Raw genomic sequence first — 114213 nt, 5'->3', positions numbered from 1 at the left:
CTCCTAATACTAGAATGCTGGTTGCCTACGGAGATGTTACCACCACACTTGTCCCCCTCAACTTCCAGAAATGTCTAACAATGTGTGGAAACATTTTTGTGTACTTTCCCTGGGGACCACAGGGTAAAATGCTTCAGATTTCATCCCATAAAACATGGATGTTACCTGCAAAAGCCAGGGATGCTTGTCAAGATCTTATAAAGCAAGCAGGGTGTGGGATACGTGTGAGATTGAGACTGTGTGTGTGTGTGTGTGTGTGTGTGTGTGTGTGTGTGTGTAGAAACCAAAGGTCATCCTAGGGTTTTGTCTTTCAGGAAACATCCACTTTATTTTTTGAGTCAGGGTCTCTCATTGGCCTGAAGCTCACTGACTAGCCTAGGGTGGTTGGTCATAGGTCCCAGAGATCCTCTTGTTTCTGTCTCCTCAACACTGAGATGACCACACCCACCACCATGCCCCGGTTTTTCTTAAATATTTTTATTGGCATAAATTAGTTATCCATGACAGTGAGCTTCATTGTGACCTCTTCATACATCCACATAATGAATTTTGATCATATTCGCTCCTGCCCCTACCATCATCCTCTCTGTGGCCCTCCACCCCTTCCTCCTTCCCAACTAGCCCCCCTTGTACTTTCATGTCTTTGGTGGAGGTGTCTCCTTAGGGCTGCCCACAGGAACAGTGGGGAGGGTCTCTTTATAGGAGCAACGTGTCCATGACTGTACCAATGAAAGGAATGTCTCTCCACTCCTCGTGAACCGCTACCTGCAGATAAATGGTCAGGGATGGGTAGGGCTCCACGACACTCTCCACCTCCCATGACAACATGTTGATGACACCTAGGGACCAAACTCGAGTCCTCACACTTACACTTCTCCACTCCCAGAATGACGAGTTTGAGGCCAGTCCCAGTTATACATAGAGACCTTATCTCAAAAAGCAATACCTATGTACATACATTAAAATCCCATAATGCCCAGGACACTTTTATACCCCACTGCTCCAATAAAGAAGTATCTAATCCAAATGTTACTAGGGCTGAGGATGACTTGGCTATTACACAAAGAAACCCTGTCTCAAAACAAACAAACAAACAAACAAACAAACAAAAAACCACAACAACGACAAAATAAAGATCATCACCTCGGCCAGCCTGTCTTCTGAGCAGGTTCATATGTCATTCTATAAAAATGCTGTGTTTAGGTATTTATTTATTTTGCGTTTTTGAGACAGGGTTTCTCTGTGTAGCCCTGGCTGCCCTGGATCTCACTCTGTAGACCAGGCTGGCCTCAAATTCAGAGATCCTCCTGCCTCTGGCCTCCCAAATGCTGGGATAAAAGGCATGTGCCACCACAGCCCAGTTGGGTTTGGGTCTTTTTAAAGACTTGCTTCTCCACTGGAAGCTGGAGATTTTTTTTAAGTAAAATAAAATAATATTCATATACAAAACTATTAAGAAAAACAATTGGGCCAGACGGTAGTGGCACACGCCATTAATCCCAGCACTCGGGAGGCAGAGGCAGGCGGATCTCTGAGTTCAAGGCCAGTCTGGTCTACAGAGTGAGTTCCAGGACAGGTACCAAAACTACACAGATAAACCCTGTCTTGAAAGAAAGAAAGAAAAAAAGAAAGAAAGAAAAACAATTGGACAAGTAATGTCCAAAGGCAAAAATGTACAAATATCTGTGTCCTCATATTAAGGGGACTCTATCATACTAGAAGTTAAGTTCAAGGTTTCAGCAGGACATTGGTTAGGCTGAATAGACATCACATGTAACTGGGCCATGACACAGAAATCAGAGGTCTGGCAGTGTGCCAGGGCAAGGTGTCTGGTTAGGCTTTGTTCTGGTCTAAGTAGGACAGTGACCAACCTTCAGGAGAGGGTAGTGATGGCAATAAAAGTTCATTATCCATGGATCCCAAGAGGAGGGAGCAAACCACCATAAAGGGCCACATGGGAAAGCAGTGAGGTGGCTGAGGGGGCAACGGGACCAGACAACAGTAGCAGGAACTTTCATGGTGGTTTCTGAGGGATGGGAGAATAAGGCAAGGCTAACAGACTTAGGGTTGGTTAGTTAGAAGCCTTGTGTGGGCTCTGGGGTACAAGGGCTGTCTCTGGGTGTCTGCTGACTATTCCCAGGATGTTCAGGGCAGGCAAATAGGTGCTGGGGTTTGAAAGTCAACACAGAGTGTGAAGTGGCAGAGATTGTGGGCTCTGGGTTGGTTGGTCTGTGCAGAAACTGCACACAAGAAGTGTGTTGAGCACTTCCAGGAAGTGGCTGACTGGTCAATGGCCATTCAGGCCCTAGATACCAAAGAGCAAGGAGTGGATGGCAAAATAGAAAGGACAAGATTAGTGCACAAGAATGTCATGATTAGTACACAAGGATGTCATGAATAACAAACCATGGGCACAGCAAGTCATTCTTGCTGTGTTGGGGGTTTCAATGGTATGGAAAGGAGAAACACAAATAGACAAGAAAGGCGAATGGGATCTGATGAAGTTCTTTCTTTGATTTCCTACAGAGGGTTTACTCAAATGGCTGCATCCGGTGCTGGATGAATGAAGCCAATTGTGTACCCAGCTGTCTATCAACCGACAAAGGGATGACACAAATGTACTCCATCTACATGGTGGAATATTACTGAGCAATAAAGAAGAATGGAATACTACAGAGAGGGAGAACAAGGAAAGAGAGACCATGATAAATGAAGACCCCATGGGAATAGGAAGAAGCAAAGTGCTAGAGAGGTCCCCAGAAGTCCACAAAGATACCTCCACAATAGACTACTGGCGATGGTCGAGAGAAAGCCAAACTGACCTACTCTGGTGATCGGATGGCCAAACACCCTAACTGTAGAACTCTCATCCAATGACTGATGGAAGCGGATGCAGAGATCTACGGCCAGGCCCCAAGTGGAGCTCCAGGAGTCCAATCAGCAAGAAAGAGGAGGGATTGTATGAGCAAGAGTTGTTGAGACCATGATTGGAAAAAGCACAGGGACAAGTAGCCAAACTAGTGGAAACACATGAACTATGAACCAATAGCTGAGGAGCCCCCATGGATCTGGATCAGGCCCTCTGGATAAGTGAGACAGTTGATTAGCTTGAACTGTTTAGGAGGCCCCCAGGCAGTGGGACTAGGACCTGTCCTTAGTGCATGAGCTGGCTTTTTGGAGCCTGGGGCCTATGCTGGGACACTTTGCTCAGCCTGGGTGAAGGGAAGAGGGGACTGGACCTGCCTCAACTGAATCTACCAGATTGAGCTGAATCCCCAGGGGAGTCCTTGTCCTGGAGGAGATGGAAATGGAGGGTGGATTGGGGGGAGGGGAGGAGGGTGGGAGGAGGGAGGATAGGGGAATCCGTGGATGATATGTAAAATTAAATTACATTATAAAATTAAAAATAAAAAAAGAATGGAATACTGATATACACCATAGCAAAGACAAACTTTGAAAACATCATCATGCTGCTGGAAGAATCGGAACACAATGGGCCACATAGAAAGATAGTAGACCAGAGATAGACAGTAGACCAGAGATAGACCAGAGATAGACAGGAGACCAGAGATAGACCAGAGATAGACAGGAGACCAGAGATAGACCAGAGATAGACAGGAGACCAGAGATAGACCAGAGATAGACAGTAGACCAGAGATAGACCAGAGATAGACAGGAGACCAGAGATAGACAATAGACCAGAGATAGACAATAGACCAGAGATAGACCAGAGATAGACAGTAGACCAGAGATAGACAGTAGACCAGTAGCTTCCAGGGGCCAAAGGGAATGGAGAACAGAAAGTGATGGCTGATGGGAGGAAGGTTTCTTTGGGGGATGATGACATGTTCTAAAACTGGTGGTGGTAGTGATTGAAAACTCTATGGACATGATTTTTTTTAACCCACTAAATTCTAGCACTTGGGGAGGGAAAGCAAGAGGGCTATGAGTTTGATGCCAGCCTAGGCTACCTAGTGAGAGCCTGTCTCAGAACTATAAAGGGTTAAACACAGACACACACCAAACTGTATATTGTTAAAGGGTGCATGCACACTATGGCATATAAACTGTAACTTCCTCAAAAGCTGTTAGTCTTTTTTAAGTCTGAGAATCAAGTACAGTAACACACATCTATAATCCCAGCACTAAGAAGGCTGAGATAAAGAGGATTGCCCAGAGTCTGAGGCCAGCCTGGGCTACATAGTGTGGTAGTTTGAAAGTAAATGACCCCAAAGAGAGTGGCACTATTAGGAGGTATGGCTTTGTTGGGATAGGTATGGTCTTGTTCAAGAAAGTATGTCACTGTGGAAGTGGACTTGAGGTCTCATCTATGCTCAAGACACTGCCCAGTGTCTTAGATCAATCACTTCCTGTTGCCTTCTGATCAAGATGTAGCCAGTCTGCCCACACACCACCATGCTCCTCACCATGACTGTAATGGGCTGAACCTCTGAAACTGTAAGCCACAACCTCAATTAAACGTTTTCTTTTATAAGAGTTGCCATGGTCATGGTGTCTTCTCACAGCAATAGAAACTAAGACAGAAGTTGGTACCAGAAGTGTGGTATTGCTGTAGCGCATGCCTTTAATCCCAGCACTCGAGAGGCAGAGCCAGGCAGATCTCTGTGAGTTTGAGGCCAGCCTGGGCTACAGAGCAAGATCCAGGACAGGCACACCAAAACTACATAGAGAAAACCTGTCTTGAAAAAAAAAAAAGAAAAGAAAAGAAAAAAGAAAGAAAGAAACAAGAAATGAGATACAGGGAATGGTAACCTTAGGGCAAGATCCCATCCAGCTAAACTTCCAACTGGTGAAAAGGAATTAAAGCAAAGCTTAGAACCAGGTGTGACGGTGCACGCCTTTAATCCCAGCACTCAGAAGGCAGAGGCTGGCGGATCTCTGAGTTTGAGGCCAGCCTGGTCTACAGAGCAAGTTTCAGGACAGCGAAGCTTAGGCAGTGAAAGACAGAAAGCTGGTTAAGATTTAATTAAACAAGCAGCAGAACTTGACAGCTTCAGCTACGTGGTTCTGGCTTTAGAGTTAAGAATAGCAAAAAAGGGTTATGGAATTTGCTTCCAGACCTAAAGAAAGCCACTGAGACCAGCCATGTGTCAGGGGTGTTCCTGAATGAGGCCTAGAGAGGCCATTGCATAAAGCTGTGAAGTTGAAACCTGGATTGTATTGGAGATACCAAGATATTGGAGATGCCGGAGTTGTGGAATACCTGCTGAGATTTTCTAACAGGGAGTGGAACCAGCCCAAGAGAAAGAAGTGTGTTAGAGTCAACAGAGATGAAAGGAGTTGGAGATCTGAAGAGTGTTTTGACATGGAAATGCAGAGTTTGGAGTTTGTCCAGCTGGTTTTTGGTCTTGCTTTGGTCCAATATTTCCTCAGCACACTCCCCTTCCCTACATTTTTGGAATGGTAATGCATATGCTGTGCCATTATATGTTAGAAGTATGTGCTCTGTTTTTTTTATTTTTATTTTATAGGGGATTACATTTAAGAGAAGGCATGAATCTCAAAACAGACTTTGAACTTTGGACTTTTAAACATTGTTGAGCCTGTGATAGACTATGGGGACTTTTGAAGTTGGACTGAATGCATTTTTGCGTTATGATATGGCTACAAGCCTTTGGGAGGCAGGGAGTGGAATGTGGTGGTTTAAAAGAAAATGGCCCCCAAAAGAGTGGCATTATTAGGAGGTATGGCTTTGTTGGAGTAGGTATGGACTTGTTAGACGACATATGTCACTGTGGAGGTGTGTTTTGAGGGCTCATATGTGCTCAAAATACCTCCCGGTGTCTTAGATCACTTCCTGTTGCCTTCTGATCGAGATGTAGCCAGCACTATGTCTGCCTGCACACCACCATGCTCCCTGCCATGATGACAATGGACTGAACCTCTAAACTGTAAGTTACCACCTCAATTAAATGTTTTCCTTATAAGAGTTACCATGGTCATGGTGTCTTTTCACAGCTATAGAAACCCTAACTAAGACACATAGTAAGTGCTGAGCCAGCCACGTCTGGAAACTGAGACCCTTTCTCAGGAAAGGAAGTATCTGGGGACAGCACCCTGTGGAGAAGTCAGATCACCACTTTGCGTCTGTGGTTCACACTGAGCACGTGCCAATCTCACGGGTCAGTCTCACAGGTGGCTAGGCCCACCCACAACACCTCAGGCACAGAGTCCTGGTGGATCCAGACTTGGTGTCTACCTTCCTGGCAAGTCCCCAGGTGGCCATGGCGGCAGAGACCACCAGTTCCACATAGCCAGATTTTAAGGACCCTGACTTTAGCTAAACCATTCACCTGTTTTTCAAGGTCATCTGGGCACATGAGGTGTGGGTACACAACAGGAAGGGCTCAGAGGTAAGCAGGCCGACTGGAAAGACGTGTGCAGAGATATCCTTGGAGAAACACACAAAGGATATCAGCTCATATTCACGCGGCACATTGTGATTTATTTCATTTAAGCCATACAACAGTCCAAACATCAGGGGGTCATCCGGGTGGCGGTGGTGCACGCCTTTAATCCCAGCACTTGGGAGGCAGAGCCAGGCTGATCTCTGTGAGTTCCAGGCCAGCCTGGTCTACAAAGTGAGATCCAGGACAGGCACCAAAGCTACACAGAGAAACCCTGTCTTGAAAAAAACAAAAAAACGAAACCAAAACAACAAACTTCAGGTGTCTTCGAGGGTGGGAGAGAGCAGGTCCAACTCAGACTGCACCAAGAGGGGGCTGCAGTCGAGGACCAGGGCAGAGGGCAGAGGGTGGAAATCACTAAAGAAACATCAGGGGGTAGGAGGATTCTGGGAAGCAGGCAGAACATGTTTCTTGCTGAAGACAGGCTGGATGATGACAGAGAGTGACCCAATCAATACCTGATCAATATTTAGTGTGACAAGATGTGGAGCATATGAAGGTTTTGCTAAATTGACTTAGCAGGTGTGATGTTGGAAACAGGGAAAGGCAGACAGGGGACCGAGTGACTCAGTGACTAGCCAGGGTGGAGGCAGGTGGTCGGTGCTGTCTTACACCACAAGTCCCTTCTGCAGGGCTTTCTCCTCAAAACAACAAAACAAGAGCCCGTATGGCTATTGAGTCCAGTTGAGTCCAGTTGAGTCCAGTCTCTCACCCATCCCAGAAGACTCTGAAGCTGGTTCCTAAACCTGCTCTCCCTTAAAAAAGTCTGATGCTCTGTTAGAAGCCAGCCTCATTCCCTGGTTTTGTTTGTCTGGTTTGGGGACAGTAGTGTGGATCCCTGCCTGGCCTAGAACTTCCTATGTAGCCCAGGATAGCCTCAAACCTGCGATTATCCTCCTACCTCTGCCTCCTTGCCTCCCGTGGGATTACAGGTATGGGCCACACACCGGCTCAGTTTTGTTTTCTTTAACATTTCCCTGTAGACATACTTGTCCGATGTCCAAATTGTCCCTTCTTAGGAGGACACCAGTCACATTGGATGAAGAGGCCAGCTCTACTTCCATACCACCTCATCTCAACTAATGACACCCATGACCTTGTTTCTAAAAAGATCTCATTCTGAGTACTGAGAATTTAGTGGGATGGGGGTCTGATCTAACCCCTGACAGGGAATAGGTTAGTAGGTTAGTCTTCCTAAAACTGAAGACATGAAAAATAGCCTCCTTGGGCAAGACCAGCCCACCACATGATATATACTAAATAAGAAGCTCCACCTCCATCGTGGCTTTGGAATCAGCTGTGGGAGAGCAGGAACAGCATCAGTAGGGCACCGTCTCTTTCTCAGACTCTCCACTCCCACTTTGTGCTCCCCCTTCTCATTTATCTACCGTTCACCTGTAAGGCAAGAATGCGGAGCATCAGGAGGAAACAGTCATGGGGCCTGCCATTCGCCGGTGTATGAACCTCTTCCCACTGAACAGCGTTTGAATAAAAGGTTGGAGTAGGATGCAGTGAAGCGTCTCTGGAAAACTAAAGGTGCTGGTTTCTGAATCAAACTGCCCAGAAGAGGCATTGCTAGAAGTCCTCCATCTCTTTCTATCTCTCTTTGTGGAACAGGCTACCTGTAAAAAGTTGAAAAATCAGAATCATGTAAGGTGGGAAGAACAACTGTCTTTGGATACAGAAAGCAGCATCTTTACGTCAACTGCAGGGAACAGCTGGGAACATCTGGAGAATGCCCTTCCACAGGCAGTGCAACATCCACTGTGGTAGGGTCCCTATCATGCTTACTTAGAGGAGGGATGATGAAGAGTCTTAGCTGTGGACACCCCATTTCCTCCTTCCTCCAATCACCATGTGTTGAACTCATGGGATGTGCCAGGCATTGTGGAAACAAGGAGTTAGGAAGTCGGGGTTAGCATGTTCCCCCTTCATGTAGTTCTGAGCCCTTCCACAAGTACGCTTCTGTACGAGTTGGTTTCTCGGTAATATGAAAACAGAAAACTGAGTTTTCCTGAAGAGCTCAGTTCAGTTCCACCCGATACTATGTTTGGGGATAGAAGCCTAGAGCAAAAGAAAGGGGTGGAATCTGATGGTGATTTAGATGGGACTTTATCGTAGAGAAAGGGAACAGGCCGGACGGAGAAGGCAGGTATGTAAAGACAGGTCAGTGTTCAACAGAAGCACAAGCACCAGCCGAGTGGTGATGCCTTTGTACTGTGGATTGTCTGGGGAAAGCCCCAAGGCTGTGGTGCACACTGTCGATCCCCAGCCTTGAAGGAAGAAAGACTTCTTATGTAAAGAACTGAGGAAGAGTAGTCCAGTGCCCAGTAGAAGGTCTGGTGGGCATCTGTGAGGATTCCCAGGTTCTTGTGTCCAGAACAAGAAATGGGACAGAACGGAGAGCCCTTCCAAGGAAGAAGGTGAGCCAGAATTGACACAGAAGGAAGTTCAAAGTTCCTGGTGCTCTGAAGACTGAGAGCTTCGTGGATTGATTGTTCAGCATACCTTTTCTGACCAGGCTCTGTCACCTTGCCAGCCTAGCTGGGAGGGATTCCCAAGCTGTTTTCTTTTATAGTCTGAGTTTGACTTCACTGTCTGTCGGCTCCCCAGCCATAGGACAGTCCTAGCCAAAGGTGCAGCAGGAGAGAAGGATCAGGACATGAGCGACAGGTTGGTAGGAAAGACCATGGTAGTGCTCCTCAGTGCCATGTCCACTGTCTCTTTGCCTGGTGACCCTTCCTTAGGAACTGATGGCTGCAGTTCAGCAGGGAGTCTGAGAACACCTAAGCTCCAAGAGCCCCCGGAACAACTCAGAAAAGTCAGTAATCGAAAACTAAACTAATGGCATGGGTCAACGCATTACCAAATGTCCTGGACATCTGCCACAAGACCAATATTCAGGACGCAAGAATTGAAAGGAAGGAATCAGGCTTATTAAGGCAATCTTGAAACGACAGAGGGGCTACTGCCTCAAAGCTGCACTGTAGGGAACTTAGGGGTGCAGAGGGTTTTATAGGAAGAGAAAAGCAATGGGCGGGAACAATGAGGGAGAGGCTCTGCACATATTTGGGGCAGAGACATACTCACAGAACTAAAGCACAGTGTTACCCAAGTCATTACATGTTCTGGGTTCCATAAATCCAAAGAAAAGACTTAGCAACATCTTAATCAGCAAGGTAGGGCTTTTTTTTTTTTCTTCAGCAAAAGGATTAAGGCAGGATAAGAACTGAAGGGGGGCTGAAGAGTTGGCTCAGCAGCTAAGAGCACTTGCTGCTCCTATAGAGGACCTGGGGTTGATTTCCAGCACCCACATGGTGGCTCATAACCATGTGTAACTCCAGTCCCGGAGACCCAACGCCTCTTCTGACCTCCATGAACACCAGTCACACATGCAGTACACATCCATCCATGCAGGCAAAATATTCATACACATAAAAACAATAAGATAAGAAAATCTAAAAAAAAGTTTTTTTAAAGAGAACCTTATGGAACCCCGCCAAGGACAGCTCCCCTCCAAAGCTGTTCTGTCACAGGGGTGGGGACAAAGAACATGTCATCTAAGAAGACAGCAATGTTCCGCTCGGCACAAATGTTACTTCATGGGAAACTCAGTAGCCAAGTTCTGAAAATTTTCATAGAAATTAGTAACATAAGTATACGCACAGGTATATAAATATTTGGACATGCCAAAACACAAACGTGTATACATATACATTTGATTTCAGGTATGTAGAAGATAGATGATAGATAGATAGATAGATAGATAGATAGATAGATAGATAGATGATAGATAGACAGATAGATGATAGACAGATAGATAGATGATAGATAGATAGATAGATAGATAGATAGATAGATAGATAGATAGATAGATAGATTAGATAGACAGACCAGACAGATAGACAGAGAGATGATGGACAGATAGAGAGATAGACAGATAGACAGACAGACAGATAAATAGATGATAGATTAGACAAATAAACAGAGAGATAGACAGATGATAGACAGACAGACCGACAGATAGATTATATTAGATTAGATTAGATAGATAGATAGATAGATAGATAGATAGATAGATAGATAGATAGATAGACAGACAGGATGATTAGCTTACAGACTTACATAAGAGTGTGATAAGTCCCTGGTTCAAATCTTGGGTTGTCGACTCCAAAGCTGAGTTTCTGAAAGACCAGGTGTGGATAAGGGGAATCACACAGGCTGTGGAGAGCTACAGAGAGAAGAGCAAAGAGAGCCAAGAAATAACTAACTGAGAGAAGGGCTCAGCACTCCAGGGATAAGGCACGCTAGAAGAAGAGCATTTTTAAGTGGGAAGGTTTTAAGTTTGGAAAAGTCAATGCATACAGTTGCCATAACATCTGAGGACTGGCAGAAGCAGGAGGCAAGATCTGAATTGCTTTGGCACCAAACGAAACCAGAAAATAAAAAGTGATGAAAATACTCAGAGCCACCACAACTGCTAACATTAGATCCTAGTTAATAGCACTCAATGGTGGTGGCTTCACGTAAGCAAAGTGAGCAACTTGTTACCAACTAAAGAAAAACACTAACATACCCCCAAATAAACCCAAAATGAGAAGAGGAATCCAACTGGGTATACCAGCTCATCCGTGTGATCTCAGCTCTCAAGAGGCTGACACAAGAGAATCACCCGTGAGTTCAAGGCTACTTACTCTAGGCCATGTTGTGAATTCTTAGTGATGTAAATATATACACAGGCTGATGTAAATATACACACAGTGAGACTCTGTCTTAAAAACCCAAAGAGAGAGAGCGCGAGGGAGCAAGAGCGAGATGGAACTCATCCCCAGTTCTTCCTGCCAGCCATTTCTTTCCTATCAATAATTGAAACATCCTCCAGGCATATTAGAGAGCCTAGAAGTCGAGCTTTGCCCTGAGGGCTGCCACAGGTGAGCATTTGCATATGTCAAAGGAAGTGGTGTTCCCATCGTTTCTACCTGCCTCCCCTCTTCCCTAGAGACAACCTCGGCTTTGAAAAACATCGCCTTACATTCCCCGCTCACACATCTTGTGTGCCGTTCTGCAGGTGGGATGGCAAAAACAGGCCTGCATGCAGTCTGTGTGTGCATGCTTGTGTATGTGTGTGTGTGTGTGTACATGTGTGCATAGAAGTCTGTGACCGGTTGGGTTCACACTACTGAGGGAAAGGTAGGGCATGGTTAGGAAGGAGAAAATAAAGGAATGTTGAGAGAAAAGTAAACAGAAAGATGATTCTGGATGTAACCATTCAAGTACGTTTCTTTCAAAGCCATCAGCTTTTTTGCGGGGGAAGCGGGGCTGGTGATGGGAGCTGAGATATGGTTCCTTGTGTTGTTGCCTTGGCTATCCTGGAACTCTCTCTGTAGACCAGGCTGGTAGATCCGCCTGCCTCTGCCTCCCGAGTCCTGGGATTAAAGGTGTGTGCCACCACCGCTGGGACCCATGCAGCTATTTTTAAAGTTCCACTTTAAGAGAATTGTTAAACTGCAAATATGTTTTCTTTTCAACAATCAATAGAAAGGCTACTGATTCAGATGTGTGATACAAAGCCATTAAAGCTACAGACGCAGCAGGCCACCCTTTATTGTGTGCGACTGTGCCTTATCAGACCTTCACAGTAATTAGACATACCCTTACCATTTCAGTGGAAATGAAGGCCAGAGGGGTGAGTGAGAATGAGAATAGCTCACAGGAGCTACAGGATAAGTCTACCTCTGTAGCTCAGACATGTAAACATCAGGTAGCAAGGGTTCACTGAGCTTGATTCACGGGAAATAGAGGGGAGATGATTCGAACCCATCTTTGCGCTGTGAAAGGGGAATCTGAGGAGTCTGCCCACGGTTTCCACTTCTGTAAATCATCAGCTGCAGGGAGACAGTCAAAGCAATCTTTCATTCACAGCAGGTCTTGGGAGGGGAGAGGGTGAGAAGGAACAGCGTGCTAGACACCTATGAAAACACAATGTTCTTTAGTCTGGTTTCTGAGCCTCCCCGCCATGGACAGGATCACAAACGTCGAGTTCTCCCTTAAGATTTCTAAGTGTTTTGTCACTCTCCTGGGTGAAAAAGTTATGTCTGTGAACCATTTTTAAAGGCTTTGCCTTCCTTTTTCTTACGCATCACATGCTTGGGTCAAAAGGTTCATTTGGCCCTCTTGCCAAACACCTGTGTGGAAAACTATTTGTATACCTGACAGGCGCTGAGCACTGGACAATGGACCTGCCCGAGCTTACTCTGCAGTATTAAGGAGTGAACAATAGAGATGACCGCGGTGCAGGCTGAGAGTTCAACAACAGATTTCTGACAAACTAACCAGAAGTCCAAGGCTACGAACTTCTCAGCACTTCCAGCATCCATGGGGGTGTAAATGTCTGATCAGTGCCAAATCCCTGTAGACAGCCTGGTCTGTGGTCTACAGATGAGTTCCAGGACAGCTAGGGCTACACAGAGAAACCCTGCCTTGAAAAGCCAAGAGAGGGGGCGGGGGGCGGGGGGGGGGGGGGAGGCCTGAGAAAGCATCATTACTTTTCAACTTGGTTTTTAGAAAAGTTCTACTCAAATACTTAAAATGGATGAATTTTACGGCAGACAAAATATAGGTCAATAAAGCCGATAAAGCTTCTGCTGGAGTCATTCACTCATTACTATCTTCACAACATCCCTAATTTATAGGTGGGATAGCCTGTTGTGGTTTCATGAGTAACTTAGCCAGAGGAGAGAGAGAAAAAACAAAACACAAAAACAAGCTCCAAATGAAAAGTCCAGATCTTTATCTGGTCTAATCTTCTTGTCCATGGGGCTTTGGTATTAAAGGTCTAAATCTCTTCCCATCGCCTGTAATTCTCCAAGAGGTGATTAAGCCACGAACAATAATTTTCGAGACCAGGGGTCAGAAGTAAAGTGCACAGTCTCAGCGGCTCCTGTGCCCACATCCAGTTAAGCATTAACTGCAGCGCACAGACAGGGGCGCTGCCTGTTCCCCACACTTCTCTGTCTCCCACAACACACCCTCTCCTCTCCCACGGCCACCTCCTGACCCAAGGTGCAAAATGTTATTAAACACCAACCTCCCCCCGGAAGTTCAAGCCAAGGAGAGAGCAAACCCTTGCAACAACAACATTTTGCAAACGCTGTACAGGTTGTGTAGCTGGCCACAGTGCAGTGGCCATGTTAGAATGTAGTACTGTCGCAGACTGAGTCCTCCACTAAGGTATTTCTCAAAGGTGCTTCTGCATTGCTCCCCTTAGCAGCGGGTTAAAATGCAGATTTGGGAGCTGGGCAGTGTTATGTCCAGTTCAAGGGGACCCCCAAAAGACCACCATGGAGACCGAATCCCATATATAAAAGCAAGGAGCCTTTATTCTCTTCAAGCTCCGCGCTTGGTCTCTCTGTCTGTCCGATGCAGCAGTGAGAGCAGAGAGCCCTGAGCTGAGGCAGGGTAGAGTTTTTAATCATAGCAGAAGTTGGGGTGAGGGGATTTCCAGGGTTCAGGACCCTGATTGGCTGACATTTGTCTAGGGTTATCTATAAAACAGAAATAGGTGTATGCTAGACTCACGGACATCTGGCCACCTTATCTAATGGTTGGAATGTTTGGGGTGTCAGGTACTTCCCCTTAGATGCAGGCCCTCCCTGGGTAGGGTCAGCTTAAGGCTTTTCCTGGGTCTGGGTGCTGCCTGCCAGCACCTGTGACAGAAGCTGTGTCTGGGCCTCTAAGCCTGTCATGGCAGCTGTGTGGTCAAGCTGTTTTAAGGCCCCTCTACAGGTAGATGGCTCAGGCAGTAAAGCGTTTGTTCTGAAAGCATGGAGACCCGAGATTGAATCCCTAACACCCATGTAAAAAATAATCCAGGCACAGCAATACATTCCTGGAATTCCGGTGCTGGGGAGATATGACAGCAGCAGGTCTTCGAGGCTCTCTGGTCCGTCTAGCCAAAGCAGGAAGCTCCAGGTTCAGCTTGATATCCTGACCCATAAAAATATGACAGTGAGTTCTGGTGGTTTGAATGAAAATGGCCCCCATAGGTTCATAGGGAGTGAGTGGCACTATTAGGAGGCGTGGGCTTGTTGGAGTGGGTGTGGCCTTATTGGAGGAAGTGTGTCTCTGGGGGGTGACTCTTGAGGTTTCAGAAGCTCAAACCAGGCCCAGTGTCACTCTCTCTTCCTGCTGCCTGTGGATCCAGATGTAGAACTCTCAGCTACCTCTCCAACACCATACTTCCTGCCATGATGATAATGGACTAAATCTCTGAACTGTAAGCCAGCCCAATTACGTTTTCCTTTATAAGAGTTGCCGTGGTTATGGTGTCTTTTCACAGCAATAAAACATTAATTAAGACAAAAAGGATAGAGAAAGATACTCAGTGAGGACCTCTGACCTCCGCACATACATATGTACACACACACACACACACACACACACACACACACACACACACACACTTCACAGTCCCCATTTGCATTGTGTATGCATGGGTGTTGAGAGAAGGCCTTGCACAGGCTGACCTTGAACTACAACCTTCCTTCCTTGACCCTCATTTCTCACAAGCCCTCGGGTGGTTACTGAAGCTGCTGATACAGAGACCACACATTAAGTAACAGTTTTGAGCAGCACTGCTCCTTAGGACAGGGCAAGGCAAAAATGTCAGCCATGCTCCTCATTTCAAATTTGTCATAGCTACATTTAAAAAAGGGAAAACAAAGCCCAGAGAGATGGCTCAGCAATTAAGAGAACCAACTGATCTCCAGAGCACCCAGGTTCAATTCCCAGCACCCACATGGCAGCTCACAACCATCTGTAACTTTAGTTCCAGGAGATCTGACAAATTTTTTGGGCTCCTGAGGGCACCAGGCATGTGTGTGGTATACAGATAAACATGAAGACAAAACATTTATACACATAAAATAAGCACCAACAAAAACATTTGAGTAAAGTGTTGATCCCACTAATTGAGAATAAAACCACTACTATAGTTTAAAGCCAAATTTGAAGCAAGCTTTAATTAAATACTGACCAGGTGGATGGGCTCTGGCCAGGTCCGTACCCAAGTTCCCAGGAAACGGCCTAGATTCACGGTTTGCAGCAGCTTAAGAAGGAAAACCCATAATTCATTGCATTTCCCATCAAACCAATCAGGGGCAAGCATACATCCTGATGTACCTCCAGCCTACATCCAATCAGGGGCAAGCATACATCCTGACTTATTTCCTGCCCATGTATCTCCCGCCCACGTGTGATCAAGCACATCTGGTGCAGATGGGTCAAACAAACTTGTTTAGGGGAGTGAAAACATGTGACTTGTTATCTCCCATAAACAACAGCCTCCAGCATTTCAGAACTATCTGTCCCTGGGCAAGGGGTTTGCAGATCAGAGACGTTTTGTTTCATAGATCTCATAGGCATTGTAATTAAAACTTAAAATGTAACGTTTGCTCTCAAATTTTCCCCCTTGAGTTGTATCCTGAGTCAAATCCTTGACTCTGTGATGGGTACCTGTTTGTTTTGGGATCTAATAACCTTTATAAGAGTTGCCATGGTACCCAGACAGGAATTATCATTTAGTTAAAGCATCAGTGATACAATAGCCAACAGCAATTAGCAGAAGCAGAAGACCCTGTGATGGCTGACAGAGTTTACTATCTAGAAGGAACCTGGAAATGAGAATGGTGACCAGTTATTTACTTCATCTCAGGTCCCCCTTATTTGCAATTTTTTTCTGAGTACAGCCCAATTATTTATAATGAATCTTCAGTGGTTTATATAGAAACAACAATTTTCCCCTAAAGCTGTACAATATCCTCTGTTTTACATAGAGCAGGTTGAGTGCCCTATCATACTATAGCACTATTTCAGCTAATGAATCTTCCATAGATCTGGGTCTACTTGGTTTTAACAAGTACCTTTCCTGGTATGCCAACAGGCACTACAGGTAACTATTTTGCCCCCTGTGCCAGGGAGTTTCCTTTTGATCTAACATTCCAGCCTGTTGGGGGACAAGGAGTGACATACTCTCTTCTGTAATTACTTCTTGCTGAGACTAGGATATTGTTGTCAGGGCCAGGAGGGTTAGAATGCTAGTCAAAGGCAAGGAGGGAATTCAGGCAATGGGGCATTCATCAAAAGCATCTGGTTTGGCCAGGCGGTGGTGGCGCATGCCTTTAATCCCAGCACTTGGGAGGCACAGGCAGGTGGATCTCTGTGAGTTCGAGGCCAGCCTGAGTTCCAGGAAAGGCGCAAAGCTACACAGAGAAACCCCGTCTCAAAAAAAAAAAAAAAAAAAAAAAAGCTTCTGGTTTTTTGACCCAGCTGCAGAGACAGGGAGTACTCATATCAGCTGGACTGGTCCACATAAGCTTTCAGCAAGTCCAAGGCTTGCAGTCATTTGAAATAGGTTGTAGTCAGCAGCTGATTCTCGGACATGTCTGTCAGTCAAATGGAAGTCTGTTGAAACAGATATAGACTAAGGACAGAAGTTAAAATGTAGGAACTTAAAGGAAAATCTTACATTTGGAACTTTCAGGCCCATCGTCCTAGTAATTGGAGAAGAGGAGGAGTCTCAAGATCAGGAGAGAGAGAAATACCATTCTCAGGAATAGACAGATGGGAAAACTTAAGCTGTACTTACCTGGAGTCCTTTTGACGTGTGAGAAGTAGATTCAAGTTTTATGACTCACTGAATTCTCTGAAGCTTATGTGAATTTTTTGGTTTACAAAAAAGACATAAAAGTTTTAGATATATTAACATTACCAATCTGTACTGAAATCCACATTGTAGAAAAAGCAGCCAGGTGGTGGCGGTGCACACCTTTGATCCCAGCACTCAGGAGGCAGAGGCAGGCTCTGTGAGTTTGAGGCCAGCCTGGTCTACAGAGTGAGTTCCAGGACAGGCTCCAAAGATACACAGAGAAACCCTGTCTCAAAAACAAAAACAAACAAACAAAACAAAAAAAAAAAGAAAGAAAATAAGTAAATAAAAAGCAAGTAACAGGTGTCTATAAAACAGCTGGAATAGACTCATACCTTTGAGTCCTAACAAAATCTATAAATTTGGTTTAAAAAGCATGAACATTTTTTCTCTGTCCAGAGAACTAGATATAGATTGGACAGAGATGTCTTTGGCCCAATGAGAAGTGTCTTTAAGTCTATATTAAGGCAACCAAAGGAAATTTGAATTTAAAAGCTTGTGACTTAAATAGTAAGTAGTCATTGCTCTAAGAGCTTATCAGAACTCTTTTAATGTTAAACGAAGTTTATTTATTTTTTGGGCTGTTCTGCTTTGCTTTCTTTTCCCCCATCACTCTGTCAGGCTGCTCAGACTGACACATAGAGGGAACAAAACTTTCCAACCAGAACCAGAAGGGCAGGTGATGTCTTGCTATATGCCCTGGATGGTAGAATATTAGGATTCCATCAAACCCCTCCATATCCCAGATAAGAAATGTGCTTGGGTAAGTGCAGGGAGAGCCATAAACAAACTCTAGAGCCAGCTCTCCCATAAAGAGCAGCATAAAACAACTTTAATGTTATCCACACCCAAAAGACATCTGAACTCCTACAAACCCAAATCCAGTGACCAGAGATCTCAGAGATAAATTTTGAGCCCCAGCCATAAATGCAGCCATGTGGTCACTGTGACTGGCATACAGAAACAGCAAAAAGATCTGACCCATTTCTGTCTCAGCTTCATGCTTGCAACAAAGCTTATGAACACACCAGAGAACACAGACAAAACTTTCCAACAAGACAAACAAAACTTTCCAGGGAAACAAAACTTTCCAACCAGAACCAGAAGGGCAGGTGATGTCTTGCTATATGCCCTGGATGGTAGAATATTAGGATTCCATCAAACCCCTCCATATCCCAGATAAGAATCACATAGAACAGGACCAGACTATGACTCACCAATGCCTTCTGCATTTCTCAGCATGGAAGTTCACTCCAGTAGTCCACAAACTGAAGGCAGCCTTGGAGCCTTGGAAGATTTCAAACTGTGTGCCACCTGAAGTGGCTCCTCAGCCCTGGAGTTCCAGAGTGAAGGGCCAGCTTTAGAATTTTGGTGGGTGGTCTGAATCGCACTGGGGCCTCCAGAAAATGTTAACCCCACTGATCAAGAATAAGACCACTACCATAGTTTAGAGCCAGATTGGAAGCAAACTTTAATTAAATACTGACCAATATGGTGGTATTTTATTTGTACTGAAATGTGATTTTAATTGTATGTTAATAAATAAAGTTGCCCGGGGGTCAGAGCTATTAGAGCCATAGCAAGAGCGTGGCAGTGGTAGCGCATGCCTTTAATCTCAGCACTTAGTAGACAGAGCTAGGTAGATCTCTGTGTGTAAAAGGATACAGCCAGCATTGGAGACACGCGCCTTTAATCTCAATCCCAACCATAGAAGACCTGGAAGTCTCTACAGAAAGGCAGTGATGAGGCAGTCATGTGTTTGGGTTTACAACCAATGAGAAGGCAGAACAGAAAGACTATATAAAGACAAACACACAGGAAGTAGGTCTTTTTCGGAGAGCTCTCTTGGCTGAAGAGGATCCCTGTAGCAGGAAGGGTAAGGCTCTTAGCTCTGACCTCTTAGCTTTCTTCTCTGAATCAGCTCTGTGTTTCTTATTTAATAAGATGGTTGGTTACATCTACAGACCAGGTGGATGAGCTCTGGCCAGGTCCATACCCAAGTTCCCAGGAAATGGCCTAAAATCATATCATAGTTTATAATGGCTTCAGAAGGAAAACCCATAATTCATTGCATCTCCCATCAGGTCCAATCAGAGGCAAGTATACATCCTGACATATTTCCTGCCTGTTCACCACCCACCCACATGTGATCAAGTATATCCAGTGCAGATGGGTCAAACAAACTTGTTTAGGGGAATGAAAACATGTGGCTTGTTATCTCCCATAAACAATAGCCTCCAGCATTTCAGAACTGTCTGTCCTTGGGCAAGGGGCTTGCAGATCAGAGATATTTTTGTTTCATGGATCTCTTAGGCACAGTAATTAAAACTTAAAATGTAACTTTGGCCCTCACAAAAGAGAAACATATTTTTTTAATCCCTTGTAGTGCTAGAAGGTGAGACTGGAGCCTTTAAGCACTGCTTAATGGGCCATACTAGCAGAAACATGGAAGACAGTGGTGCTGAGTGTGATTTGATGAACTGTGGGGGGCTAGCTCAAGAGGTCTTAGAGAAGAAGAATTTTAATGTGTTGCTTAGAGATCATTCTTGTGATATTTTGGTGAAGAACGTGACTGCTTTTTTGTCTTTGTCCTAAGATACTGCCTGACACTTAAGTGAAGAGTTTTGGATTAATTTCATTGACAGAGAAAAGCTCAAAACAGTCTAGTATAGACTCTGTTGTATAGTTAGTAGTGGTAACTCTAATGAAGATTTATAACGAAAAGGAGCAAGCTGAGCAAATAAAAATACAAAATGTACCGATTAAGAAAGGGGGTGCCAGAAAGTTGAATAGAGCTAAATTCTGTGTTCAAGGAGATAAACAGATTGAGAAATGGAATAAAGGGAGTGTTGACCTCAGGGCAAGATCCTATTCAGCTAAGTTCACAGCTTGTGAAAAGGAACTAAAGAAAAGCTTAGGGTCAGGTATGATGGTGTACATTTTTAATCCTAGTATTTGGAAGGCAGAGGCTGGCAGATCTCTGAGTTTGAGGCCAACCTGGTCTACAGAGAAAGTTTCAGCACAGCCAAGCTTAGGCAGTGAAAGACAGAAAGCTGGTGAAGATGTAACTAAACAAGGAGGGCCATGTTCCAGCCCCAGCAAGCAGCAGAACTTGGCAGCTTCAGCCACATGGTTCTGGCTTTAGAGTTAAGGATAGAAGAAAGGGGTTATGGAATTTGCCTCCAAGATTCAGGAATGCTGCTGAGGCCAGGCATGTGTCAAGGGTGTCCCTGAATGGAGGCCTAAAGAGGCCATTGCATGAAAGCTGTGAAGGTAAAGCATGGATTGCCTTGGAGACCCTAAGATGTTGGAGATGCCAGAGCCATGGGATATCTGCTAAGAAGAGTTGCTAGCAGGGAGTGGAACCAGCTCATGAGAAAGAAGTGTGTTGTAGTCAACAAAGCTGAACAGAATTGGAGATCTGAAAAGTGTTTTGACATCAGACATGGAGATGCAGAGTTTAGAGTTTGCCCACTTGGTTTTTGGTCTTGCTTTGGTCCAGTATTTCTTCAGTGTGCTCTTTTTCCTACGTTTTGGAATGGTAAATTCTATAATTTCAGAATTTATATCCTGAAATTATATGTTGGAAGTACGTGATCTGTTTTTTTATTTTTATTTACAGGGGGATTACAGTTAAGAGACTGAATGAATCTCAGAAGAGACTTTGAACTTTAGACTTTTAAATTAATTTGGGACTGTCATAGACTATGGGGACTTTTGAAGTTAAACTAAGTGCATTTTGTATTATGCTCCTGTTACAAGTTTATGGGGGCCAGAGAGTAGAATGTGGTAGTTTGAATATAATTGGCCTTCATAATCCCAAAGGGAGTGGCCCTATTGGGAGGTGTGGTCTTGTTGAAGTAGGTGTGGCCTTGTTGGAGGAAGTGTGTCACTGTCGGGCTGGCTTTGAGGTCTCTTTTGTTCAATCTTCACTCAGTGTGACAGACAGACCACATCCTGTTGCTTGCAAGATGTAAGACCCTCAGCTACTTCTCCAACACCATTTCTACCAGCATGCTGCCATGTGTCACCATGATGACACTGGACTGAACCTCTGAAATGCAAGCTGCCACCTCAATTAAATGTTTCCTTTAGAAGAGTTGCTGTGGTCATGGTGTCTCTTCACAGCAATAGAAACCCTAACTAAGGCCTCATGCCACTGATCTGTGTCTTTCATTTAACTCAATAGTTCAAAATGTTATTCATGGAATGTCTTTCAATTATTCTTTATATTAAGCATTTGAAATCTGGCACATGTTTTTACCCTTAAAGTGCAACTCAATTCCAACAAACCATGCTCTATTACTTAATTGTCCCCCAAAGCCAGTGCTTCCCCACAGAACAGCTCAGCTCTAGGCTTCCTTGAGTGGCTCCAGCATCTCTATCCAGTCACACCCCAAAGCAGCCAACACAAAAAGAATTATGATTGTTTTCCTGGTTCATTCTTGTTGATTCTACCAAAAAGACATGAAGGCCCAGGAAGTGATTGAGGTGTGGTAATATTTTATCTCTGTCCCTCAATAAAGTTTATCTGAGGATCACAGGAAAAAGCCAGCCACTATATTAGACATAGAAGTCAGGCAATGGTAGCACATGCCTTTAATCCTATCACTTGGGAGGCAGAGATCTGCCTGGATCTCTGTGAGTTCAAGGCCACGCTGGGAACAGAGCCAAGCATGGTAGCACACGCCTTAAATTCCAACACTAGTTAACCATAAAGGTCTGGAGGTCTGTACAGACAGACAGGAAGTGACAGATCTGGGCAGGAAAAGGAAGTGATGTAGCTGGGTAGAGAGAGGAAATGAGTTAGCAGAGCAGAAAGGAATAAAGGCATGGGTAGACAGGAAGTAGGTCTCTTTGGAGACCGAACTTTGGTGAGGTAAGGTTGGCTTGTGGCTTGTCCTATTCCTCTGATCTCTCAGCTTTAACCCCAATTTCTGGCTCTGTGTTTTTTTATTAATAAGACTGTTTAGCAATTCGTCTACATTGAGGCTTTCTACTTACCAGAGACATGATTAAGAAGGAGAAGTTTCTATTTGGAAATGATGGGTAGCCAGCCAATCTTGTTGGGAAGGAGAGACTCCTCCAGAACCACTTAAAGACTTCCCCATGCCTGACTCCTCACAGCAGTCCCTAGCCAAATTCACCAATCATGTAGCCTGAATTTAGTGCCAACAATTAAGTCAGAGAGGGAAGTATAAACATAATTTATATGTGTGTGTGTGTGTGTGTGTGTGTGTGTGTGTGTGTGTGTGTGAACACACATGTATATAGATACATATGTGAATCCCACTTTCTGAAAAGATACAGAAGTATAGAGATATATGCAGAAAAATCTAGAAACTTATAGACTAAAGTACACAGAAGTTATCTACAGACAAAGACATCATAGACATTTTGTCTTTTTTGCTTAGCAGCATTTTGTAGTTCTGTAAGAAGACATAGTACTTGTAAAATATAGATAATGTTTTACATAAATATACAAATTTATCCAGTATTCATAACAGATGGGGATTAATGGCAAATCATCTTTCATCATTCATTCAATGAATGAGCACTAGGATATGCTGGGTGCCTCTCTAAAGGTGGAAACATAGCAAAGAGTACCTCAGACAAAATCCAAATTCTCAGGAGAGGTGAAGCTCAGAGATAGAGCGCTTGCCTGTAGTGCAGGAAATTCCCAATTCAATCCTTAGCACTGGGGGAAAAGAGTCCTGTTCTTTTAGGATTTAAGAGTTTAGTAAAAACATAGACATTTAAAAAGAAGTAGGTAGGGGTTGGGGAGATGGCACAATGTGAAAAGACCCAGACCTGGGGTGTACAGGGAGCTAAATCCTGGGAACATGAGGACAACCAATCTAGCTGAATATAGGTAAGCTCCAAGGTAGTGAAGGATCCTGTCTCAAAAAATATAAGGTGGAGAAGGATCAAGACACGAAGTGTCAACTTCCGATACACATGTAGATGAGTACACACACACACACAGAGAAAGTCGTGTTCTGGCCAGCTTATATCAACTTGACACAAGCTACAGTCACAGGAGAAAAGGGAGGGAGCCTCAGTTGAGAAAATACCTTCATAAGACTAGACTGTAGGCAAGCCTGTAGGACAGTTTCTTAGTGATTGATGTGGGAGGGCCCAGCCCAGCCCATTTTGGGTAGGGCTGTCTCTGGGCAGGTGGTCCTGGGTTATATAAGAAAGCAGGCTGAGCAAGCCATGAGAAGTAAGCCAGTAAGCAGCTACCCTCCATGACCTCTGTATCAGCACCTGCCTCCAGGTTCTTGCCCTATTCAAGTTCCTGTCCTTACCTCTTTCAATGACGGACTATGATGTGGAAGTTTGAGGCAAATATGAACTCTTTCTTCCCCTAATTGCTTTGGTCATGTGTTTATCACAGTAATAGAAACCCTAAATAAGACAGTAGGAGTGTTGGATATGTAGCTCAGTTGATGGAGTGTTTACCTAGCAGGTACAAAGCCCTGAGTTGAAGCCTTGGCTCTACATGTCACTTTCCTATAATGTCACTTTCCTATTTGAAGGGAGGAATCAGTCATGACACATGCCTGCAATCCCAGAAGTTAGGAGGCTGAGGCAGGAAGAAGAGGATTACAAGTTCAAGGCCAGCCTGGGCTTCATAGCAAAAGCCGGGCTAGAGAGATGACGAACTCAGGACATGTATTTCTTTGCAAGCATGAGGACCTGGGTTCAACCTCTCTAGCTCCCTTATTAAAAGGCTGGGTGTTAAGGGAGGTGGGGGAAGGCTGCTGCAAGCACAATACTATGAAGTAGAATTTCAGCTGATTATGACAAAGCTATACCCGGAAGAGAAGAAGAAAGAGAATGGAAGAACTAGATGGGTAAGAACTGGAGGGGAACGAACTGAGATGGGGAAGAACTAAATTGGAGAAGAACTAGATCAGAAGACTAGAAGAGAGAACTAGAAGGATGAGATGGAAGATGAGGAAGAGCCAGATGGGGAAGAAGATGAGGAAGAATAAGATGAGAAAGAATGAGATGGGAGAGGAACTAAGGTGGGAAAGTATTAGATGGATAAGAACCCAGATGGGGCAGAACTAAGATGAGAAAATTAAGATAGAACTTAGAGGGGACAGCAGATAAATGTAGAGAGAAATCAAGCAAGAAAGGAGCTAGGCATGAGAGCAGAACTGAAGCTGTGTAGATAGAATTTTATCCCAAAGAAATAAAGTAAATGGATGAAGAGCTCGATGTACTTAGATTCTTTTCCCAAAAATAATTTGTGCTGTTTGTAGCTTCTCTTCTGGGCCCCTGGGAAGAAGATTATTAAGGCTGGACCATAATAATTTTCAAGACCTGATGCCCAAGTGGGGCCTGCAATACTGTGAAGTAGGATTTCAGTTGATTATGACAAAGCTAGCCTGGAAGAGAAGACAATGGAACAGAAGTGGAAGTGGGGGTCATGGGAACAAAAAGGAACAGTGGAGAAAGGAGAAGGGGGAAATGAGAGGGGAGAGATAATCATCAACCAAAATGAAAACCCCATATGGAAGCATGTTACTTCATAAGCTGATTTTACACACACACACACACACACACACACACACACACACACAGCAAACTGGGAATGATAACACACTTTTTTATTTATTTAAAATCCTCTGAGAATTTCATTCATAGATGAGTGCTATATTTGTCTTGTTTCTACCCCTTACTCTCCCCACTCCAACCCCTCCCATGTCCTTCTTCTCTCAAGTTCATGACCTGTTCCGTGTGTGTGTATGTGTGTGTGTGTGTGTGTGTGTGTGTGTGTGTTCTATACAATTTACCGAGTTCATTTAGTATTGTTCATATGCACATGTATTTAAGGCTGATCATTTGGGATTAAATAATCTACTGGGGGATTGTCTCTGGAAAGAAACTGATTCTCATTCTCTCTCTCTCTCTCTCTCTCTCTCTCTCTCTCTCTCTCTCTCTCTCGAGCAATTTATTGCCTGTAGTTCTTCATCCAGAGGTGAGAAATGTCCTGAAAAATGTCCTGCAACCACATTGGTAGATCAACTGTTGCTATCATTATTTAGGCAACCATATTGTTAAGATTTCCCAGGTGCAGCTTCCCCATCATATCTAGAGGATAATACCATGCAGCTTCCCCATCATATCTAGAGGATAATACTGGGCAGCAGACATCCTAATCTTCTGGCTGTTCACAGGTTTTACAGCTGGGTAGCACTAATTTTCCGTCCTTAGTAGCTTTGCATAGCACCTTTGGCTACTGTGAGAGCTAGTCCTCAGGAAGAAGGTTTCTGGGGCAGTTCTAGCTTGGTTCTTCCAAGTCCTATGTTTAAAGTATGTGACCTAAGACACTTTTAAAAAATCTTTTTTTTATTTCAGCCAGGTGGTGGTGGTGGTGCATGCCTTTAATCCCAGCACTCAGGAGGCAGAACCAGGTAGATCTCTGTGAGTTCGTGACCAGCCTGGTCTACAGAGTGAGTTCCAGGAAAGGTGCCAAAATGACACAGAGAAACCCTGTCTTGAAAAAAAAAATTTTTTTATTTGACTAGTTTTATGTGTATGGGTGTTTTGCCTACATGTACATCCATGCACCACTGTGTGGTCAGTACCCAGGGAGGCCAGAAGGGGGCACTGGATCCCCTAGAACTGGAGTTAGAGATGATTATGACCTGCTTAGTAGGTGTTGCAACAGAAGCAAGGTTCTCTTCCAACCTCTGAGCCATCTCTTCAGTCCATGACACACTTTTGTATTTCCAAGCCCTGGGTAGAAGGAAACAGAGTCTCCCGGATTCACTAGCCAGCCAGTCTAGCCAAAGTGATGAGCTCCAAGCCAGTGAGAGGCCATGACTCAAAACACAGTGTTCCTGAGGATGATGGAAGAGGGTGTCCTCTGGCCTCTACACATATGTGCATATGCACCCCTCACACACATACAGATGCAAAAATAAGTAAGATGTGGGGGTATGCTTGCTCAGGATATGCAAGGCCCTGGCTCCAACCCCCAGCACAGAAAAAGGAGAACTGAAGGTGAAGGGAAAAAGAACAAAGAAAAGGAAGCAAGTACGCTGTAGCATATTCATAGAGAAAATGGTAAGAAAGGGGACGAGAAACAGCAGGAATACTGAGGAAGATTAAACAAAGTTAAGTGAAGTCCCCAGAGTAGGCACAAGGCCAGGACACACCTGGTTATCACCAGAAAGAACAGTTCAACCGGGGCATAAAGTACAAAGACCCTAAGGCAGAAACATGACCCACATTCCAGAAATATCAGAGGCCTCGAAGGCCTGGTGTGCAGTGTGTGCGCTTCAGTGAGTAGATGCCTGAGGGAGACAAGGTCAGGGGAGAAACGAGAACCAAACACACACCACTCAAGGTGGGACACCCAAGCCCATGGGGATTCCTTAACGAAGGACCCACATGATCTGATATGTGTTTTAGTAGAATTGCCCTGGCCGTTGTGTTAAGAACAGGCTGAACAGTGCCACGGTCAAGAGCAAGGTGACCAGGCGGCCACTACAACAATTTAAGTGAGAAGCAACAGTGACTTGGACTAACATGGCGGCCAGTGGAAGAAGTTAAGTAGAGTCAACCAGTCACTGGTGGTTAGAGTACATGTGAATAGGTACCAGCATGGGGGTCTGTGAGGGTGTTGATTGTTTGTCTGGTTTTTCTGACATAGGACTGGCCTGGAACTCATTATATAGCCCAGACTGACCTCAGACACATGGCAATCCTCTTGCCTCAGCCTCTCGATTACAGGTATTGCAGCTGGAGTATATTTTGAGAATAGAGTCGATGAACCAGACATGGGGGATGAACCAGAAAGAGAGTCTTAGTTGCTTTTTTATTATTGTGATAAAATACTATGACCAATGCAACTTATAGAAGGAAGGGTATATTTGGGCTAACAGTTCCAGAGGGTTAGAGTCCAAGTTGGTGGATTGAAGGCATGGAAGCAGGTAGCAGAGGGCTCACCTCTTCAAACCACAAGGAAACAGAAAGTAAACTGAAATTGGCTCCAATCTTTAAACTCTCAATCCTGTCTTCAGTGACATACTTCCTCCAACAAAGCCATGCCTCCTAAACCTCCCAAACAGGGTCATCAATTAGAGACCAAATATTGAAATGTTCAAGACTATAGGGGACATTTCTCATTCAAACCATCACAGGAAGAAAGGGTTAAAGAATAAAAAGGTCCAAGACTAGAGCAACTAAAATGATGTGTGGTAGCTTGAAAGAAAATGGTCCTCCATAGAGAGTGTCACTGTTAGGAGGTGTGGCTTTGTTGGAGTGGGTGTGGCCTTGTTGGAGGAAGTGTTTCGCTGTGGGGGGTGGACTTTGAGGTCTCCTATGTTCAAGCTACACTCAGTGATACAGTTTTCCTATTGCCTGTGGATGAAGATGTAGGACTCTCAGCTCCTTCTCCAGCACCATGTCTGCTTACATGCTGCCATTTCCCGCCATGATGATAATGGACTACATCTCTGAAACTGTAAGTGAGCCACCCCAACTAAATGTGTTCCTTTATAAGAGTTGCCATGGTCGTGGTGTCTCTTCACAGCAATAGAAACCCTAATTAAAACAGATGTATCAGTACTGGCTAAGATGAAGAAGACAGAGTGGGAGCCTGTTGTAGAATATCATTTTAACATGGGTTACTTTTGTTTCTGTTGCATTTGTTTAACTCTGTGAAGCTGTGTTACTGTGCCTGTCTAAAACACCTGATATTCTAATAAAGAGCTGAACAGCCAATAGGAAGGCAGGAGAAAGGATAGGCAGGGCTGGCAGGCAGAGAGAATGAATAGAAGGAGAAATCTGGGAGAAGAGAGAAGTAGCCAAAGAGGGAGGATGCTGTGGGATGTTCTGAATGGCAAATGTGTTGCTCTGATTGGTCAATAAATAAAACACTGATTGGCCAGTGGCTAGGCAGTAAGTATAGGCGGGACTAACAGAGAGGAGAAAAGAAAGAACAGGAAGGCAGAAAGAGACACTGCCAGCCACCATGATGACAGACAGTATGTGAAGACTCCGGTAAGCCACGAGCCGCGTGGCAGGGTATAGATTTGTGGAAATGGATTAATTTAAGCTATAAGTACAGTTAGCAAGAAGCCTGCCACGGCCATACAGTTTGTAACCAATATAAGTCTCTGTGTTTACTTGGTTGGGTCTGACGGCTGTGGGACTGGCGGGTGACAAAGATTTGTCCTGACTGTGGGCCAGGCAGGAAAACTCTAGCTACAGGAGGAGGATACCAGGGGCCAGCCATCCACCTACATATCCAGCCATGGAGTAAGAGTGAAAGTAAGATTACAGAAGTAAGAAAAGGAAAAAGCCCAGAGTCAAAAGGTAGATGGGATAATTAAAGATAAGAAAAGCTGACTAAGGCTGGGCATTGATAAGTAAGAATAGCCTCTGTGTGTGATTTATTTGGGAGCTGGGTGGCAGGACCCCCAGAAGAGCAAAAACAACCAACAACATTTTGGCATTCCAATGTGGGGCCGTATTCCCAACTACAGGGGCCAGGAGCTCAACTTTGAGCTTATAATTTGAAAAATCTCTTAGATAGCCAAGTAGAAATGACAGAAGGACAGATATATGTGTCTGTAGACAAGATGAAAATGCTGGACAGAGATAAATCCGGAGTTGTCAAGGGATGGAACTCCATCCACAGGATCCCATCAGGCTGTGAGTGTAGACAGTAGAAGGATCAAGGGTAAGACCTTGGGTACTCAGCATCATACAGGCAAAGAAGATGCTCCTGGGGTGGGGGTGGGGCAGCCAGTGAGGCAGGAGAAAGGACTAGGGCATTCTGGCATCTGAACAGATACAAGTGAAGCATGCGTCATGGTCAAACAGCAGGATCCAGCACTGGGCTGGGATGAGGGAAGGACTGAGGGCCAACCTCCAGAGCCAGTGCCACAGAGGTGGGGGTGACCGAGCAAGAACAGCTCTGGTGGAGCCCTGGGGAGGGACAGCCCCACGGGACTGGGTTCAAGGGTGAATGGGAAAGCGGTGTAGTGGATTACACCTGTATCCCAGCAGGTGGGAGGCTGAAGCAAGGTTGCTAAATTCAATGCTGTCCTGGGGTACAGAGTGAGACCCCGTCCAGGAAGAGAATATGAGGGCGGGGAGAAGTCGGCAGATAATTTTAAGGACAATGGAGTCAATGAGAACACCGGCATTGGCCAATGAGTAGAAATATGGTGGGGGATGGCAAAAGTTACCCTTGCTTTGGTTTTTAAGTGAAACAGGAAGGAAGGATATCCGTCAAAGGTGAAGGTCTGGAAAAGAGAAGGAAGCATGAGAGGAATAATCATTAGAACACACACACACACACACACACACACACACACACACACACACCTTTTGTGGGGAGAGATGCTTCTGTTTGAGACAGGGCCTCACTCTGTAGCCTTGGCTGACCTGGAACTCACTATGAAGACCAGTCTGGCCCCAAACTCACAGAGATCCTCCTGCTTCTGCCCTCCTCCTCAACCCTCCACCCGCCAGTGCTGGAACTAAAAGTGTGCACTATCACTATCACAGAATAATCTTTTCGTACACTGTGAAGATGTGTCTCTGACCAGGCACCTTCTGATTGGTTTAATAAAAGAGCTGACTGCCCAATAGCTGTGCAGAAGGTATAGATGGGACAGCCAGACACAGAGGATGCTGGGAAGAGGAGAAACAGAGTCTCAGGAGTCATGAAAGATGCAGAGGGAGACAAGATAAATGTGCTGTGTTGAAAGAAGTTACTGCCACATGGCAGAGGGTAGATAAGAAATATGGGTTAATTTAAAATGAAAGAGTTAGCTAGTAACAAGCTTGAGCTATCAACTGAGCATTTATGATTAATATTAAGTCTCTGTGTGTTTATTGGGAAGCCAGCAGTCCTGACAAAAAAAAATTCTGACTACATACCAGCACATTCCCTTAACAGCTGAACTATCTCTTCAGCCCCTAAAATAGAATCAAATTTGTTGAAGAATTGTCCTGGCTATCTAAAGCAGTGTTGGGATGACTGAAGTAATTCAGACTCATAGCATCATTTGAAAACTCATTTAGTGACACCGTGTGAAGCATCAGAAGTGTGGGAAGTAAGGGAACCCCCCACTCCATACACTGTGGCGCATGCACTTATACAGAATGCAAAGTCCAGAAGATAAGTTGCCTAGAAGAGGCATTAGAGAATCTGGGATCTTGGGTAATAAACAGAACTGAACATTATCCTTGAATAATTAATTAACTTGGGCTCCAAATGTTCTTCGCAGTATTAGAACCAATCCAAACACGTTCCCAATGCCAAGCAGTGGCTGAACGGCAAGTTTGTGCCAAAGAAAACATCGCACAGAAGTGATGGATAATCTAACACGATCCGAGGGCTGATTCAGAGAGCCCACTGCAACAGAGCAGGAGAGTCCAGAGGCTCCCAACATGCAGATCTGGAAACGTGGGCGGGACAATGAGACCACAAGCAGGGTGGAGAATGGCTTGAGCTCTCCAAACAAAGACGTTTAAAGGGTAACAAAGTGTCTTTTAATCTATTAAAATTATTGATATGAGTCATTCATTGATGGCACACACCTGTAATCCCAGCACTTAGGACACAAAGGTGGAAGGACCAGGAGTTCAAGACATTCTCAGCTATGTAGCAAGCTCAAAGCCAACCTGAGCTATAAGAGACCCTAATCTCAAAACAACAAAAGGCAAAGGCCATCCTCGTCTACATCGAGAGTTTTAATTCATTCAGGCTACATAATGATGCCCTGTCTTAAAACTAAAATAAAAAAGAAGTGGGACTAAGGATACGGCTCAAATGATAAAGCACTTGCCTTGTAAGCATAAGGGCATGAGTTCAATTTCTTGAACCCACGTTAAAAAGAAAAGCCAGCATAATGGTATATCCTTGGAATCCTGGCACTGGAAGATAGAGACAGGGAGATCCCTGAGACTCCGGCTAAACAGCTTAGCCTCCTCGGCCAGCTCCAGACCACTGGGAGACCCTGTCTCAAAACAGAAGGAGACAGGGCCAGAGAGAAAACTCAGAGGGTGAAGCACCTGCCACCAAACCTGAGTGTGATCCCCAGGATCCATATGGGAGGAGGAGAGAACAGACTTCTGTGGGTTGTCCTCTGACCTCCACATACACACATGTGCATGACACCCTCCAAATAAAAAAAAATTACCAAAAATAAATAAATAAATAAATACTAAGAAACAGTTTAAAAACCAAGGTGATGGCCCTTACAGAACGACACCTGAGGTTGACATATGCCCTCCACACAAGTGATCATGCACCTACATGTACAGCCACACACGTGCCCCTGTACACACACACACACACACACACACACACACACACACAATATACATATATATACACAAACACATATATATGCATGTATGTATACTCAGAGTAGCCAGATATGGTAGCTTTCACCTATAATCCCAGCTCACAGGAGGACTACCAGAAGTTTGAGGCCATCCTGGGATAAGTTTTATCATCAAACCTCTTAGCTATAGACTGTAGAAGAGCCTGTTTTTTGGTTGTTTGTTTTGTTGGTTTGGCTTTTCCAGACAGGGTTTCTCTGTGTAGTTTTGGTGGCTGTCCTGGAACTCGTTCTGTAGACCAGGCTGGCTTCGAACTCACAGATATCAGACCTGCCTCTGCCTCCTGAATTCTGGGATTAAAGGTGTGCGCCACCACCACCTGGCTTGTTTGTTTTCAGCCCCAAAGTCACAGAGATTTCCACCCCAAGAACCACTATGAGCCCAAGAGACTGGTGGTGATGTGGGCTCAGCTTCGTGGGTGTAGATGAGGTGTATGAAGAGGGCTGGCAGCCCACACAGCAGCCGAGAGAAGCCAGTGGGTGGGTGTGAACAGCAGCACAAATTCTGAATAGGGGAGTGGCGGCAAAACGTGGGTCAAGAGTTTCCACCTAAAACCAAAAGAAAAAGATTCTAAAACGGAGCTAAAAACAGCTTCCTAGTTGTCTCTCTCAGGCCAGTCGCAGCCTGCAGGCTTGAGCTACTCTATGGTGGTTCGTTCGTGGCATGCGGGCTTGACCTGCAGCATGGCAGATTCCCACCGTGGTACACAGAGGTGTCTCCAAGCTGCACAGTTTGCTGTGTGGTGGATTTAGCCTTTGCTAGTTCAGACAAACAACAACAACAAAGAGATTTCTGGGCTACACGCTGCTTTGATAGAAGCATAGACCTACTGCCTCCCGGAGTCGGCAGACAGCATGGCTCCCAGAGCTGGTGGTGAATTATTTCCACCATGTTGAAAAGCTGAGATGGGGGCTGGAGAGATGGCTCAGAGGTTAAGAGCACTGACTGCTCTTCCAGAGGTCCTGAGTTCAATTCCCAGCAACCACATGGTGGCTCACAACCATCCGTAACGAGATCTGGTGCCCTCTTCTGGCCTGCAGACATACATGCTGTATATATAACAAATAAATAAATCTTAAAAAAAAAAAAAAAAAAGAAAAAGAAAAGCTGAGATGGGCGGAGTCAGCAGCCAAGGCTGCTGCCTCAGTACTAACCACTGCAATTTAAAGCAATAGATTCACAATAAGGCAGATTCAGATGGAATAAGGCTTTAAATGGTTTACAGTGTGTATAAAAATGTACATAGGCTTGGAAGAGAGAAGAAAATGATATAGACAGTTACATAAAGAAATAGAAAGTTTTAAAAAATAAAGTCTTTATAGAGACAGTAAAGGTAATATAAAAAATAAGCCATGTAAAGATGGATATTACACAGAGAGTCTGGATTTTTGGGATTTTTAACTGCAGAGAGACATTTGATTGTAAAAGCTGCTGAGTTAAATCAGTATGTATATTTTAAAGATATCTTGATTTCAAAATTTATGTCTAAGGATACATTGCTTTGGAAAAGAGGTTCTGCTTTTGTTTCCACAGAAGATGAGAACTTGTGGATTGCTTCCAGGCTAATATGGTTTGACCAGCCAAGATCCCCCCCCAAAGGTTTCCGATGACACCATGGCCCAGATGATCCAACATCCAGAATGGTTTCAAGGCAACTGGCTCAGACAATGCAGCCTCACAGACTATTTCAATCAGGACTTGACTTATTTTTCTCAGGATCCCCATAAGAATACAGAGCCCTTTATTAGCAGGAAGTAGCCTAGAACAATACACCCACATTCCCAAAAATAGATTATGGATATTTATCTTTGTTTAGAGATTGGTTACAAATTGTTATTGGTCATAGTCAATATCTTTCCAAAGAAAAAATGGGGATGGAATATAGATATGATAGGATGAAAGGGTAGATGGTTGAATCTACTTTTAAAGAGCAAGAACTTGTATAAAACACTTTACATTGCTATAGATTTTAGTTTATTACAAATTTAAAGTTAATTTTGTTACACTGTATGTACATTTCTACTCTTACTTAAGGTATTATGTTTATGTAACTCTGTAGGGTCGTGGGTTCGAGCCCCACATTGAGTGCCAAATGTAGATGTAACTAACCATCTTATTAAATAAGAAAGACAGAACCAATGCAAAGAAGAAAGCCAAGAGATCAGAGCTAAGAGCCTTACCTGCCTGCTGCAGCTAGCCTCTTAAGCCAAGAGACTTCTCTGAAAGAGAGCTACTTCCTGTCTGTCTTTTTATAGACTTTCTGTTCTGCCTTCTCATTGGTTGTAAAACCAACCACATGACTGCCTCATCACTGTCTGTTGTACAGCCCTCCAGGTCTTCTATGGATTTGAGATTAAAGGCATGTGTCTCCAATGCTGGCTGTATCCTTGACCACACAGAGATCTACCTAGCTCTGCCTACCAAGTGCTGGGATTAAAGGCGTGTGCCACCACTGCCCAGCTTTTGCTATGGCTCTAATAGCTCTGACCCCCGGGCAACTTTATTATTTTTTTTAAAGATTTAGCTATTTATTATATATACATATTCTCATTACAGATGGTTGAAAGCCACCATGTGGTTGCTGGAATTGAACTCAGGACCTCTGGAAGAACAGTCAGTGCTCTTAACCACTGAGCCATCTCTCCAGCCCCCAGGCAACTTTATTTATTAACATACAATTAAAATCACATTTCAGTACAAATAAAATACCACCACATAACTCATTTAAATTGTAATGTATAATTAAGAAATACAGATTAACAATTAGTGTGCACGTTCAGATGGAGCTTATCGCCAAAGGCAAAGACCCTTCAGGGCTTCACTCCCTCTCCTCACTGGTGAGTGAGGGAAACTGAAAGCACTTGAAAACAAAGCTTTTCAGGAAGGCCTTTTCCCTGATAGAAAAGAGAGCTTTTCTCCTGGATAGTTCTCCATCCTATCCTGGCTCGGCTCCTCCCCCAGATGGTGTACCTGCTAAGGCTCAGCTTACTACTTCATCCCCATCAGCGGTCCTTCCCCTAGGGAGGAGTCTGCCTGCACTCTCTCATCAGGCCCCTTGCCTCAGGGGATTCTCCCATCCAGGTGAAACTAATTTTGTTCTTACAGAAAGTGAAACTGAGAAAGTTCTGAAAGGCTTTTTAGTTTTTTAGAGAGAGATTTTTTACCAAGTTTTTCCTAAAACTTCTAAACTTTGGCTTATTACAGCCACATTTTGCCTCAGGGAGAATCACTTTCTCCTGCCGCTTAAGACCAAAAGCTTCCCACAGAACTATTTTTCCCCTGTTAAGCTCTTTTTTGGTAGATATTTTCTCTGATTCTTCCCTAAGATTTTGTGTTCATAGCCCCATAGTTAGAAAATTAAAGACCTAGTTTCTCTGTCTTGTAGCTTAACATATTCTAAGTTTTCTTTATGCCATTTTCTTCATTCCTACTCTACTTTAATCTTAAGTTTTTCCTACACTATATTTCTATTTCCTACTTTCCTTATTTTTCAGACAGAAATTAAGAGAGAGAGAGAAAGAGAGAAATCTTGATATATCTAGAAGATTCTACACTGCAGCCTTATATTTGGACATCCTTCCAGTCCCTTTATTCTTTTTCTCACAAAGATAAAACCCCCTGCTTCATTTAACTTTTTTCATTACAAAACCAGACTGGTCCAACTGCTCACTGGCAGCCCCTAAACTTCTACTTTCACCAAGTACTCTGTTCACTGGCACCATCTGTGGGGGCCATAACACCCCCACATTTCCCCAGAGTACTCTTGAGTAGAAGTAGCAGGAAATATTAGATAGAAGGATAGAGGGGAGAGAAAAAGATAGACAATACAGGATAGCCTAGAGAGAGCCTGGATCCTAATCCATCAGGCTCTGACTGTCTCTGCCCTAGGGTTTTTAAAGGAATGCCAAGAGGTGGAGCAAGAGACCTCCCCCCAGCACAGCCAAGTGCAGACCATCTCAGACACCTGCACTCAGGCCTGTGGTCCAATCACCCTCTTTATGCAGGCCTGCTGGGTAAAGCCTAAATGGGCTCCAACAACACCTATGAGGTTTTTTTGCTTGAAGTGTGTGAATCCACTTCTAGTCTAGACCTCTGAGATAGGAAGACACACACCTTTGATTTGGACCTTGAGGCAGGAAGACATTAATTGGGGCCATGCCTTCTGCTGGAAGCCTATGTAAATACATGGAAAAAAGAAGCTTTTGCTCTTTGCCTTTGGCTTGCCAGCACGTCTATTCCTTCACTGGCATTAGAGCTTACTTCTTCAGGATTCTAACACATACTGAAGACCAGGTGAGACATTCAGCCTTGTAGACTGCGCAACTGCTGGATTCTTGGACTTTCCATTCACGGCTAGCCATTGTTGGATTAGTTAGACTGCAGCCTGTAAGTTATTCCAATAACTTCTCACCTCTTTTCTCCATACACACACAGACACAGACACAGACACACACACACACACACACACACACACACACACACACACACAGACTTAGAGAATCTCTCATATATAAAGGGTGTGCTGGGTGTGTGTGTGAGGGGGCAGAGAAAAACAGGAACTGGGGGCTAGGTATAACCTTACAAGGTACCCCACTGACCTTCCTCTAGCTGGGCTCCACCCCCTCAAGTTTCCACCACCTCTCAAATAGCATCACCAGCTGGGGACAAAGAAAACACAAGCATCTCTCAGGGATGTTTCATATTCAAACCCTAACATGGCTATATGACCTCCTACAGATTCCCCTTTCTCAGTCTCTTCAAGTCTGCAGTCCTTGTGTTTACCAACTTCTTCAGCACACTGCCTACCTCTAGTCACATTTACTGTGTGTGGATGATAGACAAGCACACTGAAACTGTGAGGAAACAGACACTGGAGCATAGTGTCCAGAAAGCAAGTGACAACTGCAGTGGAGTATGGGGAAGTAGGCAGCACGTGCCCTCAAGTCCTCCAAAGGAAGGGTAAGAGGGGGATGTTTTGTTAAACACCCTCACTTCTATGGGAGTGTTGGGGAAGGGAGACAGCCTGGTAGAATTTAATACCAGCTCCATAATTTAAAAGCCAGAAAGACTTGAGGGGGAAATTATTCAAGTTATTTTCAGGACTGTAAATAAAATAAATGCAGCATCATGTCCATTTTCTCATGGCGTTTTCTTGGTATTTTGGTTTTTAAGTGCCTTGTATGTTCTAGACATGAACTCTGTCAGGTAGATAGCTGTGAAAGTTGTTCCCTGTTCTGTGGGCTGTCTCTTCAGTTGATTATCAATGTCCTTTGCAATACAGAAGATTCTTAATTTCAGGAAGTTCCATTTATTGGTTGCTTACTTCCTGAATGGCTAGAGTCCCATTCACAAACTCCTTACCTGAGCCTGTATCTTGAAGTACATTCTCTACTCTTCTAGAAGGTTGGGTCTAATATTGAGATCTTTGATCCATTATTTTGCCAATTGAACAGAGTATCAAACTGCCCTCTAAATTTGTATCTTTCTACTTACAGATTAGTGCAGCTCCCAGACCTCATCAGAGACATTTCTCAGTGCAGTGGATGGTGTTCAAAGCAGGAACTCAAATGCAGAGGCTAAGCGCCATTGGAGTGCTCAGCCACAATCGGACCATCTTACAACCCTTCTCCAAAACTCCCAGGGAACAATGCAGAAGAGCCAGGGGTCCGGGAGGATTAAGGGAACCTAGTCCTGTTCTGGACAACAGCCTGGACAGGATCAGTCAACATCCTAGCATGCCGTGGGAAGGGGATCATGAGCCACCACCCCTAACCGGGGAGCTAAGGACAGTTGCTGACTTCGAGGAGAGAGAACGTTTTCTTTAAGGATGCAGCTCCTAGTAGTTGAGCACATTCCAGTGGATGGCCCCACACCCATGAGTAGCACATGGGCAGCACAAATTAGAGTCCATGGGTTATTGAAAACAAAATCATGCACTGGGGAGGGGGGCAAAAGTTGGGGTGGATCTATGAGGAGTTATGGGTGAATATGAAATTCTGAAAACAATACTATTTTTAAAATGAAGTTAAATAAAACAGCCATCCCTGATCTCTTAGAGCCAACTTGAAGTCTATCACTATTACTTCCCTATCTGTACCCTTAACTCAGGCCTCAAATCTGAGCCAAATTTCAGCCATTACTTGGCCACCTGCTCTAGTTCCAGCTCAAGCTTTGTGTACTTGACTTCCACAGCTAGGAACTCAGGTGTGAACGAATCTTTTGATGCCTTTCCCTAGCATCATCGGCTTAAGTCTTTTTTTAAGTCCTCTGTGTCACTCAGGCTGGACTCAGTCTCCTGGGCCCATCCCTAAGTACTGCCGCAGACCACCGAGTCCTCTTGCTTTCACCTGGAAATCCAAAGATCCTGGCACAATCATCAGTGTTGCCGCAACTCAGACATTACTACAGGCTTGTTTCCTAAGGCTGGTTCTCTTTAAAGTCTAAGCAAGAGTGTGGCCATCAAATGCTGTGGGATGGCCTGTATGTCAAGTGTGTTGCTGATAGGTCAATAAATAAATCACTGATTGGCCAGTGGCCAGGCAGGAAGTATAGGCGGGACAAGGAGGAGAATAAAGCTGGGAAGTGGAAGGCTGAGTCAGAGACACTGCCAGCCGCCATGATGACAAACAGCTTGTGAAGATGCCAGTAAGCCACGAGCCACGTGGCAAGGTACAGATTTATAGAAATGGATTAATTTAAGATATAAGAACAGTTAGCAAGAAGCCTGCCACGGCCATACAGTGTGTAACCAATATAAGTCTCTGTGTTTACTTGGTTGGGTCTGAGCGGCTGTGGGACTGGCAGGTGAGAGAGATTTGTCCTGACTGTGGGCCAGGCAGGAAAACTCTAGCTACAATCAAATCTCAAAGGTTAGTTTCAGGACTTAGAAGAGCAGTAGCTGGGTTGAGATACAGCTCAATGGTGAGGCATCAGCCAGCACATGGGAAGCTCTGAGTTCAAACCCTAGCAACACGGGGCGGGGGGAGGGGGGGGGGAGGGAGGAAGAGAGGGAGAGAGGGGGAGAGGGAGAGGGAGAGGGGGAGAGGGAGAAACATCCTGAAGTAAAAAGCAAGTTTTAAGTCAGCCATACAGCTGAGGAAATGCACAGTTCACTACTGAGCACAATTCTCTTGGCCATGGCAACTTGAAAAGCAGATCAAACAGGAGTCTCTTGCTCATGCTGGTTATTTTACTAATCCCTGAGCACTTTTGGTGCTTTTGGTCTCAAAACATTCCTATTTTTAGGGAAGTGAGATTTTAGAATATGTTTTAAACATACATTGATTAGAAACCAGATTCTAATTATATATGCATGTGCACCTCCATGAGATAAACATGTGCCTGGGTAGTTCCTATTTTTTTGGGTCCTAGCCTTTATGTGCCCCACGGGGTAGCTCAAAGTTTCCCTCCGCAACCAAAGATAAAACAAACAGTGAAAAGTTCCAGTTTACAAAATCCTTGACGGCTGAGTTTTGTGAGGACACACCAAGGTTGAGGAGTTTTTTGGTGATGCTGGGACTGGGGCTTCCACAAGCTAAGTCTCTGCAGTGGTTATCTTTGCATTTTGTTTTTAGCTTTCGGCACACTGCGTGAAATTGTTACTGTATTTTTTTTTTTTTTTTGAAACTCCAAAAGAGAAGTTGGTAGGAGTCTGTGATGGCAGCATTTGGAAACTGAGGAAGGAAAGTTATTAGTTTATCACCAGCCTGGGATACATAAAAGACCCAGAAAGGAAATAAAAAGAGAGAGAGAAATGGCTTCAGGTTAAATGAAATAGATGTGGACTGTAACAATACCATTATAACACACAACGGTTTCAATCTCAACTTGTGGTTGGACTTCAAGCTTAAACAATATAGCTGAAGTCAATTTGGTCTTAACTTGTTAGGCTAGCCATAAAGATCAGGAATATGTATCTCCCTAGAATTGTTGATAAAATAGAAGATTGAAAACAACATATTTAAGAAAAGGAGTATGATGGCATATGTTTGTAATCCCTGTCTTTGGCTAGCAGAGAAAGGCGGCCTGTCCATGAGTCAAAGGTCAGCTTGAACAACAGTGTGTTCCAGGCCAGCCAGAGGTACATGGTAAAATTTTCTCATAAAACAAAACTTAACTGGGCACAGTGGCTTATCCCTGTCTTCCTGGTACAATGTGGGAGGCTGAGGCAAAGAAAATTGCAACTCCAAGAACAGCCTGGTCCACACACTGAGTTGTAGGCGAGTCTGGGAGGCAGAAAAGACCATCTCAGAGACCAGAAACGAGGATGGGAAAGTACTTACCCTGCATCAGGAGCTCCCATCACTACCCAGGTAAAGGAAATAATTAGTAAAAAGTAAGGCTACTTCACAGCAAGATTTATTAATACATCCAAAAGAAAGAAAGAAAAATCATTTTGTCACACTATATACAGATAATACATACAGTGTTTTATACACATATTACATCAGTTTTTACACAAGAAAAATATACATAAAAATGTAAACTTTTGTATACAAAAACCCTTAAACAAATTAAACAAGGACCAGATAACAAAAGGAGACCAATCCATTATTATTTCATCAAATTTTTAAAACAGTAATACAGTACATTCATTGAGATATATATATGGAAAATGGGAACCATCTCTCCCTGTTTAAAGGGAAATCACAAACCAAAAGCCCCTTATCTCCCCAAATGTGCCCCCTCCCCCAGCCAAACCACAGCCAGTGCCACGGGCAGGCCTTTCCAAACCCTGACACTCTCCTCTCTATGCTCTGCAGAAACTAGCTGCTCCCAGGGTGCATGCCTGGAACTCGGTGGCGGCCGTGGCACCGCCGTGAGAGAAGACGCTTGGTTTGTAAGTCCCCTTTAAGCAGCTGCTCTCCGGTCTATGCTCTGAACGGATGGTGTATGGTGCAGACTGTGTGCCAAGGTGCATGAGAACGCTGAAGAGGAGGAGCTCTCCGTACGGCTAGTCCTTGCTACCGTGCAGTTACTTTGTTAAAAGTCATTTTCAAACTGTCCAGCCTGCCTGTCCCTGGCTGGTTTCCAGCGGCTACCCTCACCTCTGATTTCCCACTGCAACCTGGTCTCAATTTACACTTGGGCACTCTGGCTAGTACCACACATCTGCCAAGAGGCTTTTCGTTAAAGGCTGGTTCTGATATCAGTTCCAGTGAGCTACTCTGTGAAATCTTGTTTCCCAGGAGAATCCTTCCTCCACTCCCCACCTAACAGGGCATTTAGGATAATCTATCCATCTACCTTTCTCGCTCTAAATTCTTGAGGTGTAATCTGCTGCCAGCTCATCACAAATGAAGAGTACTTAACGGTTTTGTCTTAATGTTCTTGCATTCAGTACGAAAAACTGAGAGCCTAGTGAAAAAATACCTTGCGGGGAAGGGCAGTAAGAATTAAACATATGCCAAGTACACGCAACTTAAGAGTTAAGAGCGCTTTCCAAAAAAATTAAGTAGGGTCTTTAAATAAATCAAACTATGCCAAATAAACTGTGCTTAAGACAGCATCATGAGAATCGTCTTCTTTCCGGGGTGAATTGGGAACAAGGCAGAAGAACTAGATGACCCCTTTCCTTGCAGCAAGAGAGGAGTCAGCTTCCCCCAGGCAGCACGATCGAAGCGATCATTATTCATTAATGAGAGGAGGAGGCAAACTGGTGGATTAAGTTGATCAAGGAGATGGTGGATGACACACACAAATGGCTATGTTAGGATTGCGTTGAAACCGAAGTAGACGAGCTGGGTTGTGGTATATCACTGTTTTGGGGTGGGGTGGGGTGGGCACAAAGTGCCCCAAGTGAATCTCGTCTCTCACGTGCAGATGGTATTTTTAAAATGGCAGTCTCCCTTTCAGTGATGCAAACACAACAATCACATGGACAGGAAGGTAAATAAATAGTGTGCGGCTGTCTTTAGATGAGACCTTTAAATGTTCTTTAAATAATTTTTGATAAATGTATTTTAAATCATTACATACAACTGCCACCGCAGTGACAATATTCCAGTAGGGCAGCATTTTGCTAAATGTAAAAGGTTGCCATTTAGAACTCATACATATACATGTGTATGTACAGTTTTATCAACACTATTTATATACATATATTATCTAGAGAGCAATATTTCATTGCCTTTGAATATCTCTATGTCCACTCCCACAATATGTCCTGGAGACATACTGTGTGAGTACATACCAGAGTATATGTACACATGCGCCAACATGTATATATATACACTTTTATCTGTGTGTGCATAAGAGCTTTAAAGGCACGATATAGGAGGGTCCAAGTTTTCTAGAGAGCTGGGGCAGAGTTAGAACCGAATGTCACAGCTGTGAGGAAAGTCAAGGGAAATCTAGCAGAATTCATCACCTAAGAAGTCATTAGAGCATTTCACCATGAGACACATGAGTCAGTCACAGAATTCAAGAGGCTTTCATGTGACTTTGTGTACGCTGTTAAAATTCAAATGGTAAACTTACATTTAAAACAAAAAGCAAATCAAACTATTTAAATGATAAGAAGTGTGGAAATACACCGAACACTAGTATCAATCATAAAGTCATAATTATGGTTTTTTTTTTTTTTCACTTTAAGTAAAATCCTCCAAAGTTCCCTAGGTAAAAAATTCAAAATTAATTGTTTGAATGTTGGCTTTTTATTTTTTGATGGCGACCCAATTGTCAAAGAAAATATTACTGACAGCTGTGTACTGTGGGGACTGTCATTGATAAAGGAATGTGAAAGCAACAGCTGAGGTCTTTACGCCAAGGCTTCTAGTCAGGGAACTAAGTCGGGAAGGGGGGAGGGGACGATGTGGCTCAGCACGTGCTCTGCACAGGCCACCCTCAGGGTCCATCTCCAGCACTGGATAATAGACAGCTCGGCAAAGATGTGTGAGTGTGAAGTAATGAGAAACTAGCTAGCAGTCTGAGGAGCAATGCAATTGGTGAGAAGAAAGAAGAGACTCATTTGTGATCGATGTAATCTGTGATCTGTGACTGGAATCCAAAGGATTTCTAGTTCAGTATGCCTGATGATGCATATATTCTGCGGGCTTGCAGAATAATCCAGAATTTCCCACAGATGCATAATCTTGCTTAGCAAAGGCTGTAAATCTATTACACACACACATTTTTAGGGAAATATATGTATATAGCTTTATCTATACACACACACATATACATACGTGTATATATAGATTTATACAAATGTATAAATAAACATAATACTTTTCAATCTTTCCATTGACAAGGCAAGTTCACATTCAGCAAAGTGCCACCACATCCCATATACACATCTCTGTACAGATATACACAAAGGGTCTGTTTTCACCCTTCAATAAGGGGAATTGATTCTAGCAAATTCCGTTAACCAGCAACTGAAGGGAGAAATGGCATCAGTACAAACTCCCTCCTTTCATTTGCATGCATATGTACAAGAAATATGCAGATTTCTTAAAATCCAAAAGCAAGAGTGAATGAAACAGGGAGATGCTACAAAAATACAATCGTAAAAAACAACACAGACAGCGTTCCCAGGTTCTGATGGAACCTAAGATGAAGTAACCAAAGCCTCAAAGACAACTGCCAATTCAAACGTGTCCTCAGGAGTTACTCTGACATACCCCTAAGCATATGAGTGAAAGTAAGTGTGATGGGAGCACGTGGCTCTAGGTGACGTCTCAGACCATCTGTCCTCCAGTACAGGACGCACAGCCAAGTGACAAAGCTCAAAGGTCAGGAATGTGTCTTTCTTTTCAGTCCCCTGGGAATCAGGTGAGCATCAAGGGCAGCATGATCTCCCTACAGCCAGCAGCTGGGAGCTGCGGTGCTCCGCTCCGTCATCAACGGCACAACTCAGTTTTAAGAAATGGTTTGGAAATAACTAAAATCACACCACTTTGGAATATGCACAGTGAAATGAGCCCACCAACTCCTTAAACAAGCGGCCCCTTCAAAAGCTTCCTTATCAAGGCCTGTGTTTTCTGAACTTGACCAAGAAAACATCATAATACTTTATTACTTGGAATATAAAGAACATTTATTAGACATAAAAATGTTTCAACAAATCTGTGGTCCCATCACCTCAATAGATAAACAAGCTGTTATGTAGGTCTGTCTCTCTCTTATTTTTATGCTCATAAGTATGAGGCTGGTCTTAGAATCTGCCTTTTCTCACGTCACTTTAAAAACACCATAAGTTAATTCAAAGGTTAAAAGAAAATGCACATGATATCAGAGCTAGCCTTTGAACATAATATAGTAAAGAATATGGTATGTTTATAAAAAGAAACAATGGGAAAGTAACTAATTCCCTCAGCTAAATAAATCATATTTCTATAATACATTCGGTTACCTTTCTATTTTTATACAAGCGCACATTCATATCTCACACACGTGCCCCCAATGTATATTTTTGCATGTGTGTAAAAACACAGGTACATACATGCATACAAGTAATTTACCTCTATTTTTAAGTCACAGTGGGAATTCCTTAGTGAGGAGGGGAAAATGTTCCTGAATGAGACACTGAGAACATCTAGATTTAGTAATTCCTCTATTTTACTTCTCAACTTACAGAATAAACTGTAAATTAAAGAATAAATCCATAGGAAATAACAGAGGTCTTAAAAACTTGGTTTACAAATTCCAGCTACAGTAGTGGGAGTTTCACTGGATCTATTTGCTTCTATTTACCCTGTAACTAAGCGTCTAGCCATCATTAAGTGTAAACCACAGATCATGTATTAAAGAACATGAATCTCAACAGCTCTATGAATGATGATAAATGGTCTAAGGGTGTTCTACATTTTGAGGCCCCAGGTTATCCTTTTCTTTATATATCTGCAAGGTAGCAAAGGATAGCTATACACCTTGACACGGCAGAGATCCAGTGTAAAAAGGTGCGTCACTAGTTTGTTTTGTCAAAAATAAAAATAAAAATAAAAAGAAGAAGCTCATATATAATTTTTAAGCTATTAAAACACATAGGCAACATAATTCATTACACTCAATACAGCTTTAGTATAAAACTTATAATTTATGAGGTGATGTTAATAGCATAAATTAATATACCTTTTCTCTTAAAATCTACAATAAGTATTCTGAAAGCTCATTGGGGAAGGAAGTTTTTAAATAAAAGTTTTAAAGCTGTGCATGATGGGAAAGGACTCTGTGTGCTGAGCTGAGATGAGAGGCTGAAGTGGAAAGGAAGAAGTCCTCGCGAGACACCACGGGCTGTGAAGCCAAACGCTTTCTTTCTCTCTCTCGAGCTCTCATCAGTGATGAATCACCTTTAGTTTCTTTGAAAACTATTTTCTTATTTTAAAAACGGCCCTAATTTCCGCAAGGAATCCCTGAGACATACTCAACACTATACAGTGAGACAAGTTATCACTGTTGAGAACTGATTCAACCCTTTGGAACAGAGGCACACACTGTCAGCAGGTGTCAAGCTCTCTACCGTGTTAGCACTAACCCGCTGGAGTCGCCTGTACCTTAATGATACAGGCTGGAGTCATTGGGGGCAAATCAGTCTATTCCCCAAGGAAAAGCAATGGTATGGCCTGGAGCTGTACTGGTGCCTTTCGCCCTGCATGTTGAAACGTTTTCCATGGGGAACTTGGGGTGCATATAGAGCTTAGGTCAGTGGTCCCCAGCTTAAAAAGCAAACAAACAAACACATAAGAACAACAATAAAAACCAATGAGAAAAGATCCTATCACTCTTGGGCCAAGATGAGTGCGGCTCACGTGTGTGCGTGTACACACTGCAGCACCGGGGATGAGCGTGCAAAACAGGCAGAGGGAGGAAGGGAGGAAAACATGCTGTCCCACTGGCCTCCAAGGTCCAACAGCTTCTGTCTTAGAAGACTGCTCTTCACACCAACTTTAGATCAGCCAAAGATCATCTTGGATCTGCTCTTCAAGCCACTCAAAACATTACTGATACTCTGGAACACGGGTAAACAAAGTCACGACACATCTCTTTTTACCTGCTCCCTATCGCAGTGCAGAGCGGAAAGCTGACCAAGGAAAAGTGAAAACACCACAGCTCCCTAAGCTCCCACACCTGCAGCGGTAATGACCCTGGCCGCTAGAAGAGCCGTGACTCACGTCCAGAAGTTCCTTTCTTAACTCGCCGGCCGGCCAGGGGACTGCTTACCAGATCTCCATCTGTGCTCTTCACAGAGATCATATTATACACATTGGGAAAGACAGCATTTAAAATACTACTTTAATTAAAGTGTGATTTTGGTTTCCACCAGAATATAATAATATTCTTTTCTACTTAGTTCCAGGGAAGATTCGGTTATTTTTCAAGTTACTGAGAGGGGAAAAAATATATAACTTTTCATGAGTGACTATGCCCATGAAATAATTTTGACAGGAAGAAACCTCTAGAACGGTGTGGGAGAGCAGTAATAAAAGAAATACAAAGGAGGATTCACTCCAACTAAACTCAAAGGTGTTTCTAAATTTCCTCATTATACTGCAGCCTTGTACTGACCGTTCAACAAACCACTCTATTAGACTATCCTACACATCAGCTAAAGAATAGAATTTAATCTTTTTAAATCTAAAAAGAAAAGATGAAGAGTCTGAAAAGTAAATACTCTTAAAAGTCTAATGAATTCCAAACCTATTAAATAGTTTAGTGTTAATATCCTCACACTCTGCAATGTCAAAACAGTGCACACCCACGCTGGGAACTCAGCTAGATGGGGCAGCGGCTTCAGAGAGGTGCCACAGACGAAGCCCACCGCTGATGCTGACGCCACCGCCACCGCTGCCCCGGATGCCAAGGTGCAGTGAAGACCGCAGGCCAGATCAGAGAACACACAGCCAGGGCTTCATCTCTGTATGATCCAACTCTAATGCCAGTCTATAAGACGCCATGGAACAGGCCACCAGAAATCCAAGTTCTTTTGTGTAAAAGAAACGATATGCCCAGGATGCCTGTATCAAGCGTGGACGCGGTTTCCTTCCTAAACAAAGAACTGGCTTTGCTGTGCAGACTGTGAGCATGGACTGCAAATGAGCTTTGGAAAAGTTTTAGTGTGACTCACAAAAGAGGATAATCCCTAACCTTCAGGTGAGAGTCTGGTTTACTTTACAAGATTAATCTTAGAAATAGTTATTTGGCAAAGATAAAGTATTAGCTGTCCTTAGCCTTACACCACTAAAACTGGTAACATCAACTTTAAGGAATAGAAAACAATCACTTTCCAACTCCATCTCCAATGACTATCTGATTCTCATTAAACCATAATCTTCTCACAGAGGGACACTAGACACACCACACTGCCTGCCAGCACGGAAACGCTGTCATTTCTGGAGCAGGAACACCTCCCACAGGAGGCTCACGAGAGAAAACCTTTGCTCATCAGCTAGGCCATATAACTACAAGACCTTTCCACTGCATGGACTGTCACTTGGCGGTCTACCTTTAATGCTTTCACTATCCTACTGTTTACTGTGGAGCCTGCCCAGGTGTGGAACTCACTAAGCCGTTTTTACAGAAGAAACAAACAATGTCTTAAGTCCTATACTAAAATAACTTTAACAACTAAAGGGGAGAAAGCCCACCTTCCCTTCAGAGACCAGAGATTACGGTTGCTGACTTGTCAGACTCTCAGAGCACAGGATGCATTCACTAACTGCAGCAACTTCAAAAATTAAATCACAGTAACACAATCTAACTGGCCTTTAGAAATGGTCCCAAAGAACTGCAGAGACAGAGGAGCTCTCATTGTCACTGGTCTTAGGTACTGAACACTACAACCAAAGCTAGTGTCTACCCCTCAGGACCTGTGGAAGGTTTGTTTTGATTCCAGTATTGCCTTACCATAACACAAGTGCTATGTTTTCATGTAAGCATCGTAAGAGACGCTTAATTTTTCTTTGCATATTAATACCCCACCTACTATTAAGAGACTAGAATTGCTTCAATAACTAGAAGAGAAACAAAGTGGATACCTCTGGGCTTATAGATAGACATTCTTCCAACCGGGGACTCACAAGAAAAGCAAACTACAGGCTTGGATGTTAGTTCTGAAAGAGAAGAAAAGTGTGCTTTTTGCTAATTACTCAGTTCTAGACCAGTACTCTCTAAGACCGACCTCTCTTCTGCTATCATCATGGGCATCTACACAAAAGTGAGTTGACTCACTATTTTTGGCGTGAAGCTGTAACTGGCAACATTCCTGATCACTCCATGCCTTCTTCCTCGAAAGCAAAGAAGAGCTTTTAAATGCACATAAAACAGAAAACTGCAAACAATAAAAAGGTGCAACCTACTGCAAACTCAGTTTTCACAACTAGAGAATTTTCAGCAGCTAACGCAGGACAAACAGCCAGTAACAGTCCAAATTGACTACCCATGACTCTCCTCTCTGTCAAACAGGAGCTTGAGGAGGAAGTCCAGTGCTGCTCTGCTTCAGTCTTCAAATGATACACAATGGAGACAAAATAAATTTCCTGGGAATGCACAGTTATCTAGTGAGGATTATAATGGGATGTGAAAACAGCTTAGCAAACGAAATGACACTTTTGGGGTGAGGTAACCACTCATCATTTCAGTACAGTGCACTAAAATGAAAACTACTGACGTAAGTTCCCAGGTGAGAACAAGTCAAAAAGCTGTGTCTCACCAGTCAGGAAAGAAGGTCATGGTGATACCAAATATAATTTTGCTTTGTGACATAATTTATAATTTAGAAATTTCTCAATCTGCAAAAATGGCAAAGCTATTAAAAATAAATGTTCCAATTAATTAACATGATTTGAAAAGAAGTAAATATATTACAAACATATTTTGCCCTCCCCAAAATTCAATAAATACAAAATAGGGCACATCATGATTTCATACAGTCATGTGACTTTCCCTCCAAAAGCTCAGGCACATGGTGTCTGCATAATGCCTGCTGACCACCATCATTCCTTTACAAAGCAGAGAAAGAGAGCTTTCACCAGATGGGACTGGTTAGAACTAGCATGGCAGGAAGAAAACGCACCTAAGGAGGAGGAAAGGATGTCCCAACCTTTACTGTTAGGAAGGAATTAGGATCCAACAGTCCCTGACAAAAGAATTACTGTACCACATCATTAACAGACATGTCTTCTTTTTTAAAATATACATATGGAAATTAGGTTGAACTCAGGGATGAATCCCCAATGGTATCCGAAGGACAGTGAAACCTCAGCAAAACAGAGTAGAAAGTGAAGCTCTACCATTCTCGGGAGGGGAAGGCAGGCAAGAAGAAACCCCACACATCACTTCATAGTCACCAACTTACTGCACTAACCAATAAGATTTTACCCTAAACCCTTGGTAATTTAAAAGAATTTCCAAATTTACTTCACCTTAAGTACTTAAATTATTTTAAAAGTACCTAAGGTAAATCAAATTTATGTCTAATTTCCATATTCTGCTTTGAAAGAAACTTTAAAATGTGTGTCCTTCCGATATTACACGTCACTTCACAACTGATACATGGATTCTACACGTGTCCTCAACAGTTCACAAATCTCACCAAAGAATCACAACTGTAAACATGTAAAAACTAGGAGCGAATGACAGACCGACCAGGTCACAGATGTCATCTTTCAAACCTAGCTGGTCCAGCCTGCTTTTTCACATCAAAATATTTTCTTCAATTACAACTTGCAAATGTATTCCGTGAGTGAGGGATTCTGAAACAAATACACATGGAAAAGGCAAAGTGACTTTGAGGCCCCACCCCTGAGCAGCCCTGTGGCCACGCACGGTTAGTCGCCATGGCACTCCCCATCACTGATGTGAATTCCGCCTTGTGTGGCTCCTTTCTTCACGGGCTGATCTTTAGCAAGAAAGGGCTGTGCCAGACCACCTCCTCCCAATTCAGGATGCTTTAGTCAACTCAGGAGGAAGGAAGGACAAACCAACCTTACTAGGTATGAAACAGCAGGAGGGAAAAAAGGGCCATAAGCTTATTCTGGGAGTAAAAAGAAAAAAAAAATAGCATGACAGCTACTTCCTGCACTGCACAAAACACACACGGGGTGAACACGCACTCACAGGCAGTCAAGAGACGGTTTTCTTTCCGGTTAGCCACATCACGATTAGGAACAGCATCCAGGCCTCACTGTGGTGTTGGGCAGCTGGTGCTGAGTCAGAGCTCCGATTGGCCTCCACACACCACCCGCTACACAGGATCTCACTAGGGCCACTCTATCTAGAACAACCTATGGAAAAACCTGGCTAGAGAATGGAAAGCATTGATCTGAACACTAGGAAATAGTAAAGGGCACTGGTAATCTGAGGTATCTTCCACTTCTAGGACTTGCTGAAAAAAAAAAAAAAAATCAACCTATCCAGTCACTGTGCTGAGCCACCAGAGAAAACCGCCAGGCCGCGAGGACCCGCCAGGAGGGAATGAGCACCAGTGCTAAGGAGCACATGTGAACACTGACGCAAGGTCCACTGCACGGCCGCTTGTTGACTGGGAAGGGGGAGTCCCGCTAATCCCCACTTTTATTTTTAAATCTTCTGCAGGAAAAGAGGAGGGGGTGCAAAAGAGGAAACACATAGAAAACGCCAGGTTCCACCTGCCTGCAAGCACACAGACTCAGTTAGGGGTGGGGAAAGGGGGAGATGCATTATTGGTACTTGTAGCCGTGGCACCTGTTACTGTGAAGCCTGTAGGAGGGGCTATCGAGCTGTGGCTGGGCTGCAGGTCCTTAGGAATGCCACTGTGAGAACTCAGCTGGTGGCCGAAGGCTGCGCTGAACTGCGGGAGTTGATGCTTGGGAGAGGTGGAGGCCATCAGTTCAGCGGAAGGCCCCATGCCACTGAAGCTGGTCTGCGGTAACCCCGGAAGCACACTGGAACTGCTTGGGGTAACGGTGGCGAAGGCAGGCTGTGTGGTCTCTGAGTTGGACGTGGTGGGTGGCGTGGAGAGGGAAGTGGAAAGAAGGTGTCCATCCGCGCCAAGGAGGTTGCTGAATGCAGAGGGGTCGCCAAGGTTGACGGGGAGACTCCCCCAGTGAGTTCTGGGGTTGACCACTCCTCCAAGTGGCACCTCAAGCTGGCTGGGGAGCAAGTGCTGTGCCATGATGGGCATCTCTGCTGAAAAGGTAGCTGCCATAGTATCACCAGAGTAAGATGTGTGGGGAGAGGTGATATGGTCACTGTAGGGCGACGGCACGTGCTCGCTATCATAATGGCTTCCATGGGGTGAGGAGTGTGAATGATCACTGCTGTATTGCTGTCGTGAGGTGATTAGGTCATCTGCCTTGCTCAGCAGCTGGGCAGGATGTGGCCTCTGGGAGGCATGGCTGCCATCATGAAGTCCATGAAACTGTCCTGGGAAGGCTCTCTCCCCAAGTGCACTCTGGCTGAGCAGAGTGGCAGAAGTAAGGCCAACGCTGGCTGGGGCAGAGAACTGCCCCTGGATCTGCCCTGCCAGGGGTGTAGGTGGGTTAGACAGAGAAGCAGAGCGGAGCAGGTTCTCGTCCAGGTCCAGACTAGAAAAGCTATCGTGTACTATACGTCCATTCAGTAGCTCCCCTAGGTCCGTGTTCACTTCTCGGCTCAAGGACTGGATTCCCGAAGCATCGGTCCCCCCGGAGAACACCCCCATCCCTCTATCTGACAACCCCTGAACTGGCACTCCGTCTGACTGGGTAAGGACCCCAATTGTACTCAGGCACTCGAGAGAAGTCACAGCCTGCAAGGCCCGCTCAAGCTCCTCGGCTTCTTCGGTGGTCGGGAGGAGGTCTCCATTCTTTCCTGCATGATCCAAAGCCGGCAGCGTCAGTGGGAGCTCATAGCTGACTCACACAGCAAAAGTCACACATTTCAGTCTTTTAAACACCATCCTACCACAAAAGAGTCCTCCTTGCCAGGCCTGGTGGCACACACCTTTAATCCCAGAATTTAGATGGCAGAGGCCAGTGGATCTCTGTGAGTTCTAGGTCAGCCTGGTTTAGTTCCTGGCCAGCTAGGGCTGCATAGTGAAACCCTGTCTCAGGAAAAACAACAACAACAAAAAAGTCCTTTGTGAAAAGAAAAAAGTTTCTTTTTTGAGACAGGGTTTCTCTGTGTAGCTCTGGCTGCCCTGGAACTCTCTCTAGACCAGACTGGCCTCTAATTCACAGAGATCCATCTGCTTATGCTTCCTGAGTGTGGGAATTAAAGGCGTGCTCCACCACCACCTGGCGAAAAAGTTTCTTATAATGGAATTAGAAAGAAAAAGTGAAATACTGATCTGCAGGACAGGCCTCAAATGTCAGCTCTCTTGGAATTTCAATTACCATCTTTAATTTATTTAGTCTCAGAAACCTACCATATGAAATGTTTTTTTTGGTTGGTTCATTTTTTAGACATGATTTCACTATGTAGCCTTGACTGGCCTAAAACTTATAGACCAGGCTGACCTCAAACTCATAGAGATTGATCTGTCTCTGTCTCCCAAGTGCTGAGATTAAAGGCGTGTGCCATCAAGCCTGGCTCTGTTGAATTCTTTTTGTGTTTACTTTTGAGTAGGTGTGCGTGCCTGTGTGAACTTCTGCCACATGAATGTGGGTATCTGTGGAGGCCGAGGTGTTAGATCTTGGAGCTGGAGTTACAAGCAATAGTAAGTTGCCCAGTATAGGTTCTATGAATTAAATTCAGGTCCTCTGGAAGAATGCAGATACTCTTACCACTGAGCATTCTCTCCAGCCCTCATAATGTTGAATTCTTAGGACTCTACATGGTTGCCAATTTAAAACTGAATGTCCATTTAATTATACATTATTTTTCACCTAAAATGATATTAATACCATTAACATAAAAAAATGAAGGCAGTATAGAACAAGACAGGTTTATATTATTTGGTCTACACCTACATTCTTCCAGCTAGAGGTGAGAACACAGAATCCATGCATGTATGGTAAGCACTCAGTTTCTTTCATAAGCTACCTTTCTTTTCTTTTCTTTTTTTTTTTTTAAGATTTGTGCTTTCTAATTATGTGTTCATAGGGATCTATGTCTGTCTGCTGTCAAGTGAGTGCAATACCTGTGGTGTCCAGAGGGGGTGTCAGATCTCTGGGGGCTGGAGTAAGAGGTGGTTGTGAGCAACCTGCGGAGGACATCCTTCCCAAAAGCGGCAAGTGCTCTCAACCACCTCTTCAATCCTCTTCAATTCACAGTATGTTTGACACTCTTTAGTCTTCCTCCTTGGCCAGGCATGGCGGCGCACACCTTTAATTCCAGGACTTGCTGGTTTACAGGCGTGCACCACCAGGCCTGGCTCCAAAGACAGGACAAGCTGTAAAGTATTTTAATGAACTGGTATGTTGAATGGCACTGTCCAAACATTAGGGAAAATTATTCATTTTAATGGAACAAAATTACATAGCTATTAAAGTATAAATCTACTAAGAATATAATATGATTAAATAAATTATGTATTTCTCACCATCTGAAAACAACTTTAGTGATTTTTTTCTATTTATAGTGACAGACATTTTATACAGATACACTGCAAAAGGCTATTTTATTAAAAAAATTAGTAATAAACTGGCCAATAAATGGCTCAGTGGGTAAGGGTCCACGCCCCACAGGCCCCACAGCCTCCGTCTAACCCGGAGCCCCTGGAAAGGTGGAGAAGATAATGCACCCCAGCTACCCTCTGCCCTCCACACCATGCAGGCTGTGCAAACCTACACATGCACCATACAGCACTCAGCAATAACAATTAAAGTTATTAGTATCTCTAGGATGATTTGGTGATACTGGGTATAATCTCAGGGCTCCAGAGCTGAGACAGGAGCATTGTGGATTCAATATGGTTAAGAGCCTGTCTCAAAAGCCAAAAATAAAATAAAACTTATTTCCCTTCTTGGGAACCATTTCTAAATCAGTTCCTTAAGTAACACATTGACCATACCTTCAAAAAAATCAAAATCTTGTAAGTCATCAGGCAGCCGTGGCAGGACATCCGCAAAGTCTTCGTGGTTCAACTCTAAGTCATGCGGAATGTCGCTGATCTCGTTGGCAATGTCGTCCGGCAACTCGTCGGCACTCAGCTCTGGCGTGGAAGGGCTACTGCAAAGACAGTGTGGCTAGTCCAGCTTCCCCCTCCCCTCGCTGTGTACCGCAGGTTCTCCAGACACTCAGTACACATGGGGACAGGAACAGAAAGCAACCCCTCCCAAAGCTGCAGGTGACACATGCCTGCAGTCCCCATACTTGGGGACCCAGGGCCAGAGAGTCAGAAGTTTAGGTCACCTGCAGCTCCGTGGAGTGGGGATGTCTAGGAATACATGAGACCGTCTCAATGAATAAATAAAGATCTCTCCTCACTTTATGAGAAGGAAATTTGAAATGCTGCAGAAAGACACACCTCACTACATATAGTCACAAATTCCCACAGCCTTTACCCTGAGATGATCATTACCAGATCATAGTTCACTTCAAATTAGTGGAATGAATCACCACTTAGTATATCTATATATTTTAGCAAAATTTGAAATTTTAGCAAAATTTCAAATCTGATCAAGGTAAATAACCTTAAAATGAAATAAATGGGCAAGATTGAGCTGAAATTCATCTGATCAAAATGTTTAAGTCTGCCAAACTTTTAAAACATATTTCTAAGTACTTCTATTATACTGTGTATAATTTCTGTTAAGACAGAAAAACCTTGAGAGTATACGATTACATTCTCAATGTCAGCATCTGAGGACACTGATGGATGTGTACTGCAGACTTGGCCAGCCACTGCTAAGTCTGTCTATGACAGTCCCAGGGTAGGACTGTGGCCACACCGCACAGAGGAAAACAACCCCACTGCCCCACTGACCGGATCTGCGAGGCCTCCACTGGCAGTGAGACGCTGGTGGGCATGCTGAGGTTCCCTTGGGGCACTGCAGGGGGAATTGGTTTCTGGGGTCGACGAGGTCCACGCCGTCTCTTCTTCTTGTGTTTTTTGGTAAGTGCAGGGGGCTTCGTTTTTTTCCTAGGTTTCCTCTGTTGCTGGTGCTGAACTTTACGGGAGTTATCTCCTCTCAAGAAATTATCCTTTGAAATGAACAGAAGATTTCTTTCAAACCTACTCCACCCTTCATTCCTGATACGTCTGTGCACAACAAGGTGGTTAGAAGTTGGCAAGTCTCTAAACGTTTCAAAACTAGAAGAAAGCTTAAATTTTTACCCCAGAGCAATGAGGAGCTGGGATGTAGCTAAGCAGGTACAGTGCCTGCTTGGCATGTGCAGGGCCCTGAGGCGGATCCCTAGCACCACTTAATCAGCTCTGGTGGCGAATGCCAGTAATCCAGACACTTGGCAGGTGGTGGTAGGAGGGTCAGAAATTCAAGGTCAACACAAGACCCTGTTTTGGAAAGAAAAAGTCTTTCTTAAGTATTTGTAAGATCTGTTTTACCTAATTTAAATATTGTGTAATATTGAAACATCACATTATTACACTAATAATATTTGTGTACAAGTTAAAATTGGGCTGAAGACAAGTCTCAGTGGTTAAGAGAACTGTCTGCTCTTCCAGAGGACGGGGGTCCCATTCCCAGCACCCACGTCAGCTCACAACTGTCCGTAACTCCAATCCCAAGGAACTTGACACCCTCTCCTAGCCTCTACAGGCATGAAGCACACATGTAGTCCACATACATACATGCAGGCAAAACATTCATACACATAAAAATAATTTTCTAAAAAAACTGAGATTATCTGGAAAAACTTAACTATTAAAAAATTTCTCTTAATTGTCTATATAATGCCTAAAGCTATGCACAATAAGTGTACAAAAAATTAACTTAATTCACCTCTCTCTCTTACACACACACACACACACACACACACACACACACTCCATCCACTTAAAGACATTTTGAGGGCTAGGGGTATAGTGTAATGGTGGAACGCTATCTGGTATGCGCAAGTCGAGGTTTGATTTCCAGAAACGGCATCAAACACACAAGACGCTATGATAGTGCACGCTCTCCAGGAACTTCCTCTTCCCCTGGGGAGACATCAAGGACACATAAACACAACACACAGAAAGTGAACAACAGTACATCTTAAAAGACATGGATGGATGAGAGCATCATCTAGGCCAAAGAAAATAGCACAAACAAGAAAAGCGTACACATAAACTGGGAAGCAGATGGGCTACAGCATGTATGATTCTGAACATCTCAATTTTAAACTTGAATAGACAATGGGACTCTTTTCCCATCCAGGAGTCACTTTTGAGGAGAAGGCACAACAGGCATGTTACAAGATGAGCCAGCCTGGTGGGCGTGTAGCGATGAACAGGTCGGGGTTCCCTTCAGAGGACCGTCTCCACAGTCAATAAAATAAGTAAAAAGCAAAGGCTCTTCAAACTGAAAGTCTTCTTTTCTAAGGCTTATTCCATTATTTATTTATTTGTGTGTACATCTACATGAATGTATGTACATGTGTGCGCAGGTATGTGCACATGCCAAGGTCTATGGTGGTATTTTATTTGTACTGAAATGTGATTTTAATTGTATGTTAATAAAGTGGCCTGGGGGTCAGAGCTATTAGAGCCATAGCAAGAGCGTGGCAGTGGTGATGCACACCTTTAATCCCAGCACTTGGTAGACAGAGCTAGGTAGATCTCTGTGTGTTCAAGGATACAGCCAGCATTGGAGACACACACCTTTAAACTCAATCCCAACCATAGAAGACCTGGAAGTCTCTACAGAAAGGCAGTGATGTGGCAGTCATGTGTTTGGGTTTACAACCAATGAGAAGGCAGAACAGAAAGACTATATAAAGATAAACACACAGGAAGTAGGTCTTTTTCAGAGAGCTCTCTTGGCTGAAGAGGATCGCTGAAGCAGGAAGGGTAAGGCTCTTAGCTCTGACCTCTTGGCTTTCTTCTCTGAATCGGCTCTGTGTTTCTTATTTAATAAGACGGTTGGATACATCTACAAAGGTCAGAAGAGTATTGGATCTCTAGGAGCTGGTTCCAGGCATCTGGGAGGTGCCCAGCTTGTTCTGTGGGTGCAGAACTCCAGTCTTGTGACTGCGAAGTGCGTGCTCTTGGCCACTGAGCTACCTGCAGCCCTGAATTTGGATGAGTTGTGTTTTGCTGCTGGGAAGTGAACCCAAGGCTTCACACATGCTAAGCACACTGAGTTACACCCTCAGCTCCAATAGAGAACTCTTATTTGAAAGCTCCTTAGATGTGGTGAGGTTAAAGGGAATATGGAACTAAAACACCTCTAAGGGTCTAGTTGGGTTGACTGTTAAGTGACAATTACCATTAGTTCAGTGGTTGTCCATCCTTTTGAATTTGCAATTTGACCCATGGCCTACAAATTTGTTAGACCGCACTTGAAAATATGCTGGGGTGCATGGCCCACATTCCTTCATTAACTGATACAAGAGAAGCTGCAAATTCAGAAGGGGAGTCAAGGGTTTATTCTGGCCTGCATACAGTTTGAGATGTGGGTTTCTAGGTGCAGACTTAGGGAATCCATGGCACCGTAGAGTCCTCTAAGAAATGCCTATGGGCAGGAACACGGTAACAAAGAGGAAAATAAGGACAAGGCTATACAAAAGCTGTGAGTGAAGAGGCAAGGGAAGGGAGCTGCTAAGCAATCAGAAACTGACAATTCAGCTCACTCTCAGCTTTTAGTGTCCTTAACTCCATCATCCGGGACAGATTTGATATCTGTGCCACCCCAGAGTTAGTTTGTTGAGTTCCTAAGCCTCCGTGAGATGCTATCAGGAAATAGGGCCTTCAGTCACTAGAGGCCTCATGAAATAGAATGACTGCTCACAGAAAAGTGACACAAGAGAGGGGCTAGCTGGGCCCTCTCTGCAAACCAGAATCAAACCCCATGGGGAAAAGCCAGAGGGCTTAGTGGGTGAAGGGTGTTGTGGAATATTACTTTAACTAGACAAAGATGTGTTACACTTGTTTATTGCTGCGTTTGTTTAACGATGTAAAGATGTGTTGCTCTGCCTGCCTAAGGCAACTGATTGGTCCAATAAAAAGTTGAAGGGTCAATAGCTAGACAGCAGAGGGACAGGTGGGGCTGGCAGGCAGAGATAATAAGTAGGAGGAGGAATCCAGGCTCTAGAGGAGAAGAGAGAGAAAGAGAGGGAGACACCCGGGGCCAGGCAGCCACCAGCCAGCCAAACTCAGAGTGAATAGGACACACAGTATGAAAGAAAGGCAAAAAGTCCCGAGGCAAAATGTGCATGAAGACAAAAAGGTTAAATTAAGTTATAAGAACTAGTGGGACAAGCAACAGATAAAGTCGGGCATTGGTAACTAATAATAAATCTCTGTGTCATGATTTGGGAGCTGGTTGGTGGGCCAAGAGACAGCCTGGTACAAAAAGGCACTTTCCCTAGGACCCACATGGTGGAAGCATCCACTTCTGCAAGCTGTCCCGTGTGCCCACACACGTGCACACACGCCAAGCAAATAAAGAAATGAGAAGGAAAAAAGAGAGCGAATCCCATGGCATCCCAAGTCTACACTCCCATCATTTATTCTTCACACTCTGTCCTTGGAGTCCCAGCGTCTGCTAAGTGTGTGAGGTGAGTCTCTGTTGTTTGTAAGCCAGCCTTTTGCATTTAGTTCCTCTAGTACTTTGTGACAGCTACCTGAACTAAGACACTGTGTTCCAGAAATTCTAAGATGTACGTTTTGCTGCCCCTGCAGCTGAGGAGTGTTCTATAACTGCTGCCATCTGAAGAGTTGCAGTCAGCCAGATGATGGTCACAGACGGCATTACCTACACACATCAAACAAAATCAAGAATTCTGAAAGGAATACTTCATGGAAACCTAAGTGTAGACTTGGTTTGTTGTAGTTTTGTTTGTTTGGTTTGGTTTTTCGAGACAGGGCTTTTCTGTGTAGCCCTGGCTGTCTTGGAACTAGCTCTGTAGATCAGGCTGGCTTAGAATTCAAAGAGATCCCCCTGCCTCTGCCTCCTGAGGGCTGGGATTAAAGGTGTGTGCCAGCACTGCCTGGCATAAGTATAGACTCTTAACTCACAGATTTATTTTTAAAACCAGTGCTGAAGATATGGCAGAGTGTTTGCTGATGCAGGAGCCCAGGCGTGATGTGTGCCTGTCATCCCAGCGCTTAGGAGGTGGAGGCTGGAAGACCAAAACTTTATTGTCATCCTCAGCCATATGCCAAGATCAAGGCTAGCCTGGGATACAGAAGATACTATCTCAAACCTCCACCACCAGCCAAAAAAAAAGCCCACGTGGGAATGACGTCAACATAAAGAGCTGGGTCCTACCCTGCTATGAAAGCTGCAGGCCCCTTCAACAAGGATCTATGGAATCATCAACCAAGGTCCACAAGAGGGTTCAAAAGCACACAGAGGCCTAGGGAAATGGCCTGCTTGGTATTGCACTGCTCAAGCATGAGGACCCAGGTTCAGACTGCCAGCACCCCCATACAGAGCTGGGCCCAGCACCAGGCTTCTACAATCCCAGCACCAGGGAGGCAGAGACACGCTCATCTCCAGAGCTGGCCAGGCAGCCAGTTAAGCCAAGCAGTGAGCTCACGGCTCAGTAAGAGAAGCTGTCTCAAAAAACAAGGCGAGAAGAACTGGCAGACACCTAACATCAATCTGGCATCTACGCGTGCCAGTGCACACACACAAACAGGTACACATACACAAAAGCATACAGGAAGTAGGGTGTGGTGGCTCTCACACTGGTAATTTTAGTACTCAGGTGGCTGGGGCACATAACTCATGAGTTCTAGACTGGCTTGAATTCAGAGTGAGACCCTGGCTAAACAAAATGAAGAAACACACACACACACACACACACACACACACACACACACACACACGAAAGTATCCTTCATTCACATAAAGCCTGAATAAACTAAGAAAAAGTGTGCACACTTTAAATATATCTTAATTAAATAGGAAATGAATTCAACACTTCTACATGAAGTTTAGTATTCAAATTTTTCAAAACATGATGCTAACAAGGAACTAAACACAAAAGTTCTTGGTAAAGCCAATATGTTACCAAGGGAACAGACTAGGAAGGTGGCTTCTCCACTTAACTGTACCTTTAGCTAGTGACAAAGCCAGAACCACAAACCAGCCTCCCAGTCCATGGTACTGCAGCACCCACGGAACTGCAGTGTGCTCAGAACACGAGGCACTTCCTCGGCCTTGTGGTACAGCAGGTACCCGGCACAGGATCTTACAGTATCTGCTTGATGGGTGGAAATAAGCTAACCCAACTCGGAGGGGTTTGCTTTCTGTTTTCTATTCTGGCCTAAACCCAGAATCTTGTTCATGACAGGCAAGTATGCAACTACTAAGCTAACTTCGCCCCAAAACAAACCCATTGTAAATAGTTACATAATTCAAATATTTGACTAACCAAATGTGTCTCTTCTCCAAATTATTCCATGTTAATTAGGATTCACGATGCCAGCATTAACAAAAGCAATGATTAAGTTCAATAAAATTATAGAAAAGCTTGGTATTTTGCCTGAATTTATTAAATATCCAGATCATTCCCAGAACTGTGTATAAAAAGCAAAACTGAGCTTGAGAAATCTGCTGTGTATCAGAAAATGTGTCTTTATTATGTGTGTGTGTGTGTGAGAGAGAGACAGGGAATATGGGCAGGTGATTTTAAAAAGTGTCTTACCTAAGTAATTACAGGCTTAGTATTTTTCATCTGAAACACTGAGGGAGCACAGATGTTTTATAGTTTTTTAATATTTGCACAGAATTTGCATGTGGGAATCCTTACTCCAGGAATCTTAAAACCAAAATCTGGGAGGCTCCAAAACCTGTACTTTTTGGGTGTCATATGTCATCTTAGAACCTTATAGATTTGGGAGTTCTGGATTAGAAACATTCAAACTTTACTAAAAATTTCCTCAAACAGTGGGGGTTTGGTTTTGTTATAAAAAGGGTCTCAAATTCAAAAGGTCAACACAACATTTTGAAATTTTTTAGTCAATGGCAACACAGCACAGAGTTTCAAGTATTAAAATCACTGTTTTAAGAAGTTGTAGATTTTCAACACTGTACACAAACTCCTTTGTTACAAATAAATATTTATGCTTCTAAAAAAACAATAAATGGGACCTCTTGAAACTGAAAAAGAAAATATTCCAGCAGGACAGGGGAGTGACTGACAGTTGATGACTTCTGGGGTTGGTCGGTTCTCTTTAAGGGTGTGGTCCTCCCTAGGTGACCACGCTCCGGTGGCTGGCCCGACACCGTGCGTATATAGGCAGCACAAACAGAACTTAGTGGATGTCTGGGAATTCAAAGTCAGTATCATCTGTACAGTGAGTTCTGTGGCAGCCTGTCTCAAAAACAAAACAAAACAAAACACCACACACAAAGCTGGGAAGGGGTGGGAAGTGGTGGTGGTGGGGGGATCTGGGAGAAGTTAGAGGAAAGATTGGTGGGTGAAAATGTCACAATACCTTTTATGCATATGCGAAATTCCCAAAAAATAAAACATTTTAAAAGAGAAAAAAACATCAGTTTTTACAGTACTTCCTTAACGATATATATATATATATCTCATTATCACATATAAATCTCACTGCTTTCATTTCCCAGCAGGAATAGGCATTAACGGGCTGAGAGCCCCGACGGCAGAACTCACCATTTTTTTGGCATGTTCTTCACACAGGGGCGTCTGGTGTGTGATGTCAAACACTGGTACAGGGCACTGCTGTCCATCTGCAAACTTGGCCGTACAGCTGGAGAACAGCTGCTGAGAGCCGTTCAAGAGGATGTCTGGGGTTGGCAGTCAAGGAGGAAGCACACTGAGACCATTTAACTCTTCGGTGTCTGGATAACGGCTGCTACTTCCCCTACCTGTGTTTTATTAGCAGGAACTGTACTGTCTATAAAGTGAATGTACCCATCCAACTGCTAACAGGGAAAATGATAACAGTGACGATATCATCATTATTTATTAACTGACACTTCTGAAGGAGTCTACTCAGCTAGCAGGCTCTCAGGCACGTCTCCTTAATGGCCATTCTGAACTAATTTCTGTAATTTGAATAAACAAGATCATTTTCTTGTTAACAGGCTCCTAAAATTCCCACTAAAACCATTGTTCTGAAACCAGCACTTAATTTTTCTAGGTATTTTATTTTATCTGTGTGTGAGTGTTTTGCCTGAATGTCTAGATGTCAATCCCAAAATAGGAATGGACGGTTGTAAGCTACCATGTGGACTCTGGGAACTGAAATCAGGTCCTTCGGAAGAATAAGTAATAAGTGCTCTTAACTGATGAGCCATCTCTCCAGCCCCCAAAACCAGCATTTAAAAAGAAAACTTCTTCCTAGGATACTCACCAAGGAAAATTAGAATTTAAATAAAAAAAAAAAAACCCACCTGTCTAAGGTTGAATTTTTCAGTTCAAATTGCCAGGATCAAAATCAAACTCACAAATTAATGACAAAACTAATTTGAAATCAAAGCCCTATTGAAAACTGGAACGCCTACGGCCTTTTGTTTTGTTCCATTTGTTTCTTAGACAAGGTCTTGCAATGTAGCCTAAGCCAGCCTTAAACTCATGACTGTAGAGTAAGACTACCTCAGAAGACCACCACCACCCCCCAAAAAAATAAGAAAGAAAAGAGAAAAGAGACAAAAGAAAAGTCCATCCTCTTTGCCAATGAACTATTACAAGCTCTAGTTTCTGAGCTGAGGGCAGGGCTTGTTAGTAGGTCATGTTAGAAGCATATATGAGGCCCTCCATTCAATTTCCGGTACAATACAAATAAAAATAAATAAATAAAAAGACTTATTTTCTGTTTAGAAAGTCCATTTGTGTTTCCCCTTTGGCTTATACTTATTATATATAAACTGCTACAGAAGAGCCTATGGAGACACAATGTAAAGGGTAGAAAGGGGGCAAAAACTGAGCCTGAGAATGTGACGCCCACCTGGGGGACATGATGAGACATTGTTTCTAAGGAGGAAGGAAGGAAGGAAGGAAAGAGATGCACACCCATCCGGGGACACCACTGCAGATGAGTAATCCCAGTATCTGGCGGTTGAATCAAGTTTCAGGCTAGCCAGGGTTACGTAGTGACACAGCGAGGCTATAACCTAATTCACGATATCTCAAATACATTAATACAAAATGAAGATTGTAAAGTAGAGTACTGCTAATAGGAAATATTTTTAGCTGGATGTGTTGACACAAGCCTGTAACCTCAGCACTCGGGAGGTTGAGGAAAGACCACCACAAGTTCACCAGCAACTAGGGCTATATAGCAAGACCCTGTCTGAAGAAAACAAAAGTTAAGTATTTTAAATGCTACTCAGTTTAAAATATTTAATAAAAATGAGAGTTTTGGCCAAGTGAGATGGCTCAGTGGGTAAGGCTTTCTCTGCAAGCCTGCCGACTTCAGTTCAAGCCACAGAACACACATAAAGGTAAGAAAAAAGAAAATACTTTACACTGAGTTCAAGGGCAACTGGCTACTAAAACCCTACCTCTAAATAAATAAATAAAACAAAAAACAGAGTGCCAGGTGCACGCCCTTAATCCCAGCACTTGGGAGGCAGAGCCAGATGGATCTCTGTGAGTTCGAGGCCAGCCTAGGCTACCAAGTGAGTTCCAGGACAAGCACCAAAACTACACAGAGAAACCCTGCCTCGAAAAACCTAAAACCAAAAAAAACCCACCAGAAATACCTCAAGAGCAGCCATTAGCAGAACCCGCTTTGCCGCTCTGTGCAGAAGTCCGAGGCCTCAGCTCCGGCTCAGGTCCCAGTCCTCTCTCCCTCTGTGAGACAACCAAGGAGCACACGCTGATGCACCCGTGAGCCTCTCCTTTCCAAACTCAGTGTAGTGAAAGTGAAGTACAGACAAGTTTAAAAGCAAGCTCGAGGACAGAGCTAGAGAAAAACTCAGGACTCTGAAAGTTAGAAACTATGTAAACATTAGTCCAAACACGGAATAGTTTTTATTTCACAAGTTTCTTTTTTTCTCCCAGACACGGTAGTGATGTATACCTGGAGTCTCAGCAGTGAGGACACTGAGGCAGGAGACTCAAGAGTTGGAGACCAACCTCAACTCTACAGTGAAACTCTATCTCAAAAAGAAGCGTGGCAGGGAGCACTCACTTGACTTGAAAATGAAGCACAGTGGGAGAGCAGCTGCCTAGCATGTGGAGGACCCATGGGGTTAAAGGCACACAGCACACAGCCCCAGGGCTGGAGAGATGGCTCAGCGGTTAGGAGCACTGGCTGATCTTCCAGAAGAACTGGGTTCAATTCCCAGCACCCACATGGTCTGACACACAGCCTCAGGCCAGGTGGTTAGTGGTGCATGCCTTTAATGGGGGTGGAGGGTGGGGGCGGGTGTTAGGCAGAGGGATCTCTGTGAGTTCCAAGCCAGCCTGGTCTATGAGTGAATTCAAAAACAAAACAAAAAAAGCACACAGCCCCAAAGGAGTTAGTACCACCAATGCCTGCTTAATGTAGTTAAAAAGGATACGCTGGAAACAATGTCTGGTGAAAGGAAGGGCCTTGTTGGAGCACTGTTCACCCTTCACTGTTCCGCTGCATGCTGCTGGCTCCACCTCCTTCAACTTGGTCTGGCTGAAGCTAAAGAAGGAAAAATGCAAAATTCATTGGAAGTGTTCTAACAACCCGGGTAATTTTTGTTCTTTTGAACGTTAATCTGTCGTCTTAATTCCATGTGTGCGCATGCACAAGTACAAGCCACAGGACAACAACCCCGTGGAGGCCAGAGGACAACTCCAGGGAGTCGGTGCCCTCTTTCCTCCATGCAGCTTCTGAGGATCAAAGGCAGGCAGGTCAGTAGGCCAGACAGCAAGTGCTTTTCTTTACCCACTGCCCATTTCCTTTGGCCCCAGGATAAATATTCAATACTGTGTTTCTGCAACACCCACATTGTAACTACCTTTACTATGCACAGTCATTAAAACACAAGTATGAATTAAAGCAAGCAGGTATTACCATTACCAAATGGGTTATTTAGCTGAACTACTAACATTCAAGGCAAACAGCTACCCCACAGTGTTCTCAAATACATCTATCTGGTCGTTGGTTTTGATCTTGTTTTCTGAGACAGGGTCTCCCTGTGTAGCATACGCTGGCTTTCTGCCTGCACCTCCTGAGTGCTGGGATTGTATATATGAACACAGACACTCTCCCTTGGGTTTGTGGCTTGTTGTTGTTGTTTGTTTTGTTTTCTTTGGAGACAGGGTCTCTTTGTGGAGCTCAGGCTATCCTAGAAGGCACTATACAGCAGCCTGGTCTCAAACTCACAGCAATGCTGCTTCAAATTCCCCAGTGCATAACCCACATCACAGGCATAAGCCACTATGCCCAGCTTGTGGGGGTTTTTGTTGTTGTCAAGTGATGAAGACCTTGAAGCAGACAGACCTTCTTCAGTACATGACATCTTACACAGATTCTCCTAAGCCTCATCGACTTCTCACTTCTAAAGCAGAGATAATAGGCACCTTGAGCTGGCAGGGCTAGCATGAGTAGAGAGATGGGACACACCTATACCACCCGTGGAAACCAGGGGGGTACACAGTACTCCACTGAGGTAGTTTTCAGTCTACTGTTATCATGACCATTTGGCCATCTAGTGCCAATGCACAGTAAGTCTAAAGACACCTGAGTGCATAACTGGAAAAGGGACCGTGAACATGAGGAAATGATTATGCTATATATACATCCTTCAAAATGTGCTCAATTTGAACGTATGTATAAAGCTTGCTAATTTTGCAACTCCATGCTTCATTATTTAAATTCTATATTCACTTCGGATCACTTGGCATATGAGTATTTTAACCTTTATCAGTAGGCAACGTCTGCAATAGGTCCTAGGTTCAGTCACCAGCATGGCATAAGCCAGGCACTATGGTGTAAGCCCACAACAGTAGCACTCGGAAGGTGCTGGGAGCAGGACTGGGAGTGCAAGAGCAGCCTTGGCTGTGAGACTCTCAAAAACAAAGCAAGAATTTTAAGAACCATCAAGATGGCTCGATAGGTAAAAGTATTTGCCCCAAATCTCTAATCTGAGTTCGATCCCCAAAACACACATGGTGAAGGAGAGAACTGACACCTGCAATTTACACACACACACACACACACACACACACACACACACACACACAATTTAAAAACAGAAAAAAACCTCATAAAGGTAGAAAAGCGGATCATTAGAATATTAAATATTTTGCTGGGACAGGTGGCATGGGCCTTTAATCCCAGCATTCAGGAGGCAGAGGCAGGCGATTCGCTGTAAATTGGTGGCAGCCTGGTCTGCAATTCCAGGCCAGCCAAAGCCTGTCTCAAAGCAAACAAACAAACAAGAAGACTATTCCATTTCCTTCTTTTTTGGTGGTGCTGGGTTTGGCGCTAACACCACATGCATGTAGACAAACCCTTGGTGACTGAACCACACCTTCAGCTCATAGTCACAGTATTTCTACACTGCTCCTAAAAAAGATGTTTACACTATTAACTTTAGCCTATAAAAACAATGCATAATTTTTTTCCTAAGGAAAGCTGGATTGTATTAGCAGGTAAGACCCAAACTGCTTGGTCTAGATGTTTATACCACATGGTACTCAATATAAAACAGATAATTTCTCTGAACACTTTAATAATCTACTAAGCTATCTGCCAGGCCTAATGTACAATATATTTCCTTGTTTCTTCCTTTCTTTTTTGAGGTCTCATGTAGCCTAGGCTGGTTTTAAGTTCAAGTTCACTAAGTAGCTAAGAATGACCATGAATTCCTGACCTACTTCCTAAATTCTAGGATTACAAGCTTCTGTCCATCTGTTTCTCTGTCCATCTGTCTCTCTCTGTATGTGTGTGCGTGCACACACACAAATGTACTTGATTTGGGGGGAGCGAGCATGTCACGGCACATGCATGGAGATCGGAGGACAATCTGAGAAGTGGATTCTATGAACTGAACTCAGGCCGCCAGGCTCGCAAAGCAATGGCTTCCCCTGCTGAGCCATCTCACTGGCCCTGGTTCATTGCTAATGTCACTTTATGGTCCAGTTTACCAATCTTTCTCATCAACCCAGTCAGAATTCCATTATCTCTACAGGTAAGTTATAACTATGTTATTAAATAATGATACCATCCAAATGGCCCTGGAAAACAAAGAGAATTACTAATGTTTCATTAATCATGGGTGACATGATCAATGACAAATGACACCAATCAGTCTAAAAGCTGTTTGCTTTGTTTTGTTCACCGATACTGGGAATTGGACTTAGAACCTCATGCATCCTGGTCAAGTACTCAACCACTGAACTACATCCCCCAGCAGTCCAACTTGGTATTTTATAATTTGGTAAGACTTATCATTAATTAAAAAAAAAAATCACTAAAGTTGTTTTGGAAATTGTTCTGAAAACTAGTGCACTGCTATACCTGGATTAAACCAAAATGCAAAAGTCGTAATACAGTTTTTCACATTACCAAATTGCCTCAAACTCAATTCACAGACCCCACTTACATCTCTGACAAGATTACTATCATGTATTAGAACTGAGGAATACAATGCCCACGTGCATAAATGCTTTCTACTGGAGACACAATTTCCCTGATATTATACAGGTGACAGCTTTCTCATAGTGTTAGACTCTATTAGTTTACAAACTCTTGAGCTGAGTAAACGGTCTGAATGGATAGAGAACAGACCTCTGCGTGTTAAATTCTGTTCATCCGTTCATCACCTGGAGCTCCCAGGACTAAATACACCTTGCTTCTGCATCTACAGAAATGACTGCCTAGAACCGGAGACTTAATTAAGAGTATATAAACTAATACTTCTCAATATCCAATAGTCTAATCAGTGACATATTTTTTGTATATTAACTTACTCTTTCCTACATTTATGCACTTTAAGTTATTATCACCCGAAATTATAAAAACTAAAAAGAATAAAACTTTCTAGTTAGCTATTCTAAATTTGAGAAGCAGCTCCCTAGGTGGGCAGCAGGGGCACATGCCAATAACTCCAGCACTTGGAGGCAGACAGTTTACTATAAGCTTGAAGCCAGCCTGGTCTACATATCTTGAGGCCAGCCTGGTCTATGTATCAAGTTCCAAGCCAGGCAAGGCTACATGACAAGACTGTCTCGTGACAAAAGAAAAGAAAAAAAAAGACATTTCTTTAAAGTGAGATGTTTAAGAAATTTTTAACTCAATTCAATGCTTTAAATGTGCATTTCAGATAAAACTGTAAGACAGTTATAACCACAATAAATACATAGATTTCAGAATTATGTATAAATAAGATTAGAAAATTTAACTTAAGGTTTTTGTTGTTGTTGTTATAAATAAACTTTTTGTTTGTTTGTTTGTTTGTTTGTTTTTTGAGATAGGGTTTCTCTGTGTAGCCCTGGCTGTCCTGGAACTCACTCCGTAGACCAGGCTGGCCTCAAACTCCGAGATCCACCTGCCTATGCTTCCCAAATGCTGGGATTAAAGGCTTGTGTTACCATGGCCTGGATTATAAACTATTCGTAAAAGGTATATAGCTGAATTATTATTAAAATTTCTTCACCAAAACAGCATAAAACTGATTTCTATTATGCAGATTTTTATTTAACAAATTGTGCAAATACTATAAAACCACATTTTCAAATGAATCTTTAAGAATGTAGGACAATGCTATGACATACTCTTTAGAGGAAAAACTGGTCACAGATCTTTCTGTTTTGTGTGGTTTTTCTTTTGTTTGTTTATGATGTGGTCTTACTCTCATGTAGCTGAGGCTGGACTTGAACTCATGACCTTCCTGTCTCAGCCTACACAGTGCTGGTATTCCAGGTGTATGACACCAGACCAGACTGACAAATAACTTTTCAACAATACAGGTCAATTTTATCTTAACTATATAAAACAGAGATAGTCTAAGGACGGATTTCTGTATTATGCAGTCACTAAAAATCCAGGAAAAACAGTACTTAGGTGACTGAGAAAGAGGAGCACAAATTCAAGGCCAGCCTGAATGTATAGTGAAAACCTGTCTCAATAAACAAACAAAAGAACAAAAAGACACGTAATCAATTGTGTGAACACCTAAGGTAAAATACATATTAAAAGAAAGCATATAAAAAGAAAAGGCATAACTAACACAAATAAAAATATATTTTTATTATAAAATGAAAATACTGTTTACCTTTATGGTAAAAAATATATAACTTTTTTAAAACTGTAATTATGTCTTTAAATAACAGGAATATTTTAAGTGTTCAATCTTGTCTTGTTTTTAAGACAGCCAATGTTCTCAGCCAGAAGAACCCGTGTCTGCTACGTCCCAGCACTCAGGAGGCTGAGACAGGAGGATCCAGGGTGTGAGGCCAGACGGGATGACACCGGCTCACAAAGCACACCAGCAAGAGAAATAACAGTCTCGAATCCCTTCAATGAATAAATTCTAATGAACTAGGGGGTGAAAGAACCTGCAAACGCTACCACTTCAGTCAGCTCGGGGCAGTGTTAGCCACCACCCAGGCAGCGCTCCTTCTCCACAACAAAACCAAATGCAGTGCGCGACCTCACACAATGCCTAACCTATCCCTCAAAGGTGATACAAAGCAAAGTGGGAGACAAGGCCTGGGGTCGTGGCCTTGCCTGTGTGGCTCTAACCTGGCTCGACCGCACGCAGCTCTCCGCAGTTCTTGGATCAACTGGCCCGTGCATTCAGGCTCTCTGCTGGCTGCCTGCAACAGCGCTTTCCTAAAAGTATGCCGGCATTTCTTTTGTCGAGACTCTGCCCGCTCCAGGCGGCAGAGGTGCTTGTATTTCTGCTGAAAGTAAGTGCAAAGTTGGGTCACCCTGGAGCTCCTGCTCTCCACGTCATCGTCATCCGACCTGGAAAGTGCAGGGAGAAGGGTGGAAACTGATTACACGGGAAGTTCATACAAGAAAGGGGAAATGAAAAAAATGAGCGAGGGTTGGTGAATGCACAGGTTTAAAACTGTTCCTGTGGCACTGGAACACAAACTCAATAAACCCAGAGAGATTCCAGGAGCACGGAAAACAAGTACACAATTTCAGGCGGCAACAGGGCAGGGCAGGTGCTCATCTCAGTGAGCCTTCAGCAGGCACAGCAGCACCAGGGCAGGACATGAAGGACAAGCATTTCTTTATCTTGGCTCACTTCAAGGATACAGACATCGTACCTTCATGAAAAACACAGCCACCCCAGAAACACAGCAGTCACCTCTAACAACACTTACAAAGAGCCTTTTACACATTCTGGTTCAAATCGCCTTTTCTCCTCAGTGTGAGTGTGGTGTAGGAACCATGAAACTACCATTGCAGCTACAGAAGCATCGGAACTGCTTTCACAGGCCAGGGTTACAGTTTCCTACCACACTAATGTGACTGACTGCCGATTCCAATTCAAGTGTTTGCTGGAAAGGATGCTGAGGCAGGTGTGTCTCTGTGAGTTTGAGGCCAGCCTGGTCTACAGAGTGAGTTCCAGAACAGGCAGGGCTATGTAGAGAAACCCTGTCTCAACAAACAAAATGGCTAACAAGGGGCTAGAGAAAGAGCTTGGTGGGAAAGAGCATTCACTGGACAACCATAAGGACCTGAGTTCGGATCCCAGAACTAAAATGAAAGGGAACAAGTGGGAAGCTGGAGAGACGGCAGCTCATGGGTAGGAGAATTCGTTCTTGCAGAGTACCTGGTTTTCATTCCCAGCACCCCACGGTGACTCCCAGTACCAGCCACAGCCTCAGTTGCAGCATACCTCAGCCCTATTCTTACCTCCTTGGGTACCAGGTGTGTATACGGTGGACACAGATACACACATGTAGGCAAAACACTCAAACAACAAAAGAAAGAAATCTTAAAAAACAATGGGTGTGGTGCACACACCTATAACCTAATGCGTGCACACAGGGACTGCTGGGACTTGTTGACAACCAGCCTTGCCCCAGGCTCTCCAAAGAAACAAGGCAGAGGGGTAGAGCAGTACACCCAGTATTCTCCTCTGGCCTCCACCAGGGAGACCGAGGCGCGTGCACACATGTATGTACGCACGCACATACTACACGCACGCACATACTACACTAAAGCTGGGCAAGTAGTAAGATAATTATCTGTTAAAAGGAGGAAAGTGAAAACCAGAGAACCAGGGTCGTGTGGCCTTCGAGGCAGTCAGGAGTGCGAGCTGTTCCACAGAGGAAGAAAACCAAGGAAAGCTCTGAGTCTCAGACAACAAAGAGCATCGTAACAAGTCTGCGAGAACCAAAGGCAGAGACAGAATGCACATGGCTTCCAACCAAGGGCAGTCAAGCCCACAGCCCTGAGGGTCAGTTCAGGAGATCCTGGGAATTAAACCAGAAATCGCTCCCACCCCATCCGTTCCTCGTTTCTTACGCACTGGGCAGAGCATTCATTTAGGCTAACTCAGCCTTTGCAGAATGAACCCCAAACCTCTGCAGTCAAGTTCCTGGACCTGAGGCATGACTGAGAGGGGCCGTAACTAACAACGCTGAGCCTGACAGCCCTACTGCGTTCCAGCTCAGAGAGCACACGAGTAGGAAGGAAGCAGTCCTGACGGGCAGGACCTCTGGCATGACAACACTCTCTAGAGGCTGAGGCAGCTACCGTATGGCGGACGAGCAAACCAAGGGCAGGAATGGATGTATATGCTAGTGCCACTTACCGACACTCCAATATCCGGCTAACCCCGTGTTCCGCGTGCAGACAAAGCTTGGGACTCTAATTTGCTTCCATGTAGTCTCAGTTTATAATTAGTCCCTACTGAATCATTTTCTACTTCCTGTTGTACTGTCTATCATATTTTCAGTCCTACAAATTCAAGAACCAAAAGAGAAACTGGACGTCCATCCAAGGAGGCTGTGAACTTCTAGGGGTGGATCTGGCGCCCAATGTCCAGCCACATATATCCACATAAGACCTGAGAAAGCTTAAAAAAATAAAAAGGGTTCTGCCGGGTGGTGGTGGCACACGCCTTTAATCCCAGCACTCGGGAGGCAGAGCCAGGCGGATCTCTGTGAGTTCGAGGCCAGCCTGGGCTACCAAGTGAGTTCCAGGAAAGGCGCAAAGCTACACAGAGAAACCGTGTCTCGAAAAACCAAAAAAAAAAAAGGGTTCTAAACACACAAAAATGGAGCCAAACACGGCTTCCTACTCTTGTGTCTCCCATGCTGGCCGTGGTAGAGAGACATGTCTCCCGGCAGCTGTCTGTGGGCCTGAGCTGCCAGTGCGCCATGAACTGAGCCACAAGGCAGGTTTAAGGTTTTGCTCATGCAAACAGAGAAAGTTAAAGATACACAGTTAAGCAAGTTCAGATGGAAAAAAAAAAACTCTAAACAGGTTACAGTGTGTTTAATAATGTGCACAGGCTTAAGGGAAAAAAATCAGGTACAGATAATCATAGAAAAAATAGTTTAAAAATAGTAAAGTCTTTAAAAACAGAGTAGAGTGTAAAGTAATAAAAAAAATAAGCCACATAAGGATGGAAAATACACAGGGAGTCTGCATCCTATATGGTGTCTTGTTAACTCTAAATTTTTTAAATGCTAATGTACAAAAAACAATAGCTGCTGAGAGACATTGGATTATAGAAACTGCTAAATTAAACCAACCTATATATTTTTAAAATGTCTTAACTTCAAAATGGAAGTTGGACAATGTGTTGCATTGGGGGAGGAGGTCATGCTTTTGTTTCCACAGGAAATGAAAGGCTGTGGATTCCTTCCAGATTAATAGAGATCAGATTTGAGCGGGGGAGACCTCCTGGGTGTCAGCTACAGACATGGGGAAGGAAGCCAAGAAAGAATACAGGACAGGTGACATGGGAACAGCTCTGAGATTAAGACGAGACATGATTAATCTTGTTGGCTACAGAGTCCTCATGACTTATTATTACATGCCATCCTTTCATATGGCAGGCATAGAGATTTATATTACAGTTTGGTTACACAGTCCAAACGGACTTATAAAGTTGACAGATGCCTTTTACCTGCTCAAACATAAAACAAAAAATCATCTTCAACTGACTGGTGCACACTGCACATTCCATACTGTGTTAACGTAGATGTGTGTGTTACTTTTGAAAGTTGATGTGTTTTCAGAGCAAGGGGACCAGACACCAATGAAGGGACGGTGTCAGATATCAAATGAGCTGGCCTCTATTTTGTTGGATAGTTATGTAAACCCCAAATATTTAAATAAATGATTAGCTCAGGCCATCAGCAATATTTTCTGGCCCCACCAATAAAGATGTCACTTGGCTTGCTCACAGTGCACCAACTGAACTCTTTATATTGCTAAAGCAGTCACTAAAATAAATAGTTGAACATTCAGTATCTACAGATCCTTGACAAATGCCTCCTTTATAAAGCACACTGGGAAAGCTTACGTGTGTCTTTCATATCTGAGGGTTTCTCGGATGGACCATGCGACCTGATATGGCGAGGCCTGATCTGAGTCCTCCAGCTCTTCTCCGCTCTCTTCAGACCAGTCCAGCCCTGCAGCAGACAGTGGGAATGACAGGTTAGGCAAAAAAATAATTTACCTGAGATTTGCACTGAGACTGGGGAGACGGCTCATCAGTAACAAGGCACTCACTGCCGAGCCTGACTACCTGAGTTCGAGCCCAGGGACCCACATGGCAGATTAGCACCAACTTCCACAAGCTGTCCTCTGACTGCCACACGTGTGCAGTGGCACACATTATCCCTATCAATAAATAAATGTAATGAAATTTAAAAATAATAAAACCCAGACAAAAAAAAGCTGGTCTACAGAGCGAGATCCAGAACAGCCAGGGATATACAGAGAGACCTTGTCTGGAAAAAACAAACAAACAAAACCAGGCTCTTCTACAGTCTGTAGCTAAGAGGTTTGATGATAAAATTTATCCCAGGATGGCCTCAAACTTTTGGTGGTCCTCCTATGGGCTGGGATTATAGGTGAAAGCTACCATATCTTGCTAATCTGCGTGTGTACATGTGCGTGTGCATGTGTGTGCGTGCGTGTGCGTGTGCGTGTGTGTGTGTGTGTGTGTGTGTGTGTGTTTGCATGTTTCTGTGTGCACAGGGCACATGTGTGTGGCTGTGCATGTAGGTGCATGATCATTTGTGTGGAGTGCATATGTCAGCCTCAGGTCATTCCATAAGGGCCATCCACCTTGGTTTTTAAACTGTTTCTTAGTAATTTTTTTTTTTAATTTGGAGGGTGTCACGCACATACACATATGTGGAGATCAGAGGACAATCAGCCTGGTCTACAGAGCTAGTTCCAGCACAGTCAAGACTACACAAAGAAACCCTGTCTTGAAAAACAAACAAAAAAATTGTTATCTATTTTTTGTCCTTGATTAAAAAATTACAGTGAAGCCAGGTGGTGGTGGCGCATGCCTTTAATCACAGCACTTGGGAGGCAGAGGCAGGTGGATCTCCGTGAGTTGAAGCCAGCCTGGTCTACAGAGTTCCAAGATAGCCAGGGCTACACAGAGAAACCCTGTTTCAAAAAAACCAAAAAAAAAACAAACAAAAAACAAAAAAAAAAAAAAAGAAAAAAGAAAGAAGGAAGGAAGGAAGGAAGGAAGGAAGGAAGGAAGGAAGACAGAAAGAAGTGTCTAAAATATATAAGGCCTTCAAATGAACTTCACTTCTATTCTTTACAAAAATGTATGATGATGCACACTCAGCTTTCAAAACATGACATTTGGACAGTAAGGCTGTGCTGTACTCCAAGAATGGACTTCATAATATACTTTGTTAATCACTTGGAAACAGCACAATCAAAGAGACTGAGCTCCCAGTACATATATGAGGTAAAATTATTCAAGTATCAAAACATTATACATTAAAATGTTAAAAAGTCATACACTAAAACAATGTTTTAAAAAAAGGCCATCAAGGTCAAAGCTGTAATGTAGCTTACCTGGGACAGGGCATGGCTAGAATGCACAAAACGCTGAGTTCAATCCCAACATGACCTAAAACCAGAGGTGGTGGCACATGCCTGTGATCCCAGCCCTTGACAGAAGAGGTAGGCGGATCACAAGTTCAATGGCATCCTGAGATTCATGAGACCCTGACTCCAAAACAGAACAGTAAAAAAGGGTAAGGAAAGCCAGACACAGTGGCTCATGCCTTTCATCTCAGCATTTGGAAGGCAGAGGCAGGTAGGTAGATCTCTGTGGGTAGGAGGCCAGCCTGATCTACATCCTGAGTTCCAGGCCAATCAGGGCTACCTGGTGAAAGACCCTGTCTCAAGAAAAAAAGGGAGGGGTGAGCAAAGTAATGTATATGTCCAGGCAAGAAAAAGTGCCAATGGAGTCACTCAGCAAAAATGGCCTGGGAGACATCAAGACGGTATGTTTCTCCATGGTCAAACTAACTGTCAGCAAAGCAAACCTTGATCTTGGCCTCACTGTCTCCTGTCCTAACATAACTGATAGAACCAGCCCAGACGGCCCATAAACGTGAACCACAGTCTGGCTTTTTCTTAGTGTTCTTCACTGACTTGAATGCAGACTGGGAAGGGTGACCAGAGCGCATTACAATATCTGTTTTCTCCAGAGTCTTCCATCTCTAATATGCTTAGATTTCAAAACACAAAAAAGCAAGCTGGGTGGTGGCGGCATTTAATCCCAGCACTCAGGAGGCAGAGGCAGGCAGATTTCTGTGAGTTCTAGGCCAGCCTGGTCTACAGAGTGATTTCCAGGACAGCCAAGGATATACAGAGAAACCCTGTCAACAACAAAAATCCACAAAAAAGTTAAATGACTTCTGGTAAACTTCACTTTGTTCAAAAAATGAGTCAGGCCCAGTAGAACAGTCTGTAACCTCGGCACTGGGAAGACCAAGGAAGGACACCAAATTCAAGGACTAAAGAGCCTACACAGCAGTAACAACAAACGAAAACCCAGGAGCTGGCAGGGCCGCTTGTCACGGTGCCCGAGGTCCTGAGAACCCCCGCGGAAGGAAAGAGACAGCTCTCCCTAACTGTCCTCTGACCTCAGCGTGTGCTCCACAGCACCCGTACACTCGAGGGCACACAGACACACACCATCAATAACGGTCCCCAAAACAAGTCACAGTGAGGAGGAGGAGGAGCCTTCACAAGAATATGAACTTTGTGTGAACAGCTCTAGTGATCAGTAAAGGCTTCAATAAAAATAGATGAAAAGGCAAAGAAATAAATACAAAATATACTGGTTCATAAAACATAGACAAGAATTCAGCTATATTACTAATACTGTCTGTAAAGCCCAGAGTCCCTAAAACTTTCTCAGGAGTTCCAGATGTCAACGCTACTTTCAAACTCTGACTAAGACACTGCTTGCACTTACATGCTTACACACTGCTTGCACTTACACACTTACACCTGCATGACACTGAGAACAACGTGAGTGCAATGGTGGGCACTGCTGCTGCCTCACCTTGAGTCGGCCTCGGGCTCCTCACAAGGTGCCTCTGGCCGGGCGGTGGTGGCGCACGCCTTTAATCCCAGCACTCGGGAGGCAGAGCCAGGCGGATCTCTGTGAGTTCGAGGCCAGCCTGGGCTACCAAGTGAGTCCCAGGAAAGGTGCAAAGCTACACAGAGAAACCCTGTCTCGAAAAACCAAAAAAAAAAAAGAAAAAAACAAGGTGCCTCTGGGCGCTGGAAAGATGCACAAATGGCAGGAGCGTAGGGAGTCTTACTACAAGTGCTCTTACTTGTTACAATGATTCACTCCGTTACCTCTCAACCCCAGAACTGTCTAGCATGCTGGATGAATAAGCAGGAAACCTCCACGAGGCTCCTCTGCTGTGTGAGCAAAGACTGATGATTGCTTTAGTTGTAACTTGGATAAACTGCTTTCGTTTCATTGAGTTTAGTTTTAGTTTAGATTATCTTAGTTTTGAGGTACAGTCTCATGTAGCCTGGGCTGGCCATGAACTCACTCTGTAGTAAAAGATGACCAACTCCTGATCCTCCTGTCTCCAGACATTTGCCCTACACAGGTTTATGCAGTGCTGGGGATCAAACCCAGTGTCTCGTGATTACTGGGTAAGCATCTACCGCATGAGCTAGCCCACAGTCCTTAGGATCATTTGTTTTCATTGATATGTGTGTGTGAATGAACGACAGAGTGGAGCGCACTGGAGGAAGACACCCTCTGGCTTCCACACTCACATGCACACGTGCACTTGCATGTATGTGTGCACACATACATACATGTACTACACACAGAAAGAGGAAAAGAGCTGTTGAGATGGCACAGAGGTTAAAGACACCTGTTGCACAAGCCGGATGACCCAGTTCCCTCTGACCTTCACATCTGCATCACAGCAAATGCTCTGGTTCCCTTCCCCCACATCATTCATGCAACTCTATTTTTCATTATATATTTTAAGGAAAAATTAAAGATGTGACAGTAATTACTTTGCTGCGAAGCTATAACGCTACAATGCTTTAAAGTAATATAAACTAGAAATAACTTAAATTCAGCCATGACAAATTATACTATATGTGAAAAAACTATTAACTTGAAAATATATTATGAAGATTTTTAAAGAGGTTATGAATAAGTATTTACAACAGGAACTCAATTTAACCTACTTTAAAGAATTTACCAAGGTCCTAACAAACGGGTATTTAATAGATTTGGGGATATTTTGTTATTTTCTACTTACTACAGTGCAGAAGTTTTATTCAGATAATTTAGTATCAGGTGAAATAGTTTAGAGTATAAAAGAAAGCCCACCACTCTCATTTACAATAAAATAAAACCCTCACTCCATTCCATTCCATTCTCCATGGGTCAATGTCAACAGCTTGGTGATGTGTACTTCACCTGTCCTCTGGAACAGGCAAACATCTCTCCACACACATAACAGTGGGTACACTGAGGCCCCAGGCAAACATCTCCCCACACATAACCAGTGGGTACACTGAGGCCCCTGCTCGCTTCCTTTTGTCTCCTTACTTTTTACAGAGCAGAGTCACATAATTCCTCTTGACTCTCTTCCACCAGTTAAGTCATGCTAAACACAACCCAGTCAGACAACATTCACTCTTCACAACAGCTGTGTAACCGTGTGTAAAACATGTATGCATGGGACTCATTCAAGATTCTCATTGGTTATTCTTAGATAGTGTCAGACCGCTAATTCTGTAAGTAATGCTACAATAAACTACGCACATAGATTCTTACATTTCGATATTTACTGCTAGGATGAAATCGCCAAATTGAGCTTGATAACTATATATATAATATTAAATATATAAACTATATAAAACATATATGTATTTGTGTGTGTATAGTTCTGTGGGTTTTATTACTTTATGTGTACGAGTGTTTTGCCTGCATGTACGTCTGTGTACTATGTGTATGTCTGGTGCCCAGGGAGGGCAGGAAAGAGCATCAGATCCTTGATAGCTAGAGGTACAGATAAGCCACCATGTGGGTACTGGGAATCAAACTCAGGTTTTTTCTGTACAGTTTTATTTTTAAGATTTTTTTTGTTTTAAGAGTATGTAAGAGTATGCCACATACTCTTGTATGCCAGAAGAGGGGACTAGATCCTTCGGAACTGGAGTTACAGGGGACTGTGAGTCTCACAAACTCAGGTACTCTGGAAGAGAGGCAAGTGTTCTTAACTGCTGAGCCACCTCTCAGCAGTTAATTTTTTGAAACGGGGTCTCACTCTTCAGCCTATACAGGCCTTAAACTCAAGTTAAGCCTCTAATTTCAACCTCCCAAGTGCTAGACACAAATATGAGTCAGAAGCCCCAAAATACTTTTTTGTTGTTGTTTTTTGAGACAGGGTTTCTCTGTGTAATTCTGGGGCCTGTCCTGGATCTCGCTCTGTAGACCAGGATCTGCCTGACTCTGCGTGAGCCACCACCATCCCCCGGCCTCCACTCATATTCCTTCTGCTACTCACATTCTTTACTGGCATTTCTACTGCTACCATATCAAGCAGATAAAGAATTCTTCCTATAGGTAGAATTTTACCCTCATAACACATTGAAAACTATGTTCTAGGAGCGGAAGAAGAGTGCTCAGCAGTTAAGAACACATACTGCTCTTGCAGAGGACCTGAGTTCAGTTCCCAACAGCCAAGGAATCCAACTTCCTCTTCTGAGCTCGGGCACCTGCACTTGAGTGTGAACAAACCCACATAAAGACACAGATACCTACAGATAATTAAAAATAAAATAAACCTTTAAAAATATGTATTATAGCCAAAGGCGGTGGTAGCACACCTTTAATTCCAGCACTTGGAGACAGAGGCAGGCGGATCTCTGTGAGTTCGAGACCAGCCTGGTCTACAGAGTGAGTTCCAGGACAGTTAGGGATATTCAGAGAAACCCTGTCTCAAAAAACCAAAAAATCAGAACTTTTATCTGGTTCAATGGTAAAAAACATTTACTAAAAAAAAAAAAAACTTGAGCCGAGCAGTGGTGCACATAGCTTTAATCCCAGCACTTGGGAGGCAGAGCCAGGAGGATCTCTGTGAGTTCCGAGTCCAGCCTGGTCTACAGAGTGAGATCCAGGACAGGCACCAAAACTACATAAAGAGACCCTGTCAGGAAAAACAAAATAAAACAACAACAACAACAACAAAAAAAAAACAACTTGAATTCAATTCCCAGATCCCATGATGGAGAGAATCAACTCCTGAAAGCTGTTCTTTTGACCTCCACACATATTCATGCTTACAACACACACACACACACACACACACACACACACACACACACACACACCCCATGAAATTAAAAAATACAAGTTTTGGGGGCTAAAGAGATGGCTCAGAGGTTAAGAGCACTGACTGTTCTTCCAGAGGTCCGGAGTTCAACTCCCAGCAACCACATGGTGGCTCACACCCATCTATAATGAGATCTGGTGCCCTCTTTTGGTGTGCAGTCATGCATACAAACAGAACACTGTATACATAATAAATAAATCAATCAAAAAAAATTAAAAAAATAAATAAAAGCTTTATCTTTTCTTATTTTTCAATTATGAGAACTATCACCATTTCTTCAATGATGTTTTTGGGGGTTTGGGTTTCACTACAAAACCCCGACTGTCCTGGAACTCACTAAGTAGGCCAGGCTGGCCTCAAACTTGGAACAATCTTCTTGCCTCTGCCTCCCACGTGATGGGATAACAGTCATGTGGCACTGTGCCTGGCTTGTTCACATAGAAGACAGACCTATGATCACAGAGTAATGGTGTTATCACAGTAAGACAGTGATAAAGTGTCCACAGTCCGCACAGTATAATTAAATGTACCAAGGCTAAAGCGGGAGCATCCTTTGAGTTAAGAATTGGCAGTCTATGCAACATAGCAAGACCTTCCCTAAGATACCAAGAACACGCAGATCCTGATCTTAGAGGATACAACCAAACCCAATCATCTTTTATACATTGCTGTAAGTATTAACAAAAGCTATGACTGTCTCCATGCTCAGAAAAGCAAAGCTAATCAAACTTAGCACATCACCAACAAAACAAAAACAAAAATACAAAGTAGAAAGGGGACGGGTAAGGGAGAAATGGGTTCACTGGAAGAAAAGGCAATGGGGGGTTAAATATAATGAAAATACATCATATGCTCATATGAAATTATCAAAAATCATTTTTAGGATTTCAAGAATTTAATTTTCAAAAGTTATGACAGAAATTCTAAATGGCCAATAGACCCGTGTCTATTCACCAGGCATCTCCCACGCAGGAGCAGCCCCATGTCTATTCACCAGGTATCTCCCATGCAAGAGCAGACCTGTGTCTATTCACCAGGCATCTCCCATGCAGGAGCAGACCCAAGTCTATTCACCAGGCATCTCCCATTCAGGAGCAGACCCAAGTCTATTCACCAGGCATCTCCCATTCAGGAGCAGACTCAAGTCTATTCACCAGGCATCTCCCATGCAGGAGCAGACAGGTGTATTCACCAGGCATCTCCCATGCAGGAGCAGACAGGTGTATTCACCAGGCATCTCCCATGCAGGAGCAGACAGGTGTATTCACCAGGCATCTCCCATGCAGGAGCAGACAGGTATCTATTCACTAGGCATCTCCCACACAGGAGCATGTTCACTGTGAGTGGTCTCCTGGAATACACAACACTGTGACAGACAAGTCAGGCAGCCAGAGATACAGTAAAGGGGAGGCCAACTCACCTAAGTGAGGGAACAGGTCCGCGTCCAGCTGCTGCTTTTGGGTACACAGTTTCACCAGTCTCTGCAGTCGGCTTATACAGGACAAGTGTGGAGAGAAGGCGGTGGCTTTCATGAGGATTCGGTCAGTCCTGGGGGCGTCTGAGATGGGAGCCCGACTGGATGGAAGGAGGGGCAGAGGCCTCTTGTGAGAGGCCTGCCTCGTTTGTGCTATAGAGTGTGTGGTGGGGGCCACTCCCTGCATTGGTAGGCTGGTGTTCTGAGGTTGAGGTGGCTTGCAGACTGAACCCTGCGGTGGCGCTGGAGGTTTTAAAGAAGTGGATAGAGGTGACAGGTGGGCGTGCGGCTGCGGAGGCGCGGGAGGGGTGCTAAAGTGCTCTTGCCGAACTTTCAAAATCTCCGTCTCTCTCTGGCGCTGCCGGTTCTGCGCCAGCTTGCTCTGCAACTTCCTTCTCACAGCAGCCCCTTTCTTCAGGTCGTCCTCTTCCTCGTTGAAAGCAAAGGGGTCTTCCAACTCGGTTTCCAGGTAGTGGAGAGGAACCCTTGCCCCAGGTGGAGAGAGGGACATGCTATCCAGTCCATTGGGCATCTTCAAGGCCAACGTGGGCACCGTCAGGCTGAACGCCATGGCATCCATCTGGTGCCTGACCTTCACCTCATCTACCGGGTCATTCTTTTTCTTCCTCTCTTTTTTCGGGATAAAGCCGAGTACCTGCAGGTGGCTGCTGCAGTACCTGAGAGAGTGCACACGGGTCAGAGAAGGCTCTTCACACACACACACACACACATACATGTAGAAACGCACACACGCAAAACCGGAATCCTGATACACTACAAATCAGACAGCCAGACCAGGTGTGGCAGCACAGGCCTGTAATCCCAGCACTTGAAAGGTTCAAGAGGATCAGGAGTTCAAAGCTAGCTTGTAGACCCTATCTTTAGAAACCACAACAAAAACAGTCATACAGCCAGCCAGCCAGGCGGTGTGGTGGCGCATGCTTTTAATCCCAGCACTCGAGGCGGAGGTGGGTGAATTTCTGAGTTTGAGGCCAGCCTGGTCTACAGAGTGAGTTTCAGGACAGCCAGGACTACACAGAGAGACCTTGTCTTGAAAAACCAGCAAAACAAAAAATTTACAGCTGGAAATACAGTAGCACAAGCCTGTAATGCTAACACTTAGGAGAGTTAGGCAGGAGGACCATACGTTCAAAATCAGCCTGGGCTGCACAGCAAACGCTATCTCAAAAACGAAAATGGGAAGAGCAACTGTCATTATTCCCAAACCATCCCCAACTGAGGTCTACGTAATTTTGATAAGGCGCATGATTGTTCAAGTGCAGAGGTCACCAGACAAAAGCAGGTCTGTCCACCGGTCAGCGGCCTGGACAGCAACTTGGCCGCCATTTCTCACACAGCTTTGTTCTTCTCTAGTCACACAGCATACAAAGTAACTCATCAAAAGTCTGAAAAATCACCTAAAAGTTTCTTATGGAAAAAAGCATTATATTCCAATGCTACTAAAGTTCCTGGACAGTCTCCAAGGTCATGTAACATAACCCTGACATGTGCCACACACACCAAACACATACCCACACACCACACACACAAACACCAAAACATACACACATACACACACACACCAAATACATACATATCCACACATGTACACACTGACACCACACAAACACACCACACAAACGCGCGCGGAGGCAGGGACTAAGAGTGGCTAGTAGAATGAGCATCTCAGTAGGCAGAGATGTAAGAACCCTGACTGTCTCCTGCAGCACTAGCTGAAGTAGGCACTAAAATAATTCAGGTAACTCCACTACATTTACAAAAATGAATTTGCCCAAAAACACTTCCCAAACGGAAACTGACCAAATGGGGTATAAAAAAATCAAAGTTCATGATGACTTCAGCAACAGGCAGGCTACCTTTGTAACTTAAATACCATAAAGGATACAGTCCCTGTACATAATGAGAAAATAAAGACCTGTTATTCCAATTAACCATACTGAAAACTTGTCAAGGGTCTATGGAACAGAATATTCTCCAATCTGTATTCTTCACACAGTTCCCACAGCACGTTAACAGGTGTGCCATCCAAATAGTACCCCACACTTAAGTCAATTTGGAAAATTATAGCTTAACCAAAATGACATAATAATTTTGTTGTTGCTTGTTTCTGCTGAAAAACTTCTCAAAGAATGATGTATAATAACGTGTATTATGAAGTTCCAAGAGGCAGATGTACCCTCTAGAATCTGTCAGTGTTTCCCAAAGCTGTCTGAAGGAGAGACCCACGCCTGAAGCAAGCATGCGACATCTCTGCACAGCACCGGGCAGATCATACATCATCCTACATAAAAGAGACTCCTAAGCAGGGCTGTGAGGAAGGCGGTGTCAGGAAAGACTAGGGACGAGGAAGTTAAAAAGAAGCAGAAACAACCCTGGGTACGGTGTACCAGCCTTCAGTCCCAGCACTGGGGAGGTAGAGAGAGGCACGAGGACCAGGACTTCAGTATCTCCCTCTACACAGGCAGTTCAAGCCCAGGCTGGGGGACTTGAAACACAGGATCAAAATACAACAATCAAAGAGGGAAACACAGTAGTCACACACAGTGGCACACTCATAATCCCAGCTACTCAGAATACCAAGGCAGGAGGATGACAAGTTTGAGGCTAGCCTGGGCTACATAGCAAGAATTTTATCTCAAAATAAAAAAGGGCCAGGAGAAGCTGAAGAGATGGCTCAGGAGTTAGGAGCACTAGCTGCTCTTCCATAGGACCCAGGTTCAATTCCCAGCACCCACATGACAGCTCACAGCGGTCTGTAACTACAGTTCCAGTGTACCTGACACCCTCACACAGGCAAAACACCAATGCACATTCTTAAAAGGGGCAAGGGGGCAGCCAGGAGGGTAGCTCACTGACAGAGCAGGGCCTGGGTTCAATATCCGGTATAAAAGAAACAAAACAAATGTTTTTCAGCATTTGATGGAAAGATTGGTTTCTTACGAAAGAATGGTAAGGCAGAATCTTAATTTAACTTACAAGTCAGGGCAAGAGAGGTGGCTAGGTGGTTAAGAGTATTTGCTACTCAGTCATGAGGAGCTGGGTCTGCGTACAAACACCAATGCTGGGCAGCTCACAAAAGCCTAACCAATCAATCATTCCCCTCAGGTAGAGAGGTGAATTTGTACTTGCATATTTCAATGCTGTGCAGAACTAAGTAAACATTCTAGTTCAGTTAGGAAGACTTTTCCCTCTTTAAGAAACAGCTCGGCCGGGCGGTGGTGGCGCACGCCTTTAATCCCAGCACTCGGGAGGCAGAGCCAGGCGGATCTCTGTGAGTTCGAGGCCAGCCTGGGCTACCAAGTGAGTTCCAGGAAAGGCGCAAAGCTACACAGAGAAACCCTGTCTCGAAAAACAAAAAAAAAAAAAAAACAAAAAACAAACAAACAAACAAAAAAAAAAAAAAAAAAGAAACAGCTCAAGCCAGGCAGTTGGTGGCACACGCCTTTAATCCCAGTACTCAGGAGACTGAGGCAGGTGGATCTCGGAGTTCGAGGCCAGCCTGGTCTACAGAGTGAGTTCTAGGACAACCAGGGCTACAGAGAGAGCCCCTGTCTCAAAGACCAAAAAAAAAAAAACAAAAGCCAGGCCAGGCGGTGGTGGTGCACGCCTTTAATCCCAGCACTCAGGAAGCAGAGGCAGGCGTATCTCTGTGAGTTCGAGGCCAGCCTGGTCTACAAAGTGAGTTCCAGGAAAGGCGCAAAGATACACAGAGAAACCCTGTCTCGAAAAAACAAAAAACAAAAACAAAACAAAAAAAAAACCCCAAAAAACAGACCTCTCTTCTGTCCTCACTAGTAAGACAGTACTTGCTTTGAAACGAAGCCGAGGACAGAGGCACACTACAGAGATGCATTTGCAGCGAGACCTGAGTGAGCCACGCAGAGGTTCACCGTAGAGGCGGGGTAAGGCATTACCCCTCAGTCCCCGAGAACCGAGTGCACAGTGTTTAATACGAGGTTAGGAAGGTCAGCGCTTTCTTTCTTACTGTGCTAAGCACCTGTTTCTGAGTTTCAGGCACTGTAATCCGAGCCACACGCGCTCACCAGAAATTCTAAAAGAGAGCCCCCAATCACCTCACGTGCGCATTCTGGTAGGCTCTAAACCTACAGAATTATTCATTCCACACTGAAAACAAAAGATATTCATGACATAAAGAATATTCGGTTCTTGGCCAGTTTATGCAGATCGACATTTGCTTACTTTAAAGAACAAGGACAACAAACAAACACGGAGGGAATGTGTGTCAAATTTTCTACCCTAATAACACAGCATCTAAAACCGTGTTCCAGAATGATCTCTGTGATCAGAGAATGGGAAGAGGTGTGAAGGACTATAAGTGAGTATTGTTCTTAAGAATGTAAAAGATAACCAATTACAACCCATTTCCTAAAAACAGCACAAAGTAGCCGGGCGGTGGTGGTGCACAGCTTTAATCCCAAGCACTTGGGAGGCAGAAGCAGATGAGTTCGAAGCCAGCCTGGTCTACAGAACAAGTTCCAGGGCAGCCAGGGCTACACAAAGACACCCTGTCTCGAAAAACAAAACAAAACAACAAACGAACAAAAAGCACAATGTAAAGGAAAATAGCAGTGTTTTTAAAGTATAAATTCACAAATTCTATCGACAAGTCTGCCCTTAAAGTGGAAATACAGCCAAAGGGGGTGAGGGATGGGGCGAGGCAGGGTGGGGTGGGGTGGGGCGGGGCCGGGTGCCTAGCCAAGCTCCATAGAGAGGCTCCTGGGGCAGCAAAGGGCGACCCTGGGCACAAGGATGCAGCTTTGAGAGTCCCAGGTTGTCCTGCCCCGCCCCCCCCCCCCCCCCCCCCCCCGACTTCCCTCAACTGTGGCGCTCTCCTAAGGAGCCAGCCCCACCCTAAGATGAAGCCTGGCTGCTTCTGTAGAGGCTGATGCCAGTCCCTAGGCCCCGCCTCTTCATTCCTGTAACTTGAAGTGGGTCTCCTGCTTCCAGGTGGACCAGCCCCTTCAGGATGACTCCAGCACCACCGCCTCTGCTAAACTGTCCTCCTTATTCTGTAATAAGGGCCTCAGGAAGGGCATCCTGAAGCCAAATCCCTTCCGCCCAACCTAGCGCTTCCTTCGATCCTAGGGAGCTCTCCATGGCCACACATAGCTTAGGTAGGGACAAGGAGAAGGAAAAGATCCGGGAGTCTGACCTCCACTGGGGTGGAAAGAGTTCATCTGCTAAGACACAAAGCAAACCACCAAGATTCTTAATGGAAGGTGTGATGCCCTTAACTGGCCGGGCTCAGACTCAGTCCTTGACACACCCTGCTCCAGCAGGTCTGATGAGCGTGTGGGGACAGAGACCACAGCTGTCCTGGGCCCTGCTCCATCCCCAGAGCTGGCTCAGGCCTGGCCCCTCACAGTGGGCTGGTCACTCCTCCCTCGGGCTGTAGAAATGCTTTAGAAGTGTTTCTTGAACCCTAGGCTTAGCTCTGTGTGGTCAGTATCTGGCCTCTGCCAAGAAGGTGTCACAGACTGTACGTAGACAGCAGACCCAGAAGGAAGCAGTCTCTATGCCTAGAGCCTGAAGAAAGGAAAAGGTATACCAAGAGATGAGAGCAATGAGTCTCTCCGGCCTGAGGCAGAATGTTCGGTCAGTGCTGTTTCAAAGAACTTTGAGTGACAGACGGTCTTGTAATACACCCCCATCAGGGACTGGGAGGGGGGGGAGGGGACGGGGGGGGGGGGACGGGGGACGGCACCAACCCGGTAGAGTACTGTACTAAGCAAACACCTATGAGGAACATTTCCAGCTTAAAACTGAGATTCCCTCCCTTTGTCCCCATGACTAGACTCCCCGGTGACGAAATGACTTCCAAGCCCCCAGAGGGTTTTTGTTCTCTGACACTCTGTGACATTATCCTGTATGATAATAAAGATTCTAAAAATAATTGTTAAATGAAATTTGAAAATGCTAGAAAAATATAAAGAGGATAATTAAATTATATTTTTAAATGAAAATACAATTCATAAGCACAATGCATATGGGACACTTTTTAACCATAAAAGGCCACATTAGTAAACAATGTCAATCATGACTTAAGATATCTATTATGGAGCAAATCTAATGAATGTTTCATTATTTTAAATTCTTTTCCAACTAATACATCTTTTTGTTTTGTTTTGTTTTGTTTTTGAGACAGGGTTTCTCTGTGTAGCTTTGCGCCTTTCCTGGAACTCACTTGGTAGCCCAGGCTGGCCTCAAACTCACAGAGATCTGCCTGGCTCTGCCTCCCGAGTGCTGGGATTAAAGGCATGCGCCACCACTGCCCGGCCCAACTAATACACCTTTTATTACCTTTCATGAAGGCATTTTTTCCAAAACCCAAATGAATTCTGACGGTGGCACTTAATTAGTTCCTACCCTGTGGCACCCACGGGCAGAGAGAGACCAGCAGTTCCTTTGGCGGCCACACACCAAAGAGAGCAGCATTGCAAGAGCTGATGTCAATTTCCAGGGGGAAACTAAAAGTCTATGAAATCAATAAAGAAGAAAATACTCAAACACACTTTAAAATGCCCCCTAAAATGTTCTTTCTTATCCCCAGAAGCACCCCAAAGTTTCCTTGGACAGCCGTAGGACTCCACATTGAAATTTAACACACTGTAAAGAAACAGGATCAGAGACAAAATTCCAAGACTGCTCCCGACCCCGCCCGGCCCCAGGGTGGCTTACCTCCGATCCTCTGATTTGGGAATGGGGTTGGTGCAGCGCTGGCTATTGTACTTGGCCACATATTCACATTGCTTGAAGGGGGCGGTCTTGTCTTCCAGAACGTGTCTGATACAGAAAGCGTAGCCGTTGAGTCGACGCTGCTTGCACAGTTTGGGGCTATATGAGCACAAGGGCTTATTGTCAACCTCAGAGAAGTGTATATGTTTCCCTTCATACATCACGTGACTCTATTCCTTGTGAACATCAGCTAAAAGGCCACCACAAAAAAGAAACCCAAATGATAAACAAATCAGAGAGTGTAAGGCAGACTCAAGTAGAGAATTTCACTGAGGGACTTGTGGCCTCTCAGCCATACCTGATTTTAAATCTTCTGCACCACAGCAATGTGAAGAGAGCCCAGGGGGACCACAGTTTGGAATGCTCTCAACCAAGAGGAAGCAGATTGTCTACAAAACATCAAAGGCCTCGTTAACACAGATAAACAAAACCAGCTCACCCAGAACATAAAACATTTCCACATCACCCTTCTTAACGGATGGAATGAGAATCGAATATTCCAAGGATGAGACCCAACAGGAAAAAGGGAGTTGTAAGGATTATCTCACCCTCCAAAATTGAACCAAATCATCTTTACTCTGTGACGGGCTCAAAGTGGCTCAGAGCAAGAGCCTCTTCCACCAAGTTAACTCCACCAGGGTCTACACCTGGAACCCCAGCACTTGGGAGGTGGCGGCGGCGGAAGAAGGAGCAGGAGTTCCAGGTCATCCTCAGCTACACGGTGTTTGAGTCAGCCTGGGCTACATAAGTAAGGGGGTGGGGAGAAGGACGGGAGATAGAGGGATGGCTCAGCAGTTAAGAGCATGGCCTGTTTTTCCAAAGGACCTGGGTTCAATTCCCAGTACCTAAAGGATGGCTTACAAGCATCTATAACTCCAGCCCCAGGGTCTCCGCTAGGCACCCATGTGGTGTACAGACATACATGCAATACCCAAACACATAAAACAAACAAATAAATAAAACATTTCAAAAACAGTTTCTGTACAAAGCACTACATTTTTTGTTACATTGGCAAAATACTTAGCAATCTGTTGAAAAATGTTTCTATGAAATGCAAAACCAAGCTGTTTATGGTATCACACACCTATAATCCTAGCATTTGGGAAGGTGAAGCAGGAGGATTACTTTGAGTTCAAGGCCAGTCTGTTCTATATAGAGCCTAGCCATGCCATCCAGGGGTACACAGGAAGAGCGTATTTCAAAGAAACAAACTAGCTCCAGGTAAAGGATGCTTGCTGCCAAGCTGGATGACCCGAGTTCGATCCTCCCGATCAACAGAGTGAAAGGGAGAACCGACTCCTGCAAGTTGTCTTCTCATCTCCATACTGGTCCACGGCATGTGTGTGTACAGAAGCACACACAGACAAAGAAATGAATGTAATAAAAATCAAAGAGGAGGAGGATAAGAGGTGGGGGCAGACGGTGAGATGGCTCAGTGGGAAAAGGCACCTGCTGCCCAAGCCTGGTTACCTAGGTCAATCCCCGGAACGCACATAAACGTGGGAGGAGAGGCCTGACGCCCACAAAGTTGTTCTGACCTCCATATACATCATATACACAGTGATAAAAAGTGAATAAAAATTTTAAGTCAGGCATGATGGTATTCACCTGTAAACTCTCAGCTCTTGTGGAGTAGAGGCCAGAAGAGCAGGAGTTCACGGCTAGCCTACACTACGTGAGATTATAATTAAAAAAACAAAAACAAGACAGGCGGTGGTGGTGCACACCTTTATCCCAGCACTCAGGAGGCAGAGGCAGGCGGATCTCTGTGAGTTCAAGGCCAGCTTAGGCTACAGAGTGAGTTCCAGGAAAGGCACAAAGCTACAAAGAGAAACCCTGTCTCAAAAAGCCAACAAAAACAGAAACAAAAACAAAAAAAAACCAAAAAAACAAAAACAAAAAAAAAGAACAGGTTGGGGAGTTGGCTCAATGGCTAAGGCACTTACTATAGAATCATGAGGACTGGAGTTCAAATACCCAAAACCCATACAGATGCAGGTAAGTGTGATAACCCACCTGTAATCCATAGGGTTACAGAGCAAAGTAGGCGGAGCCAGCAGCCACAGCTCTGTTTCAGTCTTAGAAGGCTGCAGTTTAAAGCAATAGGCTCAAGGTAATATAAAAAATAAGCCACGTAAAGATGGCTACCACACAGAGAATCTGGATTATGTTCTCTTTGATATTCGTAACTGAAGAAAAACATCTGATTGCAAAAGCTGTTGAGTTATGCCAAAATGTATATTTTAAAGGTACCCTGACTTCAAAATTTGGATGTAAGGATATGTTGCTTTGGAAAGGAGGCTCTGCTTTTGTTTCCACAGAAAGCCAGAGGCTATGGATTTGTTTCAGATTAAGATACATCAGGTTTGACCAGCCAAGACCCCCTGAAAGGTCTCCGATGACACCATGGCCCAGATGATCCAACATCCAGAATGGTTTGAAGGCAACTGGCTCAGACAATACAGCCTCATGGACTATTCCATAATTCTAAAATTTTCTTTGTGTCCCCATAAGATACAGCGCCCCCCTCCAGCAGGAAGTAGTAAGAGAAGCTACGCCCAATTTCCCAAATTATATGTAATTTTACTATGTTAAGGTCAAAACCTTCCTTTTTGGAAAAAAAGAAAAAGGGAAGTGCTGTGGGATGGTCTGTATGTCAAATGCTCTCATTGGTCAATAAATAAAACACTGATTGGCCAGTGGCCAAGCAGGAAGTATAGGCGGGACTAACAGAGAGGAGAAAGAGAGAACAGGAAGGCAGGGGAGACACTGCCAGCCACTGCCAGGACAAGCAGCATGTGAAGATGCCGGTAAGCCACAAGCCATGTGGCAAGGTACAGATTTATGGAAATGGATTAATTTAAGCTATAAGAACAGTTAGCAAGAAGCCTGCCACGGCCATACAGTACTTGGTTGGGTCTGAGCGGCTGTGGGACTGGCGGTAGACAGAGATTTGTCCTGACTGTGGGCCAGGCAGGAAAACTCTAGCTACATCTGACCAAACTAGCTAAGCAAACTAGCAGTGTGAGAGAGCCTGCCTCGGTGTATAAGGTAGAGACCAACTGAGGAAGACACCGGACATCACAGAGACAGCTGACCCAAGCTAGCGGAAGACCACGGACTCCAGACTGACAGCTGGGGAGCCTGCGTAAGTCCGAACTAGGCCCTCTGAATGTGGGTGACAGTTGTGTGGCTTGATCTGTTTGTGGGGTGTGGGGGTCCACAGAGGCTTCCTAGTGAGACCTTACTCAAGGTCAGAGGATCTGAGCTTGCTTTACCCAGCATGGCTGCATAATGGGATATTTGGGCCACCAGCGTGTTTACCAGGTGTTTTGAAGGGTCTACACTTGGCTTTGATCTTGAAAGGAGGAGGTCCTCACCCCTTGGCAGTTTATAAAAAGTCCATTAGAATAAAACTCTGGGTGGCTGGATATTGACCTAGGGCCCTCCCAAAGCTATCCTGTGACTGTCTTTCATGTCATCTCTACCTGTATTTCTATCTAATACTTCCTCATTTCTCTCCTCCCCTGCCCCCCAAAGAATCCTTCAACTGGACTCTGACAGTCGGGTTCCTGGCAGTGGGACCAGGACTTATCCCAGGTGCATGAACTGGCTTTTTGGAGCCATTCCCTATGGTGGGATAACTTGCTCAGCCTTGATGCAGGGTGGAGGGGCTAGGCCCTGCCTCAACTTTGTATGCCAGACTTTGTTGAGTACCCAAGGGAGGCCTTACCCCCTCAGAGGAGTGGATGGGGGGAACTGGGGCTGGTAATGTAAAATGAAAAAAATAATTTAAATTAAAAAAAGAAAAAAGTATGTTATTTGGGGGTTGGCAAGGTGACTCAGTGGACAAAAACATCTGCCACCAAGCCGACAATCTGAGTTTAGTCCCAAGGACCCACACGGTGGGAGGAGAGAACCAGTCCCTGAAAGTGATCCCCTGACCTCCACATACCCACCACAGCACTCCTGTGTGAATATACACACATAAACACATATTAAAAAAAATTAACTCTACTTCCTTTCTAATATTCTGTCTGCCACACCCGCCCCATCCAAACCTGAACTTGTTGTAGCACTTACATACCAACAAGCTGAACCTAACTTACGAAGTCAGTGTCAGTGAGTGGCCAGAACCTCAACTCCCTCCCAAAGTCACCCAGAGGGTGGATGACATAGCTTAGACATCCCTTTTTGAAAGTCAAGAAATACCCTTCCTTTAAGAACTTGAATATGGGGGCACACGCCTTTAATCCTAGCACTGGAGGCAGAGGCAGAGAGATCTCAAGGTCAGCCTGGTCTACAGAGTGGGTTCCAGGACAGCCAAGGCTACACAGACAAACCCTGTCTCAAAGTGGAATATGGGGCTGGAGACTCGGGTGGTAGAGTGCTGGCCTGAGCCCTGGGTTTAATCCCCAGCACTACATAAAAAATAAGCGTGGCGAGATATGCTTGCATAGCCCAGGCCTATCCCTAAAATCTCAACACTCTGGAGATGGACACAGGAGGATCAGAAGTTCAAGGTTATGAGAGCCTGTCTAAAAGAAAAAAGAAACAAGCTCCAATGCTGCCAGAGCAGCACAGTGGCCACAAAACAAATGCTCAGCATGTGCAAGGCCAAGGTTTAACCCCAGCACCGGAAAACAAGCTGGAAGGAAGAGAGAAGAGAGGGAAGGAGAACACACTATAATGAACGAGACACCACGCAGATGTCTGCGGCAGAAGAAATGGATGTTCAAGTCCAAAATCTACCATGTCCCGTGTTATCTTCAACAAATCATTTAAACTTTTGGAATCTCAGATTTCTCATCTGTGAAACAGGGATAACAGGGGTTATATCCTCAATAGGTTCTAAGGATCCAAGGGCACCACATGAACTGAACTAAGGACCATGGCTAGCACGTGGTAAGCTCTGGAGAAACAGAAGTTATTCACAGATGTTAACTGTATGGCATGTTACTGTCTTTTCACAATAACAAGAGATGCTCTATGTTTCTGGAGAAGAATACTCACCACACAGAAGGGTCAAATGCAGATTCTAAAGCCCCATACAGTCTGGAACAATGAAATGAACTTTTCTACAGAGTCAGGGTCTCAAACTTCACAAAGACAAAAAAACCCCCAAAGTATTACTGTAGTTAGTAACACTGTACGCACTAATAGACCTAGCCAGGCACAAATGCACGGCAAAAATATGAGCTCTCTCTTTTCACCTTATTAGGGCAAAAGAAGAATTGAACTAAAATGTGTTGAGTTGCCCCCAGAATAAGGGTGCCACCCAGGTAGAACAAGAATGATTACCCAAGAAAAAAGATGTGGAGCCAATCCCCAGTGGAGTGAAAGAGAAAGAGAGGGGTATGGTGATATATTGTTTGTAATCTAAAAAATAAAAGCTTGCCTGAAGATCAGACAGCTAGCCACAGAGTTATCCATAGAGGTCAGGCAGTGGGGGCACAGACCTTTAATCCTAGCACTCGGGAGGCAGAGAGAGATGTGTCTGGGTCTCTGTGAGTTCAAGGCCACACTGGGCTACATGAGATTAATCCAGTCTAAAAGAGAAACAGCCAGGCAGTGGTGGCACACACCTTTAACTCAAACACTTGGTTTCACACACCTTTAATCCCAGCACTAAGAAAGTTGAGACAGGAAGTGATATGGCTGGGCAGAGAAAGGAATGTAAGGCAGGAGAAGACAGGGACTCAGGTCTTTTCAGGCTCTTGCAGGCTGAGGAGTTGGTGAGTTAAGAGGTGGCTCGCTCTGCTTCTCTGATCTTTCAGCTTTTACCCTGATACCTGGCTCTGTGTTTTTATTAAGACCAATTATCATTCATGCAACAGAGGGGTATGGGGGAAGTCAATCAATCAGTCTCAGGGGCTAGCATAAACCAGATGTGCAGCTGGTACACACCTGTAATCGCAGCACTCATGAGGCAGAGGCAGAAATTCAACATCATCCTCAGCTATACGCTCAGTTATGGGCTAGCCTGGTGTACAGGAGACACTGACTCAAAACAAACAAACAAAAATTCTACTTGCCCTAAAGGTCTGGGTCCTGAAGACAGGACATATGTGAAAACAAATCTTTGAATGTTTACATTCCGTGCCACTCAGCCATCACTGAGTAGTTCATGAAATTAACTCAAGTCTATTTGAAGATCTACTGGGTTTGTTTTTTGTAAGTTACCCTTGGGGCTGGTGAAATGGCTCAGTGGGTAAAGGTGCCAATCACCAAGCCGAAGGGCCTGAGTTGCATCCCTGGAACCCACGTAGCAGAAAGAAAGGACTCTTATAAGTTGTCTCTGGCATCCACATTTGCACAGTGGCACGAATGCGTGTACATGTGTACCCACTAGCAAACACACACACACACACACAATAAATGTAATTTTTGTTTTAATTTTTAAAAAATATCTTAGCCAGGGTTGGGGATTTAGCTCAGTGGTAGAGCGCTTGTCTAGCAAGCGCAAGGCCCTGGGTTTGGTCCTCAACTCTGAAAAAAAAAAAATCTTAGCCAGGCAGTGGTGGTACAGACCTTTAATTCCAGCACTCAGGAGACAGAGGCAGAGGCAGAGGCAGGTGGATCACTGTGAGTTTGAGGCCAGCCTGGTCTACACAACTAGTTCCAGGATAGTCAAGGCTACATAGAGAAACTATGCCTCGGAAAAAAACAAGTAAGTGTGTGTGTGCGCGTATCTTACATATAAGTTAGTTTTAAAAAAAAATTATTTAAGTGGCCAAGGTGATGGTTCAGTGGATAAAGCACCTGCCAGACAAATCTGAAGACCTGAGTTTGAATCCCCAGAATCCCCAGAAAAGCCAGGTGCAGCACCATACATCTGTAATCCCAACACTCCGACCAGGAGATGGAGGTGGAGACCACAGAGACCCGAGCTCTCAACCCAGCTAGCCTTGCAGGCACAGAGGGAAAGGAAAAACAAGGAGACCCTGTCTCAAATTAGGTAGAAGGTGAGGACCTACACCTGAGGTCATCCTGTGATCACACATGTACCTGGAGTACGCACCTGCATTCACTCACGTGAATGTGTGCACATGACTGTGCACACCTACATGCATACACGAACAGAGAAATAAAAAATAAAAAGGCCTGAGTCACCATACCCCACTTCCTTTTGAAAACCTTTTCAGCCAGATGTGGTAGTGCAGACCTGTAATTCCAGACAGGGTCAGAAGAGGGGTCAGATCTGATGAACTGGAATTGTAATTCCAGAGAGGGTCAGAAGTGGGGTCAGATCTGATGAACTGGAATTGTAATTCCAGAGAGGGTCAGAAGAGGGGTCAGATCTGATGAACTGGAATTGTAATTCCAGACAGGGTCAGAAGAGGGGTCAGATCTGATGAACTGGAATTACAGGTAGTTGTGAAACACCATGTGGGGGCTGAGAACAGAACCTGGGTCCTCTGCAAGAGCAACAAGTGCTCTAACTATTGAGCCGTCTCTCTCTCCTGCCTTCAAAAAAAGAAAAAAAAAGGTGGTAGGAGGTTGTTCTGTTTTGGTTTTTGTTTTGAAGTTTTCCTACCTTGTTAATCCCACTGACATCTTCAGTTACCCATCAGCTAGCTTTACTGCAGCACCCACCTGTCCTCCTCTCTGGGCTGGCCTGAAACTGTGCTCGTGTTCATGCAACCCTCCTGCCTCAGCCTCCCAAGCACTAGGATTACAGCGTGAGCTGCCACACCGGGCGCTCTAGGTTTTCTCAGAGACTTCTTTGTGTCCATCATCCACTGCTTTGAAAGCGACTTTCATAGCCAGATGTAGTGGTACACACCTTTAGTCCAGTACTTCGGAGGCAGAGGCAGGTAGATCTCTGTGAGTTCGTGGCCAGCCAGGTTTCCACAGTGAGTTCCCAGACAGCCATGGCTACATACTGAGACCCTGTCTTAAAAAACAACAGCAAAAAAGGGACTCTGAATCCCACACTGAGGAGAGTCTTCTTCATTTTGCACTCCCAGACACCAGCCCACCCTTATTGCCTGTTGTCTGATCATTATCTCTTGAGCTTCTTCTCTTTTCTCCATTTTCAGAAGAGCAACATCTCACCTCCACCCCTACCACAGGGGAGCATTTGATGCCAATTTTCACCTTTCTGCTGTCTCTGCAAGTGTTCATCACAAACCTCTTCCCGAGGCTAGCTAGTTTCCACAAGTTCCCACATGACAGAGGGTGGGGACAGGGAACTCAGGCTTTATTTCTCTTCAGTTGACAAAAATAATCAGCTGTTAGCTCCTTGCTGCCAGTTTCTCCTCTACTCTGAATGTCTTGCAAAACGTAAGAGGTGCAGTCCGTAAGTAAGCCTCACCTTCCCTGCCGGTCAGAGAGCCCAACAGACAGACCTGGCTTTGCCCTGCAAGCATGAGGTCTGTTGGTTTGGTCCTCAGCCTGTACCACCCGCTTGGTGGAGAGTTGTTCCCCTCACTGTGCCTGGACACCTGCTCAGCCACTGACTCTCACTGCCTCGCTGTGATGCAGTGGTCAGCACACCGACTTTCTCACTGCAGACACTGACTCTCACTGCCTCACTGTGATGCAGTGGTCAGCACACACTGACTTTCTCACTGCAGACACTGACTCCCACTGCCTCGCTGTGACGTGGTGTCAGCACACACTGACTTTCTCACTGCAGACACTGACTCCACTGCCTCGCTGTGATGCGGTGGTCAGCACACACTGACTTTCTCACTGCAGACACTGACTCCACTGCCTCGCTGTGATGCAGTGGTCAGCACACACTGACTTTCTCACTGCAGACACTGACTCCCACTGCCTTGCTGTGATGCAGTGGTCAGCACACGCTGACTTTCTCACTGCAGACACTGACTCCCACTGCCTTGCTGTGACGCGTAGTCAGCACACACTGACTTTTGGGTTTCTTCAGTTGCTTTAGAGAAGGGAAACCTAGATGTAAGTGCACTACCATGGTTAACCAGAAGTAGTTTTAGAAAATACTCATAGGCCAGAAGTGGTAGCGCATGAGAGGCAGAGGCAGACAATCTCTGTAAATCTGAGGCCTGCCTGGTCTACATATCATGTTCCTGGCCAGTCAGGGCTATATCGTGAGAACTGTCTCAAAAGACAACTCAGGAGGCAGAGCCAGGCAAATCTCTGTGAGTTCGAGGCCAGCCTGTACTACAGAGTGAGTTCCAGGACAGCCAGCCAGGGCTACACAGAAAAAGCCTGTCTTCAAAAACAAAAACAAAACAAAACAAAACTCTGTGTAGTAAAATACATCTGATGGGAACAGTGAGTCGAGTCGCTCAGCAAAGCACTTGGGGCTGCCAAGCCGGACCACCTGACTTCAATCCCCAGGACCACACACACACACTCACACACACACAAAGTTTTTAAAATATTTTAATACCCGACAATAACAATCAAAATCATAAAATATTTATCATGTAAGCAATTTTTTTACAACACAATTACTCTTATAATAAATATCTATTTTCTAATTTTATCTTGTTTTGTTTTGCTTTTTGAAAAGGTCACAGACAGCCCAATCTGGCCTGGACTCTCTACGTAATCAAGGATGACCTGGAACTTCTGATCCTCCAGTGTCTACTTCACAAGTATTGGGACTACATGTGTGACATCATGATTGGCTGGTGCTTACGTGCGCACTTTCTGTGTGTGTGTGTGTGTGTGTGTGTGAGTGTGTGTGTGTGTGTGTACATGTACATGAGCTCACACATGTGGAGGACAACTTGTAAGGGGTCAGTTCTCTTCTTCCATTCTCCATGTGCATTCTGGGAACTGAACTCAGATTATCAGGACTGGCAGCAAATGCCTTCTCCTACTGCACTGTCTGAACAGCCTTGAGACCCTATTTTCTAATTTTAAATAATCAACATGCTATAAAAGAAATTCTCATGCTTTTAGACTTAACAGTAAGAATTTACTTACTAAACACTAATGAGAAGACCATCACTTCCCAGAAGCCATGGCGGCTGTAACAGTAAGAGGTAAAGCTTTTCCCCTTAGATGATTATAATCCACACATGAGATGTGTCCAAAAGAAAAAAAGTAAGGGGGCTGGAGAGATGGCTTAATAGTTAGGAGCACTTGGTACTCTTCCAGAGGACTTAAGTTTAATTCTCAGCACCCACATGGGGCTAATAGCCACCTGTAACTCCAGTTCCAGGGGATCGGACCCCCTCTCTGGCCTCCATGGCACTACATGCACAAAGTGCACAGACACACACACAGACAAGACACCAACCCACATTAAACCACGGTAAATAAATCTAGAAAAGGAGGGGAAAGGAGGGGAGGGGAGGAGAGGAAAAGAAAAGAAAAAAGAAAGGAAAAAGGTACTTTAGGCAGACTTTTATAGCTCTGGACACCTAGGATCTCTCTGCTCTCACCAAGACTCAGAACAGACGGATTCATCTGCCCAGAACTAAAGACTAAATTTCCCCTTCATTTCTATATAGTGCCCTTTTCTCCGGCCAGCCCTCGTCCAATGTGTGTGTGTGTGTGTCTGTCTGTCTGTCTGTCTGCATGTATGTATGTATGTACATGTGAGTACAGGTGTTGTAGAGACCAAAGTGGATCTCGTGGAGCTGGAGTACAGGAATGTGTGAGCTGCCCAACATCCATACTGAAAACTAAACTCAGTCCTCTGCAAGCACACACAGCACACAATCTTAACTGCTGAGCTATCTCTTCGGCCCCACTAGCCCATCTTTACAAATACAGTTCAGGCACCAGACACGGGGCCGCATGCCTTTCATCTCAGCACTCAGAAGGCAGAGGCAAAATGCTGTTTGGTCTACAGTCTACACTGGGATTTCTAGGCCAGCCAAAACCACAGAGTGAGACCCTGTCTCAAAAACAAACCAACCTCAGGACACAAATCCCCACAGCTGAGCCAGCTTCTGCTCATTGGAGGTCCTTCGGTATGGTCCAGTTTGGGCACTCACCACATTCTCTTTGTCAATTACCTGTCCTGTCCTCTTCCGTCCTAGAAAACAAGCTCCCGAGGGCCAACCGTTTCCTGAGCATTATCAAATCCCAATCAGTGCATGCTTAATGCAGAGACTTCTATAAAACTATTTCTGTAGCCCTGTGTAGACATGATGTGTATGTGTGTGTGTGAGGGTGCACACGTGCCATAGCACACACGTCACAGCATGTGTATGGAGGGCGGGCAGGCATCAGTCTTCACCTTCTACTACACTTCATGCTCCAGGCCAGCAGGAGTTCTGGAGAAGTCTCCTGTCATTGCCTCCATCTCGTCATGGAGTGTTTGGGTCACAGTTACATGCCACCAAGTCTGTATTTAACATGGGTTCCAGAAACCTGAACTCAGAGCCTTGGGTTCGTACTTCCTAAATCATCGTCCCAGCCCTCGATACAGAATCTTAATTGAAATGGAACTAATTTAAATAGAATCGAAACAAATAATAACTCTTATTTCAGCACACCTGTTTGGGGAGGGGGTGCATGGGTACCACAGCATGCACATAGAGTCAGAGGACACTTCTAGGGCTTTGATCTCTCTTTCCAACATGTGGATCCTGTAGAGGGGCCCCAAAACAGCTTGACCACACAGCTGCCATGACAGGCTTAGAGGCCCAGACACAGCTTCTGTCACAGGCTTACTGGCAGGCAACACCCAGACCCAGGAAAAGCCATAAGCTGACCCCACCCAGGGAGGGCCTGCATCTAAGGGGAAGTACCTGACATCCCAAACATTCCAACCATTAGAAAAGGTGGCCAGATGTCCAAGAGTCTAGCACACACCTACTTCTGTTTTACAGATAACCCTAGACAAATGTCAACCAATCAGGGTCCTGAACCCTGGAAATTCCCTCACCCCAACCTCTGCTATGATAAAAACTCTACCCCACCTGAGCTCAGGGCTCTCTGCTCTCACCACTGTGTCGAACAGACAGAGGGACCAAGCCCCGGAGCTTAAAGGTAATAAATAAAGGCCTTTTCTTTTACATGTGAGATTCAGTCTCCCTGGTGATCTTTTAGTCCCTGCAATCTAGGCATAACAGATCCCAGAAGTCAAACTCAGGTCCTCAGGCTTGGCAGCAAATCCCTTCACCTGCTGAGCCAGCTCTTCAACCCATTAATAGTAATTCTTGTTTTGGGTTTGGGTTTTGGTTTTTCAAGACAGGGTTTCTCTGTGTAACAGTCCTGCCTGCCCTAGAACTTGCTCTGTAGACCAGGCTGGCCTCGAACTCACAGAGATCCATTTGCCTCTGCCTCCCAAGTGCTGGGATTAAAGGCTAACAGTAACTCTTAATTCTGGGTTGTCTACTCAAAGTGTATAGCATATACTGCTATAATTAAATAATGCCCCCTTTCTATTTTTGAGGTTTGAGTCCAGGGCCTCATCTATGCTAAGCCAGGATAGTAACACTGAGCTATACTCTTGTGTAGCACGAATCTTAAAAGGTCTTATTAATTAAATCAGACCTAAGGCCAGTTATTGTGGTGAATGCTGGAAGATCAGAGAAGCAGAACAAGCCACAGCTACCTCACCTCGCCAGTTCCTCAGCTGATCCTGTTTCCTCAGACTAGAAACCTCTGAGTCCTCATCCACAGTGAATCTCAGCTGAACTGCTGCTCAAAAGCCTAAAAGCTTAACCAGCAAAAGCTTTTAGTTTCTGGTCTTCACGCCTTATATACCCTTCTGCTTTCTGCCATCACTCCCTGGGATTAAAGGCATGAGTCACCATGCTTGGCTGTATCCTTGAACACACAGAGATCCAGGTAGATCTCTGCTTCTGGAATGCTAGGATTAAAGGCATGTGTGCCACCATTTCCTGGCCTCTATATCTGGTGGCTGTTCTGTTCTCTGACCCCAGATAAGTTTATTAGTGTGCACAATATTTCGGGGGACACAATACCACCACACTCTTGGACCTTAAATAATTCTTAAAAAGCACTAAATTGGTACTTCGCAAAGTCTATATAATTACTTCTTACAGTCATAGTCAAATACCAAAAGAAAGTTGCATAAATTGGAAGCTTTACCGTTTTTTTTTTAAGGGTTAGGGGTTGGGGTGATTTGGTAGTATAATACTCGCCTGGGTTATTCAGAGCCCAGCATCACAAAACGGTGGTGGCGGGAAATACTATTAGATTTCCTAAACATATTCATGATGAGAAATAGCTAGAACTAAGCTCTACTGTTTCATGCAAGACAAAAAAAATACTTCTTAAAAAAGCTGGGGGGGGGGGGGAGGTGGCTCACACCTTTGTATCTCACCCAGCACTCAGGAGACAGAGGCAGGAGGATCTCTGAGTTCAAGGCAGTCTGGTCAATTCCAGCACAGCCTAGGCTACACAGGAAACCCTCTCTCAAAAAAAAACAAAAACAAAAAAAGAACAAACAAAAAGATTGGGCATGGTGGAACTGTTATTGAGAACAGACAACAGTCACATTCCACAACAAACACATCTAAATATTGAATTCAGAAGTGAGAAATACGGGCTAGAAATCTTAATTTTTGTTTTCTTTAGGTTGCCAGGTATGGTTGGTTGTATTACCTGAATCCCAGCAGGAGGCAGAGCAGGACGGGCACAAGTTCACAGGCCAACCTGGTCTGCAGTGAGTCCCAGGCCAGCCAGGGAGATATGCAGGACTCTGCCCCAGCACAACATAAAACCCTTCTTGGTGCTAATTCTGACATTAATCACACAGCTACAGCTCACTGTTAGAGGAAAACAGACAATGGCAGGGAGGAGATGGGCAAGCTTTCAGGGAATGTAGCCACAAAACGGGACAAGAGCTCAAGTCCAGCCTGGTCTACAGGGCATGTCCAGGACAGTCTGATCTACAGAGAGGAACTCCAGGATAGCCTGGCCTACAAAGCAAGCTCCAGGACAGCCTGGCTACATAGAGGCTCTGTCTCAAAATACAAACAAACAAAAAGATCTGAACTCTATTTATTCTCTTTGGGACATCGTGTCCCCTGTGTGGCGCCTCTCCCGGTCACTATCATTCCTTTAATTCTGTTTCAAAGGTGTGTTCACTTCACTGCCACAGCATCTGTCTGTAATTGCCACTGTAATTTTATATTCCACCACCTTTAAAGCACAGAGACCTACCAACGTCCAACTACTCTTTTTTTTTTTTTTTTCCTTCCGAGACAGGGTTTGTTTCTCTGTGTAGGTTTGCACCTTTCCTGGATCTCACTCTGTAGACCAGGCTGGCCTCAAACTCACAGCTCTGCCTCCCGAGTGCTGGGATTAAAGGCGTGCGCCACCACCGCCCGCCAATTATTCTTCTAAACTGGAATGAATGTGGACTTTGGGGAGCTCCTCGAAGGCCCGCTCCTCCCATTGCAGACCCCCCCACACACAAAGCCCACCAAGGGGCGGCTCCTCTCCGTGAGATGCTTGAGACCACACCTACAGGCTATTTAAGAGGGCCCATAGCCTTGCCATGTGGTTTCTCCTCTTCCCCTGGGACCACCTGGGAATGCTCTGCTCAGATTAAATCTGGACTTTAATTCGGCCTGATCTGATTCACTGCATCGGAGGAGCCACACATACATACACACACACAAACACACACACACCCCCGGGGTGAGGGTGGGGGTTACTTATCAGTAAGTTCTTGTAATAGCAGTTTTCTAACAAATTAATACAGACAAGAATATTTACTTATCCAGGAGTGGCCACTACTGTGCTAAACTCAGTCTCCTACTTCAGCCTTTAAACTTCAAGGTTTTCTTTTACTTGAACTTTTAGAAATGAATTTGAAGGGCTGGAGAGATGGCTCCGGGGTTAAAAACACTGGCTGTTCTTCCAGAGGACCCAGGTTCAATTCCCAGCATACACATGGCAGCCTACAATTGTTTATAACTCCACTTTCAGGAGATCTGCCTCCCTCAAACATGTAAAACACCAATGCACATTAAAAAAATAAACAACTTTTAAAAAAGAATAAAATGAATTAGAGTGTAATTGACCAAGAAAAAAATAAATCTAGCTAATTAGAATATACTAATTTTTAACATGTAAAATGTAGTAAAACTTCACTGAAGATGAAAATATATCAACCGATATGACTGAAAGAGAAAACTGCCCTTCTCCCAAAAATATAAAGTCATAATCAAGTGCAAACCAAAATAATTTAAAAAGAAAGTAAGTGCTTACCAAATACTTGGTATGTGCCCAAGACTCCTCAAAAGGCAAGTGTACCAATAACTTCACTTTATGAATTTAAATTAATGAAATGGCCTTACCTGACTTATGAGAAAGGTTAGGGACAGTTTATGCAGCAGAGAAATAGATCATTCATTGCCTCTGGGAGGATCAGGGATGGGGCTCAAATCTGGTCAGTTTTCTCATCTGTAAAAGGAAGATAATTGTATGTACCTCATTGAGTTGCTTAGCAGAATTAAATTAGGTATTTCAAGAACCCATGCTTAGCATGGTACCCAGCGCATAGTAATCACTTAACGTTAACTACTATTAGAAACAGTAAGTGGTAGTTTATTAGTATTATCATTTTCATCTCCAATCTGCAGGGCTAAAATGTCCTCTACCAGCTGCCAGTGGTTTCTGAATGGTGCAGTATAATTCTCCACTAATTCAGGCCCTCCTACCTCCTTGGGGCTAGAGTTACAGAATATACTGAGAAGTTTCTCCTGCGAGCCACATCTAAAAAATGGTTTCTACATCTGTAAAGAGCACTTAGGTATTGATTCTCTTCGGACAGAAAACACTAACAGAAGCCAGGCCTTTAACCTCAGCACTTAAGAGGCAGAGGCAGGTGCGTCTCTGTGGATTCGAGGCCAGCCTGGTCTATATGGTAAGTTCCAGGGCAGCCAGGGCTACATAGTGAGACTCGGTCTCAAAACAAAGCAACAAGCTGAAGAGTGTTTGGGGCCTGGGGGGACATTGTTTCTTCCCTAGCACGTGGCAAGCTCAGCTTTGATTCCCTAGGAACCCCAGAGTGCAGGCACACGTGTACACACTTGCACACACTTGAATGATTTGGATAGAACATTCATCAGCTCCAGTTAATAATTCTTTACCACAAACGCTAACTGAATCCCTGCCTGTGTCCCGACTACTGTAGACAATCCTACACTCCAGAAAGGAGAAAAAGTTAGTGGTGGCTAACCTCAGATTCCTGTTCTAAGAATCTAAGACTAATGGCTCTTCTGCTACCGAATCCATCCACTTTTCCTTCTCTTACTTGGATTCTCGGGAGCATGTGGAGCATGGGACACCTGGGGCTACTCACTCTTGGAAATCTCTCTCTCTCCCGGCCTCAGTCAGTAGCCTCTCCTCCCCTGCCTCCACACTCAGCCAGCATTGCTGGCCAAGCTTCTTTTGATTTTACTTTATAGCGGCACAGGAGGAAAGGCCTACGGTGGGGCAGAAGTGGACCACGGGCAGACCTCAGCAAACTTTGCTCTTCTGAAGGCTCCAACTCCAACAAGTTTCAGCAAGTTACTGAATTTAAAAAAAAAAAAAAAGCAGACCTCACAGGGTGTGGTGGCTCACACCTGTAATCTCAATACTAGGGAGGTTGAGGCAGGAAGATTGCTGTGAACTCAAGTCTGTCAATTCCGGGCCAGCTAGAACTTGTGTGAGATACTGTCTCAAAAAAGACAACAGAGGCTGGATGGGAAGGTGGCTACAAGTTCAAGGCCACCGTAAGCTACATGAGACTTTTTCTCAACAAAACAAAGAAACTAAACGTTGAAACCCAGTCCTACATCCAGACCTTCCAAATTTTCAGATTTAAAATTTCTCACAAAATTTAATATTTTCAGGTCAGCAGCTGGTTGAAATTTCTAAACATTCACAACCAAGTTATTTTATAATCTGTTCTGTCTATAAAGTCACTAAGTTATATACAATACTGTAAGTCACACAAAAGCATTCCCAGGGCATTTATTGTCATTTTTAATGTGTATCTGACTCCAGATTTCAAACCTACCACTTGGCTGCCCTCTGAGGACGCCTCCCACCCCGCCTGCCCCTCCATGCAGACACACTTTGGGGGCCCCTTACCCTGTAAGCGGCCTCTGCCACCTCTCTGGCTCACAGCCACCTTAGTTCAAAACCCTCCTCACTGTCTTCTGGGGAGCTGCCTCGCTGGAATTCCATCCATCTCACCCCCTACTCTTTATACAACTCCAATTGCTTTATTTTAAGTAATGTACTTGGCCAAAGACCCTCAGAGTCACTAGTAAATTTAAAAGAAACCCACACTCCTTACCCTAGCAAAGAAACTTGAGTCTCCACTTAGCATTTACACCACCACTCCCCATGGTCCAAGGTCACAAAGAACCACAATTTGCAACACAGAACACTCTATTGTGCCCAAGCATTTATTCATACTTGCAGGTCCCACCTCCTGAAATACCTAACTCCTCCCATTTGCTTAGGGGAGAAATCTCTGATGCAAAGCCCTCAGGAAAGCCCTTCCTAGGCCAGAGTAGAAAAATAGGTTTCCTTCCCCCATTAGCTCATTCCACATCATTCAGTGTTGTAAATAAGAGTTTTCTAAGTTTTCTTCACCACCAGACTAAAGTTCTGTGATGGGGGAAGGAGAGGAGAAGGAGCTACCTAGAGCCATAGCGTGGTTACTTGGTAGAGTGTTCACCAACAGCCCCAGAAGTTCAATAACCAATAAAGGGCACCTCATAAACAATGGTGCATGCCTAAAATCTCCACTCTGGAGGTTCAGAAGTTCAAGGTCATACTTCCTGCAGGAGACTCTTTTTTTTTTTTCCTCCAGACAGGGTTTCTCTGTATAACTGCTGTGGCTGTCCTGACTCACTTTGTAGACCTGGCTGGCCTTGAACTCACGGAGATCTGCCTGCCTCTGCCTCCAGAGAGCTGGGATAATAGGTCTGTCTTTCTTTTTAAACTCACACAAGCAAACAGAAAAAAGTTTTTGTATTGTCAGGCTAGGTGCTGCCACAAGCCAGCTGATCTACTAAAGGAACAAAACACTGGAGTCAGTGACTCCCATCACCTCCTCAGGTCACTCCAGAATCAGCCTACCAATGCCACATACTACCCAGGCCTTCAAAGCCACAAAAGGAACTCTAATCTTAAGGACAGTCAGGCATAGAGGATGTCAAGTTCAAATTCACTTCAGTAGTAGAGATTGCAAGGCCCTGGGTTCAATGGTCAGTACCATGGAAAGAAAACAAAAATTAAAGGAGCAAACTAAACTCACACTGCTTTACCATTCTAACAGTACACAGCCTCAGTTTCCATAGCCACACTACAAAACAGCTAAGATTGGTGCTTGTTTCCGCTGATGAAGACACGCCTACTTTTGTTTCTTTGAGACAAAGCCTTACTCGGCTCCAAGCTGGCCTAAACTCACTGCAGCTCTGGCTGACATCAAACTCTTGATCCTCCTGCCTCAGCCTCCCAAGTACTAGATTACAGATGTGCTACCAGTCCCAGCTTGAAGCTAAGATTAATAAAGTCAATTTTAGGGGGCTGGAGAGATGGCTCAGTGGTTTAGAGCACAGGCTATTATCCTTCCAGAGGACCCAGATTCAACTCCCAGCAACCACATGTCAGCTCACAACTGCCTGTAACTCCAAGATCTGACACCCTCACACAAACATACATGCAGGCAAAACACCAATGCACATAAAATAAAAAATAAATAAAAATTTAAAAATATAAATAAATAAATTTAAATTTTGTTTAACTATTCTTATTTCTAATCATGAGCGTATGTGTGGTCTGTGTGTGGGTTTGTGCACCTCAGAGGTGTGTCTGAGCCCCAGGATCTGGAGTTCCGGTCATGAGCCATCATGCATACATGCTGAGAACAGAGCTTGGACCCTCCAGGAGAGCAGCAGCACTCTTAACCACTGAGCCATCTCTCCAGCATCGTTTTTATTTTGATGCATCTATGTGTTGGATATATGAATGTATGAGTGCTGGTGCTTAGAGTCCAGAAGAGGGTATTAGGTCACCTGGAGCAGACAGGTGTGAGCAGCCACCCAACATGGGAACCAAACTTGAGTTTTCTGGAAGGGCAGCAAATGCTCTTAACCACTGAGCCATCTCTCCAGCCTGCCTTTTAAAATAAGTTATTATTATTATTATTATTATTATTATTATCACTACTATAATAAAAAAAGGTCTACCCATGGAGCCCTAGAACTCTCTATATAGACCAGGCTGGCCTCAAATGCAGAGATCCACCTGCCTCTGCCTCCCTAGGATTAAAAGTGTGTGCCACCACTGCCCGGCTTAGAATTTATTTTATTTTGATTAATAAGATTAGCTTTAGGGGCTGCCAAGGCGGCTCAGCAGGTAAAGGCGCTTGCTGCCAACCCTGACAACCTGAGCTCAATCCCCGGGACCCACCTGGTGGAATCAGAAAACCTGACTCCTGCAAGCTGTCCTCTGACCCCCACATGCATGGTGTGCCATAAACACACACACACACACACACACACACACACACACACACACAATACAACATAAAAAAAGATTAATTTTAATTATAAGGTGTCATATCACTAGGATTAAAGACCAGTTTGACTCTAAAGCCCCAATTTTTAACCAATACGAAAGTACACGACTGCTACCTTCAAGGTTCTAAGCTTACGCTGTATGCACACTCAGCCAAAAACAGAAAGGCACTAAAATGTTATTATCCTGAGTGGGATGGATATGGCTATTCTCCAAATATAGTACGAGTATGTACTATTTTTAGTAAGGAAAAAAGCAAACAAACAAGACGTTACTTAGATGGTGTTACTAAAGAACATAAGGTAGGCTAGAAGAACCATCTAATCCTTATAGCAAGGCATTTTATTCACCTGTCCTGTTAAAGAAATCAAAGATTAAGAAGAAATAGGATCAGAGCAGAGCACAACCCAAAGCCTGGTCCAACCCAGTATGACCGGATGAAGGCATGATACAAAGATCTCATGTGGGTTTTCCTGAGAGGGTTGGGGGTGGGGTTAGCAGGGTCATACTATATAACCAGGGTGGCCGTGAACTTGAGATCCTCTGGTCCTGGAATACAGGCATCCACTGCCATCCTGCCTAAGAATTAGTTTTAAGTGTAAACCACAGCTGGGATGGTAGCATACATCCCTAAGGCCAGCACTTAGATGCAGGAAGGTCACAGTGAGTCAGTGGCCCGCCCAGTCTAAGTAGTGAGCTCCAGCCTGTGAGACCCTGTCTCCAAAATAAATATAAATAACAAGGTAAATCACACTGTGTGAAAGAGTTAGAACCAAGTGGTTGGTCACCTTAAACCCGGGAAGGAAAAGCAGGAAGCTGATGCAGTGAGAAGCTGTCTCTTGGACCACTTTGAGAACACACTGTATCCACCCTACAGTACATCCAGTGCAGCCTCGGGCCTGTCTCACCTTCACAGGGGACCAGTGTGCAAAGAAGCTGTCTTCACAGCTTCAGACACAAATGGCCAGGCTTTCCAGAACCTAAACCCCTGTTCCAAACTGAGATACTGAGAGCTAACCCTAGAAGACCTTCCTCAAAGGGAAACCAAGTGTTTGGTTGAACTGGCACTATCAAGTGCTCAAGCTGCACACTGACCATCTAACTTAAAATTTTCAATCCTTAAAATCAGCAGCAATGGGAGCCAGGCGGCGGCGGCGGTGGCGGGCTCAGAAGTCAAGAGCACTCACTGGCTGCTCTGTCAGAGGACCCAGGGTTCACCCCCAGCACCCAGGTGGTGGTGTACAACCATCTGGGGTCCAGGGGATCTGACACCCTCTTCTGGCCTCCTCAGGCACAACAGCCACATGGTAAGCAGACACACCTGCAGGCCAAACACCCATACACAAACATAAAATAAAATTTTAAAAATAGCAGCAATATGATTTTCTGCAAAGAAAAAAGAAATGGCGATGAGATACACAGATTTCTTTATAAAATCTTTTAGAGAAAAGAAAAGGTGATTATTTCAGACTTACAAATTAAACATCTACTTTTTAAACAAAACAACTCATAGTGAAAAAGACAGCCCCTTTCAATTTAAAACAATTCAGTATGTTCCCAGGAAGTCTCTTACCAGTTTGAAATAAAATTAACTTTTAAAACATCAAATCTACCATTTCTTCAGAAATAAAATAGCCCATGAGTGGGTTACAACAGGGAATTAAAATGTTTGGGACAGGATGGGGGAAAAAAAAAACCATAAAACTTTCAGTATTTGTACATAATACAGTTTTTGAAACGCTAAGAATATGAAGCTGATGATAAGCATTAAACATACTGATCTCATGGGAGAGAGATGGCTCAGCAGTTAAGAGCACTGACTGATGCCCCAGAGGACCCAGGTTCAATTCCCAGGCTGTCTGGTCACGCCAGGATATATGTGAGTTTGAGGCCAGCCTGGTCTACAGAGTGAGTTCCAGGACAGCCAGGACTACACAGAGAAACCCTGTCTCAAAAAAACAAAAACAAAAAAAATTACAAAATAGCAAGATTTCTTTCAACTTTTAAAATATCCTGGGAAAGAGGGACTCAGGATGATTTTTCTTCTACACAGTTTGCTCTGAAAATAAGGGTCATAACAGGAATAATGGTTTTGCTACACACATACGTGAAATGCCCTAGTCAATAAGCAATTTCAATTAATCAATAATGATAAAACAACCATTACATGTAATTTGCATTCTGATACCAAATCCATACCATCTTCAAATATCAAGACTTTCTTAGGCACAAGTCTAAATGGCTGGTCATCTAACACTGTGAGAAAACAGAGCTCTATTTTAGCCAGACAAAAGCAAAGGATCCTTGGTAAGGATCATGTAAGGAGCCTCCGTGTGACGCCTCACAGAATCCAGTGCTGACCAAGTCAGGGATTACCCCGTTGCTCTGCAATTGACAGGCAATTTTTCATTACCACTGCTCTGTGGGCTGAGTGATCAGAACGTGGTCTGCCTGTGCCAGCAATCTCCAACATGCAACCAACCAAGCAGGACACACACACACACACACACACACACACACACACACACACACTGACCCAAGAGTGGGGCGGGGGAGAACGAATAAAAGAGGTCAACTGAACTCTTCACACATGCCCACGATGGGGCTGGAAGTGGCAGGGCCATGTACATTGCAATTTCAACACTAAACGACAACCAGGAGGTGGTCAGTGGTAACCCAGCCTACCTTCGAAAAGAAGGCAATCTAGATTTGGAAATGTGAGTTTACTACACGAAAGAAAAAGAAGAGAAAAAAGTTTCAGAGTTGATGGCACCGAAGCCTGAACCAAAATCGAGTTCGTTTGTAGGGTAGGCCAAAGCCAAGGTCTATGTTCAGCTCACAGACCCCTGAGCTGTGGCCATCACAACTTTACGTGTCCTTAAAACCCCCCCTTTTTCTAATTCTAGACAGGCGCCTAAGGATATCACACAAAGCTAAACAGTTACCATCAGGACAAACCAAGCATTGCTCCTGAAAACTGCAGGTAGAGACCTTACTTTCAAAAGCCGCCCTGCCCCTCCAGTTCCTTCCTCCCAATTTTGAATTGCTCTGCAACGTCTGTCAGCCGAGGTGTCGTCCGTCCGTCCCCCCCCCCCCCCCCACCTCGTGGCTTCAGTTTCTGAGTTGGTTTTACCGGACGGACGGTGACCAAATCAGAGAGGGGGGAAAACTCCTGCAACCTGGAGGCTGGGGACTGACTGCTCCAGAAGCCTGCCTGGTCCTGCCCCTCTCTCCCTGACAGCTTGCACTCTTGATCCCTACTTACTATCTTTCTGCCCGGAGCTGTCCAGAAAGGGGGATTTGGAGACCCAAAGGAGTCCGGGAGAAAAGGTGGGGGGGGGGGGTAAATAAATGAACAAGCAACACCCCCCCACACACACCGCTGTTCCATGGGGTACGGAATTTTTTAAAAAAAGAGGGAGGCCGATGGGCCAAGACCGTGCAGCAGAAGCAGCACCTGAATCGACCTCCTCCCTTCCCACCCCCCAGAGCCCAGTCACTAACTAATAACGCTAAGGAAGGGGGAGAAAAAAAAAAAAAAATCCCTTGAAAACTTTTCCAAACCGGAAGAGAAGGCTTCTCCCCGGGCCTGGGAGCTCTTGGGGGAATGGGCTGGAGTTGGCAGCCCCGGAGGGGATCGCGGGGAGTGGGGTGGGGCGCGGGCGAGGGGTGCAGGGGCGGAGTACCTTGAATGGACAGGAACTGGCAAAGAGTTTTCCAGCCCGCCGAGCGCTCTCCCCCACGCCCTCGGGGGGTCCCCGGCGCTAGGACCGGGGCTCCCCGGAGAGAAGGCAACCCCCAAATCGGGCCTAAAAGGAAACTTTCCGGGCCGCGGCTGCACCTGACTTCTCGCCGCCCCTCCACCCCACGCCCGCCAGGCCGCCCGCCCCGCCCCGGCCAGGCCGTCCGGAGCGCCGCGGAGTGGGGGGAATAAATCAACCCAACAGTTACCGGAATCCCGGGGCCCCGTCTGCGCGATGCCCGGGGAACGGAGAGAAGGGGGGGGGGCTGCCGCACACTCTCCACTCTCAAGGCCCCGCCGTCCCGGTCCCCGCCGCCCGCCCGGCCTTCCGCCCCGCGGGAGAGCCTGGGGCCGGCGCAGGATGCAGCCCCGCCGCGCCGCCCGCCCCGCTCGCCCCGAGGCCCCCCGGGGGGGTGGGGACCCCAGGGGCGCGGGAGGCCTGTGGCGCGGGGGCAGGGCGCGGCCGCCGCGGGGCCCGAGGCCTAGGGCGCCCCCCTTCCGCAGCCCTCCCCAGGCCCGGCCCGCGCAAGGCCGCGCCGCTCGCCGCGCTCAGTCCGCCGCCGGAACCCCCGCCGTAGCTGCCCGCGGGCGTCCCCGAGGCCCCCCAGTCCCCCCCGGCCCCCGCCGCCCCAGCGCCGGCCCCACTCACCCTTTCATTCTCCGCCCGCGGCCTGGCGTGGGCCGGCGAATCCCCGGCCTCACGTAAGCGCGCTCGCCGCCCGCCCTGCCTGCGCGGCCCAGCCCGCCGCCCTACGGGAGCCCGGGGATGTGGGCCGGGCCTGGGGCCGCCTCTGCTTACCTTTCAGCTGCCTTTTTTTTTTTTTTTTTTTCTGATTTTTTTTTTTTTTTTTTTTCTCCCTCCTACTCCTCCTTCCTCCCCCCCCTTTTTCCCTCGGCTGGGCTGACAGATCAGAGAGGCGCTGGCAGTGGACTAGGAAGCTCGGCTGGTACTGCTCCCCCCCTGGGCTTCAGCGAGAGTCTTTCCCTGTCGAACAAGAGGGGTGAGGATCATATTTTTATTTTGGAAACTAAAAAGTGCTCCCGGGGTCGGTGATCATTAAGGGGAAATCCCTGAATGTACTCTCCAGCCAAGAAGGCAGGCAGGGCTGCCCGCCTGCACGGGAAGAGGCGGCAGCCTCCTACAGCACCACTACAGGCACTGCGAGGACATAACACCACAGAGCAGTTCCTCTGCCCTCCGAAACGACAACTTTCCTACCATCTTGGAGGCAGAGCTAAGAGGGGCCAAGGGGAAAAGTGCACCGGCTCCGGAGAAAGTGCACATTTCTACCTCTCCTCTCCGGAAAAAAAAAAAAAAAAGTCCACACTCGCGGTCTACACCGGCGCCTAAGGGTTTGAAAAGCTGGGAAGGAAACAGAATCCAGTCCATAGGGGGGAATGTCTCTGCACCTTCTGATGGCAAGAAATCTTTACAAGACACAGGTTTTACGATATTATTGTTGCTTTCCGTTTTAACTTTTTTTTTTTTCCATGATGGTGACAGTGGTAGCTTAATTTTTTTTCTGTTTTTCCTCCAGGCTAATAATGATTTTTTTTTTTCCTCTATGGCAGGTCTAAGTTCTGTATCTGGTGGTTAGTGTGTAAATTGGCACTTCAGAGACGTAAAGGTCACTTTATTGTGTTTATTTTATTGCCCGTTTATGTTGTATGTATGCGTGTTTATGTTTTCATGTGTTGGAGTGGAGATTCTGTGGTTTTGGTATCCACGAAACTGAGGGTGCAGCAAGTCAACTATAAAGGGATGTCTTTTGTCTTTTCTCAAAGCAGTGGAAGTAAAACCTATTGACTGTCCAGAAAGGCCTAATACAGCTGTTCATTTTTCACAGTGCAAATTAAAGCACTGTGTATTTAAACTCTCCTTACAGCAGACCAAGCCTGTGATGGTCTGTCTGCCCGAGAAGAAAGATTACTCCTGTAAACCTAGCAGTAGATTGAAAGATGCTTTAGATTTTCTTTAAGTAAATTATTTATTAAGAATTACATTTAGGATTGCACTTGTGTTATTTTCTTTGTTTGTATAGATAATTTAATGTTCAGATCTTTGGTGCATTACATGTAGTTCTCTCTGCTTCTCACAACACAGAATTGAGGGGTGTGTTTATTTTTCCTAGCGTTGAAATGTTCGGAACTTCCAGTGTGGTGCCAGCCTGTTGAGTAACTTCATAGACTGCAAGGATGTCGTGAACTTACTTTTTTTAAGAAATGATTTATTTATTTTTATTGTATGTGCATTGGTGTTTTGCCTGCTTGTATGTCTGTGTGGGGGTGTCGGATCCCCTGGAACTGGAGTTACAGACAGCTGTGAGCTGCCACAACTGGGTGCTGGGAATTGAACGTGGGTCCTCTGGAGAGCAGCCAGTGCTCTTAACCACTGAGCATCTCTCCAGCCCCTGAATTTCCTTCTTCTTTTGTTTTTTTTTAGAGCAGATTTTAGCAAATAAACAGGATCAAAGTTAAACTGTGCTGTGCAGAGGTGGCCTCAGGTGCTGCCGACTGGCATTTACCCCGGAGAGCTGTGGTGAATTACTTGCAGAGGCATTAGAAGAGCGGTAGGAAATGGCCAGGCTTTTCATATGTTCAAAGGGAATGAGGAACTTCCATTTAAAATTCATTACAAATCATTTAGGATGTTTAAAATGCCTATTTCTGAGTTATAACTTTAAGATGAATTCAGATACTATTTATCTGTGGAGCTTTATTATCTAAATTTGCATATAATACCTTCTGTGAGTTTTACCTCCTTCTTTGATAGGAAAATCTATAGGCATTAAAATTAACCGGTTTCCCCACACCTTGGAAACCTTACTTGTGAAGTTGTGCTATATTTACAATTTTGTTGTTTGTTTTGCTTTGGTTTGTTTTGAGATAGGATCCTGCTATATAACTCACGCTGGCCCTGAACTCAGTATCTAGTTCAGGCTAGCATGGAACTCACAGCCATCCTTCTGCCTCTCAAGTGCTAGTAGTATTAGTCACACACCACATCACCTAGCCCAGTATTTGTTCTTTAACACGTGGACATAAAGCACAGTGGTCGTTCCAAGAGAGTTAAGTTTCTGTAACTGAGACCACTACTGGAGTTGGAAAGCATGTTTGCCGGCAGCGAGTTTTCCCTTCTGTGTGCCTTAACTTTGTATAGACAGTGATCTCAGTGTATCGAGAGCTGAAGCAGCCTTTGCATTAAACATCCCTCTTGTCATGGAAGAGACTTGTTTGCATGACCAGCAGAAGCTGTAGTGCCTGTCTTTAGGATTTCACTGCTTTTCTGTGCCCCAGTTGTTCCTTGTACATTGGCATAACCCATGTTTACCCCATCATCCCAGCTAGCCAAAATTTGGGGGATTACAGTTCAACCAAGAAGGAAGAAATCCCAGGAAATTTACTTTTGGAGAATTGAATTGTGAAGACTTGTTACATTTAGTGTGTGGAGAGGCACTTGGGTACCACATGTGGGAGTCAGAAGACAGCCTGT

At 44.7% G+C, this 114213-nt stretch overlaps 1 protein-coding gene across 2 annotated transcripts; it reads right to left on the bottom strand.

The window, feature by feature from the left end:
* Nucleotides 1-49856: 49856 nt before the first annotated feature.
* On the bottom strand, nucleotides 49857-111029 carry Ino80d (INO80 complex subunit D). Of its 2 annotated transcripts, XM_059277902.1 has the most exons (12): nucleotides 110930-111029; nucleotides 102754-102859; nucleotides 87828-87918; nucleotides 87473-87719; nucleotides 80699-81429; nucleotides 72927-73035; nucleotides 69173-69397; nucleotides 64011-64120; nucleotides 61153-61286; nucleotides 54344-54561; nucleotides 53429-53586; nucleotides 49857-51285 (listed from the first exon to the last, which is right to left on the bottom strand). In XM_059277902.1, the coding sequence occupies exons 4-12, from the start codon at nucleotides 87688-87690 to the stop codon at nucleotides 50123-50125; spliced, it is 3066 nt and encodes a 1021-aa protein (XP_059133885.1). In that variant the 5' UTR covers nucleotides 87691-87719; nucleotides 87828-87918; nucleotides 102754-102859; nucleotides 110930-111029; the 3' UTR covers nucleotides 49857-50122. The 2 variants fall into 2 exon arrangements, with proteins under 2 accessions (XP_059133885.1, XP_059133886.1); XM_059277903.1 differs by lacking the exons at nucleotides 87473-87719; nucleotides 87828-87918; nucleotides 102754-102859; nucleotides 110930-111029 and adding an exon at nucleotides 85645-85746.
* Nucleotides 111030-114213: the final 3184 nt, after the last annotated feature.

Source organism: Peromyscus eremicus, chromosome 13, assembly GCF_949786415.1.
Source record: "Peromyscus eremicus chromosome 13, PerEre_H2_v1, whole genome shotgun sequence".
Lineage (NCBI taxonomy): Eukaryota > Metazoa > Chordata > Mammalia > Rodentia > Cricetidae > Peromyscus > Peromyscus eremicus.
The sequence above is the reverse complement of the archived record's forward strand: the minus strand, read 5'-3'. Positions and strand labels throughout refer to the sequence as shown.

Excerpts from the sequence above, each read along its gene's own strand:
- Ino80d (XM_059277902.1), bottom strand. The coding sequence starts at position 87,690 with ATGTATGAAGGGAAACATATACACTTCTCTGAGGTTGACAATAAGCCC. Across the intron at positions 64,121-69,172 it reads GCTGCGTGCGGTCGAGCCAG|CTTCAGCCAGACCAAGTTGA; the intron begins GTTAGAGCCACA and ends TTCCTTCTTTAG. Across the intron at positions 53,587-54,343 it reads GTGGAGGCCTCGCAGATCCG|TAGCCCTTCCACGCCAGAGC; the intron begins GTCAGTGGGGCA and ends CTGTCTTTGCAG.